Raw genomic sequence first — 144,179 nt, 5'->3', positions numbered from 1 at the left:
GCCTTGGCTAACTTCTTGGCATCTATCTTCTTTGAATCAGCCAAGTGCTGTCTGAGCTTAGGAGAGCAGGCATCATTAATTGACTCCAACATAACAAGATTTCTCATACCTTCATAAGTGTTCACTCTGTAACCCTTAACCCAAACATCTAAGTTGTTCAAACATTCACATACCCAAGTAGCCCAAGGGGTACCATCATGCTTTTTGAGGGTCCTAAACCTCTTAAGGTACTGGGAAGGGGCTTCCCAAATCTAGAAATTAAAGCTAGCTTCACACAATCATAATCCATCCTAACCACCTCCCCCAACTCCATCACAACATCAGATGCAACAATGGGTAGCCTAGAGAAGAGCCAGGGAAGCAACTGATTCCCCGTAAGACCTTGAATCCCATGGTTATATTCAAACATTGCCAACCAATCCAAAATATTGAGCTTAACCTCATACATACCCACAATTTCTTTAGGCATACAGGGTCTCTTAGGACTGGAAGACCTAGAAGACTCTGGAAGAGAAGCATTTTCAAGAAATAATCTTTTAATTTCTAGTTCATGATTCAACTCCATTTCTCTGAGCTTAAATTCCTGGTGCTTTTGTTCAGTTTGAGCATTTAAACGTTTGAATTCCAATTCAAGCCTCATCTTTTCTAGAGCAATGCATTCCGATTGAGTGTAGTACCTGGTGGGGTGCCAGTGGACAAAGGTTCAGGTTGTTAAGCAGGTAAGGGAGCAGTGAGGCCTACATTCTGAGGTACATCTACTTCCTCTATCTGATCATTAATAGACAAATTAACATCCTCATTATTTTCCACATTTGCTGAGGGGTCAGGTATTTCAGACCTGCTCTCCAGACTTTGTTTCTCTAACAAAATTTCAATCAATTCAGACTTTTTGCCTTCGGCAGAGAGATTCCTTTCTCTACACAGATTTTTCAGATAATCCACAGTGTAACTAAGGAGGGTCTCCTGACTGTAGCTTTCCATATCAGACATGATTAATATTGCTTTTTAGTGATGTTTAGCCTTGTGGTTAGTTGATCCAAGGTAATAGCACCACTCTAAGTGTAATTACTATACTTCATCCTCACAGCTGTACACCAGTGTTAGGCAGAATTATATGCAGTACCCTTTGGGAACACCACACACAATTAAGACTACAAGTGACAGTACAAATTCACCTTTAGTACAAGCCGGTACTACACAGTAAAGTGGTAGCAATGGCTGAGCAGCCAGACTTATCTCAAGAGCAAGTGAGCAGTATCAATAGTCACACAAATGACAGCAATTACTATGGTTCAAACAAACACTGACTCAAGGTTTCGGAGTAAACGAATATACATTTATTTACACATCAGTTAAAAAAAATTTCACTAAAGTAAAGCAGTTGAAATATCACACTCTTAATAGACTACACTACACCCAATAGATTCTGGAAAAGTTAGGCTCAAAATGAAGTATGAGCAAAATGACACTCCAGCAATTTAAAAGGGAGGGAAAGACAAAGTTAGGCAAAAATAGAGCAGCACCAACAGGTAAGTAACCAGGTCAATCTAGAAAGAGGAACTACAGTGATGGAATCAAATCAAAAAGGCTTAGGGCCAAAGTCAATAGGACAAAAGTCTTTTGCTCAAGATCACACAGTTCAGGGGAGTTTGCGGTTAGGTCTTTGCCAAGTGTTGCAGACGAAGTTGGTTGGCAGAAAAGTTAGTTTAAAGAGTAGAGAAGAACAAGCCCTCAGATTGGCGAAAGGTTTCACACACCTTCACTGCGGCTGGATGAAACGAACAACAAGATTTGCACAGTACCTTTAAATGGAGAAGAAGCTATAGCTGAGGCGGATGTTCCTGGCAGGTTCGGCAGGTTTCAAGGAACTCATCCAAGAGAGCACCTGGCTAGCAGACCTCTTCCCGAGCTACGACGGACCATCATGCAGCAGCTGATCCATGCCAAAGCTTCCTGGACATCAGACTCTCGAAAGGCTGCCTACCGGAGACAGCCACAGAATCACAGAATCACAAAGAGAAGTCCATCACTGTCGCCAACTGCCATCGCCGACCGGAGCAGCAGTGCTCCTTTGCCCAAGAACATTGAAACAAGGACTCCCTTGCTCATTCTCGTCATCCGCTTTCGTCCTGCCCGAGAAAGTCAAGGTCGCTAATGACTGAGGAGAATCCGCCGAAGTTCTTCATTGACTCCGTACGGCAACGAACACTTGTCGACGAGGAGCACCACACGCTTCACCTTGCAGGATGTTTTCGACCGATCGTCAACAAGCACAGCAAGAACCAAAGCTGCTGCCGCAAAGACAGTGTTCACCGTTTTCTTCACTGACTCTACACGACCCATGGCTCCTGCCTTAAACGAAGTGCACTCTAGAAGGGCCCATCAACGACTCACCAAAGTACTCTACGAAACCAGGTACTTTCGGGTTGTAGATCCTTTTAGAAGGAATCAAGACTATATTGAGCATAATTGGACTGGGCTTGTCAAATACACTTTATTTACAGGTTCCCCAGGTGGGTGGATCCTCGCACATAACCATCTCATGGTAGCGGGATAGACTGTTCTGCCAGTACTTGATTTAACCTGCTTTCTTTCTATGGTCAATCATTGATTCATCTTACTATCTGATTTGTATTCTATTTGGGGCTGTTATCTGTGGGCGCATTTCAAAGGAATCGATAGTTAAGAGTGGTACCACGTAGACCTGTATATATTTGCCATTATAGTATTGCCAGAGTACAAAGTGTGTTATTGTGATTGTGTATATAACGTGAATCTTATTTATATAAAGGCTGTGTTTTCACTAACATAGTGTGTGGACATTCCTTTGCGGGTGCTTGGGGACTACACTGTACTTAAGAACCAGCCTGCATCACCTCCTGAGAGCTAAGCCTTGATTGCTCGACCTTCGCTACTGCATAGAAAATCTTGGCTGGGGTGCTATGTGCCTTTCCTCTGCCATATGGAGAGCAGGAGTACAAACGCCCCCTTCCAGTGCTTTACAAGTTGTCCCAATGAAAATGGTACCTCGCATGTTTGGGTGCCCCTACCTGGAAGCAAATGGAAAAGCCTACACCGACGGTATCCCTAAGTGTTAAGGCAGAGCAGATTTTTAGGGTTTTGCTCTTGTAGACAACCTATAGATTTGGGCCTCGGGTGTGGCAGCCACCAAGGAAAACGGGGAACCCCATGCATTTCTGAAAAAAGGACACCAAGGGGAATCCACAGAGGTCTGGCTTGCGCAAATCGCCCTAGAATGTATTACCCACAAGCCCCGGCAAAGTCCAAAATTTAGGAAAAGAAACACACAATTTTCAGACATTTCCCACCTGGAAACCACTGACACACGGCTCCAACAACACATGTCCTACCTTCCCGCATTTCCACAGGTGTCCAGACAAAAAAACATACCTCACATGAGTGGGTGGACCTATGTGTGAGCAAAGGGAAAACGCTAGACTACTGGTAACCCCAAGTGTTTCGGGAGAGCATATGTTACAGGAATTTGCTCTTGTGCACAGCCCACAGATTTGGGCCTTGGGTGTCATAGCCACCAAGAAAAACAGGGAACCCCATGTATTTCTGAAAAGAAGACACCCATGGGAATCCACAAAGGTCAGACTTGCAGGAATCGCCCTAGAATTTATTACGAAAAAAACCCCGCACAGTCGGAAATTTAGGAAAAAAACTACATTTTCAGACATTTCAGACCCACATGTGTGGGTGCACCTAGCTGGGAGCAAAGGGAGAAGGCCAAACCACTGGTTCATCAAACGCCCTGGGGAAGACTGGATTTGGCATTGTGGATGACCAAAAGATTTGGGCTCAGAGTGTTGCAGCCACCAAGCGAAACTGGGAACCCCATGCATTTCTGAAAAGAAGCCACCCGTGGAAATCCACAGAGGTCTGACTTGCGCTAATCGCCTTAGAATGTATAACCCACAAGGCCTGGCAAAGTCCAAAATTTTGTAGAAAAGCACACATTTTTCAGACATTTCACACCTGGAAACCACCGACACACTGCCAGCAAAACATGTCCTACCTTCCAGCGTTTCCTCAGGTGTCCCGATGAAAAAGGTACCTCGCATGTGTGGGCGCATGAACTTGGTTGCAAAGGGAACAGGCTAAACCACTGGTAACCCCAAGTGTTTCGGGAGAGCAGATTTTGCAGGAATTAGCTCTTGTTAACAACCGAAAGTACAAAGAACAAAGGCAAAGGCAGTTACCCCATTCTCGGAGACGACTGTATAAAGGTTAGTGTACCATACAATAGCTTTCAAAACACTGGATCCAGTTCTGGACAAGACTGGTGATTCAGAATGACTGTACCAATGCATAAACATATAAAAAGATATACACATTTTATCACAAATTATTTTCAACAAATTACTAAAAGAACATCTTGGAATAACTCAATTATACAGATGTTGCATGGTTAAAAAAACAGTGTCAAAAGAAATGGTGGTGTTAGTACGTGAATGGAGAATTCTCCAGATGTAACCGCTATATTCAGCAACAATTTATTGTTGGAAACTATACATATTGATGATGTTTCATTGCTGCAAGGCTAGGGACAAAGGTTAGATGTTAACAATCTTCATCATATAAGCTGTGGTGTTTTCGGCCTATCAGATAGTCGACATTTGTTTCGGCATACTACTTTTGATAAGGAACTATTTCTAGTGTCTTTCTGTGCTGGTGTAGCCATCTTCAGGACAATGATGGTAATTTTTGGTGTTATATCAGATAACACTACCCTTTCTTTCATATATAGTAGTTGTTCAGGCCCACTGTGAAATGAGAGAAGGAAATGAGAAGGTATCCTATTCAAAATATTTATTGGTACACAGCCATTTCAATCCAATGGCTCAAGTAGGCATTAACCTTTTTGTTTTAAAACAAGTTGAGCATCGGAAGAATTATCCTTCTAGGATTCAGGGAGTTTTCATTTCATTAACCAAATTCAAGCTGTTCAATACTGCCTACAACATAATGTTTGAGCCGGTCAGTATTTTCATAACACTATTGAGTGTTACTAAATTTGTTATTCTTATTGATCAGAAAGCAACCACTGACTTGTGTGTCACTTGGAATAGTTTTTCTTTCTCCTAGTTTCAGCTTCTGGAACAAAATGTATTGTCAAAAACTTCAAAACACCTTACTAAATCATCTCCCTGCAAATTGAAGGCACAAAAGCACATCCAGCCGTCAATGTTTTTCTCAATTTTTGTGTTAGATATAAAGATATCAAAATACCTTTTCTTAGTACATTTTATTGATCATCTTTACCTACTTGAATCTTTGATGAGATCAAGGGAGGATTCTTAATATTCTTAATATGGCTGGCTTCTGGACATGCATTGTTATCAAGTTTGTGTAGTGTGCTGTCGCACAGTCTTTTTGTTTTTGTTTTTTGCAGCGTCGCAGGGAATCAGGCTCTATAAAAATACATCGAAATCGTTCGAGAAACATTTAGAGGCCACGTTGCAATTGCGGTTGTTATAATTTTTTAAAATAACTAAAGAAGTACTTACTTGTTCACAAAATGAATTTCAAAACAAGTGCAAGCGGCTTTACTGGCCTCATAGGCTTTCTTCCGTACGCTCGAAATTCTTAGTTTCACTGGTCATCAAGGAAAACAGGTAATCCCATGCTTTTCTGAAAAGAAGGCAACCGTGGGAATCCACAGAGGTGTGACTTGCTCGAATCGCCCTAGAATTTATTAACCACAAGCCCTGGAAAAGTATGAAATTTAGCAAAAAACCCACAATTTTCAGACATTTCCAACCTGGAAACCATCAAAACACGCCGCCAACAACACATGTCCTACCTTCCTGCGTTTCCACAGGTGTCCCAAAGAAAAAGGTACAACACATGTGTGGGCGCACCGACCTGGGCACAAAGGCAAATGGCGAAACCAGTGATAACCCCAAGTGTTTCAGAGGGAAAAGATTTTGAATGAATTTGCTCTTGTGCACGACCTACAGATTTGAGTCTGGGGTGTCGCAGCCACCAAGGAAAACAGGGAACCCGACGCATTTCTGAAAAGCAGACACGTGTGTGGAATCTGAATCCTTGTCCTTTATTGCTTTATCATGTGTGTTCTGACTTGTTTTCCGTGCAGGAGTTCATGTGAGACTCCTGCCGGTGCAGCTCTTCCTCTTTTTGGTTTGGCCCTTGGGATACCCTTATGGCACTGTTGGGTGTTCTGACCCACGTTTGGACTATTATGCTACAACATTTGGTGCTGTGGGCTTAAGAAATCCAAGATGGCCGAAAAAGCCCACATGTGCGCCAGAATCTATGAAAACCGCGCAGTTTGTGCGCACACCAAAATGGTCGCCTGACTTGCCACCCCCCGGTGCGGGTGTGCTGGGTCAGAAGAGCCATGAGTGAAATGGGGTGCCAAAGAGAAAAACAGCAGTGCCTGTTCGCTAGAAAGCACTTTAAAAATCACCCTTTGTTTCTCTGAAGGCAAGCTCAGAATGCCCATTTCAAACATTGCAGAATATCCAACAATCTCACTGAACACCAGCAGACATTTGACAGAGTAAAGTCTTGTGGGCATACAAAATCTGGAAAGAGGATGAGCCTAAAATAATGTTCATAGCAAAACTGGCTGAGCTGTGGATTTCAGCAGTTTAAGTAAATTTGGACTGAAAGACACTAAAAATCTAAATGTTTAAAAGAAATGAGTGACCTACTTTTGAGTGTCAAATAGGTTTCAATTGTTTAAATGTCATACTTTTAAACTTAGAATCAGCATTCTAGCTGCATGTGTAAAAATTGTTAGTTTATTTGAATGCAGAAAACTGGGTAACTAGAAGTGACATTAGCTGGGGCCTGGCTTAAGGAACTGAATTCTGCCTGACATCTACCCCCACAGGAGTTAAAACCTGCTCAGCCACTCTTCCCCTTGCCAAAAGGAGTTGTCACCTCTCTGATTAGGTTAGGGGTGGAGCAGCTACAGGGAGTTGAACAAAGGCCTGTCCTGGGCCCAGGCAGATGGTTTATTAGGGTAGTCGTAAATGGCTTCCTTTTGAACAATGGGCCTTCCAGGGCCCAGGCAGATGGTTTATTAGGGGGACCGTAAAATAGCTTCCTCTTGGCAGAAGCTGGGAGGGGCAGGGTCTCTGAGCTTGGCAGAAACTGGATAAACTGGTTTCTACACCATGTGACCTGGGAAACCAGACCCCTTTGGGGCCAGAACATAAATCTAAAAAGATGGATCATTCATAGAGCGGACTTGTGAAAATTGTATAAGTGATATCATTATTCTTCTGATTTTTCTGTGCACATTTGAAGACGTGTTAGGACCCGGTGGTATGTTCAGGGGGGTTTTTAGCGCAAAAGAGGATATTACTCTAAATGTATGTATGTTAAAAATCTGACACTCAACCACCTAATGCCCACATGCTTTGCGAACATTTGTGTAAATGCGGGGACAAATCCAATATTGGTAACCCGACCAAAAAGTGAAATATGTTGCCATTTTTGAACCCAAGCTCCTAGAAACGACAGAATTGGAACAGGGGCTACCATCAGTAAATGCATGATGTGTGTATGCAATGCCAAACAACTGTCTATCTGGGAAATATGTCTTTAGGTCAAATATAGATTGTGTGTAAAGTTGACAGGGGTGGGTTCTCTGTATCATAAACAGACCTCATCATGATGACACTTCATTTCATTCCCCCAATCAAGGGGAAGAGGAGGAAGTGGCCAATGACAAGTGGAGAGGGGTAGGGCCTAGAAAGCTAGCCTCTCCACCCACTTTCAAAACACATAAAAGCAGACAGTCAGGACAGATAGAGACATTCTATTCCATCTGCTGCAGGACGCTCTGCCGGGAAAATCCATACTTTACCTCCATCAACCTCCAGAGAGCCAACATAGAGACTTCAATCTATCCACCTTCAGAGACCAAGACTTTACTTCAGAATTTGTAGTAGAGAGGTCAACTACAAGCTAAATCCCTCTTTTGCAGGCCTCAAATCATTGTAAACTATTCACAGCCAGGCGAGCTGTTTGAATTCTTTGCAAGAACACTTGCCATTTGCCAGAAAGCAGTGTTGTATCCAGAGAAAGCTGTGCAGAAAGATCCAGAAGCAGTGCTGTACCCAGAGAAAGCAGAGCAGTATCCAGAACCAGAGGCCAGAGATCCAGAGTGACCCAGACCGCTGTTAGCAGAACCAGAGAGCTGACTCAGATCACTGTGAAGTGCCGAGACCAGAATCGGAGTCCAGTCCGAAAACCTGACCAGATCCGTGGCGAGGCCTATTTCTAAATATATTGTGAGTACCTAGCAGAACTGTGCAGAACCAATCTCTTAGTTAAAATAATATAATTCAATCTATTTTAATCTAACCAGAACTGCCTCCTAACTGTCACCTGTCATTTGCAAAGCTGTCACTTGTCATTTTCTAGCTGCAAGCTGTAACCTGTCGCTTTGAACTTTTAAAATTTCAAATCCGAAAAACTACCTTTATGTAATCGTCCGTATCTCTGGAACCGTTTGGGCTAGGAACTTGGTTTAACTTTCCCCTGAAAGCTTAGAATCTTACCTTTCCAACAAGCCTAGAACCGACTTTCTACTCCTCATAATCACGATTCTCGCACTTGCGAATTTTACCGCGATTTGCAATTTGGTTAAAAATCCAACCACGTGTGAAAACAGCAGCTTCATTGCTTTCCTTTGCCAAAAATTCGTTTAACCTGCTAGTTACTCCTAGATCCTTGCTAAAGTGAGCCTGAACTCATCCCAAGTATATTTCACTCACCCTGAACCTCCTAAAGGGAATTAAAACCATTTTCAGCATATTTCTCACTGCATTGTCACCATATTCAAAGCATTTTCCCTGTGTTTCTAAACTCCTATCTGTTGTATAAGCTGCTGGGGGGGAATTGAACTGAATTCTATTTGATTGCATTCCTAAGAACTGTGTCCTCTTCATCTCCTTACAGTGCATAAAAGGGGGGTTGAATTGTCCAAGAAAGTGATTACATTGTCTTTTGCTGAAATCCTATCAAGTTATTTTCTGTACTGCATTTCATTCCACATTGCATCCATTTGAAACCATAAAAGTATTGTTGCTATCGTATCCATCCTATAACCACTCATCATTGATTATAAAGAAGTGTGCTAGTGCCGGACTATCCATTATTGATTACTGCTCAGATTAAGTGTGATATTCAATTATTAATTTATTATAAAGTGTGATATATATATATATTGTTTAAATTATAAAATAAACCGTTTAAACTTGCAAAACAGAACTACTTCGTGGCTCAGTGGGGCCAGGGGGATTCCAAGAGAGGGGTGTTATATAGGGGTAGTCATCCAGAACGCATGAACTGGACGTAAAGATATATCAATAAGGGTTTCCATTCAGTATCCCAGACTAGGCATTGACTTAGCTGTAGTGTTGAATTGAATCCTCTTACAGCACCCATGGGTGGGAGTACGACCTTGTACTCCTAGTGTATGTTTTTGGGCACTTGTGTGTGGCCCACAGAGTAGGGTATGGGCTGGTAGCAGCTCCGTGCTGAATTGACAGGTGCCCTGCGCATCCTCCATTTTGGGATGCCCAGGCCCTGTTATTGGAATCAGTGGATTCCTGATAGGAAACAAGATGGCCCCAGTGGCCTCTTGCTTTCTATCGCCTGTTAACTTACTTTTCCCGAAGTCCCGGGAAGCCCTGACTCTGTCCCTGCCCCCTGACTGGCTGTTGGGTGGAAGTTCCAAATATGGTGTTGTGGGGAAGAGGCCAAACTGGCTGGAGCCTTTCCAATAACTGTATGTTGTGGGTACGACCGTGGATTGAGACCTGGGTGAATGGAGTGTGTGACGAATATGCATTCTGTGTTACGGGTGCCTAGTATGGGTGCCTAGTGGTTGACACAATGACTGAGACACCCCTGCTCGAAACTGGTATGAATGCAGTGTGTAGTGCTGAATGGCTGGGTTCCTGTCTAAGTCCACATCCCGTGTTGTGAGTGTGTGGATTGAGAAGAATGGCCTGAATGCACTGTGAGTCTGATTGGCTGCCTGACTGCATGAATGCCCTTCTGATTGATTGGTTGCCTGAGTGTGACCCAAAAGAGTGACTGAGGGATCAACAGTCTATCTGGGGGCCTCTCGCTGCTAGACAGCTTTCAGAAGTAGAAACTGATGCTTACTTTGAAGCCCACTGGAAGAAGAAGAACTGCTGCTCCGGTCCTTTGCTAATCTGAATGCTGCTGTGCCTTAAAGGAACTGTTCCAAGAGAGGACCTGGCTAGGAGACCTCTCCCTGAGCTACGAGGGACCATCATGCACCAGCTGATCTTTGCCAAAGCTCCCTGGTAGACAGACCTACGAAAGGCTGCCGACCGGAGAAGGGGACCGCTGAGGAGAACGAAGAGAAGCACCGAACAGCCATCCACCATCGCCGAATGCCGTCTCCGACCAGAGCCGCCGTGCTCCCTTTGCCTAAGAACATTTGATCCAAAGTCACCCTTGTACACCCTCGTCGACCACTCTCGTCCTGCTGGAGAAAGTCAAGGCCGCCGACGACCGAAGAAAATCTGCCTGTGTGTTTCCCACCACCGAAGACCTCAGAGACGCTGACAAAGCTACTGAAGCTAGCCGTGGTCCCGTCCCGATCGCCGAAGCCAGACGCTGACGACTCAACACCCTTGCTGGGCTAAAGTTCTTCATTGACTCTTTGTACCACCTAGAACTGTATATGTTTACCATTTTAGAATTGTCGGAGCACAAAGTGTGTCATTGTGATTGTGTATATAACGTGAATCTTATTTATATAAAGAGCTGTGTTTTAACTAACATATTGTGTGGATATTCCTTTGTGGGTGCTTGGGGACTACACTGTACTTAAGAACCAGCCTGCATCACCACCTGAGAAGCTAGGCCTTGATTGCTTGCCCACATTTACCAAATAGAGAATCTTGTCTGGGGTCCTCTGTGCCTCTCCTCTGCCATATAGAGAGCAGGAGTACAGACAACCCCCCTCCAGTCTTTACACTGGTGGCAGCGGTGGGAGGCTTATGGTTTGTAACCTTGCCACTTACCAAATATCTACACTTCGTTAAATTGAGGTTTAGTTGTGTACAAGATAGCTACATTACAAGCAATGGAATCTATTGAAAATGGTAAATTGAGTCGGATGAGCTTAGAGGCTCTCCAGAGTGCTTGTGAAGCCAGGGAGTTAGACTTTTTAGATAAGTCTAGGGCTGAGCTGATAGCTGCCTTGGTGGACTACCAGACTGATTGTGAAGCTCTTGAAGCCGCGGATGTAACCAATGAAGGCCCTATCCCTGGGGGTGTTGTTGAAACTGATTCTGGGAATGCCACCCTGCCTCTGTTATGAAACCCAGCACTGCTCTTCAGGGGGAAGCCTTGAAGATTGAACTTTTAAAATTGGAGCTACAACGGGAACAGTTCGCTTTTCAATACAAAAAGTTGGAAACAGAAGCAGAGTTAAAGAATGAGGAGGTGGCACAACAAGTCATACGCAAACACAGGGACACTGAGCACCAGAAGAAAGCTAGAGTGGAGACTTCAGCAAAACCAGTTGAGAGTGTCAGGTCCCCAGCCACCAAGTTTATGAAAGATTTGGTTTGTGTGTATGCAGAGGGTTCTGATATCCTCCAATGGATTGAAGTGTTTGAAATGGTTTGTTCAATTCATGATGTTGATAAAAGAAATTGGGCTAAGTGTTTGTTAAGCAGAGTTCCTCAGACTGGGTATGACTGTATTCTGAGACTGAGTTTGGAAGAAAGGGGTCCGCATGAGTGTATGAAGTCTGGTTTGATTGCCAAGTTTGGCGAGACAACTACCCAATACCTTGAAAGGTTACAGGAATTTAAGAAGAGAGAGAGCATTTTTCGGAACCCTGTTCACCAGAGCTGTGTCAGTATGTTGCTGACCAGAACATTTTGGATTCCTTTAAGCTGGCCAGGCTGGATAATAAATGGGTCTCCCATCGGGTGTCCCCTCAGGACTCCAGTGGGAAGAACAAGGACAAAGAAAAGGGGGCCTCTCAGAAAGCCCAGGAGTCCCAAAAGCAATCAAAGTCGAGTAAACTAAAACCTTCCTCTCCTAAGACCCAAAAATCTAGTGGGGATAGGTCCTATGTGGGTGGGAGTAAGAGTAGTGGTCCACCTGCTGCAAAGCTGGCACCCAGTGGCTCCAGTACCGTACCCCAAATTCCTGGCACATGTTGGGACTGTGGGGGGTCTGGATAGCAAGAAGGGTGACTCCAAGTGTAAAGGTAAGGCACTTGGAGTCCAGGCTCTCAGCCTGACCTACCCTTATCCCATGCCTGAGGTGGAGGCCACTGTCCTCCCCTCCTCTACAGGGATCACACTGGGTGCTCCTGTAGGGATTTCCCCAGTGTCCCTTGGGGCCTGGGACCAGTACCCAGAGGTAGTGGTGACAATCCCACAGAACACCCATAGGTTTTTGAGAAGTGTCCTCTTGAATGGCCAGCCTTCTACTGGTTTGAGAGACACTGGGGTGAGCATGCCAGTGGCGGACAGGACCCTGCTCAAGCCAGAGGACTGTGTAGGTGCTTCTCTGAGAACTACCAGTTTAGCTGATGGGCCTCCCAATATCGCCTGTAGTCTTAGTCAACAAAATGATTGAAGACAAGATAGCTAAGCTTCATGTCCTGGTTCAGGACAACGTGCCTGCTAACATTTTGTTAGGAAATGATTTAGTGGAAATGGGGATGATCTCGGATAGTCTACCCATGGCTGCTGCGGCGGTCACCTGATCACAGGCCACACTGGGTCCGGCTGCGAGTCCAGTACCCTCGCCGACAGGGAAACCCAAGGCACGAAGAAGGAAGAGCAAGAAGGCCGCCTCTGCGAAAGGGACCCCCTCTCTTCCTGCTGCTTCAGCAGCTCCCACTTGGATTCATGCTCTGGATGGGTTGGACCCAGTGGAAAATCCAAACTCAACTCCTGAGGAAGAAGAGGCAAAAGACCCTCCTGCGGGAGAGGTGCTCAATCCTTCTGCGGGAGAGATGCTCAACCCGGAGGACCACCCCGACCTTCAATGCCTGTTGGCTGAAGGGGTACCCTCCCGGGTGGACTTCTGTAGGGGAGAGAGAGAGTGCCACTCTCTCGAGGGTCTGAGGAAACAGGCCCTGTCCCAGGCACAGGGAGAAGTGCATAGAGCATTTCAAATATATTGGGAGGGTAAGCCCACTAAGCCTGAACCTGGTGCGCTCAAGAGGTTGGTGGTACCCCAGTTTTACAGGCCCTTCCTGCTGCAGTTGGCGCATGAGGTGCCCTTGGCTGGTCATCTTGGTACCAAAAAGACTAAGCAGAGGCTCTCTGCCCATTTCTACTGGCTCTGGGTGGGGGTAGAAGTGGAGTCCCACTGCAGTACCTGCCCCACTTATCAGTTGTCTGACAAGACTGGAGGCAGTGTCATTGCCCCTCTGCAGCCATTGCCAGTGGTGGGCACACCAATTGAGTGGGTGGGCATCGACCTTGTTGGCCCCTTGACCCTTTCACTTCAGGTGGATATCGGTTCATCCTGGTCTTGGTTGATCATGCCACCAGGTACCCTGAGGCTATCCCCCTTCGGACTATTACTGAGAGGTGGTAGCCAGGGCTCTCCTGGGCATTTTCACCCATGTTGGATGAAAGAGGTTGTCTCTAAAGAGGTTGTCTCTGACAGAGGGTTACATGAAAACCATGTGGAAAGAGTGCGGGGTAACCTACAAGTTCTCCACCTCTTACCATTCCCAAACCAATGGTCTGGTTGAGAAATGTATTAAAACTCTCAAGGGCATGATAGGTGCTTTGGAAGAGCCCCTAAGGAGGAAATGGGATCTCCTCCTGCCATGCCTGGTGTTCGCTTACATAGAGGTACCTCAAGAGGGTGTTGGATTCAGCCCCTTTAAGTTACTCTTCGACCATCCGATGCAGGGGCCCCTTGCCTTGATCAGAGAGGTTTGGAAGCAACCCCTCCAGGTCCTGCAAAGCAAGTGGGGCACTATGTGTTAGGCCTCAGATGGAGGATGACACAGATGATGGGATTGGAACAAGTACTGGCATGACGTTAAAGCCTTGCAAGTGGATTGGACTCCAGGACAGGAGATCCTTGTGATGGAGCCTACCAAGCCTTGAGCTTTGGCAGACAAATGGATTGGACCCTTCAGGATAATCTCCCAGATGGGCGAAGTCAACTATCTGCTTGACATGGGAGACCCTGGAGTAATCCCTCAGGTATTCCATGTTAACAGGCTCAAGCCTATCCATAGGTGAGCGGAAGTCTCATGCCTCTTGCTAGCTTCAGAGCAAGAAGACGATGGGAGTGAGCCCCTTCCTGATTTGCTGCATAGCAACCCTCAGGAGGGCTCAGTGGAGGGAGTGCATTTCTCTCCGGATCTTACGATAGAGCAGCAGAGGGCCTGCATGGTATCTCATATGTGTGGGTGCATCTACTTGGGTGCACAGGGAAAAGACTACACCACTGGTGTTTCGTAGAGAAGACTTTTAGGATTTTGCTTTTGTAGACAATCTACAGATTTGGGACTGGGGTGTTACATGCATTTCTGAAAGTAAGACAGCCGTGGGAATCTACAGAGGTCTGACTTGTGCAAATCGTCCTAGAATGTATTACCAACAAACCCCAGCAAAGTCTGAAATTTAGGAAAGAAAACACACTTTTCAGACATTTCTTCCTGGAAACCACCGAAACACGCTGCCAACAACATATGTCCTACCTTCCCGGGTTCCCACAGGTGTCCCGATGAAAACCGTACCTCACATGTGTGGGTACACCTTCCGGGGCACAAAGGTAAAGGCAAAATCACTGGTAACCCCAACCATTTTGGGAGAGCAGATTTTGCACAATTTTGCTCTTTTGCACAACCTATAGATTTGGGTCTGGGGTGTCACAGCCACCAAGGAAAACAGGGAACCCCATGCATTTCTGAAAAGAAGACCCCCCTGGGAATACACAGAGGTCTGACTTGCGCAAATTGCCCTAGAATTTATCACACACAAGCCACGGCACAGTCAGAAATTTAGAATAAAAAACTATTTTCAGACATTTCAAACCCACATGTGTGGGTGCACCTACTTGGGCACAAAGGGAGAAGGCCAAACCACTGGTACATCAAATCCTCTGGGGAAGACAGACTGGATTTGGCTTTGTGGACAACCAACAGATTTTGGATTGGGGTGTTGCAGCCACCAAGGAAAACAGGGAACCCCATGCCTTTCTGAAAAGAAGACACCCATGGAAATCCACAGAGGTCTCAATTGCGCTAATCGCCTTAGAATTTATTACCCACAAGGACTGGCAAAGTCGAAATTTAGGAAACAAAACACAATTTTCAGACATTTCTAACCTGGAAACCACCGAAACACGCTGCCAACAGCACAAGTCCTACCATCCAACGTTCCCATAAGTGTCCCAATGAAAGTGGTACCTCACATGTGTGGATGCACCTACCTGGGCGCAAAGGGAAAAGTCTACACCACTGGTATCCCAAAGTGTTACGGTAGAGCAGATTTTTAGGATTTTTCTCTTGTAGACAACCTACAGATTTGGGTCTGGGGTGTTGCAGCCACCAAGGAAAACAGGGAACCCCATGCCTTTCTGAATAGAAGACACCAGTGGGAAAACAAAGAGGTCTGACTTGCGCAAATCGCCCTAGAATATATTACCCACAAGCCCCACCAAAGTCCGAAATTTAGGAAAGACAACACACTTTTCAGACAATTCCCACCTGGAAACCACCAAATCATGCCACCAACAACACATGTTCTACCTTCCCCCATTCCCACAGGTGTCCCGATGAAAATCGTACCTCACATGTGTGGGTACACCTACCTTGTCCCAAAAGGAAATGGCAAAACCACTACAGACACGCAGAGGAGGCGGACCCAGGCAGGGCGGAGCGGTTACTGGGTGGAGGGAGCTGGGCTTGAGGAGGTGGAGCGGACTCTCGAGGCGGATGCAAGGAGTGAGTGTGCTTGGAGAAGGTGGTAAGAATGGGTAAGGGGAAAGGGAAGGTTGGAAAGAAGGGGGGGTGGAGGAGGAGTCAAAGAGGGGGAGGATGCTGACTGTGAAGTCTACTCCTTTGGAGGGGGGAAAAGAGGAAAGTGAAGAGCGACATCGTAGCAGGTCTTCACAGAGAGATGATGGAGGGGGGCTGGACCGGGTTAACTCTGGATCGGTAACTCAGGAAAAGTGCATTTTGAAAGGGCTGCAGGCCTCAGGGAGCGGTGGGTCTGGGGTGGAGCAGATGCATAGTGACAGTGTGTGGAAGGTGGTGTTGAAGCCTGAGAGTCGAGAGAAGACGTTTCTGGGGGTGAATCCGTTGGAAATTGCTAGATGGGTGGAGGCGACTGTGGGGGATGTTACTCGGGTGCTAGTGGTGGCTGGGGGCCGGTTGTTGGTGGAGGGGACGGATGCTGGTAGCAAGGCTAAGATTCTGGAGGTGTGTTGTCTGGGTAGGCATGCGGTGCGAGTGTTTGATCAAACTGGTGTGTCGTGTAAGGGGGTGCTGTATGGAGTGCCAGTGTCTGTGAATATGTCTGAGGTGGAAGAGAAATTGGCAGATGTGGGGGTGGTAGAAGCATGGAGGTTGGGGAGGAGAGATGCACATGGGGATGTGGTGTCTACGACTGTGGCAGTGAGGTTTGCGAGGACGGAGTGTCCGGAAGTGGTGGAGTTGGGATACCAGAGGTTCCGTGTGAAAGTTTATGTAGCGTTGCCTTTGAGATGTTATAAGTGTCAGCAGTTTGGACATGTGGCGAGAGTATGCAGGAATGAAAGACACTGTGGGAGGTGTGGTGGAGATCACAATATTAAGGAATGCAAGGTGGAGACCCCAGAGAAGTGTGTGAATTGTGGGGGGGCATTCTACCGCGTTTAGGGGGTGTGAGAGCCACAGGGTGGCGAGAGAGGTAGTGCTGGTGAGGGCGGCGGAAGGTTTGTCTTATGCGGAGGCTGTAGCAAAGGTGAAACCGGTACGGGTAGTGAGTGAGGTGAGTGCGAAAGAGCTGGTGGTGGATGAGGCTGTGGGAAGGAAGAAAGTGGTGGGTGAGGTGAAAGGAATAGAAATGGTGGTTGTCCCATAAACTGAGTTTATGTGCTTCATAGTGAGTGTTCTGGAGCTGGTTCAGGGGAATTGGTCTGTATGTGTGTCGGATCTTACGAAAGGAGTGGTGGAAGCGGGGAGGAGGTTTTTGAGTGTTGTGGATGTGGTGGAACAGGATGTGTTTAGGATGGTTGCTAAAGTGCTGAAGTAGAGTGGGGTGTCGGCATGAGGATTTTGCAGTGGAATGCGAGGAGTTTGTTGAGGGATGGACAGGAGTTGAAAGCAGTGTTGTGTGGGGAATTGAATGTTGACGTGGTTTGTATTCAGGAGACGTGGTTAAGGGGTGATCTGAGGTTTTGATTCCAGGTTTTGAGTTGTTTCGTAAGGATAGGTTGGAGGGCAGAGGGGGGGGTGTGGCTCTAGCAGTTCGGAAGGGGTTGGTTGCAAGGGAGATTGTGGTGGATGGAGCAGTGGAGGCGATTGGGGCGGGGATTTGGGTAGGGGGATCGGAAGTATTGGTGTTGAATTATTATAATCCGTGTGAGGTGGTGAAAGTGGGTGTGCTGTCTGGAGTGATAAGGGGACATGTGGGACCTTGGCCCTCATTACGACCTTGGCGGAGAACCATGGTGCTATTAGCACCATGGTCCATGCCGCTAAGGGTGCAATTCCGCCATGGTGGTTGGCGGACTTACCGCCCCATTCCGACCTTGGCGGGGCGGTAAGTCCCCAATCCCCATTTACCCTTCCCCATTCCCATTTTTGCCCCATAGGGCATAATGGGAGTGGGGAAGGCGTTAATTACGCCACCGTAAATTACGGTGGCGTAATTAACTCCATGGTCCCTTAGCGCCATGGATTTTAACACCTGCTAAAAGCAGGTGTTAAATCCGCCATGGCGCTAAGGGAACTCGTACTCAGGCGGTAAGGGTCGGCGATGTTTACGCCGGCGTAAACCCCTTACCGCCTGGGTCGTAATGAGGGCCCTTGTGTTTTGTGCGGCGATTTTAACAGTGCCAACATGTTGTGGGGTAGTGATCGGACAGATGCGAATGGGGAACTGTTGGAGGACATGGCGGATGAATTGAGTCTGGTATTGCTGAACGATGGTTCGGGTACGCGGTTGGATGTGAGGACTGGGAAGTTGTCGTGTTTGGATTTGACCTGGGTGTCTGCTGCGATTGCGCGAGAATGTGATTGGGAGGTGCGTGAGGATGGGGACATGGGGAGCGATCATTCTGCTATTTTGGTGACTGTGAGGGGTGAGGTAGGGATCAGGCCACGTATGTCTGGGAGTCGGTTTTAGGAAGGCTGATTGGGAGGTGTATAAGGGAGTGTGTCAGGAATTGATTGTTCCTCGGGGAAGGGATGGGGGGTGGATGAATGGAATGAGCATCTGGTGCAGGGAATGAGAGCAGCGTCTGTGGCAGCAATTCCAGAGATTGAGAAGGGGAAGGGTGGGAAGGCCGAGGTTCCTTGGTGGTCGGTGGAATGTTCAAGAGCAGTGGCGGCGCGGAAGAAGGCTAGGACGAGGGCGTTGAGATCGGGAATGTTGGTCGATCTGGTGGCATATAAGAAGGCTAAGGCGGTGGTGCAGAGGGTGATTAGGGAAAGAAAGCGTGGACATTGGAGAGGCTATTGTGGGTCCCTAGGGAGTGATTCTGGTGTGGGTGAGGTTTGGAAACAGTTCAAGTGGATGTCCGGATTGATGAGGCTGCAGGGTGGTATGTCTGTGTTGTTGAAAGGGGAAGAGGTGGTCAGTGAGGAAGTGGAGAAGGAGAATTTGTTGGGGGAGTATTTTGCGAAGGTGCACAGTTCAGGGAATTTTCCAGAAGCGGTGAGGCTAGGTATGGGTGTGGTTGAGGAGGAGATGCAGGAGTTGTTGGCGGATGTTGGGCCTTGGGAGGAGCAGTACGAGGTTCCGTTTTCTATGGTGGAGATGGATGGGGCGATTTGGAAGGGGAAGTGGTCTAGCCCAGGGGTGGATGGGGTCATGTATGTATTTTTGGAGAAGTTGCCAGTAGAATGTAAGTTGGAGGTATTGGCGCTGTTCAATGAGATCAGGAAGAGTGGAGTTATGCCAAAGTTGTGCAAGAGAGCGATTGTGGTGGCGATTTTGAAGGGTGGCAAGGTTGCTACGGAGTGTAAGTCGTATACGCCGATTGCGCTAACTGTTGTGATGTGTAGGGTTATGGAACGGAATGGTGGTTGAGCGATTGGGGTTTTATTTGGAGTCCAATGGGCATTTGAGTGATTTTCAGAGTGGTTTTAGGAGGAATTGGTCGGTGGCTGATCCGTTAGTAAGGCTGGTGACTGGTGTGGAGGAGGCGTTGTGTGATGGGGAGTTGGTGGGGGCGTTCTTTTTGGATTTGGAGAAAGCGTATGATATGGTATGGGAGAGTGGGTTGTTGATAAGACTGTTGCAGATGGGTGTGAAGGGGAGGATGTTTCGGTGGATTAGGGCGTTTTTGGCTGATAGGACCTTTCAGGTGAGAGTGAGGGGGGTGATGTCTGGGGTTTGGAAGATGGAGAATGGGACGCCGCAGGGGAGTGTGATTAGTGCAATGCTGTTTAATGTGATGGTGGATGGGTTGATTCGGGCTTTAGCAGGAATCGGGTGTCAGGTGGATTTCTTCTCAGATGATGGTGTGGTATGGGTAAGAGGGCGGAGTTTGTTGTTGGTGCAGAGTCGGCTGCAAGCTGCGATAGTGCGTATGGAGGAGTGGTGTGGGAAATGGGGCTTTTCGGTGTCTGTGGATAAAAGTGTGAGTATGGTTTTCTCGAGGAAAAGGGTGCGGCAGGAGTTGGACTTGGTTTTGAAAGGTGTGAGGGTAAAGAGCGTGGAAGAATTTCAGTACTTGGTGGTGATTTTGGATAGGAAGTTGAACTGGAATTTGCAGGTGGATGGTGTGGTGAATAAGTGTAAACGTAGGTTGAATTTGTTGCGGGCGGTGTCTGGGAAAGAGTGGGGTGCGCAGCAGAAGTGTTTACGAATGTTGTATAAGGGGTTGATTTTGAGTGTGATGGATTTTGGATGTCAGGTGGCAGTGGGTTTCACAGCGAGTCAGAAGTTGCGGTTGGATAGGGTGCAGGCGAGGGCATTGAGGGTGTGTTCGGGTGTGATGAGGTCCTCTCCAGTGAATGCGGTGCAGGTGCTTGTGAGTGAGATGCCATTGGGGTTGAGGAGGGATGCGTTGAATATGAGGTGGTGGGTGAAGTGCAGTGCTAAGAGTGTGGCTCATCCGGTGCGTGAATGTTTGAAGTATAATTGGAGGTTTGACTACTATAGGGACCGGTGGAGGAGGAAGGGGGGCAATTTGGGGTTTCATATGTGGGAGAAAGGGGTGAAGTGGGGTGTAGGCGAGTTGTTGGCTGTGACGGGTATGGATTTGGTGAGATGGCCGTTGTGGATGATGGGGCCTCCAAAGGTGTGTTTAGAGTTGGCGAGTGTGGTGTCGAAGAAGCAGGCTTTGCGGGGTGAGGTCAAGGCTTTGGGTCAGGCATATGTGGCAGGGAAGGAAGGATGCAAGGTGTTCACGGATGGTTCGAAAGATCCTGTGTCTGGGAGAGTGGGTATGGCGTATTATTTGGAAAGCACTGGGGAGTATAAAGTGGGGCGACTGACGAATGATGTGTCTATTTGTACGGCTCAGTTGGTGGCGATTGCATTGGCGATGGATAGGGTGTGCGAGTTGGGGTATGAGAAGGTGGTGGTGTTCTCGGATTCATTGAGTGGGTTGCAGGCGATTGTGGCAGGGGAGGGTGATAGGAAGGATGTGATTTTGGATATCAGGAGGAAGATTGATCGGTGTGTGCGTGGGGGAATGGATTTGGAGTTGGCATGGGTCCCCAGTCACAGTGGCATTTTGGGTAATGAGTTGGTGGATCTGGCGGCGGGTGAGGGTATGAAGAGGGGAGCGGTTGATGTGAGGTTGCCTTTGAGTGTGGATGAGGTGAAGGCTGGGATGGTGAGACGGGTCATGGATGAGTGGCAGGAGAGGTGGGTGAGTGGGGTGAAGGGCAGGTGGATGTTTGGTGTTCGTGGGAAAGTGTCGGTGAAGGTGGATGCGGGGAGTCTGGAATGGAGGAGGGGGAGGAGGTGATGCTGAATCGGTTGAGGATAGGGCATGTGGGGCTGAATGACTGTCTGTTTCGAGTGGGGAAGCGTGAGTCGAGGGACTGTGCGGTTTGTGGGGTGCCTGAGATTGTGGGACACTTTTTGCTTGGGTGTGAGAGACATGTTGAAGAGAGAGAATTAATGAGGGTTCGGTTGACTGCGCTGGGTGTGGCTGAGCTGAGTGGGAGGGCTTTGCTGGGAGGTGACGGAGTGAGAGGCAGGAGGAGGAGCAGTGTGGTGTTGGATTTTGTGGGGCAGACGGGGCGGTGGAGGAGTTGTGACTTTATGTGAGCTAAGTATTGATTGGTGGGTCTGGTGCACATCATCCTTTAGGATGGGGAAGCGCCTGTGTGGGTCCGCCCACGCCTCCGATAATTGAGAAGAAGAAGGCAAAACCACTGGTAACCCCAAGTGTTTTGGGATAGCAGATTTTGCGGGAATTTGCTCACGTGCACAACCTACATATTTGGGCCTGGGGTGTCGCAGCCACCAAAGAAAACAGGGTACCCCATGCATTTCTGAAAAGAAGACCCCCCTGGGAATACACAGAGGACTGACTTGCGCGAATTGCCCTAGAATATATTACCCACAAGCCCTGGCAAAGTCCGAAATTTAGGAAACAAAACACAATTTTCAGACATTTCTAACCTGGAAACCACCGAAACACGCCGCCAACAGCACATGTCCTACCATCCAATGTTCCCATAAGTGTCCCAATGAAAGCGGTACCTCACATGTGTGGGTGCACCTACCTGGGTGCAAAGGGAAAAGTCTACACCACTGGTATCCCAAAGTGTTACGGTAGAGCGGATTTTTAGGATTTATCTCTTGTAGACAACCTACAGATTTGGGTCTGGGGTGTTGCAGCCACCAAGGAAAACAGGGAACCCCATGCCTTTCTGAATAGAAGACACCAGTGGGAAAACAAAGAGGTCTGACTTGCGCAAATCGCCCTAGAATATATTACCCACAAGCCCCACCAAAGTCCGAAATTTAGGAAAGACAACACACTTTTCAGACATTTCTTCCTGGAAACCACCGAAACACGCTGCCAACAACATATGTCCTACCTTCCCGGGTTCCCACAGGTGTCCCGATGAAAACCGTACCTCACATGTGTGGGTACACCTACCTGGGCGCAAAGGTAAAGGCAAAACCACTGGTAACCCCAACCATTTTGGGAGAGCAGATTTTGCACAAATTTGCTCTTTTGCACCACCTATAGATATGGGTCTGGGGTGTCGCAGCCACCAAGGAAAACAGGGAACCCCATGCATTTCTGAAAAGAAGACCCCCCCTGGGAATACACAGAGGTCTGACTTGCGCGAATTGCCCTAGAATTTATCACACACAAGCCACGGCACAGTCAGAAATTTAGAATAAAAAAAAAAATTCAGATATTTCAAACCCACATGTGTGGGTGCACCTACTTGGGCACAAAGGGAGAAGGCCAAACCACTGGTACATCAAATCCTCTGGGGAAGACTGGATTTGACTTTGTGGACAACCAACAGATTTGGGATTGGGGAGTTGCAGCCACCAAGGAAAATAGGGAACCCCATACCTTTCTGAAAGAAGACACCCATGGAAATCCACAGAGGTCTCAATTGCACTAATCGCCTTAGAATTTATTACCCACAAGCCCTGGCATAATCCGAAATTTAGGAAACAAAACACAATTTTCAGACATTTCTAACCTGGAAACCACTGAAACACGCCGCCAACAGAACATGTCCTACCATCCAACGTTCCCATAAGTGTCCCAATGAAAGCGGTACCTCACATGTGTGGGTGCGCCTACCTGGGCGCAAAGGGAAAAGTCTGCATCACTGGTATCCCAAAGTGTTACGGTAGAGCTTATTTTTAGGATTTTTCTCTTGTAGACAACCTACAGATTTGGGCCTGGGGTGTTGCAGCCACCAAGGAAAACAGGGAACCCCATGCCTTTCTGAACAGAAGATACCAGTGGGAAAACAAAGAGGTCTGACTTGCGCAAATCACCATAGAATATATTACCCACAAGCCCCACCAAATTCCGAAATTTAGGAAAGAAAACACACATTTCAGACAATTCCCACCTGGAAACCACCAAATCATGCCACCAACAACGCATGTTCTACCTTCCCCCATTCCCAGAGGTGTCCCGATAAAAACCGTACCTCACATGTGTGGGTACACTTACCTTGGCACAAAAGGAAATGGCGAAACCACTGGTAACCCCAAGTGTTTCGGGATAGCAGATTTTGCAGGAATTTGCTCTTGTGCACAACCTACATATTTGGGCCTGGGGTGTCACAGCCACAAAGGAAAACAGGGTACCCAATGCCTTTCTGAAAAGAAGAGACCCGTTGGAATCCACAGAGGTCTGACTTGCGCGAATTGCCCTAGAATTTATTACACACAAGCCATGGCACAGTCAGAAATTTAGGGAAAAAAACACAATTTTCAAACATTTCAGACCCACATGTGTGGGTGCACCTACCTGAGTGCAAAGAGAGAAGGCCAAACCATTTGCACATCAAATGACCTGGGGATGTCTGGATTTGGCTTTGTCGACAACCAACAGATTTGGGCTTGGGGTGGTGCCGCCACCAAGGAAAACGGGGAGCCCCATGCATTTCTGAAAAGACGTCACGCGAGGAAATCCACAGAGTTCTGACTTGCGCTAATTGCCTTAGAATTTATTACCCACAATCCCCAGGAAAGTCAAAAATGTAGGAAAAATACCCTCAATTTTCAGACATTTCCAACCTTCAAAACAATAAAACACGCTGCCAACAACACGTGTCCTACCATCCAATGTTCCCACAAGTGTCCCGATGAAAAAGGTACCTCACATGTGTGGGTGCACCTACCTGGGCACATAGGGAAAAGGCTACACCACTGGTATCCAAAAGTGTTCCGGGAGAGCAGATTTGTAGGGTTTTGCTCTTGTAGACAACCTACAGATTTGGGCCTGGGGTGCCGCAGCCACCAAGGAAAACAGGGAACACTATACATTTCTAAAAAGAAGACACCCGTGGGTATCCACAGACGTCTGACTTACGCAAATTACGCTTGAATCTTTTACCCACAAGCCCCAGCAAAGACAAAATTTAGGAAAAGAAACACAATTTTCAGACATTTGCCACCTTGAACCCACCGAAACACGCCACCAACAACACATGGCCTACCTTCCCACGTTCCAACAGGGGTCCCGACAAAAAACGTACCACACATGTGTGGGTGCACCTTCCTGGGTGCCAAGGGAAAAGGCTACACCACTGGTAACCCCTAGTGTTTCGGGAGAGCAGATTATGCAGGTATTTGCTCACGTTCACAACCTACAGATTTGGCCCTGGGGTGTCGCAGCTACCAAGGAAAATACGGAACCCCATTTATTTCTCAAAAGAAGACACCCGTGCGAAGCCATAGAGGTCTGACTTACACGAATCGCCCTAGAATTTGTTATCCACAAGCCCTGGCAAAGTCTGAATTTAGTGGTGAAAAAACACAATTGTAAGACATTTCCCACCTAGAGAACACCAAAACCAGCCACCAACAACACATGTCCTACCTTCCCGCATTCCCAGAGGTGTCCTGACGAAATCAGTACCTCACATGTGTGAGTGCACTATTAGACAAGATTGTATGCAGTACCCTTTGGGTGCACTACAATAACCTTGATCTCCTGGAAATAAGGACCCAACCTTTGGTATAAGTCTGAACTACACCGGTTGGTAGCGTGGTCGAGCAGCCAGGCTTATCTCAAGAGGGGTAAATGTGAGCAGTTATGTTGTGACAGAGAGTTTCACAATACAGTTATCCATATACACACTTACACTCAAGGTTTCTTGATAAAACAATTATTAATTTATTTCACAGACAGTTATATAAGCCTTCTTCAGAAAGGGAGCAAAACATGTAACACTTAAATACACTTCAAAACACCCTCTCAATTTCTCTAAATCATATGATACCCACTGGGGATGACACACAGAGACTTCCAAAACCCTCAGGTGACTTAAATAGCTAGGACACTGTGGACATTGATTTATCACTGGTACATTTAGAGCAATACTGAGTTAGGTGAAAAAGATAGAATAGAGGAATAAGATAAGGTTAACAAATAACTCATTAACAGGCAAGTACTTTTAAACAGCTTCCAAAGCACAAAGTCAGGGGTAAAGAGGAGTCTCTTAGTGAGCCAGGACAGCCAAAGTTAATTTCAAAAATTCAAGGGGAGCTGAAGATCTTCTTTGCAGGTGTGCAAAAAGTCTTGCACAATGTTTGTAGACATGTTTGTAGAAAATAGAACACTTGAAGGGCCACAAGCTATGAGGCTTGTGGGCGGCAAAGCTTTTGCAATGCTGCAAGGTAACCAAGACATGTCTCAACTGAGAGCAAGTAAGGCTACACAACAAGAGATAATTTCTCTTAGACTTTACAGTACCTCTGGTAATAAGAAATGGTTCCAGCTGGCATCTGTTCCTGAGCAGCTCTGCACATCCTGTTGTTCTTGAGCCTCAGTCGTGGGGAGAAGAGGGAGGACGTCTGGGGACTCCTGCTCTGCAATGGGATAGTGAGCGGTAGCAAAGGGCAAACTTCATTTTGCCGGTTCTTCAGTGTTTCAGCTCCTCGCGTCTGACAGCAAATAGCAACACTGCGGTTCTCGGATACCACTTCAGATTTTCCTTGCTTCTGGGGTCCAGCACTCGGTTGAAGTGGCTCAGGTTTGGTTAATCCTGCAACAGGGAAGTCCGGGGTATCTTTCTGGCACTTGGGTCCGACTTAAAAGCAACACACACAATCCGGTGTTCCTCTCCCTGGCTCTTCGATTCTGTGATGCTGGAAATGCATTGGAGGGACAGAGGTTCCTTGTCCTTGTCCTGTAGTCCTTTTTCATTTGTGTTCTGTATTGTTTTCTGCCCAGGAGTCCATGTGGGACTCCTGGCAGTGCAGGTCTTCCTATTTTTTGGTTTGGCGTACATACCTATGGGATACCATTATGGCACCCTTGGGTGGGGGTACAACCCTGTGCCCCCAGTGTATGTTTTTGGGCACCTGTGTGTGGCCCACAGAGCAGGGTATGCGCGGTGGCAGCTCCATGTTGTATTTGCATGTGCTCTGGGTATCCTCCAATTTGGGATACCCACGCCTTGCCATTGGAATCAGTTGATTCCTGATAGGAAACAAGATGGCCCCTGTGTCCTCTTGCTTTCTAGTGCCTATTACCTTGTTTTCCCAAAGTCCTGGGAAGCCCTAACTCTGTCCCTTCCCCTTGACTGGCTGTTTGGTGGAAGTTCCATATATGGTGTTGTTGTGGAAGTCCAGGCCAGACTGGCTGGAGCCTTCCCAGTGACTGTATGTTGTGGGTACACCCTGTGGGTGGGACCTTGGTGAATGGAGTGTGTGCCCAATATGCACTTTTTGTTGTCGGTGTCTGGTTTCTGGTATGAGAGACAAAGACTGAGACAGCCCCACCCAATACTGGAATGAATGCAGTGTGTAGTGTTGAATGGCTGGGTACTTGTCTCAATACACATTCCTTGTTGTGAGTGTCTGAGATGGAGGAGTATGGCCTGAATGCACTGTATGCCTGATTGGCTGACTGACTGTATGAATGCCCTTCTGTATGATTGGCTGCTGAGTGTGACCCAGCAGTGTGGATGAGAGGCAGAATAGTATATCTGGGGACCTCTCACCACTGGAAATTGTTCAGAAGCTGTGTCTACAATCAAAGAGTAACTGGAACTGCTTATCCTCAACTCCAAGCTGGAAGAAGAAGAACTGCTGCTGCATTTGCTTCGACCCGATCCGAAAGCTGTCAAGTTCATTGAGGACTGATCTGAGAGAGGACCTGGCTAGGCACCTTCTTCCCGTGCGCCGAGGGACCATCGAGCACTGCCAACCTTCGCCGAAGTTCCCTGGAACGCAGACCTTCGAAAGGCTGCCGACCGGAGACGGGGACCACTGAGGAGAACAAAGTGAAGCACCCAGACATCAACGCCGTCGAAGTCCATTGCCGTCGACCAGGGTTCGGAGTATCACCTTAACCGCTGGAGGCCCGTCGAAGCCGTGTTTCCCAGAACAGGGAACCGCATGATGCCGTCCCGCCGACGACCGGAGCTGGCTGCTCCTTTGTCTAAGACTGTTGAATCGAAGGACTCCCTTGTCTGCACCGTCGACTGCTTTTTCCCGCCGGAGAAAGTCGAGGACGCCGATGTGCCAAGGAGAATCCGCCGGTGGGTTTCCCACCACCCAAAGACCACAAAGGCTTCAACCACTCAACACCCTTGTCGGGCCACAGTTCTTCAGAAACTCTTTGCAGTCCTGAACTATCCAACGCCGAGGTGCCCCGCACACCTCATCCTCGCAGGACGTCGTCGACGAGCAATGCCTGGATCGACACTGTGGTCTCGGCACCCTCAAACTTTTCATCGACGCCGTCAACGCCAAGTTCACCTTCTTCAACGCCTCTAGATGATCCATGGCTCAAGAATGATCCATGGCTCAAGAATGATCCATCGACACCTCTTCGAAGAACTGTTGTCCGCCAGGTACATGGGGGGCGGGGGTAGAAACATTATAAAAGGAAATAATGCTTGTAGAACAATATATGGACTGGGCTTGTTATATCTCTTTATTTTACAGGTTGCCCAGGTGGGGGATCTCCACACAGACCTGTGTTTAACAGTAGAGGCCAGTATTCTGCCAGTTGTTCTAACCCATTGCTTTCCTCCTATGTCTATTGTTGGTTACCGTTATTAATTGATTTTTGTGACATTTAACCAGAGTACAGTTGATGCACTTTAATGAAATCTGATAATAATTGTGGTACCACTTAGAACTGTATATATTTGCCATTGTAGATTTTCTGAGCACAAAGTGAGTTATTGTGATAGTGTACATAACCTTGAATATTAATTATATAAAGACTGTGTTTTCATAATACAGTGTGTGAACATTCCTTTGGGGGGGCTTGGGGACTACACTGTACTTAAGAACCAGCCTACATCAGCTCCTGAAAAGCTAGGTCTTGATAGCTCGTCCATTGCTACCTTATAGAGAATCTTGACTCTCTGTTACCCATATACCCATATCTTACTCTGTGCCTCTCCTCTCCCATATAGAGAGCAGGAGTACAGACACCCCCATCCAGTCTTTACACTGGTGTCAGCTGTGGGATGCTTATGGTTTTAAGAATCAGTGTATAACCATGCCACTTACAAAATATCTGCACTTTATTAAATTAAGGTTGAGTTGTGTACAATATAACTGCATTACAAGCAATGGAGTCTATTGCAAATGGTAAATTGACTAGGATGAGCTTAGAGGCTCTCCAGAGTGCTTGTGAAGCCAGGGAGTTAGACTTTGTGGATAAGTCTAGGGCTGAGCTGATAGCTGCCCTGGTGGACTACCAGACTGAGGGCGAAACTCTTGAAGGGGGGGATGCAACCAATGAGGACTCTGCCCCTGGGGTTGTTGCTGAATCTGTTTCTGGGAATGCCACCCTTCCTGCTGCCTATGTTCCAAACCCCAGCACTTTCGTGGAACTTGAGTTGTTAAGGATGAAATTGGCCTTTGAATACCGCAAGTTGGAAATAGAAGCTGAGCTTAAGAAAGAGGAGCTGGCACAGCAAGTGGAACTCAAGAATAGGGATTTTGAACTCAAAGACAAGGACACTGAATGTCAGAGAATCCAGCTAGAGAAAGTTAGAGTGGAGACTTCAGCTACACCAGTTGGGAGTGTCAGGTCAGGTCCCCAGCAACCAAGTTTATGAAAGATTTGGTTGGTGTGTTTGTGGAGGGTTCAGATATCCTCCAATGGATTGAAGCATTTGAAATGGCTTGTGCAATTCATGATGTAGATAATAGAGAAGTGTTTGTTAAGCATAGTGCCTCAGACTGGATATGACTGGATTCTGAAACTGAGTGCGGAAGAAAGGGGTCAGTATGAGTGCATGAAGTCTGCTTTGATTGCCAAGTTTGGCAAGACACCTACCCAATACCTTAAAAGGTTCAGGGATTTTAAGAGAAGAGAGAATGTGTCTTGGGTTGACTGGGTGAGTGCTGTGCACATGAACATGATGGGGTGGATTGATGGTTACAAGGTGAAAACCTTTGTTGAATTGTCCCACCTGTTGTTTTATGAGCATTTTTCTGAAGCCTGTTCGCCAGAGCTGTGTCAGTATGTTGCTGACCAGAACATTTTGGATCCCTTTAAGCTGGCTAGGTTGGCTGACAAGTGGGTCTCCCACCGGGTGTCCCATAAAGACTCCAGTGGGAAGGACAAGGACAAAGAAAAGGGGACCTCTCAGAAAGCTGAGGAGTCCCAAAAGCAATCACAGTCGGGTAAACCAAAACCTTCCTCCGTTACACTTTGAAATGCAGTGCAGTTCTCTTTGAATAACACTGTATTTTTATTTTACTTGAAATCAACCATGCCGTACCATGTAGCTGGAGTTGACCTAGGATCCACCACACTGCAACCCACGACCATATCGCAAGACATGGTGCCCTAGTCAAACCCACTCGATTCATCAGTTAATAACTAGTTATCAAGGCCCAACCCCATAAAAATTGCCAGAGAGTTGTCATATCCACTATTTCAGGCCCCTTTATTTAGCTAAAGTCATGGAATGGCTTATTTTATGCCTGTACTAAAGTGTAAGAAACGAACCCAGAACATAGTAATATCATAAAAAAAGTGTATAGGTGATTTATTTTATTTGTTTACTTATAATACGCCGAAGCCCACAGGCATTAGGGAGCAATATTTAGACAATCGACGAACATGATGAATCAACAGAACAAAGTGAGAACAATGGAGGAGAGGACTCTTGCTTGTCCACCGGAATTATTTAAACATGGTTGTCTTCAGAGCCTTATGGAAGGCCCCACTGTTGCGTTCTCATCTAATTGCATCCAGAAGGTTGTTGCATGCTTTAGCAGCCTTTACCAGGAATGATCTATCCAGCCCAATCGAGCATTAGAAAGATATGCTGCTAATGTGACTCAGGGTTTCAGAGCACAGAGATCTAGCTGCTATGAACTGGGAGATGAAGGCTTTCAAGTATGATGGGACAGATCCATGTAGACAGCGGTGGATAACAGACATGGATTTAAAGAAAATCCATTCTTTCACTACAAGCCAATGTCGAGATCTTCTGTCGGATGAAATGTATTCACCCCTTGTTTTTTTCTTGATGATTTGTACTGCACCGTTCTGTATTGCTTGGCATCTCCCAGCAAGAGCTATTAGCTCGAATCATCAGGGCGTTACCATAGTCCAGCCGTGAGATGATCGTTGATCTAGCGATGGTTGCACAGTTCTTTTCATTGACAAATGGTCTGATGTGGCTGAGCAGTCGCAAGTGATATTGGCAGCTCTTGTTTATTTGATTCACATGCAATTATACATTTTTACCTTGTCCTGGATCAGCATGGCACAATTTATGATCTGGAAATTCTTGTCTTCTGGTCTGAGTTTAGCACAAGCCTGCCAAGAGCCAAACATAAGTATTTCAGTTTTACTGCCATTTAGGCACATCCAATTCGTGGCCATCCAGGACTCAATGATGCTATAGACTGTCTGAAGGTTGCTAGCATCCTCTTTCATAATTGCCGCTCAGTTCCAGTACCAGCTGACTATCATCATCATAATTTGTAAAGAAGACTCTGGTACCCTCAAATAGGGTACTGAGTGGTTTGAGGTATAAGTTGAACAGCACAGGGGATAGACTGGCCCCCTGTGGCACACCACTGTTGATGGGTGCCAAAAGATAAAAAGGCATAACCTCAGTGAATTATGGACCTTCAATTGGATAAGAATGATTGGAACCATTTTATTGTCCCTGTTGTACAGTGACCCACATGTTCCAAGGACCCTACGTGTTTTTCGTGGTCGAGCAGATTGAAGGCTACAGATAAATGGATTAAGACCAGCATACCCGATTTACCCTTGTCCATGATGCATAGAATGTGGGTCTGTAGGTCAACAGGTGCTGTCTCAGTACTAGGAGCAGGCGTGATGCACCAACAGTGACATTTGTTGTCCAAAAACTGAATTTTGTTTAAATTACATGTGTTGCCAAACTGAATTGAAAGTTAAGGTGTGGTATTTTAAATACAAATGTAATCCTTTGAAAATGTATATCTCTATCATGGAAGGCCCTACCAACTAAAACAGTTTGTAGCTCAAATGGCTTAGACCCATTCTAAAATCCACCTGGTGCATAATGATAAAAATGTAAATAAATATGCAACATGATTATTTCTAGACATATACATCACCCAGGGTCACGCAGTGCTTGAATCCTGCATTCTGACTTAAAGAGTATAGTGATATTTACTTTATTAAACTTGCATGTTCACTTCCACAGTTACTTGATATAAAAGAAAGCCCTCACTATAACATTAGGAGTTCTCCCTCCTTTCTGTGTAATGAGACTGGTGGAAGCCCCGCCTTACACACAAGATGAGGGGAGTAGTTGATGATTATATAATAGCTTTCACACAGGGAGAAAGGGAAAACAAGATTGGTTCAATTTTGAAGAATACAACTTGAAGGAGATGGCCTGGGAGCAGGACTGAAGCCAGTTGGATAACGAAATGAAAGGAGCCATTCTCAGAGATATGGGCAGGTCAGAGTTTGGAAATGGAGACTGATTTACAGGCAGGCGGTTGAGAAGGACCTTGCTGATGCAGCAATTCCAGTTTTAAATATAAGTACGATAACCTCACTATAACCTCATAATGCCGATAGTGCTTATGATGCTGGAAATGCATTGGAGGGACAGGGCCTCCATGTCCTTGTCCTGTACTCCTTCATCATGTGTGTTCTGTATTGTTTTCTGCGCTGGAGTCTATGTGGGACTCCTGGCAGTGCAGCTCTTCCTCTTTTTGGTTGTTATGAACACTTAGGATACCCTTTTGGCACCCCTTGGTGGGGTTACAACCCTGTACCACTAGTGTATGTTTTTGGGCACCTTTGTGTGGCCCAGAGAGCAGAATATGGACTGGTGGCAGCTCCATGCTGAATCTGACAGGTGCTCTGAGTATCCTCCATTTTGGGATACCCAGGTCCTGTCATAGGAATCAGAGAATTCCTGATGGGAGACAAGATGGCCCTTGGTTTCTTGGTGGCTTCTTTGTTTCTATTACCTTTTACCTTGTTTTCCCTAAGTCCTGGAAAGCCCTTACTCTGTCCCTTCCCCTGACTGGTTGTTGGGTGGAAGAACCATATATGATATTGTGAGGGAGTCCAGGCCAGACTGGCTGGAGCCTTTGCAGTGACTGTATGTTGTGGGTACACCCTTGGGGCGGGACCTGGGTGAATGGAGTGTGTGACCAACATGCATGTTATGGGTGTCTGGTATATGTGAGTGTGACACAAAGAATGAGACAGCCTTGCCCAAAACTGACATGAATGCAGAGAGGTGTGCTGAAAGGCTGGGTGCTTGCCCCAATCCACATTCCTTGTTATGGGTGTCTGGGTGGAAGTGAATGGCCTGAATGCACTGTGAGTCTGATTGGCTTCCTGCCTGCATGAATGCCATTCTGACTGATTGGCTGACTGAGCTTGGTTCAGCAGTGTGAATGAGGGACAGATCTGTATATCTGGGGCCTCTCACTTACCAAATTTTTCAGAAGCTGAAGTTGAAACTTCAAGCTGCTTATCTTTGCAGTCCATCTGGAAGAAGAAAAATTGCTGCTGCTTGTCTTCGACCCGATCCGAAAGCTGTTGAGTCTGCAAGGACTGATCTGAGAGAGGACCTCGCTAGGAGACCTCTCACCGAGCTAAGAGGGAACATCATGCAGAAGCTGACCTTCATCGAGGCACCCTGGAAGCCAGTCCCAAAAGGCTGTCGAACTGAGACGGGGTCCGCCGAGAAATCTAAAGAAATGCACCCAGACATCGAAGTGGTTGAAGTCCATTGCCGTCGACTGGGTTTTGGAGGAGTTCCATAACCGCTGGAAGCCAGTCGAGTATGTTGCCCAGAAGCTGGGACAACTTGACGCTGTGCTTCTCAGCGGCCGGAGCTGCAGCGTTCCACCTTTTGTCTAAGAACATTTAAACAAAGGGCTCCCTTGCCATCACTGTTGACCACTTTGTCCTGCTGGAGAAAGTGGATGTCGTTGACGACCGAAGAGAATCCGCTGGTGGGTTTCCCACCACCCAAAGTCCACAAAGAAGCTGACAAGAGAAGATCCAAAGTCCAGCCGTGGTTGAGTCCTGATTGCCTATGACGACATCTGACACTGACCCTCAACGCCCCACTGCCGGGCCTATGTTCTTCATCGAGTCTTCTTTGCGGCACCAAACTCTTTGCATCAAGGTGCACCGGATGCCTCATCTTCCCAGGATGTCCTTGAACGATTGTCAACAAGCACCGTGCAGATCGAAGTTGCCATCTTGACGTCAGTGTTCATATTTCTTTGAGGACTTTCGATGCCCTGTGGCTCCTGCTTTAAAGGGATCCGTCAACGAACCGTCAAAGAAATTCTGCTAACTTAGGTACATTGGGGTAGTGGAATATTCTTTACCAGGAAACAAGACTATTTTAAACATTAATGGACTGGGCTTGTTAATACTCTTTATTACAGGTTACCCAGGTGGGGGGATCCTCACACAGAACTGTGTCTTAGTAGCAAGAGAACCATTCTGCCATTGTTTAACCCAACTTGCATTTCTTCCTATGTCCTACGCTGATACACATTACTGTTTGATTTGTATGCCATTAGAAACTGTCAGCAGTTGGTGCATTTTAAAGGAGTCAATAGTTAAGGGTGGTACCAGATAGACATTGTACATATTTGCCATATTTTTTTTTAATTTATTTTTTTATTTATTTGATTTAGCTGTAAAAAAACAGCCTTTCAAAAAGAAGACACACAATAAAATATACATTATAAACGTTGAGACGTTGCACAAAATGGAACATAGCAAGAAAATCAATCATTACATATGGATTTGTTACATTAGAAGAATAAAAATTGCAACATAAGCCTTAATGAATATTAAAATTTCATTTGATTTTAGACTGCCTGATTTACATGCTCCCTGTAGTAATCACACTAAATTCTGCATTTTAGGAGATCTCAACCATATTTCACCTTACCCATTATCATCTCAAGTTCTCGTCCATTAATATATTCGATGTCTGGAGATATGTTTTAAACCATCTTTTCCTACACAGTTACACATTTTCCAGCAAACATATGTTAGTACCATCTTTCAGCTTTAGTGCCTCCACAAACATTAGTATAGCTAAATTTATTTTGACCAATTGGCTATGATATAATTTATCCCATAACACCTCCTGGTCAGTGATGACCTGGTTAACAAACAAATGTTTAAAGAAAGTACATCTCTTTCCAATAAGTGCAGGACATACAGCAATTAGATGTTTTAAGGATTCAACTTGTCATATATGAATTGCCAAAGTACAAAGTGTGTTATTAATTGTGTATATATATTGAACCTTATTTTTATATAAAAGAACTGTGCTAGCAGAGAACATGGTGTGTGGGCATTTCTTCGTGGGGGGCATGGGGACTACACTGTACTTAAGAACCAGCCTACATTACCTCCTGAGAGCTTAGGCCTTGGTTGCTCATCCATTCTACCATATAGAGAATCTTGGCTGAGGGGCTCTGTGTTTCTACTCTGCCATATAGAGGGCAGGAGTACAGATACACCCATCAGTCGTTACTGTGCTGTACACAGTAAATCCTGGGAATAGAAGTCTGGAAGCAAGGTGTATCCTAATCTGACAGGGACACAAGCGTAGTATTAAGAACAATTCACTGTGTTCTCTGATTCAAACTAAATGCAATTGAGTTTTCATTTCCAAACATCCAATGCATTTTTGTATTAAGAACCACAGTTTATAACTGACAGCATTTTATGCAACTTAAATACACATTACTTTTGTAGATCTAAATACATTTTAAATAGAATCTGAGGTTGATGCTGGCATAGAATCAAGCGGACCATAATGTTGTCATGAAACACTATTGATGGTGAGGTATCATGTAAATTTGCAGCCGATGGAAGTGTAGTCATAAATTAGATGTTTGCACAGAAAGAATTAGCTCTAGACATTTCTTCTATTCACAGGAAATCATACGTGTTAAACCTCTGCAATCACTTATCCTGAACTACACAGGTAGACCTATCGGTAATTTGAAAGGCCAAGGGTACTTTAGCATTGTACCTTTTCCTGGAGAATATTACGTCTCGAGTAAAAAGAACTTGTAGAGCTGAAGGTACATTAATAGCAATAGATTGAAGTTGTATGCACATGTATATTATGTATATTGAAAGTTGCACACACGTGTCCATTGAAAGCCACACACACATATTCATTGACAATTGCACACAAATGTAAGAATCACCTTCACCACATTATAATGTGGAACATGTGTTCTCATTCTATGACTGGTGGATATAGTGGGGGATATGGAGATTGTATTTTGATCCCTTTGTGTCTCATGTTGAAATATTTTGGTGAGATAAAGAATTTTGGGAAACATCTATTGGCAAGAAATAAAAGTGTAATTAGAAGACCTAGTATTCTTTAGAGCTCAATATATGTCTATAATTTATTATGGTAATGAGTGCTTGTATATGAATTAGTAAGATACATGTGGGCAGGTCGACCTTTTTTTGTTGACAAATTGCTTTTGTAAATATAACATTGTGGTGACCTCCATGGCATAAAGCTGGAAACCACATTTGTTTAAATTAAATTTTATTATTTTAATACATTTAGAGTTTTGAGAAATCACTATCTGTTTTCTCACCCAGAATTGTGGGGTGGGAATGTATATTGGGGACATGAGATTAGTCACGTCTCCCTAACGGAAGCCTATAATTTAAATGTAGAATAAAAAGTCTTTACAGCTCTCTCAGCTCAAGAGACAGACACTGGTCTCTGGTCTCTGAATCTCAACTGCTCCTTCCCAGCAAAACTAGTTGAGCCTTCTGGGATTCTCATCTCCTCCTGCTGCTCCTGCCAGGTGTCACCTAGTGGCATGTGTCCAACTCCCTCATTTCAAGAAACTGACACGGATGTGTCAGCTGCCTCCACAAATCACTGGAGATGGCATTTGTGTTGATCAACCACCGCAATTCAGTGAACATGTGTCAGTGATACACAGTGCTGTGTAAGCAAAACCGGCTAAATCTTACTCTCTGACTGGTCCCAGTAACTCACTACCTCTCGCTTTCCTTCGTCCTACAACTACTCTAATTATACCTATAATTTCCTAAATATCCTAAACCTGCATCCATAAGCAGCCTTTAAAGATGCCTGAGATTTAATGGGAGCTTCAGTCACATGGCCTCTCATAGCCCATGTGGATGAACTTCAGATTAGCTTTTTATAAAACTCGGTTCAAGACAGTAGCTGTTGGCAGAATCAAATATTCCTTTCTCCCTAGAACATGGTCCTGAGAACAGATATGCCAGCTTTCTATTGAGTTTTACACGATTAGGATTATACATGGGATTATACATTGGACAGAAAGAAACATTTATTTTGATTCATTTAAGCAATACACTCCCTGACAGAACATCCGCTGATCGTGGGTGGAATTATTAACAGCCCCATATTCCTGCTTGCACAATTCAGGTCTTCCAACCCACGTGACAAGAGTCTCTGCCTGTGGCAGATCGTTCCATCATATGTAAGTAGTCACTGATTTGTAACATCTATTCTATTGTAAGGCATCGTCTTCACCGTCAAGTGTCACTTTTTCACCCCTGTGCATGGCCACACCTTGAACAGCTGTTTATGTCACAGCTGCACAGCCTGATGGCATTACACCATTCATGCCAACCAATCTTCTCTTATCACGCCTAAGACTCATCATATCAGTAAACATGGTGTTGGTTCTGCCTTGTTTGGGTCATGCTATACACTCAGTGCTCATACAAAAACATACAATATTACCAGCACCTACAGGTAGCAGCTTGCATGTTGACAGAGACACATCATTACTAATCCAGGTTTTTGTCCAAGCTTTTGTGCTGCGACATTTTTTTTTATTCCAACCTGTCTGTGTCTAAAGCGGAAGGAAGGAAGGATGGAAGGAAGGAAGGAAGGAAGGAAGGAAGGAAGGAAAAAGGAAGGGAGGGAGGAAGGAAGGAAGGAAGGAAGGAAGGGAGGGAGGGAGGGAGGGAGGGAGGGAAGGAGGAAGGAAGGGAGGGAGGAAGGAAGGAAGGAAGGAAGGAAGGAAGGAAGGAAGGAAGGAAGGAAGGAAGGAAGGAAGGAAGGAAGGAAGGAAGGAAGGAAGGAAGGAAGGAAGGAAGGAAGGAAGGAAGGAAGGAAGGAAGGAAGGAAGGAAGGAAGGAAGGAAGGGATGGAGAGAGGGGGGAGGGAGGGAAGGAGGAAGGAAAGAAGGAAGGAAGGAAGGAAGGAAGGAAGGAAGGAAGGAAGGAAGGAAGGAAAAAGGAAGGGAGGAAGGAAGGAAGGAAGGAAGGAAGGAAGGAAGGAAGGAAGGAAGGAAGGAAGGAAGGAAGGAAGGAAGGAAGGAAGGAAGGAAGGAAGGAAGGAAGGAAGGAAGGAAGGAAGGAAGGGAGGGAGGGAGGGAGGGAGGGAGGGAGGGAGGGAGGGAGGGAAGGAAGGAGGGAGGGAGGGAGGGAGGAAGGAAGGATATTTATTGTCAATGTTTATCACTAATTCGTGTTTTTTGGTATTGCACAAAATAAATAGATGGCGCATTTCAGTAATTGATCAATGTATTGGAATGCATTTTTGGTACTCTTCTTGATGGAAATGGATGTTCAAAAAGATTCAATACACCGAAACATTATATTCAGTGCAATGAAAAAAGCACCTCAAGCAAAAATGTCTTTCAAGAGTTTACTGAATTGTGATGAAAGAATCTTATGATGTGTTCCTGTGACGCAGCAGAATACACTCGACAGAGCACATCCAACATGTTCATGCCTTTGAAATGCGAAACAAGCAACATCAAATGAACTATTTTAAGGTTTCAAAACAATGCTCATTTCATCTCTTTTTTTAACACAATATTTATTATGCTGTACAGTATGAATGGATTGTAGATTTAGCAACGGCAATGACGATCATGTGCGTGTTTTTTTTTAAATGCAAATTCTAAATAAAAGGAAAACAAGCATATTTTGTTTTATTGCATTTGTTTATCAGTTCAACATCATAACATTTACATGTTTGTCACGATGAAATATAACATTAAAATAGCCATCATATAAATAAAATCCACCAGAAATGTCCACCCTCTGAGACAGTGGGGTTCATTACGAGGTTGCCGGTAAAACGCTGGTGATTCCAGCATGCCAGTATTACTGTCTCTGGCGCAAAACAAGTCCTCGGGCCTGGGCACACCCCCCTGCCAGAAATGGTAATACCGGCGTGACGGTACTACCTGCTCCAGCATCAATCTGCTGGTATTACTGGCATAATTGTGCCTTTAATACCGATACCTGCAGCCAAACTGCCAGAATTGCCAGTGCCGAAATTAGCGTCACTGCCAAAACGGGAAGCTCACCAGTGGCCATCTTTAAATCCGAATCCACTTTGAATCCCCCACTTGTAAACAGTGACACAGGAGGTGGCAAACATGTCTAAAGACAAGAAGACATGGCACCAGCATGCACAAACCGAAATTCATGGAGGCAGAGGTGACTGCACTGGCAGACACTGTGGTGCAGCATTCAGAGACACTCATTGTGGCTGGCCACAGAAAAAAGAGCCAACAAAGGAAGGCTACCATACGTCAGGAGGTGTCAGAGAAGGTGATGGCTGTGGGGAGTGTCCTTCACACAAAGAGAGACTGCCAAAGCGCTGGGGTGATTTGCACGTGGGGGTCCAGAATCTTATCTCCCAGCACAGTAGGAGGAAAGGGTGGCACCCCTCCACCTGGAAGGTGACATGCAGCTCCATCCTGCTCATGGAGGGCATTGAGGGGTTTGGTGCGACAGAGGCAGCAGCTGGGACCCAAGGAGAAAGTGGTGAGTACAACAAACCGCATGTAAAAGCAAATATTGTGTCCAAATACATGCACCCTCAAGCACAGAACCACCTAATGTGCAAGTGAACTGGCCCAAGTCACAGAAAATGGGCAGATCACACACACACATGCCAGGGGATGCAGGTAGACATACCCACACTCAAGCACTGTAGCAAAAATGTACAGCCCCAAACACGAGAAGAGCCCATGAGTGGCATGGAAGTCCATAACATGAATTGTTGGCCCACCGTACACACTGAAGAAAGGCACCTTGGCTATACTCTCACCACCTACAGGTAAGAGTATACATTATACCCAAGACCTCAAAGAGACCACATGAATAGAGCAGGACACACAGGCCCTCATTACGACCCTGGCGGAAATCGGAAAACGATGGCGGAAATGCAATACCGCCATCGAATAGCGCTCGGTGCGACTATGACCCGTCACCGCAAAGTACGAAGCCATTAGCGACACCGTAGTGAACGCCAACGCTAACTGCACCAAGTACGCGCGCGCGCGCCATGCCAAACCGTAAATACCACCATGGCGCAAGGGTACGCGAATTCCGACCCTAGCGGACATGTACCTAACGCCATCAAGCATGGCGGAAAGTACCATTCCGCCATGGTGAGAAGTACGGCATCGCGAATAAACCGTAAACGGCCCCACTGAGTGCCTGTACACCGCTCCCTGCCCACAAAGTACAACTCCCCGTAGGTGCAATGAAGTCACAATGCAACCAGTGAAATGTACAAGTCACCCATGCATGCCAACGAACAAAAGAATCACAAGAGGGGCCAATGGGAGCTGCAGGGCACAGATGGCACGAATACAGAAGCCATTCCAATGGACATGACCACAGTCCCCCCCCCCAGAAACGCACGCAAACACAGGCACCTGTGACCAGCAATATTCCGAAAATCACAACATTCCACCAGTCCACCTGGCTGACCGGCATCTGTTACACAAAACCCAATCCCCCGCCCCTGAGCATGACAACATTCAAACAGTCATATTGGCAGCCCCCATCCCTGACCTCACTGGACTCCGTAGGCAAACGCGCCCAGCACAGTACCACGCAACTAAACTCCGAAGCTGGAACCCAATGCAGATCTCCTCACAATACATCGCTCCCCAAATAGGAATATGCCACATCACTCGCAAAGAAGAACGCTACACGGCCCATATCAGAATAGAAATTTAATGCACAACAAAATCACCAAGCCCATACAGCCATTAGTCCATGAACTCCAAAACACATATCACCATTGTGGGCTGCATCCGCAAGGAATGACCAGCTACTACTTGTGTGACGCCCTGTTCCATCATGGTACACAGAGCCACATTCACGTACGAAAAGGCAACATGGAAGCGCACAGAACCGCAGGGCCGTCCCAATGGGGAGGCACTAGTCCAGCTGAAAGGCCGAAATGTTGCTCCGAGCCACTAGTACTGCGTAAGGGCATGTGGCCCATTGGCGATCGTCCCATAAGATCGTAATGCTGCTCCACTGATTAACACGAAGCAGCAGGTGTCGGGAGTAAAAGCCATCTGAAGGAGTGGCATACAGATGGCAGTGGCAAAAGGGGAGGAGATACCTGTCAACCAAAAGAAAAGAAAAAGAACAGAATGGCCATCAGAACTACATTCGAACAACTCACTTCAATGATCACACTAAATCCACAGCCATATGCATGCTAGCCCACTCCAAAGGATCATCACCACCCCAAAACCACTTGCGACTCATAACCATCTATATCGAGGTGTAAACACCATCACAAACGAGTGTACCTGTGCATGCGTCTGTCAAAACAGATTCCATCAGATGGGAATGTTAACGTGCATGGACACAAGTGTCTGAAGGCGCGTCGAGACAGGGAGGGCTCAACAAGGCCAGATAGACGATGGTCCCACTATGGCAGCCCTGCATGACATAGCGCAGGGGAGGCGGATAGATTCCAAGAAGCCCTGTACATGGCAAACCCTGTATCAAATCACCTGCCCATGCATCCATTCATCATTCCCTCATCCCGGTATAAAAACGCCTGAATATTTACTCACATAACATTAGAAATTTCCATTGAGTCTGTGCGTTATGCAGCCTGCAAAATCCACAGTGCCCCAGCCCGTAATTCCAGTGTTGTGAAGTTACATGTATTTGGGAACGTCCGGCCTCATCGCCCACGTCGCTATTGCGCATCCCAAACTATTCATATCAATCATTGCATCCTCGCCATGGCCCCTGTCTCAAGGACTTGAACAATAGAACGTTATATTTGCAGTCAGACCTGTGGGCATCTCCTCGCCGCTAGCTGAAAACCGAAAGCGCCGCCCTTCGAATTCCTCATTTGCAACATCACGTCGAAAAGGCATCTGTGGCCGTTTGAAATCACAAATTAATCCATCTAGTGCGGCTGTGTGTGAAAATGGCAACTGCCATCACCCACTAATGGGACGCCCCGCCCGTCGTTGCAACTCGGTACAGTGATGCATGAGGGCCCACCGTTACTCGAGTACTACGTTCCACTGACCCATCACAAGTCTGTTCGCGACTGCAAAGATTGTATGTGAAACAATGGGACCATAGCCGAATGTACATATCAACAAATGTTACACGGCCATCGGGTACAAATACATGATTGCAATAGCAAGATGCCATTCCTCGAATTGCAGCGTTGTGTGCGGGACGTGCTCGCCCAAAGGGGAGAGCAGCTTGCACAGGTGGAATGAATCACCACAGGTGGAGGCCATACAGCCTGAAAACACATAAATTGCACACCCAGTCTCCTCCCACAACCACACCCACTCCGAAATGCTACCGGCAGGACTCGCGATGTTGGCCCTGGGGGACCTGATAGCACTGCAAGTACTCCAACTCCAAGAAGAAGACGAACACCAACTACAACCGGCCGCACGGAGGAGACGCAGGAGGAGGAGGAGGCCAAGGCAGGGCCAGCAAGGGCCGCCAGCACAGCCACTACTACCACGCAGGCAGCCCGCAATCCCACGCCTCCGAGCACATCCGTTCAACCTCACTGATGAGCAGATCCACACCCTCTACCGGTTGGACCGGGACACCATAGCCGCCATTGTGGACATGACACACGCTGACCTTGTCAGCATGATAGATAGCCCAACCGCCATCCCACCCCTACTGAAGGTGGTGTCTGTACTCCACTTCCTGGCCACAGGCACCTACCAGCACACAGTGGGACAGTTGCATGGCATTTCTCAGCCACTGTTCTCACGGACACTATTGCAAGTGCTCGATGCCCTCCTGCAGCACGCAGACGACTACAGCTCTCTACCACGCTCGGAGCAGGAAATTACCAACACAAAAGTGGGATTCCATGCACTTGCCGGCATACCGGGTTGCATTGGTGCCATTGACTGCACCCATGTGGAATTGGTCGTCCCACATGCCATGGAGGCCCAGTACCGCAACCGAAAACAATTTCATTCCCTGAATGTACAAATGGTGTGTGACTCCAACAGGATCATTACACATTGTTGTGCCAGATTCCCTGGATCAACCCATGATTCTATGGTCTTGAGGAACTCTACTATACCACGCTACATGGAGCGACACGCAGGGAACAGATCCTGGCTACTCGGTGAGTCTCATTTCATGCATGATGATGTGGGGTATGTGATGCGGCAATGACCTGGCAGGAAGGGGGGGGGGTGTGCGTACGTAGCAATGGCATTCCACATCATACGTTTATCGTCCACATACAGGTGATGCTGGGTATCCACTGAAGAGATGGCTCCTCACACCAGTCCGGAACCCACGGGACCAGCATGAGGAGGACTACAACCATGCCCACTCACGTACCCGTGTAGTCATTGAACAGGCATTCGGCCTACTGAAGACTCGTTTCCGCTGCCTCAGCAGGTCTGGCGGGGCACTCCTGTACCGCCATGAGAAGGTTGCAAAGATGGTCATGGCATGTGTCATGCTCCACAACATGTGCGTACGTAGAAATGTGCCCATGCCCCCTGACGCAGAACTGCAAGCACCTGATGATGGTCATGATGAGGGTGGGGATGTGGCAGCACCTCAAGGAGTCTGCGAGGCACCGGAGGGCCGTGACATTCGTCAGCATCTCATTGATGCATGCTTCTAGCACTCACGCCTGGTGGCTGATACATGGACACGGGACTCGTGGCACTGTGTGTGTCTGGTACATGCACAATATGGACTGTACGCCTATGATGGCCTAGTACACAAAGATCATTGTCCACACATCTCATTGGTTGATCGTGCACTGTTTATGGCATATGTGATATCATGTTGAACACCCTATCGACCCGCCACCCAAGTGAGCCCAACACACCCCCTCCACCCTCCTACCTCCCCCCCGAACACCAGTGTCCAAAGATGCTCATTGTCAGTGGGCTGTCGCTATTGCAAGCCCCCTCTGCGGGTATCAGGGGCACCCCTGCCTGTGGAGCGCAGGTTCCTCCCAGATCTACGTTGGGGGCTGCCCTGGACGGAACTTGCAACGGATGATGTGTCTGCCTGCTCACGTCCATGCATGTCCCTAAGGGTTTGTGAGAGCTCAGTGAGCACACGGCGCACTGCGGCAAGTTCGGCACATACGTCTTTGGACGTCGCATGCAGTTCCCCCCTCAGGCTCTCGGTGCTTCTCTCCATTTGGACTCTCAGGCTCTCGGTGCTACTCTCCATTTGTGCCCTTAGTGTCTCAGTTGATGTTTCTATGTCTGCCTTAGTGCGCCCACATTCATCGGCATGGTCCTTGAGGAGCGTGGCCAGTTGCTGCTGTTGCACGATTAACTGGTCGAGGGACTGTTGCCTCTGCTGGGCCATGGCCATTTGCGGGGGTGTCACAGAGGGGCTGTTGACCTCATGTTGCCTTGCCACAGGGCTTGTGGGGGATGGCCAGTCGTCGTCTTGTGGGTGCCCCTGCGTGGTATCCTCATGTTGTACGGGATGGGACAGACAGGGGGAATGGGACAGGTCATGGATGGATCTGACTTCGACATCCCCGTCTTCTGTGTCGGAGCATGCTGCCATCAATGGGGTGTCACCTATGGTGCTGCTGCCACCAGAGGCCGTGCCTTCTGTGGCATCCGTTGGGGGGACCTGTGGTGGTGGTGTTGTGGGCATGCTGGCTGCTGGGGTGCCTGTTGATGTTCCCTCCTCTGTGCTGCCACCTGATGTGTGCTGCTGCCGTGTCTTGATGCGTGCAGCTGAGGTGGAGGGTCTTTGGCCGTTGGTCTTGGCCCTCTTTGCAGGTGTGCTGGTAGGGGTGTCCTGATGCTCGTCGTTTGGATCGGACCCTGTGGTGGAGTAAAGGAGGGCGAGGGTTATTAATGGGTCTGTGGGTATTGGAATGGCATTGTATCACATGCATCGGGGTGGTACCTGAGGGTGATTTGGGTCGGGGCCTTGGAGGTGCTTTCATTTGTGTGTGGAGTGAGGGTGCAGTTGTTTGGCAGCCTGCAGTTAGGGTGTGCCTGCTGCACGTGTAGTGGGTGTTTTAGGGGTTTTTAATTATTTATGTATTTATTGTGAGTTTTAAAGTGCGCTATCAGGGCGATGTGTGTGGACGTTCTCCTGGACATGTGTTTCTGTTGCACTATGTGGACACATGGTACTTCACATGATTGGACATTGTGGATTTAGCATTGTTTTATCTGGCCCACCTACCTGAATCTTCAGATGTCTGCACTCCTTTCTCCATCCTTCCGACTCCCTCTATGCTCTCCATTCCGATGGTGGAGGCACAGATTTCTTCCCAGGGGGTCAACTTGATGGGTGATTCAGGACCTCCCCCGGTGGCTGTGGCAATGTTGCGGTTGGCAGAGAGTATGCTGCGGACGCGTATCCGCAGGTCGTCCCATCGCTTTCTGCATTGCTGTGGGTTGCGGGGTGCGGTCCCCACCGCACTTACCCGCTGTGCCACCAGAGCCCATATGGCCTTCTTGTTCGCAAGTGCCGTCCTGGTCATTTGCGTGGAGAAGACGACGGCAGCATTCTCCTGGAGGGTCTCTGTTAGCACGGTGAGTTCCTCACGGGAGAAGTGGACCTGCCGCTTGCGGTTGCACGCTTTCTTTGCTACTTTTCCCATTTTTCTTGGTTTCGCTAGGGTGGATGACGGGTTGGGGTGTGTCTCGGGGTAGTGTTTATAGTGGTTGTGTGGTTTTTGTGGTTTTATAGGTGTACGGCGGGATGTTTCCCGTTCCGGGCCCATGTTTTTACTTCCGTTTCGGTATATTTACGGTCACCGTACTTTCCGGTAGGCGCACACTGCGGTGTCCGCTGTGATGGGTGGCGGTATTGCACCTAGGGCGCCGTACGGCGGCGGTGTGGGCCGTTTTGGGGTCATTTCCGCCATCGCGGACTTTGCACTTCCGCCATGCTGTGGTGCTCGTGCCCGATGGGTCGGAATGGGCCGCACTTTGCTCCTTCGTGCAATGGCGGAAACGCTACTTACGCTGTGGCGGTCCGGTCAGTCACTTTCCGCCAGGGTCGTAATGAGGCCCGGTGTCTGCTGAATGAGTGCAATGCAAGCCCACAGACATAGCTCCCAGATGACTAACAGCATGTCCATCTCTTCCCAACAGGTACACAGTCCACAGACAGTGATGGAGCTGGACCATCGACATCAGCCAGACCTGCAAAGTGTACACACCCCGCCAGCAGGCCCAGGCAGCAGGCCAGGACCACCGGCACAATAACACCTTCGTTAGCGGCAGCACCATCAGCTGTGTCAGCCCAACCACCATCAGCTGCATCACCACCTGCTGCTGCAAGTGGGACATCAGTGGTACCTGTGTCAGCTGCCCTCACCACACCAGTGGTCAGTGGACCCACCACCGGTCAGCAGGTAGACACACCAGTCCCAAGAGTCACCTCTGGCAGGCCTAACCAGGCAAGAGTCTGGCCACCCCATGCTGCTGTTCCTCCTGGCCCTCAACACCACCACCGGCAGGGTCACCACCACTGATGAGGAGGAGAACAACGACATGTCCTACCTCTCTGCCTGTTACAGTTCTGGCCCCCAAAGCTCTCTACCACTGCCCAGCAACAGATCACTGGATGCACACCGGCATGCTACTGAGGACAGGCAATCAGAACTCACCACCATAGAATGCCAGCTCCTCAACGAGATGCGCCTGATGTGGGAATGCATGCAGGCATCAAGACGCAGGACTACCAGGTTCCTTGGACATGCCACTTCTGTCCTCGTCTCCCTCTGTCACAGTTGAAGCAGCCATCAACCGGAGCACACAATTGACCCTGCAGCACATGCAGGGCCAGGGATCTTACCCACGAAGCTCTGTTACCACTACCACTTAGGGCTCCCAGCCTGGAACCCCACAGCACCGTTCCCAGCAACTCCAGACAACAAAGGAGCAGGCAAAGGGCCCCATCAAGAGGTGCCACATGTCACTATAGGACACTGGCAGGGCGTATCACTGAGTGTTTGGGGAGGGTGGTTGTTTGGGTAGGGGGTGCTTGCGGTTGCCACTGTTCATGTTTCAATACAAGACATTTCACTTGAAGAGATTACTGGACAATTTTTTCAAAGTGTCTACTGTGATGGTGCATGATATTTACAAAGATGCAAGGGGTGTGCAGAGTGAAGGGTAACCTTCCAAAAAGGTCTCAAGAAGTTCTTGCCGGGCTATCCGCCCATCCCTGGCCTCCATGCACTCTATGCACACATGCCTGGTACCGGCTGCACTGGATCATCATCCTCTGGGGGATGCATTTCCAGATCTGGGAAGATAGCAAGCAAAAAAGGATGGTCAAGCCAAGAATAGATTTATTGAGACAGGGGGCTGAGGATTCTCTATCAGACACACAAAAAATAGTCTGCCCAGTCTGTAATTTAAAGGGTTTATTTTGGAAACCTGAAGCCAAGAGAGTGGACGCAGGAGAAAAACATTTCAGAAAATCAATTTAATGTCATGAATGTATTAGTTTTTTTTAAAAACAAAAATTAAGAATGGCAAAGAAAACCATCACAAAACATCAATACTTGGCAAAGGTGTTCATGTCACCACCTGTGCCTAAAAGAACCTTAAACTTAATGTTTTCACAGTGAGGACACAAAAATGACTTCACATAAAAACCAGTTTGAAGGGAAGGAAAAGAAAACACACCACACAACCTAACTCATGTTATATCAATCTCATCACATTCCCTCCAAAAGTAACCAACAAACTAAGTAGAACATAAAAAAATACAAATAAAGAAACTAACCCAAAAAAATAAAACAGATATGGGATGCATACAGTTTTAACCAAGTGTGGGTACAGAAATTGCAAAGATAATCTACTTAGAACACCAAGCTGAACCTATACACAATTGCCAAGGTAAATGAAAAGGTCTTGCTTGTAGGTTATAGAAATTACAATGAGCCTAATTATGACATTGACTGTAGCTGTGCCGGTAAATACTGCACGGCTGCCGCTGGAGTCATGAATTTTACCCCGGATGGGGTAGGATAGGCCCGGCCAGTGAGTGATGCATCTCTAGTCACATGCTACTCCTGTGTTTTGTAACCTGTCATTTAAGGGGTGCGCTGGTGGGTCCTGCATCTACAGGGACCATTACTGACATGCATTTGTAACATTGTTGTCCTCCTGCCCCTTTTGCCTGTCACTCATGCTGCAATCTACATGTACTCACCCAACATCCATGTCCTTTGTCCTCTGTGATACTCCATGTAGGCCATCAGTGTGTTGTTAGTATCTGCCTGTCAGTGAGGGCTCAGGGTGTGGCCCTTGTATGAGGAATCACTACACGCCTCTGCCTCACCATCTGCATACCCATCAGCCTCATCCTCCACCCCCAGCTATAATGTTTTGACAATGACTGGTAGCATGGCTGTGTTGGGAGGTGTTTTTGGTGGACAGTATGACCCTTTTGTACTCATCCTTTGCATATGGAGCAACTGTGGCCTTATTTCCTTCACTTGTGTCCAGTTACCAGCTGCTCTGAGGAGCTGTTATGTCGGTCTTGGTTTTGCTGGTATTATCGGCAAATATCATCCGGTATTAACAGAAAATCCAATCTCGCAATATGTTGGTGATACGATTGTGCTGGTATTCCCGGCGCAGGTTTCCAGCCCATACAGTATTTTCAATGCCATTGTTACCGGCGCTGGTAATTCCAAATGAGGTGATACCAGCTCTGGTAATTCTAGCAACTGTGTTCCGGCAAACCCTTACTTGGCCAAAACGGTAAAAGAGCCAGTAAACATTATTACCACCACTTCTATGGTATACTGGCAAACATGTAATGAGCCTCAGTGGTTTTCCCTACCCCTCACATCCTCCAACATCAACAATACAGAAATCATCCCAGTTTAGTGTTCATATCTGATGTTGCAACCCGCAGATTTTTTTTCTCCATTTCATTGAATTGTAACTGTGTGATTTGTGACTTCTCCATTTGGCGGGTCCATAAGCATTAAACAGACATTTTGTAATATTCCAAGTCTGGAAACAACACTCATGGTGGCATAAAATCGGGGGACATTCTATCTATCTATCTATCTATCTATCTATCTATCTATCTATCTATCTATCTATCTATCTATCTATCTATCTATCTATCTATCTATCTATCTGGAATGTATATAGCTCAAACATACACCTGTGGCAACATTGCGTTTTAAGAAAATACTGACTGAAGGACCCCGGTTTTACATAAACAAAAAGGTTTTCAAAGGGCCTTGAATTGATTAAAATCTGTAGTGGGCAGAAGATACATCAGAAGTGAATTCCAGAGGTTCGGAACAGCCACTGAAAAAGCACGGCCACTACCGTGTTCAAGATGGTAAGAAGGGCTAGAGAGAAGAGCTGATGAAGCAGATCATAACAATCGCCTGGGTCAATAGGGCATGATTTTCTTTTGTAAGGAAAGGCAGCCTTTTCCATGGAAGGCATGATGAATAATACACAGCAATTTGAACTGGATGCTTGCTGCGATGGGAAGCCAATGAAGGACCCTTCGATTTGAGGATGCTGGCCGGCAATAAGGAATACTTTTGTTCAGACGAACCACAGCATTCTGCAACACCTGCAGATGATTAAGGAGATATCAAGCAGTGTGGCATTGCAGTAGTCAAGGCTGCCATTAATAGAAGCAGCTATGACAGGGGCATGGAAACCGGTCAGGATATATAGAATTACTTTCTTCAGCTTATTTAAGCTTGTAGAATTCAGTACTACAAAAAATAGAACGAATCTGGGCATCAGGTGATAGAGACCGAAATCTTGACTCCTCAATTTTTTTACTATTTGGACAGGAGTCGAAAGAGGACCTAGAGTAGATGGGCAGAAATCCACCGTTCATGAGGAAGGTGGGCCCACCACCAGGACTTCTGTTTTATCATCATTGAGTTTCAACCAGTTCAAGCTGGCATTACCGTGGCATTAGCGTGGTATCTATGACTTCACCTCACACACAATAAATTACATCATCCTCGTTATATTCTTGTCTCCATACCCGAAGGCCCCTTTCACAGCCTCCCACTTCATACTATTCCCAGCCCATGTTGTCAACGATAATAATGAAGTCGCACTGCTTTGCATCACCATTTGTCTCTTAGCTAAAGTAATCCCCCACAAGACAAATTTGGTTTTGAGCATACTCTTTCTCTTTGCAGGCACCAACCCCAGAATGCACAGCTTACTGGTTGGGACCATCCTGCAAGCAGCAAACAACCCTAATTCTGTATTCACTGCCTCCCAGAACCCCTACACTAGTGGGAACTCCTACCACATGTGTTGAAAGGTAGATCCCACAGTTCCACCTTTAGGACATTTCTCTTCCGGGTAACCTTATATCTTACCCATCAGGCTTGTTCAATATGCCTCTGAAGGCATTTATAATGTATCAGTTTAAAACACATGCTACGAGAAACGTTTTTTTTTGTTTTTTCACGTTTGGCGCAACTCTGCATCTTCCAATGGGCTTCCTACTTCTCTCTTACTTTCAACACTGCATTGCGATGTTTGAGGAGCTACACTTTATGTAGTTCCAATTTCATTATCGCCCTATCACCGGAATCCAAAGCCAGTATCCTGCAGTTCACTTAAAGTTCGGGTGGTTCCTCCAGGAACATGGCCCATATTTTTCTGCATTTGGTTGCTAGTTCAGTATAGATCAGAAAACATGTATTGCCCATGTTGTGCATCGTACCTAGATCCTGCATGCTTATAAACCGACCCATTTCACAAAGGGAGAATTCTGGATTGGCTGGTAGATTACAACTGCAACACCAACATTAAATCCATCACCACACAACATTGGACAGACCATTTCCTCTTGTCCTTTGAACGCTCCACCTCTAGACCACTCTCTTTTGCTCCCACCATGGCCCCGCCATGTCCAACCAGCAATAAAAAGAGTATCACTAAGGATAAAGTGATTCCCGCTATCCTACCCACTCTTAACCAATTAGCGGGTCACCTAGACCCGGAAACGCTCATTGACGAGTACAACAAACTTATGTTAACTACACTCGACAACATTGCCCCTCTAAAACTTAGACTGAGTAAACCCAAATCCCATCTAAATAAATGGTTCACTCCCGAACTAAAGGATTTACGACAACTTAAGAGGAGTTGCTAAACCTAATGGAAATCTCTTCCCACTACAAAAAGGAAATCCACCTGGCCAAGCGAAACTCATATAATAAGGGTGTATCTAATGCTAATTCAAGTATGAGGGAACTGTTCATCATCCTCAAGGAATTCGAGTCACCTATCCCCATTCCGGATACGCGTTCCAAAGACAAAACATAGTGCTCAGATATACAACAAGCACTATCAAATAAAGTAACTATGCTCCAAAAGAAAATGGCGAAGAAAAAAGCCTCATTCAATCAACCATCCCAGACTAACAATCTGAATATCGACCCCGTTCAAAGGGACAGGACTTCGCAGTACGATTCATGTTCTCAAAAACCTCTATCCTTGAGATAGTGAAAGTAATCCTCTCTCTCAAGCAATCCAACTGCCAAGGCGACCTCTGCCCTGCCCAATTTATAAAAGACGCTGCCAGAGATCTCTCCCCATTTGTATCTAAACGTATCAATGCTTCATTTGCATCAGGCACTGTGCCTACCAACTTGAAATAATCTTGGGTACTACCTTTGCTTAAAAATCAAACCCTAGACCCACTTATACCTATAAACTACCGTCCCATCACGACAGTCCCATTTTTGCTAAAAATCCTGGATAGGATTGCATACAACCAAATTCAAAAATTCCTGGAACAAGATAAGCTCTTAGGAACACATCAATCAGGATTCCGACCCCAAAATTGCACTGAGACTGCCCTCATCGATTTCAAGGCACAAATAGATGAACTACGAGACAAAGGTAAAACAGCTCTTCTCCTGTATCTTGACCTCTCGGCTGCATTCGACCTTGTCGACCACAAGGTCCTTTGCAGCCACCTAGACTCACCTGCACGTTTTTCCAAAGAGGCTATAACCTAGATTGAGTCATTCCTTAGCGACAGGACTATGAGCGTGTTCTCCCCTTCGGCAGTGGCAGACTCGATCCCCATTCTGTTCGGAGTTCCCCAGGCCTCTTGCGTCTCCCCCGTCCTGTGCAACATATTTACTAAGCCCCATTTTATATCCTAAATGGATCACCTACACTAATTATGCAGACAATATCCAGATTCTCCTCCCACTTTCCGGTGATTACAACAAGGATTTGGCCTTGGTAAATAGGGTGTATCTCATCATCCAGGCATGGATGGCAACCCACGGTCTATGCCTGAATGATGATAAAACAGAGCTAATTATCCTGGGTACTCACTCTAATCTTAAAAAAGTAGGCCAAGACTACACCTCTTTTGAGATTGATGGCAATATCATCAAGGTGTCCAAGGAGGTGAAGACACTTGGCTTTTATCTGGATTCCACCCTCTCCTTCGATAAACAGGTGAAATCCCTGGCATCAGCCACAGCTTACACATGTAAGCTCATTAGAGCAGGTAAACACTTTGGGCCTCATTACGACTTTGCCGGTAGCCATGCCCTTAATAAGGGCATGGCTGCCACCAAAACTGGGTCCAGGTTCCCTGAATGGGGAATTACCGGGCCATTCTGAGTTTGGAGGGCCCGGTAATTCCTCCTTCAAGGAACACGGGCCCGGACCTTCCCCATTCCCATTTGAGCCCCCATAGGGCTCAATGGGAATGGGTGTAGGGAGCTAACAACGGGTCGATTACGACCGGCCTGTTGTTAGCTCCCTGGTTCCCTCCGGGGACCCGGTAAGGACGCCTGGTTTTACCAGGCGTCCTTATCGGGTCCCACGAGGGAACTTCGTAATCTTGCAGAATGGGTTTAACGGGTCCGCCTCCATTAGCGGCACCCGTTAACCCATTCTGCAAAGGTTGTAATGAGGCCCTTTCTCTCAAATGACAACTGCATGATCTTAGCTAGAGCCCTGATTCTGTCTAGGCTCGACTATTGCAATGCCCTATATATCGATGCTAACAAATCTATCATCCACAGAATTCAAATCCTACAAAACAATGCCTTGAGAGCAGCTCTCGGCATGTCCAAAAGATCGCACATATCTAAGATAAGGCACCAAAACAACTGGCTGTCTACCCAAAACAAAACCCATTTAGAAGTTGCATCCCTTATTCACAAAGCTCTGAATAATGCAGCACCTAGCTATCTTACGGATAGGTTCCTAAAGAGAAGCTCCAGCCGACCGGCAAGAACCACTAATGTCAATAGCCTTATAATACCGAGATTCAGGCTGGCTAAAGCCGGGGGCGGCAGCTTCCATGTCCGAGCGGCCCAATTATGGAATTCATTGCCACATCCTCTATGTGATGAGCAGCCCTACCTCAAATTCAGATCCAACTATATCAATCTGCTGAAGTCTGCCGACAACTAGTTGCTCACTAGTTCATACAAGGCTCCTGATACCACCTTGATTATATATATATATATATATATATATATATATATATATATATATATATATATACTCACCATCCTGTTCTGTTGTGCTTGTAATCTGAAACCATGTAACTTCAAGTCTTGCATATTCTGTACTGTTGCGCCCGGTTACCTCCAGGTTTGGTGCGCATTATAAGTTAATAAAACAAACAAACAAACAAACAAACTTCAAACAATTTCCCCATCGCCTAATGTTTACTTCCCTTCTATTTTCTCTACCCACATAATATGGGTATTTTTGACATATCAAATTACCCCTTAATGGGAGTTCACGTCAATGCATACATTTTTATTATACCCTTTGATTATGGTGCCTCTAGTCCAGACCTGATATATCACCCTTAAGTGCATATGCAATTCTGATATCTTATTTGTAGTTATCAGAGGCAGACTCAATAGTTCAGTAGGTGCAATTAGTGCGCTCAACAACTTTGTCACTACATACTGTAGCATTGTTGCCATATAACAATCTTCGAAGTATGAGGCACCAACCCCACCCCCCCTTTATACAGTAATTTTAATGACTTAAGTCCAATCCTAGGATTTTTATGAAATAATAAAGCCATAACAACATCTTTCGCAGCCTCTGAAATACTTCAGTCGGGAAAAGTCTGGGCATTCCCTGCCACACATATAAAATCCTGGGTAAGATTACCATCTTGGAAAGTGATACCCTTCCCAACAATGACAATACTTCAGCCAACAATCTATAGACATTTCTAATCTCATCATGGCCTGGTTTATATTATACTCAAACACTACCTACCATTCTGCATGGATCATAATACCTAAGTATTTAAAGGAGTTTCTTGTGATTTCCAGTGTTACAATGTTTTCTTCAAATAACAGATAAAGGGTGGATTCACCCCAGTTATTTTGGATACCAGACAGCATTCCAAATCTTTTTATTTGTTCTAGTAAAGAAGAGAAAGTAGCCACAGGGTTCTGCAAATATAGCAGTATATTATCTGCCTATAGTGGGATGACATGTAGTTGGTCAGATGCATGATAACCAAGTTCTCCAAATTTCTTTCTGATCAGCCAGGCCAAGGGTTCCATTACCAATGCGGACAGAAGCAGTGACAGTGGGCAACCCTGTCCAGTACTACTTCCCATCTGCCATATATTTGATATGTGTAAATTGGTCCTTACTCTTGCCATCATGGCCGCATAACTCTGTTGCAGCAATCGAAGAAAGTCTCCTTCTATATCAAATCTTTTGACAGTCTAACAGATAAAGGACCAGTCCACACTATCAAAAGCTGTGCATCTAAGCAGGCATTTGCCCAATTTCGTGTGTGTCCAACCCTATCCATTCCATAAGTATAAACAGTATTTGAAGTTGATTGGGCACCAATATACCTACATATTCTTGATAGAATTCTACTGGGAGACCATCTATACCAGGCGGTTTGCCCTTGTGGAGTTCTTTTATAGCCCATTAAATCTCAGAGACCTGCATGGGTCCATTGAAACCCCTGTCCCCCCTCAACACCAAGCAAAGGCAATTCATCTTCATCCAGAAACTCCCACACTTGTTCATCATCCATTCAGGGTTGCCAAGAGTATAAGTCAGGGTTATATTTTTTGAGTAGTCTATTTCAGGTTGATCATTTGTTATAGTACCAACCTTGTCTTTGATTGCTTCTATTATTATCTGGTCCTTCTCCCTTTTAACTAACACCACCAGTGTTTTCCCTGCCTTATTGGCTTTATCATGTGTTGTATCAATTTACACAATCTGCACCTCATTATTTGCTGACTGTTGTTCCAGGTCCTTTATTGTTCCCTCCAATTCAGGTGTTTGTTTAAAGAGAGTTTGCTTAATACCACCACCTGTTTAATTGTTTCCCTGGTCCGCTATGGCTCCCACCCATAGCCTCCATGTGGGAATTGGCAGTTTTTCAGGTGTCCATGTGAAAGTAACTGTTAACTGGGCATGATCTGATAATGCTCGGCATAGATGTCAGGGGCATAAGACTCTATTGTGATGTTATTTTGGATGTTCTGGGTGTTAGTTTTAGTGGGTCATGTCGATGGCACAAGTTCTGGTTGCCATGCTTACCATAACTGTTGAATTTCTTTGGTTTTTCGATTTTGCAATGCAACCATAACATCCCTTTAACAATGTTTTTTTCAATGAATAAATATATACGTTTATAATATAGTGTGGCGGTTGCCTTACAATAGTTAAGTTGCGTAGCTAGTGCCATAGGAAACCTGAAAATGTAATTGCTAATAACTTTTGACTTGCATGTTGGATTTGGGTGATACTTTGCAAGCAGCAACCTTGTCCCAGTAATGCCCATCACCCCAGACTGGATATTGTGGGAAAGTTTCGTTAAAAAATGCAAAAGGTTTTAAGAAAGCAAAAAAACACTTTTTGGCCTACGCTCATTAATTTTCCCATACAGAAAAAGTCAACATTTCTGCTCAGCTTAGAGCAAAAACCGCTGGACAGAAATGGACCAGATGGTGAACAATTTGGGCAAGATGCATTTACTCGATTTCCGGGAGTGCTCTGGGGTTATTCCATCCAGTAGTTGTTAAAATATTTGAAGGGAAGCCTATGCATTCCCTTCAATACTTGAAGGGAATGTATAACTACGTGTGTGTCCCACAATGCATCATACAGGCTTTTCAGAAATTAAAAAGCTGCATTTTTTTTACTATGCGAACAATAACACAGGTACTCCGGGGTTAGCCGAAAACTAAAGCTTCTTTAAGGCCTTGTGCAAAATAAGTCATTTGGAGGAGTAAAAAGGATGAAATGGCATCAGTCTAGAGGTAGGAAGGAGACAAAGAGGGTACCATGTGAAATTGGGGAGTTGGGGGTGGACTGGGGACCAAGTTAAGAGTTTGAACATTTTCGGATAACCCCAGAATAAACTTGTTCAGAAGGATTTTGGTCAAAGTAGGCTAGATTTCCTGGGCGACTCCTCAATATGATTAGAAGGTTGTAGTTTCCAGCACGATTGGACACCTATATTGTGACCATTGCAATGTTCTGAAGCAATAATTGTTATCTATTGGTGTCCTTGTCTGTGCACCAACTATATGTTGTTTTATAGCGTGATTGATAGTTTGACAATAATCACAATGATCCACTCTTTGTTTCATTGCTCTTAATTGTTTTATTTTTTTAGTTCCACTTCACACACTTTGTTTGCTCTTGTTTTCTCTCTGCACATGTTTCACCATAGTTGTTGTCCATGGTTCATCAGGAGAGAATCTAACAAAAAGGAAATTTCAGTCATTTACAAAGCATTTTCCGAACATTTTCAGTTCCAAAGCATATTTGTCCATAAGCACTCTTTGAATCTATTCACTTGATTCCTTAGTGCAACTTTTGTGCATAACTAGTTACTCACTTTATTCATTGTATAAAGTTCCTCTCTTCCATTTGAGAGTGTTTGTCGGCTTGTGGTCATTTTTCTGTTTGATATTCCATTACCTTAAAGAAAATGTTTCATTTGTTTAGGAGAAGCTATATATTGCAATTATCATTACAAGATTCTCCTATGTTTGGCTATGATTTTAAGTGATATCTGAATCGAGAGATCTTCTTATTGCTCTTAGGGCCTCATTAAACGGTATGCGGTAAGGGTTTACCGGTATCGGTAAGGGCATTGGTACCGGTAAACCCTTACCGCCTTACTACGAGGTCCCTTTGCCGGACCCGACCTCAACAGCTGGTTTTACCAGCTCTTATGGAACGGGCCCGCAAAGGGACCTTGTTGCTAATTACGGTACCGCAATTTGCGGTACCGTAATTACCTCCTTCCCATTCCCATTGAGCCCTATGGGGGCAAAAATGGGAATGGGGAAGTGCCTTGGTGAATAGGGAATTACCGGCCCCGCTCACCTGGGAGTATGCCGGTAATTCAGCCATCCACCAAGGCAGACAGAGTAAAATACTGGCGGCAACCATGGCGCTAATAGCGCCATGGTTACCGCATACCGTGTGATGAGGCCCTTAGTCTTGTGATGTAAGCTAACGCCCCTCTGCTACTAAGGAATCACGTGAATAGATTCCAAGAGTGCTTATGGACAAATATGCTTTGGAACTGAAAATGTTCGGAAAATGCTTTGTAAATGATTGAAATGTCCTTTTTGTTAGATTCTCTCCTGATGAACCATGGAAAACAAGTATGGTAAAACGTGTAGAGAGAAAAGAAAGTGTGTGAAAGAGAAAAGAATGTGTGTGAAATGGAACAAAAAATAAATAAAACGAGCAATGGAATGAAGAGTGGATCATTGTGATTATTGCTAAACTATCAATCACCCTATAAAACATCATATAGTTGGAGCACAGACAAGGAAACCAATAGACAACAATTAACCCCAGAGTAACTGTGTTTTCTATTGTCGCTAATTAAAAGCTGATGGCCGTTACACCGGTTTGTTTTCAATAGAGCTATTGCTCAATAAAATATCTTTGCTGGTGATGCCATGAGTCCTATAGTTAGGGTCATAGGTTTAAGACGCTCACTGGAGAGATAAATCTGAAGCACTAATCCAAGATGGCACCCACATTAGATTCGGGTACTAACTCCAAGGGAAAAGTCATGTGATTGAGCACGCCATTACGTGGGGACACTGGGACGGATAGGTAGTAAATGGCTATTGCTCTAATGAGACAGGATACCGTTACGTGGCACTCTACGAATGCAGTAGACTGATACACAAATCAATGTTAAAGAAAGTTAAGCAGGTTACAAGCATTCTATTATGGGAGTAACAAGCCCACTAGCGCTAAATGGCAAACCCTGATAAGACCTTCAAGAAGCTCACGTAATAGTGTCAGCTTGATACAAGTACTTGGTAGGCACTACCTATCTTTTTTTTTAATTGTATGAAGCAAAGACCTAGTTCGATAGCAGTGGAGCGCTGCATAGAGTGTCTTGGTCTATCGATCCCAGGGTCTATTCAGTATGCTGTGTACTTGAGGTTTTTGTGATACTAATATGCACAGAATGACCTGATGTATAGTTAGATAATTGCATGGTTGTCTATCTGCTATTTACCCACAGCCCATCCACCAGTGAATTAGTAGCAAGTAGCAGTTCAATGAGGGGTAAGTTTTCCTCCCCTTTGTTGACAAGTGTCATGAAAGTTTGTGACTGAATTTTGAGTAAATTACACATTGGCGATCAAATAACAGTAGGTTCTCTATGTGTGTTTTTACTCCCATCAGATTTGCAAATTCAGAAGACCAGAAATTTCCTTGGTGGACAATAAAATAAAAAACCCACATACATATTGTTTTGGGTTTGTAAACTGAATACTGTCAGTGTGCCTAAATAAGAACAGCCGATAATCATTGATATATCTCCGATTTTTAGAGCCCCCCCTATGAGGGCAGCCTTGGTCCTGAAGAATGGGACTTAAATTTGATATATCTCTGTATACCATTTATTTTGTGACATCTCAAGAGAAACAGACATGCTTGGATTTGTAATCCACATTGCATAGTAACACAGGTTCAATCACCAGGTTCAATCACCAGGTTCAATCACCAGAGCATGATAGTCTTTATCTAGGCCCAGTGGAGTAACTTTGCTGAAAATGTTGGGGGGGACATGACATTTGAAGAAAACGTGCCCCAGCGAAATGAATGGGGACAGAATGGTGTGCCATGAAAGTTTGGGGGGACAAACACCCCTGCCCACCCCTAAAATTACGCCCATGTCTAGGCCCACAGTACTGGTTGTATAGTGGGGAATACTGAAGGTGGGTCCGTTACTATCCCAATGCATAGGGCTTTTTTAACAGTACATTGTTTGTTTGGCACTTAATAGGTTCTTTTAGCGTCACTATTTCCTTTGATGATTAGGACAAGGAATAGTTTTTCTTTCTGTCCACTTTTAGATAGGGGACGCATCACCACTAACTGGGGACACACAATTGCCTTTAGGGATAAGCTTAGTTTTTCTAGATGGACAGGTATTGGAAGGGAGACAACTTTGTATGTGATTCTTTCTTGTTATGTTTTGATTACATTTAGGGGAGTTGGAAGAATCATAATTACCCCAGAGGCCTTTTATGTGGTATTCATACTTGCTAACCCATTATCAGAGGCATTATCAGAGGGGCTAAAGTGTGCACATGATTTCTTGGCCTCTGATAGACTGTCTTAGTGGAGGGTAATGGCGTATAAAGTAGATCACCACACGATAGAGGACATAAGAAAGCAGGATGTGTTAATGTTTACCCCATTTCCTAGGGCAGCTGCCAGATGATACCCAATGTCTACTGCCAGAAACCCTACTTCTCAATCACGGGGAGTGAGCCTGTTTGCTTGTTTATTTCCAAGGAATGTGTTATTGAAGTTTGTGGTGTAAGGTGACCCTGTGCATGGTGAAGACCATGAAAACCATGCCTTCAAGACTTAACCTCATTTCCATTGTCAGGAGGACTTTCTTGCCATTAGAGTTGTCCAGTCTCTTACCCGCTGCTTCAAGAACATGCTTTTATAGGCATGGGACTTCAGTACACAATACGGTATGCATACACAGAAATTAATGTTGGGTAAGATCCAGGTCAAGAAAGCAGTCTGAATCCTGTTTTCCATAAAGGAGTAGGACAGAAAATGTATTGCCAACATTACAGCAAAGTTGTCATTCAAGAGACAAAGCTTTTCATGTTTTTTCTGTTATTTCCTAACATGCTCAAAAACCTTCAGAATCGTGAGGTAGTGTATTTAGGGGAATATACATTGCCTGAATGCCAAATGTCCAGCTGGAAAAGATAATTTCCTTAAAAGCTGTTTATTTATAAGATTATCTGATGTAATGTTGCATTATTGCGGTTCTAAAATATTCATTGCTTGCAGAATAGGGATGGGAAGCTTACCTGTCACCTTTTCCTTTTGCCAAACATCTGGATGATGCTGTCACACGTGGGCCACAGGAAAGAAGTACTTGCTTTCCAACCTCCCTTGCACAATGCTTTTATTAGATCTATGGCAGGTGGCAATGTGTGCTTCTTGATTTTCATCTGTAAAATAACTCCTCACTTCAGACTTCTTTTGAGAGCTGAGACAGGCCCTAACCTCGTGATCTACTTACCGAACGCTGCTGAATGTGCTGTATGTGTTCAGGGGGCTGGTGGAGTTGATGTGACTCTCTGCAAACATGAGCAACCACTATCATATGTGTTTTCTGACTGTCTTGGCAAAATACAGTACAATAAAGGATACCGAGTGCACAGTGCACGCAACCTCCTGCTCTGTGAGTCATCAAATACTATGTGCCTGAGTCCCAGTCTAGAAACAGAGGAGAGCGATTCGTTCACATGATTTTCCATGTTGTTATCTGATTCCAGGTAAAAGGGCTTTGTTATGGAATTGCCTCTTTGAAGCTATTCTCCTGGCTATCTAGAGCTGGGAGCTCCGAGTCCTGGCAAGGGAGAAGTTATGCATCCTTCTAGAGAGTCAGCAGAGGCAGGCATAATGCCTTTTGACTCATCTATTGGAAGGCAGACAGGCAGGTGCATGGAATCCACACAGTACCCCCCACCCCACATAGCTAGTTTGAGCTCACCAGGATTAAGAGTGGGGCTTAAATAATTATGTGAACTACCAGTCATCATAGCAGAGCCTAGGTATGGTTTATACTTCCAGATTATCCATCCACTAGTTTGACAGTCTAATTTTTTTTGAAACGGCGGAGCATATTTAATTGCAGATTCAACACTGAAGTGAATTTTCTGTCACACCAGTTGTCAAAAAGGGCACTTGTGACTTCTGAACATGCTCGGTGCCACTGTAGAGCAGGCGCTGAAGATCAGGTGACTGATGCAGCAGGGCACTGTTTATTTGGCATGTAGTTTAATGAAAGGGGGGGTCTAGTTAGTAGACCATCCTTTCTGAGATGTAACCCACATCATGTTATCATTAATATAAATCAAATAGCTAAGGCTTTTATACCTTCGCAAGATGACAGTCGTTCACAGATGGGGGCTGAACTGTCTTATTCTGAACTTTCTCCTACATCACTAAATGCAAGTGAGACAATGGTGCATGCACATTTGTATTTCTTACCAAAACTCCTGATTAACTTGAAGAAGACGCACAGTTCATTGAAAGGCGGGGCTATGCAATGCTGGACTGATCGGTGTGGCCAGTCCACACACTCAAATGCTATCTGGACTTCTCTAATGCATATCGCCATGCTGTAGCGTTGAAAAACTCCCAAAACATACATTCCTCCCTCTGCCCCTCTCCCACCCTTTACCAGATTCAGTTCCAGATTATCCATTAGGCAAAGTAGGCACCTGCTTAAAGGCCCCACTACTTTTACAGGCCCGCGACAACGGATCAAAATAAAGCATTGCAGAAAATGAAAACGTATTGGGAGATAATTTGCAAGGGGGGTGGGGGGGGCTTACATTTCGACTGACTAGGGGCCTCCACAGGGTTTCATCCAGAGCTAACCATATTTGGGTACTGCAGCAGATTCATACATGATATATATGTAACTTGACTGTTGTACAAAAAGAAGGCTGCCCAACAGATTGGTGTGCTCGCCTGCTCCAGCTATAGTATGATGTGTGACTAAGGATGCTTTGGTGTGCCCTTTTCCATCTACACCAATGACATTCCCCTTAGAACACTTTGGCATACTTTCTCCTCTGCCTTTTAAATTAGTGTGTGGCTAACAATCTTTTATCTTTTGGCATGTTTTCCTCTGTCTATAAAATGTTGTGCACCTAAGAATGTTTTGGCGTGCTCTCTCCTCCAGCTCTAAAATGAACGTGAGACTAAAAACATTTCAGCTTTAAGAAACATTACTGTGTTCCCTTCCCATCTAAATAAAATAGGCGTGTATACATGTACTATGCCTTCAAAACAAAGCATGCCTAAGAATGCTTTTGGAATGCACTCCACACCTACAAAATGAGAAAGGGCCTAAGCACGCTTTGGTGGGCTCTACTCCTCCTATAAAATGAATGTGTGCCTAAGAATGTTTTGGCATGCTCTCCCCCTGTGTCTATAAAATGAATCAATTACTTTATTCCGGGTCTCACCGTAAAAGTATATATCAAACAAATGTATTCAAAATATAATAATATAAGTATAATAATATTCCAGAACTCTAAACTTACATTTACTTTTGAAACACATGTAATGCACATTTACATCAATCATAAAATAAACCAATATTAAACCATACATATAATCCACACATTTAAATCTTGAGTGCAAAGTGAACTAGAACATGCGAGGGAGGCAGCATAGTGGAGAAACTTCATGTGGATATCGTATACTCTCTCCTAAAAGCTCAATAGTGCCTTTAGACCAGTCTCATCCGCAATCATTTGGCACAGCCGCAGAGCTTCTTTGATAGTTTTTGTATTGTAAAAGTTAAATAGCGGTTTCGGGTATGACCTTCTAGGCTTCCTATGCAGAGGGCAAATGAATAAGAAACAGGAGATATTTCACATTACAAATATTTGAAAGAAGTGTTTCCTTTCTTTCTATCGTGCTTTAAATGTAACAATGGTAAAACACCTTAAACACTATGGGCCTCATTCCGAGTCCGGCGCTAACCAATGGCGGTAGTAGCGCCTTGGTCGGCACCGGACCCGTACCGGCACCGCCCTGGTGGAATGGGAAATTACCGCCCTATTCCGAGTTGACCAGGGCGGTAATTTCCCATTCCCCAGGGCTCTTCCCCATTCCCAAATGAGCCCCCAGAGGACTCAATGGGAATGGGGAAATTGCAAATAACGGTGACCGTACTTTACGGTCACCGTTATTAGCTAAAAAGCCCCTTTGTGCCCTCGTCCCTAACGCCTGCTAAAAGCAGGCGTTAGGGACGAGGGCGCAAAGGGAACTCGGAATGTGGCGGTAAGGGATTACCGGCACCGGTCTCGTTAACGGTGACCGGTATCCCTTACCGCCATACTCGGAATGAGGCCCAATGGGCCTCATTCCGAGGTTGGCGGTAAGTATTGGTTTTTACCGGCATGGCGGAAAGACAGAGTCCGATCTGGTACCACGCCGCTATTTACAGGCTATTCCGACTTCGCGGGCACAAACTTTCCGCCATGCCGGTAAATCCCCTAGCGGCATACCGCTAAAGGGCCCGTTAAACCCCTTAGCGGCATGAAGCGAGACGCCACCATCGAAGCTTTGCCGTCTGTAATTAGCGGTGACCGTAATTTACGGATACCGTAAATTACGGTCACCGTTAATTAACGGATACAGAAATTAAGTCATCGCACAGGAATGGGAAGGAGCGCGGCGGCCATCTTTAAAAACACAATCCATTGCCATCCTCTTCATATAGGACCCGGAGGCATATTTGGATCTGGAAAATAGCCATTAGAGACCAGCATCATGCCGAAAGCACTGAAAAAAGGTGCCGCCCGCATAAGGAAGGAGCGCTTTATGCAGGACGAGCTCCAGGTCCTGGTGGACACTCTGCACGAACATGCTGAGATAGTATTCAGCAGTGACATGCGTAGGCCCACCGTTGTCAGTAAGAAGGAGATCTGGGACTTGATTGCACAGAGGGTGAGCGCCGTAGGAAACCTATCAGCCAACCGAACCCAGGCCCTGGAGACAGGAGGAGGCCCAGCTTCTCCCATCAAGATGATGCCCTGGGAGCAAACGTGTGCGGACATGATGGGCACAGAAGCCATAGAAGGGGTTGGCGAAATGGAGTGCGGTGCTCCGTCATCCGCTGATGGAGGTGAGTGTCATGAGTCAAGACAGTAAATGCATTCCCAATGTAAGGCACCTTCAAGGGCTGGGCAAGCTGTCACATCACGTATGGGAAACCGCCCCCCCCAATGAAATCATGCCGTAACAAGTGGGACCCAGGCTGATGTCAGGTGCAAGGCTCCAACCCATATTGGCCATAGCACACAAAGAGGCAGTCAATGTGAGTCAGCACAGTACTCCGCCAACATGAGTGACCCAGACATCTACATGCATTTTCCATCCAAGCCCAGATCACTGTCCCACTCACCACCCAAATGTCAACAAAACGCTGCAATCCCATTGTTATACCATAGGCTTGAAGAAATGCTGACCCCCAAATCATTGCTCATGCCATCTCTCTCTTCCCCCCCACAGGCAGCGGGCATGAAAGTGAGGACCAGGAAGCCACCCAGCCCTGTACCTCCAGGGGCACAGCCAGGGGACACCGTATACCTGCAAGAAAGAAGAAAACACAGGCAACACCACCTGCTCCATCAACCCCCATGGAGGGTGCTCAACCCCCACCCGCACCCCTACCCATGCCTGCAGTGCCGCCGGAGACATGCCCCACGGTGCACTCAGAGGAGTCCAGTGTGGCAGGGGAGAATGCTGCCATGTGCCTCCTCGATGTGCCAGATAGCCCACCATTAATTTCCGTTTCCAACGTGGAGGACCCCAATGACATTGGACATAGCCCAGACACTCCATCCTACAGCTTGGTGGCACACAGCGACTCCGGGGAGAGTGACACCCCAGGGCTCACAGGCCAAGGAGTACCACCTGCCTGTCCTAGATCCACCTCCCCTGCAGAAAGTCCCGAAAGGGCTGCAGGCTCTACACCAAGCCTGCCAAGCACATCGGCCACACCGGCCATGGATGCAGTGCGCTCCCAGCACCTCACGGGCCTGATTGAGGATTTTATCTGGGACAACCGCGAATCTAGGTCGGAGTGGCGCAATGACCTTCAGGCTCTGGGCGAGGTGATCACTGCCAGCACAAACTGGCTCTATGAGGTGCTGGGCTGGATCGCAGATGCCCTTGAGGCAGCACCCCCCAGACCACAGCCCCAGTGGGAGTACCCACCCTCCCAAAGCTCCTCCACGCAGACCAGCCCTGTCCGTCGGTCACTGCGTACATTGCGCCGCCACAACATGGATCCCCTGGCTCTGGAAGTGCACATTGACCATACTGCCACACACATGTGGCCTATGTTGCACTGATGGGACTATTGTGGGGTTGTTGTGGGGGGAGGTGAAGGGGGGTGAGGGTGGGAGTTGGGGGGGAGGGGGGTGAGGGTGTGTGTGGGAGTTGGGGGAGAGGGGGGTGAGGGTGTGTGTGAGAGTTGGGGGGGAGGGGGTGAGGGTGTGTGTGGGAGTTGGGGGGGGAGGGGGGAGAGGGTGTGTGTGGGAGTTGGGGGGAGGGGGAGGGGGGTGAGGGTGGAGGTTTTGTTGTACACGTTTCTACATTATTGTTAAATACACTGGTTGATCATCCCTAAAAAACAGAGTGGACATTGATCATTGTGCATGTGTCTTTTAATGTCGCACAGTGCATGGTGTACATGTATCCCCACACCCAGTGCCCAATGTCCTGTCATCCTCACACCCTCGGCTGACTTGTGAGTCAGAAATATTGTCCAATCAATGATTGCCGCACTGAACGTCCCTCCTGTGCATCAGCACCCTGATGCTGTCCTGCCATTCCTTCCTCCTCCCCCTCATCATCATCTGGTGGTAGCAGTTCCACGTCAGGGGGCAGTGGCACGTTCCGACGGATGCACATGTTGTGCAGCATTACACATGCCATGGTGATCTTGGACACCTTCTCGTGGCTGTAAATGAGTGCCCCGACCGACCGGCTGAGGCAACAAAATCGTGCCTTCAACAGGCCAAAGGTCTGCTCTATCACCACCCGTGTACGGGTATGGGATCTATTGTAGTCCTCCTCGTGCCTGTTCTGTGGGTTGCGGACCGGGGTCATGAGCCACGGCTTCAAAGGGTAGCCAGCATCACCTGCATGAGAGTGGAATGAAGGTAAGTGTTTGTGCATTCATGGTGGAGAATTGTTCTAGTCTTACATGGCCGCAGGTGATTACTGGCCATACACACATGTCCCAGGATACAGTCACCCCATTACTGGACCGGCTATGTGTCATGTGCAATGGAATGATGGAGGGGGTAGCTTCTCACTGATGGGTCATGGTGTGCACTCACGTCGTGTTGCATGTGCATCGTATATGCATGCAGCAGTGTTGGACTGCATTCATTGATGTCTTGCGCGAGACTTGGTGAAAGGGGGTGTTGGCTGTATTTGGTAGCATACTCGTCACTCTGCACAGATCTCTAACATGGTGACTTGCAGCAATCCTATGGGGGTGCAGGACCAGTGACACGCTGTAGGATCCCTGTTAGACTCACTTCTATGCACTCCCAGAGATGACTGTCCTGTGTCTTGAGATGCAGGAGTCAGCGACATTGCACTGCATGGTGCAGGATGCCACTACGGTGTGTAAGGTCCGCCGATGAGTGGTGCATGTGTTGTGGTATCTGGCCAGGTTTCCTGTTACTCATGTAGTGTTAGGTGTCGGCTCAAATTCATCACTGTGTGATTATGTGGTCATGTGCCGTGTCACTTGCCTTGGGGCACAGTGTGCTGTGAGGTGAACATCGTGCATTGGCGTGGACATTCCCACCCAGGTGGAGTATGCATCCCCCCCTCCTTTCCCACCCAGGTGGAGTATGCATCCCCCCGCCCCTTTCCCACCCAGGTGGAGTATGCACCCCCCCCCTTTCCCACCCAGGTGGAGTATGCAGGCAACCTACTCACAGCCCCAATGCACCACCATGGCCCATTCAGGTTACTCACCAAGCAGCCAGGCACGTCGTCCAGCATGTCGCTCCATGTAGCGTGGTAGTGTTGAGTTCCGCAGGACCAAGGAGTCATGAGTTGATCCGGGGTATCGGGCATTGCAATGTGTGATGGCTTTACTGGCATTACCTACCATCTGGACGTTGATGGAGTGGTATTGCTTGCGGTTGCGATACGGCACCTCCATGGCATGTGGGACCACCAATTCAACGTGGGTGCAGTCGAGGGCCCTATGCAATTTGGCATGCCTGCCAGTGCATGGAAGGCAACTTTGGTGTCATATATCTCCTGGGGAGTCTGGGGTAGGGATATGTAGTCCCTTGTGTGGGTGAGGAGGGCATCCAGCACTTGGTTGAGTATCCGGGAAAATATGGGCTGTGAAATGCCATGCATGTGCCCCACTGTATGCTGGTAGGTGCCTGTGGCAAGGAAGTGGAGCACAGACACTACCTTCCGTAGAGGGGGGTTGGCAGTGCTGATTTCTATGCGGCTCACTATATTGTCATGTATCAGGTCCACTATGGTGGTAATGGTGTCCCAGTCAAGCCGGTACAGGGTGTGGATCTGCTCTGTTGTGAGGTTGAAGGGGGTGGCTCTGATGCGAGGAATTGGGGGCTGCCGGCGTGGTAATGGTGGCTGCAGCGGTAGGGCATGCTGGGCCTGTCTCACCCTCCTTCTCCTCCTGTGTATCCTCTGTGGTGGGGGCTGTGGTTGTTGTTGTTGCTGTTGTTGTAGTTGCTGCCTTGCAAGCAGGGCCTCCAGCTCCAGCAATGCTGCTACAATTGGTATCATCTTGGTGTGGGAGGGGGTGTGGTGTGTGGGTGTGCTCCTTTTGTGCTGTGCCAGACTCCATTGCCTCCACCTGTGCTGATTGAGTGCACCTGTTCCTCTTGGAAACACTGCTCAGGGTTCTTTACACCTTCTCGGCGATGCCGGTATTTACTCCATGGCGGTAAGGTACTTTGCGGTCTTGTGGAGGCCGTTTTTTCCATGTCCGCTTTACTTGGGATCAGCTCCGGTTTACGCCATGCCGCTAATTCCGGCATGGCGTGTCGGGCGCACGCCACTAAACTGCTATATACGGCCTCGTACTTTACAACGCCGTAAATAACGGTCTGGTGGGTCAGAATGGGCCGTAACGGGAAACGATGCCGGTAGTCCTTTACCGGCATCGTTTTTCCCTTACCACCCAACTCGGAATGACCCCCAATGTAATCATTTACCTTTTTTAACACTTTTTTAAAACCAAACATACTTTCTATTTCTAAGTAATCAGTTGATAACTCTTGTTAACACTGGACTCCCAAATGTCTCTGAACAAAACATTTCTATTAACATGAATGTGTGACTAAAATTGTATTGATGTGTTCTCGTTCCCACTTACAAAAATTAATGTTCACCTAAGAATGTTGTGCTCTACTCTCTGCTGCCTATAAAATGTTGTGCACCAAATAATGCTTCAATGTGTTCTCTTCCCCTCTTACAAAAATGAATATTTTGCCTTAGAATGTTTTGGCATGTTCTCCTTCACCTATAAAATTAACAGGTGCCTAAGAATGTGTTGTGATGATCTCTCTGCCTCCAATAAAATGAACAAGTGACTAACAATGCTTTGGCATGATCTCTTCCGAAGTACACAAATCACATACACCTAAGAATGTTTTGACGTCTCTTCTACCTATAGAACGAATATGTGACAAAGAAAGCTCTGGTATGTACTTTTCCCAAATACACAAATAAAGTATGCATGCCTAAAATTGCTTTGGTGTACTTTATTCCACCTATAATAATAAAATGTGTCCAAGAATGTGTTTGTCTTTTTTCCACTACCTTCAAAATGTACATGTGCCCAAGAATGATTTGGCTTTTCCACCTACACAAATAAGGTGCACCTGAGAATGTGGTTGGGTCACTCTCACACACCTTCACATCTAACCCTAATTCCATAACTCTAGATGAGCTGTGTTTTGATTTTAAACTACTCTAAACTGATTTAAACTACAATCATGCACTAGCCCTTTAATAGGAACATTCCCTTCCATATCTAGAGCTCGTGGATTGGATCCTGCCTCTCACCGAAGATTGTCCAGAGTTCTACATACGTTCCTTTGAAATATGAATGTTCGAAAATCATATTCGACCATCAACCTTACCACTCTCGACGTTTGATTGCCTGGCTGGGTAGCACAGCAGCTTGGTATATGTATTCCAGTGACAACATGAAAACACTATTTTATATTTAGAGTACAGAGTTGCTTGTGTTTCCATAATTGTATTGTATGTGTTATTGGTTAAATGAAAAATAAAAGTTAAAAAAAAAACAAACAAACAAGTACAAAATCACTAAATCATGTAAATATAAGTAGAACATAGACATACCAGAAATTAAATAAACTAGAGATACCTGGCTAAGCACTGAGGAAAGCCTTTGAGTGGGGGCTTCATTTCCCTCACCTGTCCCGAGGACTGTGAATTGTGAATCCTCCAGGGCAGCTGCAGCCCTTTGAGCTACCCCATTACGTGTTGATCATAAGTCACTGTAGCACGGAAGCAGTGCTTCCTTTACCTCACCTGTCCTGAGGAGTGTGAATTGTGAATCCTCTGGCTTCCAAAGGGGGGGCCTGTTCGGGTAGCTGCAGCCCTTTCAGCTGTACATTACATTTTGCACATAAATTGCTGTAGCACTGAAGCAACTCTTCATTTCTCTTAGCTGTGCCAATGAGTGTGAATTGTGAATCCTCCTGCTTCCAGAGGTGGTGCCTGTTCAGGCAACTGTAGCGCTTTGAGCCATTTCGTTACACGTAAGTCGCTGAGCACTGACGTGGCACTTCAGTGGTGCTTCAGTAGCGCAACAGCGATGCGCACGGGAAGCAGGAAGCAATCAAAACACGTCTCTGTAAGGCCTTAAAACGAGCAGACAGAAGGCAACCTGGTGACTACTGACCAGAACCGCTCCAGAATTTTCGACCTAAATGATACCTCAGTCGATCAGTCATATGGGAAGCCTAGGTCTGAGGTAAGCACTCCGAATGCTACCAAACTAATAAAACATGCGCAGCCCGGAAGACAACTTAGATCTGCTAGATACTTAACTAAGACTACATTTTGACCAGTCTGTGATGCTGGAAATGCATCGGAGGGATAGGGCCTCCGTATCCTTGTCCTTTATTGCTTGATCATGTACGTTCTGTCTTGTTATCCAAGCAGGAGTTCATGTGGGACTCCTGGCGGTACGGCTCTTCCTCTTTTTGGTTTGTTGAACAGACCCTTGGGATATCCTTATGGCACCCATGGGTGGGAGTACGACCCTGTACTCCTAGTGTATGTTTTTGGGCACATGTGTGTGGCCCACAGAGCAGGGTATGGGCTGGTGGCAGGTCTGTGCTGAATTGTCAGGTGCACTGAGCGTCATCCATTTTGGGATGCCCAGGCCATGTCATTGGAATCAGAGGATTCCTGATAGGAAACAAGATGTCCCCTGTGGCCTCTTGCTTTCTATCACCTGTTACCTTACTTTTCCTGAAGTCCAGGAAGCCCTGATTCTCTCCCTTCCCCCTGATTGGCTGTTGGGTGGAAGCTCCATACATGGTGTTGTGGGGAAGTCCAGGCCAGACTGGCTGGACCCTTCCCAATGACTGTATGTTGTGGGTACGCCCGTGGGGTGGGACCTGGGTGAATGGAGTGTGTGAGTAATACGCATTCTGTGTTGAGGGTGTCTAGTATCTGGTGTTTGACACAATGACTGAGACAGCCCTGCCCGGAACTGGTATGACTGCAGTGTGTAGTGCTGAATGGCAAAGTGCTTGTCCGAATCCACATTCGGTGTTGTGAGTGTCTGGATGGAGAAGAATGGCCTGAATGCACTGTGCGCCTGTTGGCTGCCTGACTGCCTGAATGCCCTTCTGAGTGATTGGTTGCCTGAGTGTGACCCAGCAGAGTGAATGGGAGATCAAAAGTATATCAGGGGGCCTCTCTCTTCTAGAAATCGTTCAGAAGCTGAAGTTGAAACTGATGCTTAACTTTGAAGCCCACTGGAAGAAGGAGACCTGCTGCTTCTGTCCTTCGCTATTCTGAAAGCTGCTGTGCCTTCAAGGAACTGATCCAAGAGAGGACCTGGCTAGGAGACTTCTTTCTGAGCTGCGAGGGACCATCGTGCACCGGCTGATCTTTGCCAAAGCTCCCTGGTAGACAGACCTATGAAAGGCTGCTGACCACCGAGGAGAACGAAGAGAAGCACCGGACAGCAGTCCACCATCATCGATCGCCGTCGCCGACCGGAGCCACAGTTCTCCCCTTGCCTAAGAACATTTGATCCAAGGACTCCCTTGTTCACCCTCAACGACCGCTTTTGTCCTGTCGGAGATAGTCAAGGCCGCCGATGACTGAGGAGAATCCGCTGGTGGGTTTCCCACCACCAGAAGACCTCAGAGACACCGACAAAGCTACTGAAGCCAGTCATGGCCACGTCCGGTATGCCGACGCCAAATGCCGACAACTCAACACCCTTGCTGGGCCAAAGTTCTTCATTGACTCTTTGCAGCAACGAACACTCGTCGTCGAGGTGCACCGCATGCCTCTTCTTCACAGGACGTTCACAAGCAAAGATTGGAGCTGCTACCTCTGAGCCAACGTTCACCTCTTTCTTCACCAAATCTCGACGACCCGCGATAAAGGGAGTGCACTCAAGAAGAGCCTGTCGATGACTCACCAAAGAACTCTACGAAACCAGGTAATTTGGGGCAGTAGAATTTTTATAGAAGGAGATAAGACTCTAATAGAGAATCTATGGACTGGGCTTGTAGTACATCTTCATTTACAGGTTGCCCAGGTGGGGAGCCCCTCTAACAGAACTGTGTCAAGGTATCCGGGCCAGTATTCTGCCAATTGTCTATCCAACTTGTCTTCCTCCTAAGTCTATTGTTGATATTGTTTTGCTGTGTTGATTCGTATGCAATTTGAACTGAGTACAGTTGATGCATTTTAATGGAATCTGAGTAATAGTGGTACAACCTAGAACTGTATATATTTACCATTTTAGAATTGTCGGAGCACAAAGTGTGTTATTGTGATTGTGTATAAAATCTGAACCTTATTTATATAAAGACTGTGTATTAACTAATAGAGTGTGTGGACATTCCTTTGTGGGTGCTTGGGGACTACTCTGTACTTAAGAAATAGCCTGCATCACCTCCTGAGAAGCTAGGCCTTGATTGCTACACCATAGCTACCGTAATAGAGAATCTTGGCTGGGGTCCTCTGTGCCTCTCCTCTACCATATAGAGAACAGGAGTACAGACACCCCCCTCCGGTGCTTTACACAGTCTGACTTCATTTTAGCAGAAATAGATCACACGATTTCTAGCTCCTGTGACTGAAATTGCTTTAAACACATCTAATTATTCAACTTGAAGAGTGATTGGCCACTTCTCTCACATGTTTTGAGTAATATGATGATTAACACTCTTATGCCCTCCATAGAAAATAATGTAAAACAACTCTTCTGCTTGGCTGATAGGCTGCGTGGTGTGTTCCTCCGTGCAATGTGCTGCCCTCTGTCTCCCCTGGGCATCCTTGTCTTCCCCCCACCTGCGCATCCCTGTCACCCACCCTCCATATTGTGCTCTCCATCTCCCCTATCTATTCTAATATTGTCCCTATTATCCTGTCTGTCTCTCTCACCCCCCCCCCCCAGAATGCCATGGTACTCTACATTTCACCCATCTATTTTAACTGCTTCTCATTCACCTATCCTATCCCTCTTATGAAGCCTGGAAGAAATAAAGTTTAAAAAGGCTCTCCTGGCCTCTAATCCAGGCCTTCCTATTGCTTACACCTACCTCAATGCTTCCTCCAGGCAGACTATTTCCAAAAACCTTTTTGACTGTCCCCTCTCCAGAGCGTTGGCCTCCCCATTTGGTTGCAACCCTCTCTACTTTCTCCTCTTCACCCATTAATGGTATCACTAAATGTGGAAGTACTCTTGGCATACTTCTCATCCTCTAGACGCATCTTTAATGTCTATCACAATGGCACTGTCATGGTTAAGAGTTCTCAACCTAATCTTCTCCTTCTTGACCAGTGCCTGACATCTCACATTAAGTTCCTTCCTTTTCCTGCTTCCACTCCTTCCTACTTCCCTCTAACATCTTCACCAACACTGATGGGAGTTCCATGCCTCTGTACCCCCCTTACTAAACGTTATATGGTGGAAATGAGTTTCCCTTAGCTGCCCTAAATGCTAATTCTGCTGTCAAACACTCCTCTGACATCTGTTTCCTTCTTGAAGACTTTGACGTTGACATCCTCACCCTTACAAAGAGGTCATTCAGTGTCAGCTCTGTCACTGCTCTTGACACTCTCGTTCCCGAGGGCTACAAGTTCCTCTCCAAACCCAGGCACAACTGGCCTGGAGGTGCAGTAGCCCTGATTTTCCCTGAGTGGTTCCCTGCTTATATCATACCTACTCAATCCTACTCCTCCTTTGAATGCCTCGCCTGTAGGCTTGTTGTCTCCCCTACTGTCTCACTTACCTACACTACCATCTACAGGTCACCTGGCCTATCCCTCTTTTCCTATCTGAATGGGCTGACCTGTCCTCTTCTCTCTTGAGCTCTACCTCTAAACTCCTCCTCCTTGGAAACTTTAATATCCATCTTGACTCTCCTTAATGCCCCACTTCACTGGTTTGAGACCTCCGTGATTCCCTCTCCCTTACCATTTTACCTTCCGGTCTGACCCACTCAGCCAGACACACTCTGGATGCCTTCATCTCTGCAGACATCCCAATCTTTAACCCGCTAACTACCCCCCTCTCCTGGTCTAATTATTCTCTCCTCTTGCCTGGGACCCCTCTGCCCTCTGTACGAGCCGCCACTTGCACTGCCATCCTTGTTCACCATCATTTGATCAATTTAGAGAGAGTCAGTTGCTGCCTTTGCTTCCACTTTCATCCCCACTCCCACACCTACTTATGACTCTCTCACTGACTCTGTCCTTGATAACCTTCTCTTTTCCATCTCTAATACCCTTGACATGCTTGCCCCTGTGATGAGAATCTGCCTGAAGCTTGCCTAATACCCTTGTCATCCTTGCCCCTGTCATGAGGATCTGCCTGAAGCTTGCCTCCAAGCATAATGGCTGGTATGACTCCCATCTAGCTTTGCCGCTACATGCAGAGTTGATGAATTGAAGTGGCAGACCTCGGGCACATCAGCTGACAAACTGGCCTGTTGCCTGTTCCAAAGGCGATATTGTTTCTCAATCTGCTCCAAGAAGAGGGCCCACATTCAAGACTGCATCTCTGGAGCCACTAACAACACAGCGGAACTTTTCAGAATCTGCTAGGACCTTGCCAACCTACCTGCAGTCTCTACTTCTTTCCTTTCTTCCCATGCTCTCTGCACCACACTGTCCTACCATTTCACTAAAACACAGGACATCTTTCCTCACTCTCCATCACCTCCACTCCCACTCCCCCTCCTGCTCTCTTGCCTACTTTGCCTCCCCCTTCCTCCCACACTCTCCTCCTTCCTGCCCATAGAACCTAAAGAGTTCTCTAAAGGTGTCCGCTCTATGAAGGTCTTATCCAAACAGGTGCTCCCCTGCTCTTCCAGAACTATTAACAACAATATCTCCTCTCTCACACCGGCCGTAGCCGATCTCTGTAACCACTCCTTTACCATTGGCTCTTTTCCTCTATTTTTTTTTTATTTTGTTTGTATATAATTGTATTACAATTTTTACAAATTCTGTCCAAATTTTTATATCCTTGTTTCCTGTTTTCCTTTGGGACTGTCCTGGAATTTTCTGTTCAATGGGATGTTTGAAAGCTCTCTGTTGTTATTTCTTTTTCGTCCAGCTTCAATTTTTCCAAGAAGGTCGCTGTGGCCACCGTCAAAGATGCGGAATTGCCGCACATTAGCATATTCCACCAGGTTTCTTCGTTTACCGTTTGATACCGATCTTTGAGTGGTTTAAGATGGATAGTTCGCATGGTTGCCGTTCCTGCGCAGTGAAGAAGAAGATGGCGTAGTGTTTCGGTTTCCCTCTGCTCACAATATCTACAGTTTTTGGTTGTCGACTGTTTTCTTCGAAAGAGAATCTCATTGGTTTTCAATATGTTTAGCCTTGCTCTCAAGAAAGTTGTTCTCAGTCGTTTGTCTGGGAACTTTTTTAGGTAATTTCTGACTTCATCTACTTTTTGGGTGTTCATAGTGTAATGTGTTGTGATTGTGAGTTCTTCTGTCTTATCTAAAGTCTCAATCCAGTCTTGTATTTTCAGTTTTTTCTTTACTTTTCCCGGGATCCGTTCTATTTCCCATTCAGAACATCCAATTTTTTCCGCTTGTTCCAATAGTCTGCTGTACCAACTTGATAGCATTGGGTTTGTTTCACTCTTCATCTCTTGATATATTATCTCCAGTATTTTAGGACGCGGCTGCCTTATGATTTTACCCAGGAATAGGAGACTGTTTCTTGTTACCAAAGATTCCAATGATTGGAGACTCAATTCGCATCGAATGATTGTCGCAGAAGTGGAATTTGGAAGATGTAGTACTCTCCGCCAAAATATACCTTCTAATTTAGCCCACAATGACTTTGGCAGGTATAGCATGGCCTCGGCTCCATAGGTCAAAGTTGGACCTACCTTTGCTCTATAGAAGTTTATTAATGGGAGGATTGAAAATTTCCCAAATTTTCTGTCCAAGGATATTGCCTGAGCTGCTAGCATTTTTGTTTTGGAGATAAGATGCTCTTGCATAGATATTAGATTTTCCTCTATTGCTCAAGTGCTCTCTTGTTCAGCACCTCCGAAAAAAGCTTTCTGCTAACCCTTCCTGCCATATTCAAGTATGCCCTGCCCTGGGTGGCAGAACAGTTTTCAAAAGGTGAGAATAGCTATGGCGCGCAGGGTAAACCAACAAAGAGCGAATACCTTTTAAGAGGTTCTTGTGCGCAAAAGTGATTGTTTGTGCAGGGGGGCCACCGGTAAATGATGCAAGTACTCACCGACACGCAGCACAGTCTAGACCAAACCTTGCCAGTTTAGTCGAGGTCGCTAGTAGGTTCGAGTCCTGCAGTTTCTCTGCACTCTGGATCTCAGCGGCTATGGGATAGAACTTTCATCTGTGATGGGACAGTTGCCTTTTCTCAGCTTCTGAAAGGAGATATGTAGAAAAATCTTCTAAAGGGGCCTGTTTGGTAGGTAAGCAGGGGTGTGGAGAGTAGTGGGTCCCACTTCTCCAAAGGGGGGAAGCGCCTTGGTAGTCCTTCTTGTTTGATGAAGAAAACAGTGGTCCAACAGAACAGCAAAGAGCAAAGGGTGCCAAATCCTTCTAGAGCATCTCCAGCAGTTTCACAAGTCTGCTTCTTCATGCAGGATACTTGGCTCCTTCTGTAGTTCGAGGAGAACTCAGGTGATCAACCTGGAATGGACGCAGAGCCTAGCTTCACTTCCACTCAAAGATATGCACTTATGCAGGCATACCATTCGTGGACCAATCATGGTCTATGGTGGTCTCAGTCATTCAGGCTCTCCAGACATCCTGGCTCCAGTAGTGTGGATTGGGACCAGGCAGTCCCAACCCGCTTCCTGGGCACAGACACGTGACAGGCAGAAGGCTGCGAAAGAGATTGGTTTTCGCGTGAGTCTGCATGCCCAAATAAGTAAAACACCGGTTACTCAACCTGGGTGAAGAAGGCAAGGGACAAAATGGGCATGGGACATAGCAAAAGGCTTTGTGGCTCAGCCATTTTCAGACCTAGCCAGAGTCTTGAACCAAATGCAGTAAACACAATATGATTCAGTTAAAAGAAGTAAAAACACTTATAAAAAGTAACTGCTGCCACCAGTTCGCCACAGGCACACTTGTACAATCACCACAAAACTTTTGAGGGTGTTTAGCGCCATGAAACAAAAAGGACCCCAGTGCAGAGTACTGGAAGGTCCATTGTGCACTGTTAAAAAGTTACCAAGAAATGGCAAAATAGTCAAAGACTAAGGGAAACAATGTTTCCCAGTACTGGCAGTCTGAAGGATGTGTCTGTTTCTCCATAACAGGTGAGCAAAAGCCCAGGGGAGCTCAGCTGAAGGCTGGGCTTCACTGGAAAAAGTCAGGATAGGAAAGTCAAACAAAAGCAAAAAGTAAGGCGGGTCCACAAATGGAGGGAACATTGCACTTACATTAAATCTTCCCAGACCAAGGACAGGGAAAACTAATCCACCCTGGATGGGCATCATGTTCATGTTGGTTAATCATTCTGGACAGCCCATCAGCATTGTTATGTTGGACACCGGGCTTGTGCTCAATGTTGAAGTCAAATCCTTGCAGGTTTATGGACCACCTGAGCAACTTTGGATTCTCTCCTTTCATGTTCATTAGCCACTTTAAGGGCTTTCGGGGTCAATTTGCACAAGAGGTTGGTCCATAGGTTTAAGCCTCAGCTTCCTTAGGTCCCCCATAATAGAGAAACATTATTTCTCTACTGTGGACCACTTGAACTCTCTGTCCATAAGCTGGCAACTAATGAATCCAATCGGGTGCTCCTTCTCTTTCTCATCTATCTGTGATAGTACAGCACCTATCCCAATATCAGAGGCATCTGTATGCACAATAAAAGCACATTTGTAGTCAGGGGCCCTGAGGACAGGGGCCTGGCACAGGGAGTCTTTTAAGGCCTCCTCAGAATCCTCAGACCAAGAGACCTTTGCTTCTTTGAAGCTTCTTGGAAGTTTTGAAAGCAGTCAGATTGACAGCTATGGTGCCATAGTCTCCAATAAGATTTTGATAGTACTCAGTGAGTCCAAGAAGGCTGTCACTTGGGTTTGTGTAGTGGACATAGGCCAGTCTTGTACTGCTTGTACTTTAATGGGTAGAGGTTGAATCCTCCCTCCACCTACTTCATGTCCAAGGTAGACCACAGATCCTTGACTAATCTGGCACTTGCTGGCTTTTTGGTTAAGTGGGCCTTCTGAAGAGCCTGTAGCACAATTAAGTTGCTCCGCATATTCCTCCCAAGTGGCACTGAAGACTGCTATATCATGCAAATATGCTAAGCAGAATTCTCCCATCCCATTTAGAACATGATTCACAAGCCTCTGAAAAGTGGCAGATGCATTTTTCAAGCCATAGGGCATTACCCTAAACTCGTAAAGGCCTTTGGAGTTGAAAATTACGTCTTCTCCTTGGCATGCTCTGCTAGAGCTATTTGCCAATACCCTGCAGTGAGGTCAAATGTGCTGACGCACTTGGAGGCACCCAGCTCATCAGTTCTAGGTAGGGGGTGAGACTCTGTCCTGACAACGTTCAGAGCTCTGTATTCCACACAGAACCTGAATTCAGAGGTACCAGCTTTTGGCACTAGATCCATAGGACTGGACCTTGAACTACTGGAAGGCTCAACCACTCCCAGAATTCAACATCGTGTTGACCTCAGCCTTGATGTTGATGAAGAATCTCACCTTATCTGACATTCTGTAACCCCTACTTTTGGAAGGTACACTTTCATCAGTGTCTATCTTATGTTTGCACCAAGGTGTCAAACCTGGAGTCAGTGAGAACAAGGAGGAGAACTGCCTCAGCAAAGTTCTTACTTCCCCTTGTTGGTCAGAAGTCAGGTGATGGGTCACTTGGACACCCTCAATGGAGCAATCTGAAGGACCATTCCAGAATAAGTCAGGGAGAGGTTCTGATTCCTCCTTTTCCATATCTGATACCAGCAGCAGTGCAGCTATTTCAACTCTAGGGATGAAAGCCTCAGTTTATTTATGTGAAACACTTTTGGGGCCTATACAGGACTTCTAAGGTCCACCAAATAGTTGATCTCCCCCAGCTGCTCCACAACTGTGTAAGGGCCTGACCATTTATCCTGTAGGGTTTGAGGCCTTATTGGGTACATTATTAGGACTTCTTGACCTGGGGTAAAGTGAACAAGAGAAGCTTTCTGGTCATATAAATGTTTGACCAACACCTGACCAGCCTTCAATTTTTCACTGGCATGAGCTATCAGGAAGACCATCCTCTTCCTTTAACCCCAGCACATAGTCTACTAGATTGGTAGTTATGGGAGGAGTGGGGAGCTCACACTCTTCCTTGACTATGGCCAGTGGTTCCCTTACAGGGTGACCAAAAAGAAGCTCAAAGCAGCTGAGGTCAACCCCCCCTTGAGGTACCTCTCTGTAAGCAGAGTATTAATGGTAGTAGGAGATACCATTTTCTCTGTTGGGGTTCTTCCAGAGCCCCAATCATACTCTTGAGAGTTCTATTAAACCGTTCAACCAAGCCATTTGTTTGTGGATAATAAACACATAAAAACATATAAGTGACCCCACACTCCTTCCACATGGCTTTCATATACTTGGACACAAAGTTACTTCCTCTGGCAGACACAATGTATTTAGGGAAGCCAACCCTAGTAAATTTGCCAAGTAAAGCTTTAGCAACTGACTTGGCAGTTACTGTCTTGAATGGGGTGGCTTCAGGATATCTGGTGGCATGGTCGACCAGCACCAAGATAAACCTATTGCCAGAGGATATCTGAGGATCAAGGGGACCAACAATGTCGATCCCTACCCTTTCACAGGGCACCCTCCACCACAGGGAGTGACATCAATGGAGCCAGGATTGTTGACCCACTCTTCCCAGAGATCTGGCAAGTGGCACAACTCCTGCAATGCCCTTCTACTTGCACCCCCATCTTGGGTCAGTAGAAATGCATGGGCAACCTCTGCTTGGTTCTTTTGATCGCAAGGTGGCCAGCAAGGGGGACTTCATGCGCCCATTGCAGGAGGAAGGGTCTGACTTGGAGGGGGACCACCAAACTCCTATGGTCTCTTTCATTAGACTCTGTGGGCTCACTGTACACCTTCCCAATACATCCTATGCTTCCCAGGAGGTTCACCCTCAAGCTGGGAGCAGCACTGTCTCCTTATTTTGTTTTTTTTATTATTTGTAATGCGCACCAGACCCGGGTATCAGGGCGCAATAGGCATCAAGAGTGTTGTTCAGCTTAGGTTACAGTGCTGTGCAATAACATATGTTTGAATACAGTCTGAAGCGATAAATATGATTTGAACAGGATAGACATGAAACTACATGATTACACAGTAATAACACAGAGACAATAGGGAGTATGTACAATAGGAGCGAGAATTCCAGTGTATATGTAATGGGAGGTTAGATGTCATTCTCCTTGATCCAGTGGATGATGTGAGATCTAAAGCGTGGGTAGGGGAGGTCAGCCCTCAAGGTTGGGGGGTGGATTTCAAGATTGGTCTGCTTTGACCGGTAAGCTGCTCCTGCCAGTCTTTGTGCATTTAAATATGGGTACTGTAAGAAGGTTGCCGTTGGTAGTTGGTAGTTCTTGTGGGTCGGTTGGCGGGTTGTCTCGTGAATCTGAATATGAGATATTTTGGGGGTGGCTTGGTGAAGGCATTTGTGTGTGAGGGACACTTTTATCCTTCAGAGAAAAGCCAATTATCAGATCTTCTGTGGTTAGAGATATGGGCTTTCTTAGGGATGCATAGAGCTGCTCTTAATGCGTTGTTTTGCAAGATATGGATTTTATCGGTAATGTGATTATTGCTCCCTAGGTATAGGGCATTACAATAGTCCAATTTAGACAGAACAAGGGCTCTTGCCAGGGTAATGCAGTTGTTGGGGGAAAGGAAGGGCTTAGCTGCTCTAATTAGTTTGCAGGTGTAAGCTGTTGATGAGGCCATGGAATTGATTTGCTTTTTAAAACGTAGCGTATAGTCTAAATAGAAGCCAAGGGTTTTGACTTCCTTGGCTACTGTGATGTTGTTTTCATCAATTATGAAGTTGGAGTAGTTATGGCCTAATTTGTAAAGGTTCTCAGGGGTACCCAGGATGAGGAGTTCCGTCTTGTCATCATTCAGGCATAGACCATGACAGGCCATCCGTGCCTGGTTGATGAGGTATACCATATTCACAAAGGCCAAATCCTTGTTGTAGTCGCCCGTCAACGGGATGAGGATCTGAGTATCATCAGCCTAGTTGGTGTAGGTGATACCCAGGCCGTCTAGACCATCATAAAGGGGCTTTGTGAAAATGTTGTATAGAGTGGGGGACACGCAAGATCCCTGTGGCACCCCGCAGGTTATCGGTATAGGATCAGCTGCTGCAATGGGGGAGAAGATGCTCTTGTTCTATTGTCCAAGAAGGATTGGATCCAACCTATCGCTTCTTGTGAGAAATGGGCGGCAGAATCAAGGTGGTTGCACAGGATCCTATGGTCTACTAGGTCGAACGCCGCTGAGAGATCAAGTAGCAACAATAGTGCTGCTTTGCCAGTGTCTCTCAGTACATCGATTTGTGCCTTAAGGTCTATTAGTGCAGTCTCAGTACCATGTTGAGATCTAAATTCTGACTGTCGTACCTCTAATAGATTGTTGCATTCCAGAAACTGTTGAATTTGGAGGTAAGCCACCTTGTTCAAGATTTTAAGCAGGAACGGGACTGTGGTGATGGGGCGATAGTTAGTGGGTATGGACGGGTTGAGGGTTTGTTTTTTGAGTAGGGGAAGAACCCAAGACTGTTTTAGATTGTTCGGTATGGTGCCAGTGGAGAAGAAGGCATTTATGAGTTTGGAAATTAATGGTGAAAGGTCACATGCAGCGTCTTTTATGATTTGGGCTGGGCACGGGTCACCGTGGCAGTTAGAAGGTTTGAGTCCAAGGATGATTTCTTTTGACTTCTAGGATGGATGCTTTATTAAAGTTGAAGCAGGGTGTATGTTGATTGGGAGGAGGTGGTGGTGGATGGGATGGAGGCTTAGAGGTTTTTTTAGGCTTAGGGGCCAGAGTAGTGTTTCTTTTTCACTATTAATCTTAGCTTGGAGAGTCGCTTCCTTGTTCAATGGGGCACTCTGAATGCTGGTACACCATAGTTTGTCCTTATGACAGGAATCTGGTACTATGATAGGTGATTCTATTTCTTTAAGGATTGTGAACAATTCTTTAGTCCTAGAGTTGGCTTGCGTAATGCGCAGATTGAAGGAGGATTGTCTGACGAGTATGATTTCTTTTTTGTATTGGGAGGCTATTTTACTAAGGTTGTTTTTGTTAGTCTCTGAGGGGTTTTGTCTCCAGATTTGTTTGCTTTTGCGTTTTTCTAGTCTTATAGCTTTCAGATAAGTAGTGAACCAGGTGTTTACATGTTTTTTGGGTTTGCTCTTTCTATTTTTCAGAGGTACTATGGTGTCTAATGATGATAACATTATTTTGTTATACTCCTCTACCATGGAGAAAGGGTCAATGTTGGCGGGGAGCGAGTTTAAGGTGGGAAGGATCAATGGGGTGAGTTTTTCAGCTGTAATGTTTCTTTCGTTTCTGGTGGGGATGGCTGGGGCTATGTTAGTAGCGGGTACAGGAGGCGTAGCCCCTATAGAGAAAGAAATTAGGTAGTGGTCAGACCAAGGTTGAGGATTGATGGATGTAATAGAGGTCTGGCAGTTGTGCTCTGCAACCCAGTTAAGGGTTCTTTCTTTGGTATGGGTGGCACCCAGTACTTTTTGGGTGAAGCCCAGTTCCTCAAGGGAGTCTTTGATGTGCATGGCGTTGATGTCAGAAGGGTCATTAAAAACTAGATTAAGATCTCCTAGGAGGAGACAGTGAGAAGTGTTTTTGAGATTATCAGATACAATGTTAGTTAGGTCTTCTTTGAAGGAGCCAAGGGGGCCAGGATGTCTGTATATGAGGTGGATAGACAGGGTTTGGGAGACTGAGCTAGGTAACTTGGCCGTGAGAGATTCGCAAGAGTCTACATTTAGGGGTGTGGAGAGTCTCATGGACAGACTAATTCTGGAGATTATGACAAGGCCTCCGCCTCGGGACTTAGTGCGAGATATTCTAAGGAGAGTGTAGTCCTCAGGGATGGCTAGCATGATTGCTGGGCCTGCTGCTGGATGAAGCTAGGATTCAGTGATAGCGAGGAAGTCCATTTTGTCAGTCTGGAGCAGGTCAGCAATTTCCATTGCATGGGCTATCGTGGAACGGGCATTTATAAGAGCTCCTCTAATGCTGGTCTGGGTAGGTTCCTTAGAGTGTTTAGGGTGGTTGATGAGGTCTCGAGTGAGCCGGCTATTGAGCTGGAGTGGGTGTTTGGTCTTGATGATTTTGTGGCGGGAGATGTTTGTGTTAATGTGTAGGCTGCTGGAAGTATTATTGGTAGGTGGGCGGTAGGTGTTAGCTAGAGGTTCATAGATTTTAGGGAGTCTAGCGCTGAGTTTAAGTTTTCTCTGAAGGAGACTGCATGGTCTGGTGTCCAAGTTGTTCTGGCTAGGAGGTTTGCTATTGTGGGTCACCGGATAGGGTGTAGTAACTGCTAGAGGCGAGTTAGGAGTCATGATGGGATGTAAGGTATTGATAAGGTATAGAATAGTCCTCAGCAGGACAGTGTAGGTCATAGGCAGGTGCATAATTTATTCATATGATGACTGGGTGGGATCGGAGGTAGCTGTAAGGCTGGGCTGAGGTGCAGGGTGCAAGGGGCTCAAGGAAGCACAGTTGTGGGTAGGCTAGATTGGCCGTTTGTCCAGGAGCTAAATGGAAGATATATCAAGGATTGCCTAGAGGTGCAGGTAGAATGGTACCAGTCTGGTAGAATGCAGTTGCGGACTAAGTGACATTTGGCAGAAATGATGCACAATCAGCTAGGTGGCAAGATCAAGGCAGGAGGCACTAGACAAATAAAATGCAAAAACAGCTAGGAGGTGGGTGGCAGATTAAAAGCTAGTTCAAGGCAGATACAATGCACAATCGACTAGGTGGCAAGATCAATGCAGGTGGAACTAGACAGACAGAATGCACTAGACAGATTAGATGCAAAAACAGCTAGGAGGCAGTAGACGGATTAAATGCTAGTTCAAGGCATATACAATGCACAATCAACTAGGTGGCTAGATCAATGCAGGTGGCACTAGACAGATAGAATGCACTAGACAGATAAAATGCAAAGACAGCTAAAGGCAATAGGCATATTAAATGTAAGTTCAAGGCAGGAGGCATTGGGCGGCAAAATTAACTGAGAGGCAGTAGGCAAAGCGAGTGGATGAAGTGCAGGTAACATTTGGGGGACTCACAGGCTTAATTGGGAGCCTGCCGAGTGTGAGGCAATGTGCTATATAGCATGCATGTCTGGGTTGAATAACAGGCCTCGTAAGAATTCTGACTACACACAGAGTGAGATGCAATGTTAAGGAGCGGTAGGAGTGACATAGTTATAGGTAGAGATACAAATGATGGTAGTGGTGGCCGTTGTAAAATGTTAGAGTCACTGGCAAAGTTGCAATCGGCGCTTACCGGTCAGTTTAAAGTTCAGGAGTCGGCGGGATGCCAGTCAATTGCTCGCGGCACGTAATGGGCAAAGTTACAGGCCCTGGGCTCTGTTGACTCTGGACAGGCTCAGGACAGGCACCAGCCTTGGTGGGTGGCCGGCTTGTTGCCTGCCAGCAAGGGATTGGCTTGAAGAAGGTCCTGGCAGCCAGTCTCGCACACTGACAGGACCGGGAATGAGATTTGAGTCAGGTCAAGACGATGAACTACGGCGGCCATCTTGAAGCAGTTGTATCTCGTGGGCTGCAATGGAGGCTGATCTAAATATCAGCAGATTGTGGTGATTTGGAAAATTATGCAGGCTATTCCAGCTTGCCGGTTGGACACAGGGTAGTTATGTACATTACCAGCTGATCCGCCGCAAAACACTTGGTTGGTGAGGCGAAGTGCAAATATAATGCAGCCTGAGCTCTGGTACCAGTGGATCAGACTATGCATCAATAGGCAATTTACATAATATATGGGGCTAATAAGGTGTAGTTCTAGAAATAGCAGGCCATGTCTAAGCTGGTTATATTGGCTGCAGGCATTTCAACTTGGATACATGGGACGAATATCGTTAATTGCGAATGTTAATGGAGACAGGGCTTGGCCAGTTGCAGGCCAACGTTGGGGTGGCTAGTGTTTGTATCCGACATCATACATTGCAGGCAATGGAGGAGTACTTACATAGCGTGGGTGGTGTAAGTTCTGTGGAGATGGTTGGCAATGGAGTCGAGCAAGGAGTGTTGCCCTAGGCACCTTAGGCATGGACAGGCTTGTGCTTTAAGTAGGGTGCCTTAGGGACAGGTGCCGGCTAGCGCCTTCTGGCGGTGCTAGGCCCCGGATGTAGCTGCAAGTCTCCAATCAGCTGCGAGGATCCGTGAGCTGTTTCTAGGCAATGCATATACAATGAGTGGAAGCGGCCAGTTTGTGCAGCTCCTCGTGGAGGAGCACGATAATCAAGGTAAGGAATGGCAAAAATGGGCTGATTGTCAACTCAGGGGAGCAAGGCATCCTAAAGATGGGCACTCACATTGGCCCTTACGGAACTCTTCCCTATCAGAACCACCTTCAACCAATAAACTTTGGCATTCAAAATGCTCATGTGGGTTGAGTATTTCAGCCAGCATCTCTTCCTCGTCAGGTTCAGGTGCTTGGCCATCAACCTCCACCTCAGTCTCAGTGGGGTATTCCTACATATTATCCCCACCAAAAATATTGCCGTACATATGGTCGTTTGTCTCGCCATAGGCGATATTATTTGGGGGGATAATTTGTGGGAGCGGGGGTTGCGGGGGTGTCCTCCGCACATTTTAAAATAATGCGGGGGTTGCAGGGGTGTCCCCCGCAGGGTCCATGGCTCAATATCACCACAAAAATATGGCAATATTTTTGTATTGCAATATTTTTGCGGGGATATTAACACATGGAACCATCAGTGATGTGTGAGTTTGGGGGAATATTCTCTTTTCCTCTGTTTGATTTTCTGACTCCCTCAACCTTAGGTTTTCCCTTTGGCTTTGGATCAGCCTTGGACTTGGCCAGGGCAGCTCTTGTTTGTGACCTTGTGCAGGGTCTATCTGCTCTATACCCCACAAGACCTAAGTCTCTGTGGTCATTACCCAGCAGGAACTTTCCAGGGATTTTCATCTCCATGCTCACAGGAATCATCACTACTGTACCATTGACAGTAAGATTTACTGGCATTACTAGGAACTTGAGAGGGGGTCCATTAGCTAACTTGGTGGGCATCAGGGGAGCTCTGGCATGCTCCTCCTGGTTCAACAGTCTGGCATCCACCACAGTTCTGCTGGCTCCACTATCCCTTAGGGCAGGAGTGTCTACTCAATTGATCAGCACACTGTCTTTAAAGTAGTGCTTGGTGTTGTCAGGTATTTCTAGCATAGGCTTCTGAAATGCTTGGCTCCCAGAAACCCAGGGAAACTAAGACTACTTCAGACTTGATACCAACGGGGAAGGAGTCTGAAGAGAAGGATGCCCCTGTCATAATTTCTTCCTCTTCATAGGAGGGGAAGGCCAGACTCACAGAGTGGATCCTCAAGGTTTTCACCTTTCATGTGAGGTCCCCTTCACCTGGTCACTTGCTACACAAGCCACACAAGATCCACCGGGTCTGTGTACATAGGGAGGTGTACTGTGCCTGAGCCATGCTTGGGAGGGTTACTCCAACTACACTGACTAGTCTCAGGTGACTTACCCTTTTAAAAATATTTTGGTCACTTCAGCAACTAAAATGATCGACATACCACATCCAGATATCCTGTACAACAGTACAGGTGATTTGGGAAAAACAAAGCAACTTGCACAAGAAAAGATCGCAAAAGAACCACCTGTTGATTTAAATAAAGAGCAATTGGAATCATCCCCTCTGTTTGTGCGCATGTAAATTCGGAGTGTTCAAAGACGTTTTTCATGAAGAATTATGTTGTAGTTCATCAATCAGATGCTGATTTGGTGAATAAAAGCTTTTTGACTTCCCCTCAATCTCCAAAATCTTAAATCCACAATCTCGGCGGATGATGTCTCTGATGCCTCGGATGAAAATAACAATAGTAACATTGCTAGTTTAATGGACGACAACAATAGTGTCACTCGGCCACAGCTACAAGCCCTTGACTATTTCCTTACTTCCCTGGTGGAGTTATGTGAGGAATTATTCAAGACTTCAGCAAATCACAGCTGATCCCCTCAGGGCCCTTCACTAATGTGGCATGTATTCCAACAAACTCCATCACTTCCAATGCAGAACAAATCACCAACCTCAGAAAGCAAATAAATATACGAGCCCGGTATCTCTTCCCAGAGATAACGATGTAGTAAATCAGAACAGTAATTTTGACAACAACTGGCCTGCAAACGTTCCTATGGGTGATCTTATATGTGTAGGGGTCAATGCGGGTTTGAAGACTGTGGAAGCTACCTATAACACCATGGACGTCACAACTCCATGTGGGAGATATGCCGCTGTAATAAAAACGAAAAGGCGCTAAAAGGCATGATCCACCCCCACTTAAGGAAAAACGTGTAGCTAAGACTAGACCTGCGAATCATCTTTCCTTTGCCAACCAACCCAATACCTCATCCTTGGAGCTGGTGACTGATAAGCTTGGCCACTTTGATGTAATATTCATTGACGATACAGACGACACAGCTACAAAATCTGTAGCCAACTCTAATAAAAACTCAAAATCGACCAAACAGAAAAAGATACTCAATAAAATGACTGGAACAAATGATATACGCCAATATATATCTGTCACTAATACAGCTAATGTGGACACACCTTCATTGATGTCTCAGCATCAGACACAGACTATAGAGACCAAAGATTTGGACAATGACACCTCCGTGCTTGGACCCTTAGAAACTCTACTTACAAGCAAGCATGACATTTTTATTAAGGTCATGCACACCAAAGGCAAGAATTACTCTACTATAGCGAATACATCTGAGGCACATACATATGACCTGGGTTCTCATCTGGCTTTGGCAAAAAATGACGATGCACAGAATACGATTAACTTCGTTTTAAGAATCCAAAGCTTATTCTGTGCAAATGTAGATTTGTATTTAAATCGTTCAGCTATCTTACAATTACTGCATCAAATGATACCAGTACGCACTATCACTACTACAGACAGTGAGGTGGTAGAGCTACTATTAGATACTATTACAAAGCTCGCCACTTAAGGATTTATGCCATTTCTGCTGTACTTCATACACACACATGAAGCTGAGTTTGCCCATTATGGTTATGACTGCATAATTGAATATGTTGGACAGTCTTTGGATGATAACTCACGGAATTGTTGTGACTTCACACATGATTGATCATATACTAGCACAATTTATACACAGAAAACATCAGGCTAAAAGACAACCCGTGCACGGATTCAACTCTTGGATGGGCACGATTATCATAACTGGCACTGCCTATCTTCTTTCCTTCCTACCAACCGCCTGATTAAAACTTAGCTGCACAACCTAAGGTGCTTTCATGGAATACATGTGGTTTTACTTACATTTTCTGGATCTGCTGGCCTTATTTCTTCCCTTGATTACTGTAGCATTTTAGCCCTACAAGAAACATGGCTTACTGAAGATATTGAATAAAGGCAGACAGGCAATACAACGGCCAGTCTGCCAATAGGGGGTGTCCTAAGGGGGTTCTATTCATTAGTGTTAAGAATACCTTCAAATTATGTTTATGATGTAAAGACACAGGGGGCACCTTGTTTCATATAATTTGGGAATGCTCTCGGATTCGCCGATTCTGGGAACAGACTTTTGATGAACTGACAACAGTGATGTGGGCTGTACCAGAGGATCCGAAGCTCCAGCCGCTGGGAGTCTGGGGAGAAACCTCTATTAACCGATTTGAAAAAATATTCCTGTCCACTGCAATAATACCCATAACGTGTAAAATTGCTATGATGTGGGGACCATTCAAGACTCCCTCATACAACAAATGGTCTTTAGATGTGGACATCTGAATTGCAATTGAAGAATGCATTTATAAATCGCAAGGTTTCCACAAGAAAACCCAGAAAATATCGACAAATGGAAGGAGCCCCGCTAGAGACTTACCTTTGTACTTACTATCCAGGGTAATTATGGGTAATTAGGTGTATGCCTTGCATTACTTGTTTATCCGCCTGTTGATAAAGTATACTGAATAGCAATATATGTGTAAAACCAATAAAATGTGTTATAAAAAAAAGCATACCTTCAAATTGACTGACTTAGGAATTCCTGGGGAATACTTTCTTGTAGGTCTTCCCATTCTTTTTATGGTCGCTACCACTCTATTTTGATCATTAACATATATGCGCCCCACGTCGTAAACCAAACAGATAGAAAACCTATTTGAGACACATTTAGCTAGTTATGATTTCATAGTGTTGGGGAACATCAATTCAAAGATACCTGCAGAACTGACTTCTTATAAGGATTTCTATCCCCCTTACTCAAACAAAACCTTCACGACAGACATGGAACCGAATGGGACAAATTGTTTAGCACATACAGTCTTTGCATGATGAATGCACAATGTAAAGGAGATAGTCCGGTTAACTATATCCGGGTTTCTGCCAATTGTGCCACCACTATTGATTATATTTTTATTTCATATACAATCTTTTCACACGAGATTGATCTTATCATCGCTTTACGTGAGGAGAGCAATCATTTTTCTTTCATAGTTCACTTTGGGATACTAGAACTTAGCCACACCTTTGATAAGACAGGTGTAGTAGATATTAATACGCGTTTAAAGAGAATCAGCTTGAATAGTACCAACATGAACAAAGAGAACATGATCCTATCCCTCATAGCTACTAAATACTTCCAATATTGTGCCTGCTTGAGATTTTTGTGCAGCCAAGAAACCATTGGTCAGCTAGTAACACTAGTGATAATGTGATCACTCTAATTGCACATGAAAACCAGCAAATCTTACCCGAACAACCAAACATCCTACATGAGAGTTACTTGGAAGGCATCAACAGCATCTCTGAGATGTCTTAGTAATGCTCTAATTTAGTGCAACCCGGCATGGTGGGCTAAATTGCTGCATGCTTTCTTTTGGGTTATTAGCCTTAGCAGTAATATTTCCTTTACATGGTTGGATAGCATTATCATTGCAGTATACAAAAAAGGGAAACGTAATGATCCCCAAAATGATCATATGCTAGCCACGCTCCCTCTAGGATCTTTGCATATTTCCAACTAAAGTTTCCACAGTGGAATACTCACGGCAGGTATTACAGCAGACGACATATGGAGCATTCATCAATGTCAGCTCTGCCTATGACACAGTACAGCGTGACATCTTGTGGCAAAAGCTGATTAAATGGGGAATACCTAGGGGTCAATTGAAAATGCTCATCTCATTCCATATCAAAACCAAGGTTACATTTAGGATAACCCTGAATGGTGAGATCACTAGCGCCATGGCCACTTATCTAGGCCTCATGGAGGGGTACATACTCGCCCTCACTCTGTTTAATCTTCATCTTGCAGACCCAACTGATGATCTAAAATCAAATGACGCTCTGTTAGGGGAGTTTTCCTAAAGTCCTACTGCAGTAAGACTTTAGGAAGCTATCCCAGTGGTTTTTCAGATCCCCAACTCTTAGTATCAGTCTGTACTAGCTCAGGACCTTGGTAGTGTGGCAGAGCAGCCAGGCTTATCTTAAGGGGAAGATGTGAGCTGTAGGTAAGTACTCAGAATCTTAGCTAGCCAGGCACAGCAAAGAAGCACTTACACGTACATTTATATACAAGGTATATATTTATTAGATTTACACCAGAATCACATTAAATACTTCAGTTGGTAATAGTAGAATACTTAGGAATACTTAAGCAATATGACCCGAGCGGCGGGGGCATTACCGACTCAGGTAATGCCCTGGGGCCCATAGGTATAGTCCCCGAGCGAAGCCACCGGGGACCCAGGAACAAGAAGGTAAGTGGGGGTGGGGTGGGTGGGAGGGAGGTAAGGGAATAACATTTTTTAAAAAAAGACTTACCCAAGTCCCCGGCGGGGGGGCGAAGGCAGCCTCTCAGCCGCGGGGAGGCTCGGAGCGGGGATGGCCCCCGCCGGGGACAAAGGCCGGGAATCCCGACGGAGGGATTGCCGGCCTGGTAATGACTCGGCGAGGGCCAATCAGAATGGATCTTGCATTCTGATTGCGCCCTCGCAGGGTACTAATAGATAATACATTTCAAAGGGAACTTTCACTTTTGTGTTTGTTCGCGGTTACATTTGTAGCAACGTTAGAAAGGGAAAAGACAAGGTTATTGTGTCATTGGTAATTGCGCACTCATGCAGTTTTCAACAGGTTATACAGTAATGCATTTACTCTGCAAACACACTAAAAGGGAGGAAAATAAGTGGTTTGTGCAGCATGAGCTTAGTTCAAGATCCTAGAGATTTCTTCGTCCAGCCAGTTTTTTAAGTCCAAAATCACAACCCTAGCTAACAGCAGTTCGTAGAGGGCTTGAAGTCTTGGCAAAAAGCAAATAATGAAAAACTCGTGTTGATTTCTTCCAGTGTCTAAAGCTATTGAAGCAGCAAGTTAACAACTAACAAAGGAGACTGAAAAACAAACTCATAAAGGGGACACCAGCAGTAGCTTGGGTCAGAGGTAAGAGGGGGTTGCCCTGGACACCTCTAGGTGCACTCCAATGCTCTGGAGCGATTTGTCAGAATCAGGTAACAAATACCCTTTTCCCAAAAGTACCTTGAGTTTGAAGAACGTGTTTGTGTTGGCTCCTCCACAATGTAGCAGCTCTGGACCTGACCAATAGATTCCTTGGTCTGGTGACGAAAGGCAGGACAATGGACAGTGTATACCAGCAGCAGTGTGGAGGTGGGACCTGTGGCACAACTTTCAGCAACTTCTTGCTTCACTCTGCGGTTTTGGCGCCTTTTCAGTAGCACCAACAAAGGACATGGATCGCCCTGTCAATCTTCTTCGCTTCCTGCAATCGCATGCTCTGTTGAGGGGGCCTGTGTGAATTGGATCAGATCTCTGGAGTGTCTTTACGTGCTCAGGACAGATTTGGATGGATTCGACCTTTACTTGATGATGCACTCGAAGTGGGCAGAACGTTTCCTGGTATTGGGGTTCTACAGCTCTGGAAACTCCTGGGATCTCGAGAGATGGCTTGTTTCAAAGCTAGTCTTGGGACTGGTTGTTCCCACCAGCGAAAGGGAAGGAGTCGTCCTCTTCAGAACTCCTCTGACACATAGAAAATGGAATCAGGGCAGCAGTGGTTGCTTCACGGTATTGCAAAGGGTCTGCATGCGTCTCTGATCGTCTTATTCTTCTTTTGTTACTTCTGTTTCCAGTGGTTGACTTTCTTTACACTCCAGAAGCCTCACCTTTTACACAATTCCATCACATACTCGTCTGCAATCTCTCTCAGCATTTTACAGAAAGGAGCATTTGGCTGTCCAATCTGGACAGCCAGACCTCAAGTTGGAGCTAGTCCATTTCAGACACTCTGGCAGACAAATGACAGAGTGTGGAAGACTGCTCCCCCACTTCCTGCCTGCCCAGACACTGTGGAGTCTAGGCCAGCATACCGACTGGTTCCCGCCAATGGCAAAACACACACACAGACGTCCCCATCCCAGATTGGTAGAAGAAAGGTGAACAAAGAACAACCATACTAATAATGGCAAAAAAGAAGGAAGGCCCCAAGTTGCAACTTGGGTGTCCCTATTGTGCACTACCGGGGCTATGGACATAGTCTGGGGTATAAAAGATATACTATAGTGGGTAGAACATTTTCACTGCCATCAGCCATGACTAGGTGATTGTCTATGTGACTAAAAAGTCACAAGAGCAGAGAGCAGGGGATACTAAGTAGCCCTTTGGCACTCCACTGAAGGTGGTGTGTGCTAATCTCTCAGACTATACAGTTTGGGAGAGGTACTATGTACCTCTATATCCTTAAGAACTGTAGTTACTTAAGGACATTTGAAAAAGAGTCTTAAAGGATGACCCAACAGGTCCCCATCAACACTGCCCATAAGGAGCTGTGTGCTACAGTTGCAAAATACAGATGCCCTCAAGGGCCATGGAGCAGACATACTCCATAGTACTGGGGAAATACAAATAATAGAATTCCAAAAGACAGAGCCCATAAGAATGAACGAGTGGAAAAAGTCTCCACTCATTCAGGATTAAAAGAAAAAGGTCCAGAAGTCAAGCAAAAAGTGCTGGGGGTCTCACTAGGAGAGGGAATGAAGCACAATAATGATAAATCTCCTACCACTCGTCCCCCCAGACTAGGGACAGGAGGTTCTAACCCACTCCTGGATGGCGCTCTTGATACTTTCTGGTCATACTTTCTGGTGAGGCCATCAGCATTTTTAAGTTGGGTACCAGACCTGTGCTCAATAGTGAAGTCAAATATTTGGAGGCTTATGGACCACCTGAGCAAAATGGCATTTTCGCCTTTCATCTGCATCAACCACCTTAAGGGTTGGTGGTCACTTTGAATCTTGAAAGTAGTTTCATAGAGATATGGTGTGAATTTCTTCAGGGACCACACAATAGAAAAACATTCACGTTCAATGGTTGCCCACCTGATTTCCCTATCTTTTAATTTTCTACTAATAAAGCAGATGGGGTGCTCCCTGCCTTTGCTGTCAAATTGGCTTAGGACTGCTGCTATCCCTGTTTTGGAAGCATCAGTTTGGACTAGGAAGGCCTGGGTGTAATCTGGAGCTCTCAGCACTGGAGCTTTACAGAGGGCATCTTTCAGCCCTTGGAAGGCTTTGTCACAGTCCTCCTTCCACTTGACCATTTTAGGCATCCTTTTTACCAATTATGCGGACGACACTCAGCTCCTTTTGGAGCTGAGTGGCAACTATGAAAAAGAAGCAGAAAGATTCTCTACAGTTTATGGTGCAATCCAGAGTTGGATGACACTTAATGGGATGTGCTTGTATGGAGATAAAACGGAGCTCTTGATCTTTGGCTCCTTGCAGTGCCATGCCAAGCTTCAGGCCCAATATGTTGGCTTTGACATTGAGAATCATCATATCAACGTTGCTAGGAAAGTAAAAACCTTGGGAATAACTCCTGAACCATTCCTGAGTATGTCGACCCACATTAACATGGTTATTGGCAAGAACCGATACTATCTTAGATTGCTGAGATTGGTGAAGCCATATGTTTCTGAAACTAACTGTTCCACGCTTGTCCGCACTATGATAATGCCCAGAATCAATTATTGTAGCACCTTATTGGTCGGGCAAATAACTGCTGCTTAAGAAATCTTCAAGTTCTGCAAAATGACGCAGTCAAGAGAGTGAAGAACATTCCCCGGCACAAACCAATATCGACACACAGGAGGAAGCTTCATTGGCTTCCCGTGAAAGCCAGAATCCATTTTAATGCCCTTAAAATTGTCCACAAATGTCTCTATGTCCAAGCCCCTCAGTATATTAAAGGATGTGTTACTGTACAAAGGTCAACCAGAGTAACTTGGTCCGCTGATACCATGAGGCTGATCTGCCCCAAGAGCAAGCAAGTCAAAGGGAATTGTTGTTCATTCCCGGTGCAGCTGCCCAGGAATGGTACAAATGTCTGGCTGCTTTATGCACCATAAATGAACCCCTGAAATTTAGGAAACAATTGAAAACTGCTTTGTTTTAATGACCATTCCCAGTTCTGGCTATGACCTCTTCTCTTGATGCGCCCTGATGCCTGTGGACTTCAGCGCTATATAAATATAAAAATATAAATATTATATAGGGATCTTGGGAGAGGATATGGTATTCAGAGGAGAAGCTATGGTCCCATAGTTCTCAATGAAGTTCCTGTAATAACCAGTAAATCCTAGGAGTTTGAGTAGTTGGAGTGGCCCTGTCTTTTACAGGCTGTACTTTGCTGGTTAAGGGCTTGATCTCCCCTCCTCCTACCTCATGACCAAAGTAGACCACTTTACTCTGACCAACTTGGCATATACTTGCTTTTATGGTCAAATTGGCCTGTTGAAGGGCCTTTAATACATGTCCCAGGTCATCAAGATGTTCTTCCCAGGTAGGGCTGAAAACTGCTATGTCATCCAAGTATGCCATGCAGAAGTTCTCTAACCCATTCAGAACATGGTTAACCATTCTCTGGAATGTGGCAGGTGCATTCTTTAAACTGAAGGGCTTGACCTTAAACTGGCACAATCCTTCTGGAGTTGAGAATGTTGTCTTCTCTTTGGACTAGTCAGTCATGGCAATCTGCCAATAACCACTTGTCAGGACAAAAGTACTGAATTCTGCTGAGCCCACCTTATCCACTAGTTCATCTGACCTTGGCAAGGGATGGGAATCAGCCTTGGTGACTGCATTTAATGCCCTATATTCCACACAGAATCTAGGTTCCTTAGTTCCTGCCTTTGGTGCTTACGCAACTGGGCTAGCCAATGGACCTGTGGAATGTTTAATCACTCCTAGGTCAAGCATCTTATTGACCTCTTCTTTTATGTGATTCTTCACATTATCTGGCATCCTTGAGCCCCTGCTTTCAACAGGTACACTATCACCAGTGTCAATGTCATGTCGGCCCAAAGGCTCAAGCTTGGTGTAAGTGAGAACAGAGGGGAAAAGTGAGTCGACAAAGCTCTGCACTCCTCCTGTTGCTGCCCTGTCAGATTAGTAGAGAGTTTCACGCCTTCTACTGACCCATCTGAATGGTGTCCCCTTAGAAGGTATGGGAGAGGCTCACTCTCCTCTTCTTCTTGAACAGACACTAAGAGCAGATATCCTATCTCTGGTCTGGAAACAGAAGCTTGCAAACGGTTTGCATGAAAGACCCTAGGGGCCGCCTTGGGGTTACCCAAGTCTACCAAATAATTGACATCTCCAAGTTTTCCCACAACTTTGAAGGGTCCAGTCCATTTGTCCTGTAATACCCTCTATCCTACTGGGACCATAATGATAACTTGCTGGTCTGGAGTAAACTCCACCATGTTTGCCTTCTGGTCATGCCATTGCTTAACCAGAGCTTGACCAGGTTTCAAATTCTTCACTAGCCTCTGTCATCATAAGTGCCATCCTCTGTCTGGGGCTAAACACATAGTCATTCGTACTGGCTTGAGGGAAGGAACACTCTCCTGACCCTCCTTAATCAGGGCCAAAGGGCCTCTGACTGGATGACCATTAAGTAACTGAAAGAGCCTAAAGCCCACTCCAGCTTAAGGAACTTCTCTGTAGGCAAATAAAAGGCATGGCAGAAAGAGGTCCCATTTTCTTCTAAGTGGTTCTTCCAAAGCTCTAGTCATGCTCTTCATGGTTCTATTCAACCTCTCTACCAAACCATTTTTCTGAGGGTGGTAGACAGTTGAGAACTTGTAGGTGACCCCACAGCTTTTCCACATGGTCTGCATGTAGTGGGACATACAATTTGACCTCCTGTTGGATACTACCTGCTTTGGAAATCCTACTCTGGTAAAAATACCAAGTAAGGCCTTAGCCACTACCTGAGCAGTAACAGTTATCATTTGAATTGCTTCAGGGTACCTAGTGACATGGCCCACCACAACCAATATAAATCGGTTCCCTGAAGAGGTTGGAGGGTCTAGGGGACCAACAATGTCAATCCCCACCCTCTGAAAAATAACTCCTACAACTGAGAGAGGAACTGAGGGTGCCCCATTCTTGGCTCCACTCTTACCAGATAACTGGCAGATGTGACAACTCCTACAGCATTGTTCTATGTTTGTACCCATCTTGGACCAATAGAAGTACAGTGAAATCCTCTCCTTGGTCCGCTTAGAGCTTAAGTGACTAGTCAGGGGGACTGCATGTGCTAACTGTAGGAATGTGGGTCTTAGTTCCTGGGGGACCACCATTCTCCCGAGGTCTCCTGGAATAGACTCCATAGGCTCACTGTATAGACATCCATCTTCCCAGTACAGCCTATGCTTCCCAGGGTCTTGCCCTTCACTACGGGAGGCTGCCTGCTGACACAGTCCTTCTAGAGAGGGATCCTCTGTTTGTGCCCTACTGAAGTCTGCCCTGGATGGTCCACCTTCTGCAAGCCAAGTCTGCAGTTCAGGGTGGTATCTGGGATCGACATCTTCTAGACAGGGTTGAATCTCCTCCTCCTGTGACTAATCAGTAGAAGGCTCTTCAGAGGCTTCTTCTGGCATCAACTCAGCCTCAGCTGGTGGAGGGGTTACTGGGGTGACCTCTAGATTTTCTACAGGAACCTTTTTCTTTGTGGAAGCTTTGGGCTTGGGGCCCTTCTTTCCTTGAGACACACTGGGTTTCTCCTTGGTCTCAGTTATCAGATCCTTTAAGGTTACCTCTCTGGCTTTCCTTGTCAACCTCCTTCTCTTTTTAGAGGGTTTTTCTGTGCTGGAGACTACACCTAAGGCCTTCAAATCATTGCCCAATGGTACTCTTTGTGGTACTTCTGAATGAACACTTACAGGAATGTTTACAGACATCTCATTACATTTAATGATGTCTGGCAATACTGGTCAAATTTGAACTGCACCTCCCACTAACTTAATAAGCTTTTTGGGAGCCTTAGAAACTTCCTCAGGTTGAAAGAAACTTTCATCTACCACAGTAATACTGGCCCCAGTGTCTCTAATGGCAGGGGTGTCCTGACCATTGTAAGGAAGGCATTGTATCAACAGTAAGGCAGACACAAGTTACCACAGTTCAAGGGTGTTTATTGAACTTTCGCAAGAGTGTGATAAACGCCTATCTAAACCCAAATCTACACATGGGAGCAGGCTAGGACCATCAAATAATAATAATGCTGTCCTAGTGGAGTCTTGTCAAGATAAAAGGCCCTATTCTGAAAAAGCTATTGCCAATCCTTACCGCTAAATTACAAATAGTGTGGGGTAATGTTCATGAAAAATAAAAAAGTTTTCACAAAATGATATGTCAGGATGATCGGGCCGTTGGCCTCCCTTCCCCAGGGAAAGGCGGTTCACTTGAGCAAAGCACACACGCGGGCTTCTTCAACATGAGGATACAGTTCCGTTGATAGCCAAAGGGCCTTCTGTTCCCAAGTCGCTTTTCTCATCAAACTTTCTTGAATCAGAGCGCCTGATGTACATAAATTAAGATACACATTTCTTTTCTTCTTAAAAGTATTCAACACAAGGCTTTACCCTGGATCCCCCTCAGCCAGGCTCAGATTCCTGTTATTTTATGATCATTACTGCAGATCCCACTCTTCCAGGTTCAGATCCTACTTTTTACAAAGTTCGGAGAATATTTGTTTTCTCAGATGACTCAAGGTTTATTTTATTTTTTATTTTATTTGACATTTATATAGCGCAACAAACCCTGAGGCATCTGGGCGCTTTAAGCTTACGAATATGCTTACAACAATATCAAGTGAATTCATGGCAGGTAGATCACAAATTGGAAAGACTTGACATCATTTTACAAGTCAGTTACAACATTGAATTCAGCAACATGTTGCAAAGATCCGGTACATGAGATAGGAACGTCTAACCTTCTGTTGCAAGGCGATTACATCTAGCTATGCAGTTACAAATGAAAGGTCAGGGTACATGAAGTGGCAAATCCTACCTTATGTTGCTAGGCAGCTACATCAGACCATGCAGATACATTTATTAAGTCCAAGTAAATGAAGTGGGAAAGCCTGCCTCATGTTGCAAGGCAACTACATCAGATCATGCAGGTACATATAGTAAGTTCAAGTACATGAAGTGGGAAAGCCTGCCTCATCTTGCAAGGCGACTTCATCAGATCATGCAGTTACATGTAGTAAGTCCAGGTACATGAAGTGGGAAAGCCTGCATCATGTTGTAAGGCAGCTACATTTAGTCATACATGTATGATGTTGAAAGAGCAATAGTAATACTAGATCGATATTTCATGCAATGGAGGATTGAGATATAGTAGGTCACTGTGCACAGCTAGGAAGCAGAGTTACAGGCAAATTAAATCATTAATTAATTAACATTGCAAATGGGAAGCACAAAAAGTCACTAGGCACAGCTAGGAAGCGAAGTTCACAAAACAAGTGAAAAAACACCATATCGCACTTGGCACATTTAGGTTCAAATCAAGTGAATCACGTTCCGAACACAATGCAACATGGACGTAATAAATACAGGTGAGCAGTAGGTAAATCTATTTTTAGAGCAAGACAAGGTACAGCCCATAGAGGCGGCGGCGTTCGGTGCAAGTTAAATAGAGACAGTGGGTACAGGACGTGAGATAGCAAATAGTCATCAGTTAAGAACTCAGGGAAATATTCACGCTAAGGAGGTATGATTGAATCAGTTGAACTGGCCACAAAGTCTAGTGGAACTGACCAGGCTATTCAGCGGTCCTGCCATGTCCGGACAGGGCCAGACAGGAAGCCTTATTTGGGGCCTTTCTCGGAGGCCGATTTACACTGGCCGGTCGCCTGATTTTCCACTTCAGAGGGAAGTAGACCAATCAGAGCACAGCAAGGATTGTAGGCAGTGGCTGCAGGGTAATAATATTGTCGCCCATATTGAAACACAGTAACCTTGCCCAAAATACTTCAGAATTTGCAAATTTAACAAGGAAAGTTGCGTAAAGCAGCGCGTCATGTGCGTAAGGCTGCAGTGAACACCAAAATTTGTAGAATGCAGCACAAAGACGCAACAATGCACATCGCTGGTGAATAAAATCTTTGAAAAAGCAGATCCGATTAAATACTTTCTGTTATGTTGCTGGGGGGGGGGAGTCCCAGCTCTCGTTGTTCTCACTGCTGTGATGAGGTAGCTAGGTTTGATCGAGGGAAGAGGGGAGGAAAGAGAAAGGCACCAGACAGGGAGCCTTATTCAGGGCCTTTGTCGGAGGCAGGCCTACACCTGTCGGTTGCCTGATTGGCTACTTCAGAGGCTACGATTCACTCCTCAGCCGGGCTCAGATCCTTCCCCTTTTCAATTAGTCTACCTCAGCTGGGCCCATACAAATTGCAGTTCAACCTGGTTTATCAAACACTTTTGAATGTGTACAGGATTTAGCTTGACCCATTGCAGGGCAACTTGGATACAAACTTCCATTTTACAATACAGTTCCTATTCAGTTGGATACCTAACAGAGACCTTCGAATGAGAACCCACTCTGTATACGGTATCCTACTGGGCCTCCCAAAGTTTATTCAACCATTTGGTTTCAAATTATATTTGCGTGCATCACTCATCACACGCGTCTCATACACTGTCCTCTTTGGATTTCTTCATAAAATGTTGCTGCTCACAACCTTGGTTCGAACACAAGCTGGTTTGGTATCAGTCTCTCTGACTCACCGGCTGTGCTGTTTTTACTGGTGCTGCTTTGTTGTAGGAGCCAAGGATAGTACTACTGCGGCAATTGCTCCACCCCACCTTGGTTATCGATGTGGGAGAGCCCCGGCACCTTTGATGCACAGTGTAGGTTTGTTCAGCTTTAGTTCCCGGTCTTAGGCTTCTTACTTTCCAATGCTCATGAAAGTAACAGTCTTTAAAGGTCAAGGGCACTTGCCTCCTTGAAACCATCTCTGGTCTCGCCATCTTTTCCCGTGTATTAAACTGCCATCTTGGAACTGCTGTTTCCTTGTGTGCTTTTCCTTGCTCAGAGTGTGCTTTTGTGCTCCGCCTTTTATCTGTGTGGGTAAGTGTGATGGATGTCAGGTGTGTGCAATGATCAGTAATTGCCTGACCTTGCCTGACCATTATATTGGCACATGTCAGGTATACAGCTCTGGTGATAGTTCTTCGTCGTTCATGGTGAACTGTCTGTGAGAAAGTGTTTGTGTCAGGAAAGGGGGCGAGTGTTGCATTCCTAGGTATCCTACCTGGTAGGATTGGGAAAAGGTGTTACAGGGAAGGGGATATCGTGTCTCACCATCCGGTGCCCCACTTCCACTCCCCGAAGACACCTCATCCAGGTGATCCTCTCTCACTGGAGCATCCCCAGGTTCTGGATCCAAAAGCGATGGCTGTGTCCTGGCCACCTGGATGACAGATCCCCAGGGACAAGCAGGTGAGACATCTTCTGGTTTCCTACACCATTCACAAGTACACAGTTTTTATAATAATCTTTAGTATTGTCAGGAATGGAATCATAAACGTCAATGTTCTGTTGTTCCCACAGTCGCTGAGATACTAAAGAAACTCTAGTCTGAACACCAATGGGTTCTTCAACTTGAGAGTGAAAACTAGCCCTTGTCATTGGGATATCCACATCATGTGTGAATGCTAAGCTAACAGAGGGGATCCCTGAAGGTTTAGCCATACATGTGGGATCTCCTTTCACATGGTCAACAGACCCACAAACCACACATTTCGCAAATGTCTTTTGGAAAGGGGGTTTCTGATAACCTCCCTCTGGTTTTGGTCCAGAGGTTTCACTAGCCGTGTAAGGATGTTTAGGGGGATATTTACCCTGGTTATGTTTGGGGCACTCTTTTTTTGTTTGTTTTTGAATGATATGATAGGTAATTTGATCCAAGCATCTCATCCTTTTTGTGCGGATCCCCAAAATCCTTATGCGTAGCTCTATTGGCCAACCCATAAGTCAGCAGCCTCTGCTAGCTTCTTGGGATCCACTTCTTTAGAGTCAGCAAGATGCTATCTTAGCTCTGGGGAACAGGCATCAAAAATACTTTCTAGCATGAAGAGATACCTCATGCCTTCATAAGAGCTCACATTGTAGCCATTAATCCACCATCTACTTTGGTTTAGGCTTTCACACAACCAAGTGGCCCACAAGATACCATCTCTCTATTTGTGGTCCCCAAACCTTTTTAGATATTGGGAAGGAGTCTTCCCAAACCCGGCTATGAGAGCAGTTTTTACCAACTGGTAATCTTGTCTATCAACATTATTTAAATCCATCATAGCATCACAGCCATTCTGGGGGAGCCTAGAGATTACCCATGGAAAAAAAACACTTTCATAAATACCTTGTACTTTGCATGTAAACTCAAATGTACTCAGCCAATCAAACATATCAGTTGTCACATCATAAAAACTTACCAAATCTTCAGGGAGACACGGCTTCCTGCTTCTGGAGTGGTCTGGCAAAGAGGACTCTGAAACAGAAATAGAATCAAGGGACAACTTTTTCATCTCTAGTTCGTGCTGCATCTTTTTTCCAAGAGTTCCTTCCTCATTTGTTTGTCTCGCATTTCAGACTGTATTTCCAGTTTCCTGAATTCAAGTTGCATTTTAATTTTTCTAATTCTAGAACCAGCTCAGCTGACATGTTAGATACAGGTATGGTTAAGATCAGAACATTGGCAGATGGATTAATATTCAAATTTTCATCCACATCATCTTCTACCTCATGATCTGGAAGTTGATGGCTAAGGGTTAAACTTTGACCATCATTATCTTCTAGATCTATACTGGAAGCAGGAGGTCCATGTCTACTTACAGTTTGGTAATCCAACAAGGTTGGATTAACTCAGCTTGTCTTTCCTTTTGTATTAAGCCATTTATCTTTACACATTTCTTTCAGTTTTTCAACAGTAAAAGCCATAAGAGCTTCTGCCTTATAGTTTTCCATAGGGGACATAGGTTTTGTACCTTATAGTATAATGACCTGGAGGATGGATTCTTTGTGTGTAATACACCCATAAATCAGAGTAGTCCAACCTACACAAATCTCACCACTGCCACCAGTGTTAGGAGAGTTTTCCTAAAGTCCTACTGCCAGTAAGACTTTAGTAAGCTATCCCAGTGGTTTGTGGATCCCCAACTCTTAGTATTAGTCTGTACTAGCTCAGGACCTTGGTAGTGTTGCAGAGCAGTCAGGCTTAGGAAGATGTGAGCTGTCGGTAAGTACTCAGAATCTTAGATAGACAGGCAGAGCAAAGAAGCACTTACACGTATATTTATTTAAAAGTTGTATATTTATTATATTTACACCAGAATCACTTTACATACTTTAGATGGTAATGGTACAACACTTAGGAATACTAGATAATGCACTTCAAAGGGCACTTTCACTTTTGTGTTTGTTCACGGTTACATTTGTGGCAACACTAGAAAGGGAAAACAAAAGCTTATCGTATCATCGATAATTGCGCACTCATGTGGTTTTCAACAGATAATACGGTAATGCATTTACTCTGCAAACACATATAGAAAAGTCACTTAAATGGAGGAAAATAAGTGGTCAATGCTACATGAGTTTAGTTCAAGGTCCTAGAGATGGCTTCTTCATCGGGTTAGTCTTTTCAGTCCAAAAACGCAACCCTAGCTAAAGGCAGTTCAGAGAGGGTTTGAAGTCTTGGCAAACAGCGAATAATGAAGAGCTCTTGTGGATTTCTTCCAGTGTCTAAAGCTATTGAAGCAGCAAGTTAACAACTAACAAAGGAGAGCAAAAAACAAACTCATGAAGGGGACACCAGCAGCACCTTGGGTCAGGGGAAAGAGGCGGTTGCCTTGGACACCTCAAGGTGCACTCCAATGCTCTGGAGCGACTTTTCAGAATCAGATAAGCAATACCTTTTTTCCTACAGTACCTTGAGTTTGAAGAAAGTGTTTTGTGTTGGCTCCTCCACGATGTGGCTGCTATGGAACTGACCTTCAGATTCCTTGGTCTGGTGACAAAGGGCAGGACAATGGACGGTGTATTTCAGCAGCAGTCTCGAGGGAGGGCCTGTGGCACAACTTTCAGTGAGTTCTTTGTTCATTCTGCGATTTTGGCACCCTTTCAGCAGCATCAACAAAGAACACAAATCATCCTGTCAATCTTCTTTTGCTTCCTGCAGTCCCACACTCTGGTGAGGGGGTCTGGGCAAGTTGGATAGGATCTCTGGAGTGTCCTTAGGGATCAGCACAGATTTAGATGGATTCAGCCTTTCTACGACGATGCACTCGAAATGGGCAGCAGGTCTCCTGCATTGGGGTTGCGCAGCTCCTATGATCTCAGGAGATTGATTGTTGCAAAGTTCATCTTGGAACTGGTTTTTCTCACCAGCCAAACAAGGGGTTCTTCTCTCCGGAGCTCCTCTGTCACATAGGAAATGGGGTCAGGACGGCAGGGGTAACTTCACCATATTGCAAAGGGTCTGCAGGCATCTCTGGTCGTCGTCTTCTTCTTCGGTTACTTCTGTTTCCAGTGGTCGACTTGCTTTACACTCCAGAAGCCTCACCTTTTATACAGTTACAGCACATACTCCTCTGCAATCTCTCTCAGCATTTTACAGAAAGGGGTGTTTTGCTGTCCAATCAGGACAGCCATACCCCCTGTGGGATCTGGTCCTATTCAGGCATGCTGGCAAGCAAAGCACAGGGGGATTAGAAGACTCCTCCCACACTACCTGCCTGTGCAGACACAGTGGAGCCTAGGCGGGGAGACCTACTGGTTCCTGCCAAAGGCAAAACACAAAGAAAGACCTCCCCCTTCCAGAATGGTTGAAGGACAACCATGCTAGTAATGGCAAAAAAAGAAGGTAGGCCCAAAGTTGGTACTTGGGTGCCCCTATTGTGCACTATGGAGGCTATGGACATAGCCTGTGGTAAAAAAGATACACAATAGTTGGTAGAAAGAACATGCCCACTGCCATCAGACATGACTAGGTGATTATCTATATGACTAAAAGGTCACAGGAGCTGAGAGAAGGGGACACTGAGTATCACTTTGGCATCCTCTGAAGGTGGTGTGCGCCAATCTCTCAGACTATACAGTTTGGGAACTGTAGTTACTTAAGGCCATTGGTAAAAGAGTCTTAAAGGAGGACCCAAAGGGTCCCCAGGAACACTGCCCATAAAGAACTGCATGCTTCAGTTGCAAAATACAGATGGCTTTAAGAGCTATGGAGCATACTGACTCCACAGTAAAGGGAGAATACAAAGAATAGAATTCCAAAAGACAGAGACCTTAAGAATGAATGAGTGGAAAAAGGCTCCACTTATTCAGGATTAAAAGGTCCCGAAGTCCAGCAGTAATTGCTGGGGGTCTCACTAGGCAATGTTTTTCTCACACTGACATTTCTGGCAACCTGCACCCCCCACTCCTGTATTTACCTGTTGGCGGCACACCTCGTTGTGTGCCACGGACTCCTTCATCCCTCTGCTATGCCGGTTCCCTCCACTTATGTGTATGGGAACTTGTGCGGCAGGGTCCTTTTTTTTCCTTAATCTTTTTCCTTTTTCGGGGGCAGGGGACACCCCCGCCACCCCTTTTGCCATTATAGCGAACAAGGATGCGGGGGGCACCCCCTGAAATCCCTGCTTCCCTTGTTCACTATAATAGTAATGGTATGGTAGAATTGTTCAAAATTTTTCCTGTACATAATTTTGTTATAGCCGAAATTTGAAGAATTCTACCATTTTTTTTATTTTTTGTTTTTGATCTTTCATACGGATCCTATGGGTAATACATAACTTTGGCGGGAACATTTTTTGAGACATACTTTTTGGTCATTTTAAAGGAAACTACTGGATAGATTGTCACCAAATTTACAAAAGCACGCTTTCGGGACCAAGCCCCTGCCGCAAATTTGGTGAAAATCCGTCCATCGGTTTGGCCTGTAGGCGCGCGCAAAGTTTTTCCCCCATTCAGTCTATGGGAAAAAAGATGTTTTGGGGCCCCCACTATAACTTTCCTCCCTTGACCAAACATCACCAAACTTTGCAAAAACATTCAGAGTGGGCCATATACTTTTTTTTGCAAAGTTTGGTGAGGATTCGTCCAGGGGGAGCGGAGTTATAAGCCGCCCAAAAAGTGCTCTTTCTATGGAAACAGCAACTTAACCATAACTACACAACCACTACCGTGGCTGTGTAATGATCATAGTTAACTAGATATATGCAGAAAGTAAGGGAAAGGAGAGACATTGAGCCTAAACCTGGAAATACTCGCCATACCACCTTTCATCTTAACCTAGTCTCCAGATCACGTGTTGCTATTTGTGTAAGAATGTATCATATTCACTGACCAATGAATACACTGCCAAATATTTTCAGTGATATTACAAAAATAATAAGTTTTTAAAATTGTCTAGTGGACAAGGCATCCTCTGCATTGACATGTGTTTGGCTGGGACATCACAGTTTCAAATGTGAGGGGGGAGGGCCGGTCAATTCAGACGTGTATCTGTCCATTGTCAATGAAATGAGGATCATTGTGTTGAGTATAGAAACATCTCTTATTACTTCACTTTTCGTCTTTGGTGATAAATCTCCATACATGCAACTTGTTATTTTTGCAGTGATTTTTATTTCCTCCCATCCTCCCTTCCTTCAATCAATCCTTCCGTCTTTCATTCTTATCTACCTCAAACTCTCTCTCCCTCTCACCTTCCCTTCCTTCTTCTTTCCGTCGTCCCCCTTCTTTCATCTTGCCGTTTTCCCTCCGCACCTCTCTCCCTCCACTGTTAGAACACATTGTGGATGAGCCTAATATCAGTTAAAGCAATTTTCGTCAACCGATGTTATTGTAACTTTTCTGAGATGCATGGATACAAGCGTTGCTGATATTTTTAATCAATTTCTATTCATACTACTAACTGATATAATTGATCTATACAACTTCACTGCAGAGCCAACAGAGTCATGCGCCAGAAGTTTTGGAACAAATGTCAGGTGTTTGATGTCCTACCCAATGAATTTATGTACCACAGAGTTTCAGATTGATATTTTAAGGGGAGTTTGTATATTGCGCCTAATAAAAGTGGAATTAAGTTATTTTTATGCTTAGTTTTACTTTTTGTGGCCTACTTTTTTGTGGATGTTCACAAGTATAGTTCTTTTCATGTATCTTGTGCGCAGGATGTGCCTTTACAACAACTGCTGCTGATTTCGTAATATATTCAGAAATAGGGGGACATTACGAGGTTGGAGGTAAGAAACAGTCCTTAGCGGCATGGAGCAAATACTGTGTCCATGTAGGAAGGAGCCCGCTAATAGTGGGCTATTACGAGTTCGTGTGCAGGAGCTTAGCGGCATGCCGGTAACGACACTGGCATGCCGCTAAAGTCCCAAAAATGCCCCTTATGGGCATCATGGAAAGCGCAGACAGCACTACCGGCATCAATGGATACAGCATTAGCGGGCACCGCTATTAAGGGCCACTGCTATCAGCGGTGACTGCTAATAAGCGGAACCGGAAGTAGCGTCATTGCACAGGAACGGGAAAGAGCCCAGCGGCCATCTTGAAAAACACAATCCATTGCCACCCTCACCACACAGGACCTGGAGCCTATTTCCAACTACATAAATCTACCTACAGCACCAGCATCATGCCCAAGGCTGTAAAAAAAAGGTGCATCCCGGCAGGGCAAAGAGCACTTTAATGAGGACAAGCTGACTATGCTGGCAGAGCACTGGTAGACAATGCAGAGGTAGTTTTTGCCAACAGCCTCAAGAGAGAGGCACAGATTAAGAAGAAAGAGATCTGGCGTCTGAGAGTCAGGAACATCATGGCTGCAAACCGGAGCCAGACCATGGCTACTGGCGATGGTCCCAGCTCACCCATCAAGCTAAGCTGGTTTGAGGAAATCTGTGCCAGCACTATTGGCATTGAGGCAATAGAAGGTGTAGGTGAGATGGAACGTGGAGCCAACTTATCGGCGGGTGGAGGTGAGTGTCCTAAGAAAACACTGCAATGCAAAGTATGATGATAGTCCACCAATTTGTCCGTCCAAATAGGAAATGCATGGCCTATTACATACACATATGACACATCCCTGCCTAAATGATGTCCGCAGCACAGACACATGCACATGCATGCAGCATGGAAAAATGCCATACCTGACACACACCACACATATATGAAAACGCATAAGTCACACTGCACGCAGTTCAAAACAGAAATGCATGTCACACAGCATACACCAGCTCCAACATGAGTGACCATGATGGATGTCTGCATGCTCCACCCATATAGGCAGCAATGTGATTGTTACTCCAATACCTAATACCCTGTAATGTGTTGAACAACAATAATACTAATGTATGCATGATGCTTGTTGAACCATCACTGATGCCGTCCCTCTCGTGGTCCCCCACAAGCTCTGATCCTGAAAGCGAGGCCCGGGACTCTGCCCCACAGGCAACAACAGAGGGCCAGGGATGAAGGCAACAGGCCTTCGATATCCAAAGTGCCAGCCAGGCCACGACAGGCATAGAAGGGACAAACATCCCTGGATGCCACGGCACTGGTGCCACTAATGGCCACTGCTACAGTCCCCACAACACCTGTGTCCCCTGCACAGGAGACAATGGCCGATGGGGCCCTTTCAGCAGCAACCATCTCTGTTTGGGAGGCGGCAGCTATGGCACCCCTGACAGACAAGGATGCACAGAGCCAGGGCCAGGTGTGTGTCCCCGTGGAGGACGACTCCTCGGAATCACCTGCCACACGCATTCCACACCGTCACCAAGCTCACACCTATGTACTCCTACCATGACACCACACCAGAGCAGTCTGGAGGGGAGACAGTTGAAGGGAGCTTGAGCCCCACAGAGGAGTCACGGATCTTGGGATGTGACACATGGACCATCCACCTCCACCGGTGTTCGGGCAGGGGTGCAGCAGATCAAACACACAGTGCAGCGCCAGGAGGAGCTGACTGCCCTAGTCAGGCAGTTTGTGTCAGACAGTGCCCAGGTAAAGCAGGAGGACGCGACAACACGGCATTGCTGAGGCAGGCCAACGAGGCCAGCACTACGCACATATGCAAGGAGGTGTCTGCTCTGAGGCAGGTCCTCTCCCGCATAGCGGATTCCTTGGAGGCTGAGCGTCCGGCCCCCAGACTGGAGCAAGAGGCCCCCCATCCTCATCTCGCTCCACCCAAACCAACCCCCTTCGCAAGTCAGTGCGCACCTTGCAGAGATCTGACATGCCACCTCCAGGTGCGGGAAGTGGATGTCTGTAGATGTGGCAGCCAAATTAGGACAATAGGCGCAGACACTCTTTGCATTTCCTTGGACACCATGTGTGTGGGAGTTGTGGGGAGGGGGAGGGTGGAAAGGGTGTTTTTTGTGGGAGTTGTGGGGGAAGGGGAGGGAGAGAGGGTGTGTGTGGGAGTTGTGGGGGGAGGGTGAAGGGGGGAGGGTGTGTGGGAGTTGTGGGGGGAGGGGGAGAGGGTGTGTGGGGGAGTTGTGGGAGGAGAGGGAGGGGAGGGTGTGTGTGGGAGTTGTGGGGGGAGATGGAAGGGGGCGAGCGTGTGTGTGGGAGTTGTGGGGGGAATGGGAGGGGGGAGAGGGTGTGTGTGGGAGTTGTGGGGGGAGGGGGAGAGGATGTGTGTGGGAGTTGTGGGGGAAGGGACAGGGGAAGAGGGTGTGTGAGGTGAAGGGTTTGAGCACTTTGTACTACTGAACAGTTAAATACACCCGTTGTGTAGCAGACAAAATACTTGAGTGGACTTTCCTTTTTGCATATGTTTCATTTATTGATATACAGTGCATAGTGTACATGTACTCCCACACCCCGTGCCCTCTGTCTCACTTTCATGTCACCCTCTGTACCCATGTGTGTTAGAAATATTGTGCAATCACTGACTGATGCACAGCATGTCCTTCCTGTGCATCTGCACCGCGATGATGTGTGCCTACATCTTCATCCCCTTCATCATCACCAGGTGGTTGCAGTTCAATGACAGGGGGCAGGGGCACGTTCCGTCAGATACACATGTTGTGCAGCATGACACATGCCATGATGATCTTGGCCACCTTCTCATGCCTGTAGAGGAGTGCCCACCCGACCGGCTAAGGCAGCAAAACCGTGCCTTCAACAGGCCAAAGGTCTACTTGATGACCACACGGGTACGGGTATGGGAACGATTGTAGTCCTCCTCGTGCCTATTCTGCGGGTTTTGGACAGGGGTGAGGAGCCAGAGCTTCAAGGGATAGCCACTATCACCTGCATGAGAGGAAAAAAAGGTATATGTTGGTCGATTCATAATGGATACTGTACTTGTCACACATGCCTGCAGATATTTGTTGGTCACATGCACATGTCCCTGGTTGTATGCACATATTTTACATGCCCTCAATGTGTTCTGTGCCATGGACTTATGGTGGGGATTGCATCTTCAAGATGATACACGGTGCACACTGCCTTGATGTTGCTCATGCATTGTTGTTGCATACCACTGTATTTGTGTTAAATATGTGATGTGTAGTGTTCTATATGATTTTCTAACTGGCAGCGTTGGCAGTAGGCTCTGCATTATTTGCCATTCAGTGCTGATTATTCCCATGGTGACATGCTGCACTTCTGGGGTGGTGGCCCAGTGACAAGCAGTGGATTCCCTTGGTGGTTTTGTTCAGTGCACTCTCATGGATGCTTGTCCTGTGTGGTGATTTGTTGCAGACATTTACATAGTGAATACTCACAGCATGTTGCTGGATTGTGTTACGGAGGGTGAGGTCCAATGATGGGTGGTGCACGTGTTGTGGGATGTGGGGTGGTTTTAAGTTTGGCATGTTGCGATAGGTGTGCAGCTTACTTCATTGCTATGGGAATTGGTTGTCATGTTCAGTTTGGGATGCTTTGGGGCACAGTGGTTTGGGATGTGCACATCGTGCTGTCACCACAACAATGACACCATGGTGGTGTGTGCATCTATCCCTCCATTTCACTGCCATGTGCCTGTCATGCAACTTACCAAGCAGCCAGGTACATCGTACTGCATGTCGCTCCATATAGCGTGGTAGCGTGGAGTTCCGCAGGACCATTGAGTCATGAGTTGATCCGGGAAATCGGGCACAACAATGTGTGATGATCTTGCTGGTGTCACATACCATCTGCACATTGATGGAGTGGTATTGCTTGCGATTGCGGTACACCACCTCCATGGCATGCGGGACCACCAACTCCACGTGGGTGCAGTCGAGGGCACCAATACAATGTGGCATGCCTGCCAGTGCTTGGAAGCCAACTTTTGTATCAAAGATCTCCTGGGGAGTCTGTGGTAGGGATCCGTAGTCCCTTGTGTGCTTCAGGAGGGCATCCAGCACTTGGGTCAACATGCGAGAAAATAAGGGTTGTGATATGCCATCTATGTGCCCCACTGTGGACTGGTAGTTGCCTGTGGCCAGGAAGTGGAGCCCGACACTACCTTCAGTAGAGGGGGGATGGCGGTGCGTATTTCAATGAGGCTGACAATGTCGTTGTGTATCATGTCCACAATGGTGGTGATGGTGTCCCGGTCCAGGATCTGCTCAGGGATTAGGTTTAATGGACTAGCTCGGATGCGAGGGATTGGGGGCTGCCTGCGTGGTACCACTGGCTGCACTGGTGGGGCATGCTGGGCCTGTCTCACCCTCCTTCTCCTGCGTCACCTCTGTGGTGGCTGCTGTTGTTGTTGCTGGTTAGCAATGCAAGCATGTCCTCCAGCCCCAGTATTGCTACTACTAGTGGGATCATTTTAGTGTGGGAAGGGCTGAGGTGTGTGTGTGTGCTCCTTTTGTGCTGGCCCAGACTCCATTGCCTCCACCTGTGCTGATTGTGTGCACCTGTGGCAGGTGGTTCACGATGCCGGTATTGTCGGCATGCCGGTATCCTGTATTAGCGCCTTCATGATGCCGGTATTTGCATGTCCGCTTGACTTGTGATGTCATCTTGTTAGCGGCATCCCGTTATTGCCAGCCTGAAGGCCTGCGTGCCCGTACCCATGCCGCTATTAGCGGCAACATTATTAGCAGTGCCTCTAATACCAGGTTCTTGGGTCGGAGTAGCCCAGAGCGGTGTGCGGTGCCAGTATTCCTTTACCGGCATAGTTTTTCCATTACCTCCAACCTCGTACTGACCCCCATAGATACATAATCATGTTGTAAATGTACTAAAACATTATTGTGACAATATTTATCTCTCCAGGTGTAAAACAGTTACAATTATAATAGACATTGTGCATAACGGGAGACCGTTTACTTCTTTAGAGAAGTTGCCATTTGATGTAGGTAGTCTTGTTTGTTTCCTGTCAAGACCTTTATTTGTGACTTTGGCTCGCTGTATATTTCTTTATTTTAGAGTACTGTTTCTTAAACTTTGAGTGTTGAATGTTCTCTCTGGTTATCATCTACAAACTAAATGCCAGAGAAAGGGTGCAAAATAGATATTGGAACACTATGTTTGCTATTTTGTTAATGCTGCCCATACTATTTGGAATGTTATTCCACCCTTATGGATGCGCTTGATTTTTGTGGAATCTGTGATTCCTTTATCCCCATTAATCTCCTTGTGATAATCATGTTCCCGTTGTTGCGGGCGCTGGTACGCGACTTTGGAAATGATCAGGAAAGATCAGTAATGTGGTTTCTAAACATGTGTTTGTAGGCAAGTATTCTGCAGGTGACAATGTTTGGATGATTCCTTTCAACTGGCTTTTTTCCTCCCAATAAATTTGCCCCTTCAGCATTTCAAGCTTTTCCTCATTGATTGTGTTGTGAATCAGGCCACGTGTCAATGGTGGTAGCCAGTTAACTGAGAGTACATCTCATATTTCATGTGTCTGAATGGAAACCTATCGATACAATCTTTTACATTGTTCTGCTTTTCAAACTCCTTCTGTGTCGATGGAGATTAAAGAGAAACTAATTTCCTGGCGTGCATTACACCGAATAAGCTCTCTGTCTCTGTCTCTGTCTCTGTCTCTCTCTCTCTCTCTCTCTCTCTCTCTCACATACACACACACACACACACACACACACACTCTCTCTCTCTCTATGTGCTCTTTTTCTCTCACCCTATCTCTCTCACTCTTTGTCTCCCTGTCTCACTGAATGACTCTTCTTATGTGGGTGAGAGTCAAACAGTATGGTAGTCAGGTGCACATTTTCTAGAGCCACCTGTACCACTGTTAACAGCTGTGTGACTTAAAAAAACCAATATAAATTAATAGATATATGTATTTTAAAAACACACCTTAGAGGTGAAAGGTATGATTTTTGCAGCAAACATAAGACTGTTACACTTGTCTTACTTATCAAAGAACATGAACAAATCCTAGAATAACCATATATGTTATTTCCTGGTAAGAGGTTATCATTGCAAGATGGAAAGTCTGGTACACTCCTTTCCCAATCTTCTGACATACACTTACAAGAAAAGGGGAGTGGACAAATACAACCAGTAAGTGATTGACCCTGCTTTGCATGAAATCAAAGGATCACATAATGCATACTGGGCTGATTCTAGTTTCATTTTAAATAACACCCACCTCCAACATTAAAATAAGTGGAAGATTGAACCATAATTACTGAGTCAGACAGCCTCAGGATTTGGATTTGAAGATAGAATGGATCTGACATCTGTTACTCTGTTGAGATTAAATGACCATCTAGAAGTAATGTTTCCTTTCTTGGCACAAAAGCTCCATCTCAGGATAAGGATGGCTGTGCACATCCCCTCATATAGTTAAGATGAAACCTATCATCCATATGAAAAATGAAGATTCTATGGTAAATAACGTTTGAGATGCATTCATGATTGAGACGTGGTTACATTGTGTTTTGTTTTGGTTGGGTGAGGTTTTCATGTGATCTGAAGGAACGCTTTTCGAATCAGCATTCTATTCAGAGCGACCGTGGTCACATCATGTTTTGGTTTGATTGGCTGAGGGTTTCACATGATCTGTCAGGCTTTGTATAGAGGATAGAAAATAAGTATTGTGGGTGGAGAGAAGTCTGCATTATTTCAGATGAATTCTCATTTGTAAGGAGTGACTAACGTCTATAATATAAAATTTAGAAAATACACAATGCACACTATGTGAGATTACTTTTTTTGGTTGTAGATTGAGATCGAGAAGTGTTTTATGAACAATGTTCTGAAAATCAAGTGTGTCGCTGAGATTTGTTCACGGCCGAGCCGTCTTTACATTGTCGTTTTTTTTAATTAGATGAAGCTTTCACATGGTGCTAAGAGAAGCTTCTCGATTCAGTGATGTCTTTTGCACGGTTCGCAAAGTTGGCGTTTGTACATATTTTGTAAAAGTTGATTTTGAGGCTGTTTTCTGTTTATTCTATTGGAAGGCATAATGCAAGCGGTCTAACGATGGTAGATGAGTGGTATTAGTTTTGTGTAAGGTGTAGTGTGTTTAGAGATAAAGTTGTGTCTTGTTGATTCGTAATATACTGGAGCAGGTAAGTAATTAAGAGAGAGGGACATGATTAAAATTGAATCACTCTATAACTTTGCACAGTTCACTGGGATGAGTAAGAGGGAAAGCAAGTACAATTTTTGACTCTCTAATTAGTTTATACCTTCACAAGGTTCGAAAAGTCAGACTTTGTACTGATAGTGTAAAAGTTGATTTTAGGATTCTTTAACGTTTGAAGGGAGATGTAAGTGCCTTTACCTCCCTACCAATGCTTTACCTATGACCAAGCATGGAAATAGATATCTTACGAAGTGTAAGACCCTGGGTGAAGAGGTATGGAATACAGCAAGGGAGCAGAGAAAAATGGTTACCACTCAGGCTCTTGAAACAGAGGAATTGTTGCTGAGAGAGATGGCAAGCTCCACTTAAAGTAAAGAGCGATTGGGTGTACCAATGCCCACGCCAAAACAGCTCTGAAAAATCACCACTTTCCTTCCACAAAATATGGAGGATGATCTTTCGGCATCAACAATACTTACTCAGATGGTGGAGCTGCGGGAGGGGGAGCAAAGGATGCAAGCTAGGTAATCAAAATTGCCCCCTCACATTGATAATAATTAGCTTCTAAACCACTGATACAGCCTGCAGAGGGAGGCTGGCGAGAGTTCTAATAATGTAACAATGTGTACACAGTCGTCCACCCCAATGTCATTGGATTCAATCTAACATCGGCTCATAATTTGGAGAAACTAGTAGAGACTAGTGAGATACACTCCATATCAGAGAGCTCCATGAGCGAAAGCAACGGCTCAGTAACTAATGGGTGTAAATCACTACCCATGGATGGAGAGGAATTGCAGACACTCCTTAAAGCTATATTAGCCTTGTGCACAGAAATGTATCAAGGACAAATCAAAGTACTGCAAGGTTAACCGCAAATAAGAGTGCAAAGCAGTGACCGGCGGTACAGTCTTCCTTAGTCTAGGGAAGAGTAGAGGAGGCTTCTGTTATAAAGGCAATGCAACAACCCCAGGGGCACTCAGGGGATGTGGTTCTGCTGCTAGTGGCTAAAGAATGGGCACAATTAGGAAAAGCCTCCATAATGCAGGCTGAGGGGGGCAACCCTGTGATACAGGTGCCCCTAGATAGGAAGGAGAGGGGAAGAAGAACCAAACAATGGACACAGAGGAAGTTTTATTGGCCCAGATGAAAATGGTGATGACAAAAGAAGGCTGTCTGAGGAAACCAGCAGATTAAAAGAAAACATGGAAAGCAGCCTTCTGTTAGGAAAAATGCCTGTGCTTTAGCGGTGTCAGTTTGAATGATATCGTTGAACTTGTAACAGACGATCAACCAACGAAGAAGAGAACAAAGAAACAGGAAAATTGCAGTAAGACCAAAAACTTAGTCACCCTTGATAACTGGGTACGCATGATATCACATACCCTTATGATCCCACAGACTCCCAATGTATGGAAGCCTTAACTGAAGAAGAAGCTAGTGTATGGGAGAGATCTGTGGCCTCCCTGGATGGGGATGAGGGGAGGGAGAGGGGCATCTAAGTGAGGATGGGTCTTTTGACTCAGAAAGGGTGAAGAGAGCCCCTAGGGGAAGTTCTTAGGCGGCTACCTGGAATCAAGGAAGATGGGAGAAGCAATTTTGTAAAAACGAGGACTTGAAGAGACCAATTACAGATATCTTTGCTACCTTGGACACCCCCTTTCTTGAAGAGGCAGGAAGCTATTAAGCTACTGCAAACGTTTCTGCATCTAAAGGTTTTGTCCTCCAAAGATCTTTTGCATGTGGAATTACCTGAAAGTGGTTGTGAGCTGAATTGGGCTTTTCTCCAATAAAATGACTGTAGAGATTATCATGGCACTTTCACCACCACTTGCACCAATTCTTTGGAAAATGGGATATATGTGTGAGATCTTTGATGTTTATTTAACTGGTGCCAAAGGAAAGATGGACATTTGCCAGATTTACCCTAAGGTGGGTGCCTTAAGTGGAAGGAGGACAGAAGGCGTATGTACTGAATTAGGAGTATATCCCTGGGATTAGTGGGTCTGGAGGCCTTGTATGCCTGATGTATTAAAGAAAAATTCAACATTGAAAGCACGTGATGGGGCTCCATTTTCACTCATTAGTTGGAATACCAGGGGACATGCTCTTTAGATCTACCAAGAGGAAGGTCTGAAGTATTTAGTAGATAGTGATTTTATTTTTACTACAGGAGACATGGCTAGTGAAAAGGTTTAATTTGGATGGTTATGTATGTTTTTCTAGACCGGCGTGGAAAGGTGATAAGGGCAGGCCCAGAGGAGGCTTGATAATTGGAATTCGGAATAAAATACATGTACAAGAGAATACAATTGGGAAGATGAAGGAAAACATTTTGGCAGTGCAAGTCCAGCGAAGTGGAATCAGAGGAGAGAAAAGTGTTATTTTAATTAATATGTATGATCCACCAGGGGGTAAGAGAACAAAGGCTATAATGTCTGACCCATCTGAGACTCTGGCAGTGTGTAGTTGGAGCTGTCCTTTGGGAGAAATGATAGTTTGCAGAGATTTGAATGCACTTTGTGATTTAGTGAAATACGGTCGAAAAGATAATATGGCCAGCTTTGAGGGAAAGGTACAAAAGGTGCAATTTAAACAGAGGGAGAAATAGCTCCATTTCATGCAGGCATATGGTCTAGAATATTTGAGTCCGAACGGCCCTTTGAATTTGAACAACTACTACACTTGGACAAAAGGTTCTGTGTCCAGTCGAATAGACTATGTTTTTATGGGTGTTTGTTTGAGATATGCTGTAAGGAACTTAAGCATGCGCAACACGGCTCCGAGTGATCACAGAATCTTAAGGTTAGGAATGGATATGGTACATAAGGAATCTCCTATTAGGATGGAATGACATTTTGAAGTAAACACTCAAGTAAATATGATACTCTGGATGGAGAATAATATGAAAGTGCTGAATAATAGAATGTTATGCATAGAGAAGTATCTCCAGTTGGAAAACGAACGCTTTACTTTGTGCCTTGGAAATTAGCGCTGGGAGTTCCCTTGAACTCGCGCACGGCAAACACTCGCTCCCAGTAGGGGGCAGAGCTCAGTGCAAGTCACGTGACTGCTCACGTGACATTCCCTGCCCACAAAATCGGGCCAGTCCAGCAGCACGGCGCAGACTTCTCCAGCATAGAGAAGTATCTCCAGTTGGAAAACAAACGCGTTTCTTTGTGCCTTGGAAATTAGCGCTGGGAGTTCCCTTGAACTCGCGCACGGCAAACACTCGCTCCCAGGAGGGGGCAGAGCTCAGTGCAAGTCACGTGACTGCTCACGTGACATTCCCTGCCCACAAAATCGGGCCAGTCCAGCAGCACGGCGCAGACTTCTCCAGCATAGAGAAGTATCTCCAGTTGGAAAACGAACGCTTTACTTTGTGCCTTGGAAATTAGCGCTGGGAGTTCCCTTGAACTCGCGCACGGCAAACACTCGCTCCCAGGAGGGGGCGGAGCTCAGTGCAAGTCACGTGACTGCTCACGTGACATTCCCTGCCCACAAAATCGGGCCAGTCCAGCAGCACGGCGCAGACTTCTCCAGCATAGAGAAGTATCTCCAGTTGGAAAACGAACGCTTTACTTTGTGCCTTGGAAATTAGCGCTGGGAGTTCCCTTGAACTCGCGCACGGCAAACACTCGCTCCCAGGAGGGGGCGGAGCTCAGTGCAAGTCACGTGACTGCTCACGTGACATTCCCTGCCCACAAAATCGGGCCAGTCTACCCTTGCGGCGTTAAGCCCGGTGGAGTAAAGTCTACTGGCTGTTGTGCGGCTGTTTGGCGCGCCGAGGCCGTCTCACGAAAGTCAACGGAATCCGGTTGAATCCCTCTTCGTTCTCCCTGTGGCCTCCCCTGCGCCCCGCACATACCATCTTGCAGCCGAGGATACAATGCGCACCAACGCTATAATGCCCTCGGCGATAGGTACATCTACGAGTGCTGCCATAAAGACTCGAGCTCAAAGGAAGCGTGCGCGTGAGTCTGCCTGTAACGACTCCGAACGCTCATGGCTCTCGGCGGAATCCTCGGAACCGTCTCGCATACCTGTCCCACCTCCTGATGCTGCTGAAGGCATACAGTTGACGAATGAAGCGGAGCGACATTACAACAAGGAAACCACAGTAAGTGCATGTGTGTCTTCTATCTTGCAATTAAATTCAGACTCTCCGGTTTATGCTGGCCACTCGAGAGGGCCCAGTGAGGGTGTGTGTCCTGAGTCAGTAGTCGAGCCTTCGACAAGACAGCATATTACTGACACTGCTATTGTGCAGCCTAGTCCATTTCAAATGGACACCCTCCATGACGCCCCATCCCACTCCCCGTGTCAATGTAAATATGATGAGCCATCTGATAAATGTGATAAACAATATGAAGTTCAGACTTCTCCGATAGTGATGATCACCTCGGCCCCAACATGTGGCTCTGCTGTACTTCCATCCTTTGCTGCACCACATAACAGTAGTACAACGCAACAGGTCTGTGGCACTGTGCTAATGCCTCCTCGCAGGTCTAATGACGTAACGTCGGACAACCAGGCTCTTCCAAAGAGCCCAGGTACATGCGATGCAGTTTGCGCTCTAATGCAAAAAGAAATAAGCAGCAGTTCTCCTCGTACAAGATTTTACAGTGCACATGAAAAGCTGCTACCGTTACCTATGACGCCACAGAACACAATGCCTGATGTTTATCTCCCTGACACAGCTTTTACATTCAATGAAGGGGACAAACCAGAGCAAAATCTGGAGTCGGAATCATTCTCCCGTGGCTCTTTTACAACCGCTGAGCGGGAGAGGTTGCCGGCCCAGCATGGAAAAGACTCTACCAATCGAAGAAATTCCTTGGAAGTTGTGAATAAGCTGTTAATGGACCTCACACACTTGAATAAAAACAGATTGAACAACTCGGCATTAAAAAACTTTACGCCGGGTGCTACAGCCCATGTCAGGGCATCCACGATCTCTGTAGTCGAGGCGCCCCCTCCTGTACTGTGGGATAAAAGTCCTCCGCAGAGCGTATCTATGACCAAGGTGAATCAAAGAAAACACAGACGCTCGAGCCTCTCTCCGAACATCAAGTGCTCACAGAAGAAACTTGTTTCAGCAAAAAGAGCTGACTCCCCTATTTCGCAAAATGATATAGCGCCGAATCTTCACCAACTCATTGATAGCTCTTCAATCATGGGTTCCCATTCCGACGCTACGTCAGATTCATCTTTATCGGACTCATCATTAATGGAGCGTCCTTTTCCAAAAATCAGACGCCTTCCGTTGAATAAAAGGCGATCCACAGGCCTCCCAACGGTCAGCTCTGGAAATGATCGCCCTTTACCAACCATACAAGAAATTCAGACGATTATTATGTCATCTACTACTCTTGCTTTGGCTCCATATTTGAAAATGTACGAACACATTAATGACAACTTGAAAGACCTAACAGCCTTAATCTCTGGCATGAATACAAAGATCGCTGAACTGGAGATCTCTCAGACGACCTTAAAAAATACTTCTCTGCACACTGACAAACAGGCTGAATTGGCGTTAGGTGCACTAATAGACAGTAACAAAAACGCTTTTTTGGATAGAACATTATCGGCTGAAGTGGCAAAACAGGCTTTACATCTTTTTCAACAAAAAATCGATAAGCCTGGCTATACTGGAATTCCTGAAGATAAACGATTACCGTGCTCCCAGACTCCAGACAAACCTGTAGCCTGTTCATCTGCTCGGATCCCACTAGCCACATGTGTCCAAATAGCAGAGGCCACTGCTATTGAATCAAAGCGAAGTTTAAATAAGCTGGCCTGTTATGAAAAAGCGCCGCAAGAAGCCGGTCAGGATCAATATTTGTCGCTGCCGGCTCCATGCTTTGTAGATTCGCAAACAGACGAGTTTGCTCCCTCTGCCATTGATCCAATTCCACCTCAATTGACCAATGCTCAGGCCATTATTGTAGAAATTCAAGCCGTAGCGAACTCGCCTCCTCTGGACTTTCAATTGGCTGCCTCCTCCAATCAAAATCTTGCTCCTGATTCTACTAAAGAGGGGTCCAATATCGCACAAAATCACGGAAATGACGCCGCTGTTGAAGTCTATGACATCTTTAAGCACCCCACGAACGGCCCCATTACAGGTCCAAAAACTGGAAACTGTGGAGGCAACGAAGCCAAAAAATCAAAAAACATACTAACAAAAAAAAGGAACCGAGGAAATCATTCCAGGTAATTTTTGCGTAACATAAAAACGGTGAATGTAATTGTTAATAAAACAATCTCAAAAGGAACAAAGGTTGCATCAGACCCTCCGTTAAATGCTGCATCTAACAATCTGGACATGATCGCAGATCCAATAATCAATTTATGTGGCACATCTGAGGACCTGCTAAACATGTCTGTATACGAAGAGGATTTAGCTGAGGACGTGGAGAAGGCTGCTGAGTTTGACACTCTACCGGCGAGCCCTCTCAATCTACACAAGCAGCCTGGCCATTCAACCGGTCTTTTGAGTGCTGCTTGTCCTCACATGCCTAACCAGCCTGACACTGGAGTAAATCCATCTGGATACAATCTTACTCATCCACAAGCGCCAGCCTCGAAGTCCTCCAGAATTGTATCCCTAGGTGAAAAAATTGGTCAATCCACAACTCCCATAGACGACACGGACACCTGGTCGCAACCCTTCATGACTTTAGAGGAGAAACGCCGTAAAACGTGTGACCCACGCAACACTGGCCAATCCAAGATGGAAGATCCTGAGTCACTAGTCCCCTCTGCTCCTTGTGTCAACCTGTCATCCTCGGTAGCTGCTAAAAATGACTCATCTGGCTCTAACTCTAGGGGTATCCTGCCTAAGTTGCTGCAACCCAAGGCTACTGGGGGGTCGCAAAGAAACTTATCATTGAGTAAGCAAACAACAAACGAATCCCTGAAGAACAAATATTGGAAGAATGAGCCTACTTACCACCAAGTACTTCTAGAACGTATCGACTCTGCTGATGACTTGATAATGAATCGCCACAATGTGTTATGGCTTTGTCATCTAGTACCGAGCCTGCGAGCAATAGAATCCGGTGATCTAAAAATTGTAGAATTTCTTGAAGAAGGCAAAAATGTTGCAGTTATTCTACATGTCCAGTCCAAATTGATAGCTGATACACTGCTCCAAGCCGGACCAGTTTTAATGTCGCTGGGCTTTGACATTTCCCTAGCCCCTACACGGATTCCAGAAGAAGCTCTGAATAAAGCTGCGATCTTGCTGGAGGTCGGAAGAGACTACAATAACCCATCTGATCGCTCTTGTGAGAGGGTCACTGAAGTTTCGCACTTAACATCCTTCCCTCCGGCACAGAATACCAGCAAGTCCGTGAACGAGACATCTAGCTTAAAAAACATCAAGATTACAATCTCAGGTGCCAGTCAAACACATCATACTGAAGTTTTGCAAGGGTCTGATATGCTGCCGAGGGGTCAAGAGAAGGAATGGGCGTGGATTGCTGAATCTTTAAATAATATCACGCCTCGCTAACGCCAGGTCCTCAAACACCCTTCCAGCAACAAAACCCTTACTCTGGGATCATGGAACACAAGGGGCTTCACTCATCTGTTTAATAGCACCTGGGCCGATGACTTGGACCTTATTTGCCTACAGGAGACATGGCTACGTGAAAAACCCATTCTGGAAGGATTTGAAACTGCCTATATTCCAGCCTTCAAACAGACTAGAGGAAGACCAATGTCAGGCCTTCTGGTAGCCGTTAGGATTAATTCAGGTCTTCGGATCCTAAACTCAATTGATATTTCTCCATTTATTCAAGTGACCACGGTCGGGGTGGGCAGCATGGCTGCTGATGCGACAACTAACATCTGCATCTTTAATCTGTACTGGAACCACGCGGCCAGTGGAACTACAAACTTCATAGATGAAGTCACCAAGGCGTTGGACGAGCAGATTGAAGCCTGCCCCCTAATAGTCTGTGGAGACCTTAATATCGATTGTCTTGACCATCAGGACACACCAGGTCACAAGAAGACTGTCAACAATTTAGAATCTCAATTGGCAACTCAATGGTCTCTGGAAATGGAACTACGCGACTTGATGATGTTGAATGGTCAAACGGTAGGCGATATTCCTGCTGCCCCCACGTGGAGAAGAGGCGACCTAAATTCAACCTTGGATTATATCATTGTCTCCAGTGGGATTCATACGAAAACATCCAGACTGTCCGTCCGATCAATGCGACACAGCGATCACGAGATGGTGGTACTGACATTTGCGACAACTGACATAAGACCTCAAGATCGCTGGGCCTTTCCAACTCGAACAGGAGTCGGTAGGATTCGCCTAAACCTAGACCACACTGAGACAGGTAATATCTTGAAAGGTCTCCAGATTTCCGAACTCACGGAATATAGCCACCTCCTAACACAATATCAAGAACGCAAAAATCACATGGCCAATAGTCTTTTTTTTCCAAAACATAAATTTGATCTTGAAGTGCAACAACGGAAACGTCTCCTACGTTGGCAGATAAGATCGACCCACAAACAAACATCTAGTGCTGCAAATGGGCTTATAAAAAATTTCAAACAAAGCTATAAGAACTGGCTTAAGTCCCATAAATCTATTATGCTACAGAATGATGCGGAGTTGATGCTATCAAAAATGAAGAGCTCTAACGCTGCTGATTATTGGAGACTGATAAAGGACAACTTTGCTCCTCAACACGCTCTCCAGGCAAACCTGGTCTCTGAGTCTGAGTGGGTATCTTTTTATACCAACCTCTTTTGTAACAATAATGAGGTCGCTGATTGGAGCCCACCAGCGCTGCCACTTTGGGACTTGACCTTTGATTATGAGGAAATACTGAGAGTCATTAGGAATTTACACAACTCTAGAGCCCCCGGTCCTGATGGCTTAACAAACTTTACGCTCAAGCTCCAACCTGAACTATGGACTACCTTTTGTGAGCTATTGTTCAAAAGAATCGTCAACAACCGCAAGACCCCTTTGTCTTGGAAATCAGCAGTGATCATACCTATCTTTAAAAAAGGCGATCGTTGGAATCCTAAGAACTACAGACCCATTGCACTTCTTGACGTACTGGGCAAGGTTTATGCCACTCTCCTTCAACAAAAACTGACTGAGTGGTCAACAAAATGCAATCAGATGGACCCTAGACAAACGGGATTCGTCAAAGGCTTGGGCTGCGGCATTAACCTATTAATACTAAACCTACTGAAAATGGAAGCCTTGCGTTCCAATGCCAAGATCTATCTCGCCTTGGTAGACTTGTCTCAGGCGTTCGACAGTATTAACAGAGATCTACTCTGGACTAAACTGACCAAATGGAATTGCCCTGCAAGTCTGCTGGCCGCTATTCATGAACTCCATACGAACACGACCATCAGAGTCCGCCTAGATCAAAAAGGCAATCTATCTGTACCCATCAACACCTCGCGAGGTGTCAAACAAGGCTGCCCGCTTGCAGCAACCATATTTAATTTGTTCATATCCGACATCAAGGACGTATTTAGTGGCCTACGCACGTTCCCGCCAAAACTCCATGGCTCCCATGTGGACTATTTAGTCTATGCAGATGATATTATTCTGAAAGACTCAACCCCCATAGGTTTACAGCGCAAACTAAATGCCGTGGAAAAATACCTAACAGATAACGGGTTAGTTATCAATAGAGGGAAATGCGAAATAATGGTCCTTGAAAGACTGCAAGGTTCCAATTTAAACCGGCAAAAATTCAACTGGTACGTGAACAAAGAACCCATCGGACGCGTTCTTAACACCAGATACTTAGGAATGCAACTAAGTGCCAGCAGAAATGACGCTCCCTGGGTGGACTCTGTGAAGAACAAATGCCGTCAATTGGCGTGCCAAGCAGCCATAATCAACAAAAAATTTGGGAAATTTACCTTAAGACCGACGTTAACCTTCTTTCAGCAGAAGGTGGTACCTTCTCTAATTTATGCTGGCGAAAATGCCTTTGGATGTGGGTTTGAAATGTGGAATTCCCTAGAAAACATCTTCTGGACCAGGGTTCTCCATCTACCCAAAGGCACCTCCACTGTTTGCATTAGATATGAACTTGGCTATATATCGATGCAAGCGAGGGTCGCTTGGAATCTTCTAAGCATCTTCAGGAAAGTAAACCTTAACACCGTTTTGCCTCAGATGAAGATTCTTCACAGCCTACAGTTCGCCAAAGCACCCACAATTGCATTCCAATGGAATAAGACATGTTACGATGTACTCAGTTTCTATGACATTTCAATGCAATTGCTGCTCGAAAATCCAGATGCCGCAAAACTGAAACTTTGGCGAAATGACTGGATCCAGACTTGCGACAAAAGAGCTAAATCTAAATCGATGCGTGAAGTACCGGCCGAAGCAAGAGCTTACGGAAACGTAGCTCCATATCTAGCTTGCTTCCCGGACCAGTGGGCCCGGGCCGCCTACCTTCAGTTTAGGCTGAATGCTATGCCAACTAAAGAACGTCTTTGCCACTGGTCCCAATCTTCGGACTCGGACCTTGTGTGTCGATTCTGTTCTAACACAAAGGAATCACTTAAACACCTTATCATAACGTGCTCCGAGTTTGAGTCTGAGAGAATTAACATTTTCAACCCATTAACAATGAACTCTCAGTGCCTCACTCGTGATGACTGGTGGAAAGCTATGTTTGATGGAGCAAACAGAGCATTGTTATATGCTTTGATTTCCTTCCTTCGTGCTATAAAGGAACGTTTACACGATAGCCCGGTGGTCCCGCTCGTTGTGAGATCCTGAGATCCGCATCTAGTACAAGTTATGGGAACCAGATGATGGGAGGAGGACTGGTATCGATTTGAGATGAATGTAGAATGCATAGCTTGGTTTTGTCTTCTTTCCTTTCTTCTTGCTTCTTTCTTTTTAAAGGTTTGTAATATAACCAATAAAAATAAAAATAAAAAAAAAATTAAAAAAAAAAAAAAAGTTAATGGATAGGGTTGTGTTGGATATTGTCCCTGTAAGGGTGTGGAGGAAATTCAGGAATATCTGACGGAATATGGTGTCTAATATGGGTCTATCCCTGTGAGGGGTGGGCAAAATAGGGAAGTGCCAAGATGAACTATTTACGACGCTGCCTTTGCATGTAAAAAAAGGGAAGCAACAGAATATTAGAGCATTGAATTTTACGATGAAGACAGGATGTCTGTCTCTACAACATTGTAAGGCCCTGATAGGAAATACACAAACCAGGCATAAAACGAATTGCAGGGCTATAGAAACTCCAATGCAGGTAATACAGTAGCATGTTTTGGTATGTTGTAAAAGCCTATCCTAATCCATTGACAAGAGATGAGGTAAATCCTATTGGGAAGGTAGTATGGGAGAGATACATGAAAGAGTTGTATGGTACAAAAGAAGGTTCCTGCAGCTCAAGTCAGACCCTTTTAGTGGCTACCTATTTGGGAGATATTGCATCATCCAAGGAAGAGATTGGAGAGGCTATTAGGAAGTTAAAATCTTCCAGAGCTCCTGGTCCTGATGGGTTTTCAAATTTAGTGATACAAAGGGACTCAGGGCTCTGGACTTTGATTTTATACAATCCTTTCTTTAGGATTGGGAGGGAAGGAATAATTCCCACTTCCTGGAGGAACTCTCACCTCATCCCAGTTAATAGAAAAGGAGACTGGGGGATCCAGCCAATTGTAGGCTATTAGCCATGCTGGATGCCCCTGGTAAATTGGACTGTAATCTTCTGTTAGATAGACTCCGGATCTGGGTGGAACAAAGTCAAATATTATTGTTGCAGCAAATGGGGTTTAGAAAGAAAATGAGGACTTATCACAATATATGGGCAATACAATTTCTTATACGCAGTACCTTGCAACATCAGAATCAGAATGTACATATTGCTTTTGTTGAATTCTCCAAAACTGTTACGCTCACCCGGCTCCCACAGAGACGTCGATCTGGACTGGACTGCTGCGGTCTCCACCAATGTGACGCGTAGGGCCGAGATGACGGACTGGACTGGCCCACCTAGCTTCGTTTGCTTGGCCCGTAGGAATATTCTTCTGCAAATGGAGAAAGAGAATTAACCACCCGTGGAGTTGAGCGTAAATCCCCCCACCCCGCTGTTCTCCCCACTGATCACCTTGGATGTTCCCTCTTATAGTCTCACCTGATGATTTGAAAAGATGAACTCTCCATCCTGCATTGAGCGCAGGGGAGCGTAGATAACCAGTTGCTTCACTGGCTCGAAGGAATTGGTGAGTTCCAGGACAATATTGACTCCGATATTCCCGGCAAGACGCCGTAAGTATGTAGTTCATAAGAGTTCAAATGCCTGACTTGCACTCTTGTCCGATTCCTTGCAGATTGCAGCTTGACCCTACTGAAGAGTTCCTCGTGGCAACCGGTAATGTTCTGGTAAGGATTAGTATTATCCAACACAGTTCGATAAAATAATGTCCATATGTAACCTGTTGCTTTCTCCCTTATTCAGGCGCTGAGAGAAAGTATGAAGTCTCGGGGAATAATACCTCCGGCGGTAAAATCAGGTAAGTCTTTTGTGGTGAGGAGGGTTCCCCTTGTTAGTCCCTTGTTTCACCTTGCTGTCCTTTTTGTTTCCCCTTAGGGGCAGGGTTCGGCTAGGATGCAGTGGAAGCTGGCCCGACCCGTGAAGAAGAATAGTACCCCCGGTGGTAAAATCAGGTAAGTCTATGGGGGGTATTCCTCTGTGTATTCCCTTGGCTCACCTTGCTGTTCTTGTCTTCTCCTTAGGTGCCGGAGTGCGGCGGGAACATGCAGGAGGATGCGGTGAAATGTGAAGATGCTGCGAAGGCCGGTGAGTTCAGAGCGGCGCTGCAGCAGGCGAGGCGACGCGCATAAAATAACTTCTTTCTTCCAGCTCGAAGGCGCGATGGATCGGGAATTCAGGTAAGGATCAAAGGTATTGCTCTTGTTCTAACCTTTTCTCCTTCTTTCTGCCTTTTTCTAGGAGCTCCAAACTCGAAGCGGGCGTGGCAGAAGACTGGATGCAGACTTGCAGGCACGGTGAGCGTTACGCTGCTGGATGCAGAATAACGCGAAGCGTGTGTTGCTCTTCAGGCGTGGTTTAAATAGCCTCCAAAGTAGTCCCAGGTAAGTATTCCTCCCCAGCCCCACCCGTGTAAAAAAATAGTCCCTAGGTAAAATAGCCACTTCCAAGCCTTGTTGCAGCATGGTCTCCATCAGGTAAGTTTGCAGCATGGTCTGCATCAGGTGAGTTTTAATCTATGAGCCTGGCGCCTATGGCACCAGGACTGACTCTCCATATGAACCTGGCGCCATAGGCGCCAGGACTGCACCCAAATAGTCCCTAGCGGGGGTTCTTGGGCTTGCTTGGGGTAACTTGATGCCTGCTTCCGGGGTTGCTGGACTTGGTCTGGGTCCCCGGGGGTAGGCATCAGGACAGCACTCCCCCCCAAGGCCCCTCCTAAAGTCGTTCTTCCCTGTGGTTTCGCTTTGTCTGGGAAATTTTGGTGGAATTTTTTCACCAATCGGGGTGAATGAACATGGTCACTAGGTTCCCATGACCTTTCCTGTGGTCCGTAACCTTTCCAGTCGATTAAATAAAAAAGTTTTGACTTTATCAGCTTGGAGGATGTTCTTAACTTCAAACTCGGGTTCTCCGTCTACAAGGATTGGGTCTGGTGGCTTGGTTAGTCTTGTCCCTGGTTGTACTGGCTTCAAAAGTGACACATGAAAGACGGGATGAATTCGCAAATTAGCAGGTAAGTCCAACTTGACAGCCACCGGGTTGATAATGGCCGAGTAAGGTCCCAAATATCTGGGGTTAAAGGTCCGTGTTCCCTTTAGAGGTATATGTTTTGTGGCTAACCATACTTGGTGCCCTATTTGGTATTGTGGAGAATCACTTCTATGCCGATCAGCATCTTTCTTGTATTTTTCTTTCGCCTGTTTTAAATGTGTAGTTGCTTCCTTAAAGGCTTGTGTAATTGTAGCGTGCAGATGGTCCACTGCGGGCATTTCTAAGTGTTGGGGTGAGTCAAGGTCTGAGGTTCAAGGATGGTGCCCATATAAGGTATAAAAGGGGCTTTGTCCAGTTCCAGATTGTACTGAATTATTGTATGCATATTCAGTGATCCAAAGAATGTCTTTCCAATTAATCTCCGTCTGATGTAACATACAACGCAGGTATTGTTCGAGAGTCTGGTTGGTCATCTCCGTTTGACCATCGGTCTGGGGGTGGTGACTGGTCGATAACCTCACATCGATTTGCGCCAATTGACAGCATTTTTTCAAAAATGTGAAATGAATTGACTGCCCCGGTCAGAGACCAATATGGACGGAAATCCGTGTATGCAAACAATGTTTTCGAGGAACTCCTTGGCCAGGATTGAAGCAGAAGGTAATCCCTTTAAAGGAATAAAGTGGGCCATCTTGGAAAAAAGACACAATAACTAGAATGGTGTTAAATCCATTGCATGGGGGTAGATCAGTAATAAAGTCTAACGATAAGGTGTGCCATGGTGTAGGCGGAATGTCTAAAGGTTGTAAGAGTCCAGCTGTTTTTTTCTTTTGACTTTTGTTTTGGGCGCAAATGCCACAAGACATCACATCTGATTTAGTATCCTTTCACCAGGTGGGCCACGAGAATTGTCTTTTAATTTTAGCTTCAGTTTTTGCAATACCTGGGTGCCCTTCCATTAGGGTATCATGATAACGGGAAATGACTAGCTCTTGTAGTTCCTTGTGTGGTAGAAATAGCCGTCCTTGGTAATAAGGCAGATCATTGGTGACAGAGTAGTCCGGGCCTTTCTTTACCCAGTCCTGCGAGGCTGTAGAATCAAAGAGTTGCTGGATCTTTACCAGAATATCCTCTAGAGTCTGTAGAGTAGTCATGCCAAGAATCCTTTGTTCGGGAATTATAGGTACTGGTTCAGGGTTCACTTCTGCCTCTCCCATCCCTATTCGGGATAAAGCGTCTGCTTTACCATTCTTACAACCTGTCGATAGGTTATCACGAAATCGAACTCGGCAAAGAACAATGCCCATCAGAGTTGACGTGACGATTGGGCCTTGGCTGTCTTTAAATACTGTAAATTCCGGTGATCGGTGATCACAGTAATGGTATGCCTGGCACCGAGAAGATAGTGCCGCCAAGCCTTGAAGGCGGATTTAATGGCTAATAACTCCTTATCGGTAACCGCATAGTTTAACTCAGGTGCCGAGAACCTTCTGGACCAAAACGCTACTGGGTGAAGCTGGCCAGTTTCAGGGTCCTTTTGAGACAGGACAGCTCCCATGGCTAGACTGGATGCATCAGTTTCCACTATGTATGGAAGTTCAGGGCGCGGGTGCTTTAATACAGGTGCAGACGTGAATTTCACTTTCAGCTCTTGGAAGGCTTCTTCAGCTTCTTCAGTCCACATAAAGCGTTTATTTTTTCGCAAGAGTGCTGTGATGGGATGTACAACATGCGAAAAATCCGGGATGAATCTGCAGTAGAAATTGGCAAAGCCGAGCATACTTTGTACTCCTTTAACTGAACTTGGTGATGGCCACTTAAGGATTGCATCCACCTTTCGTGAGTCCATTCGGACTCCCTTTGGGGTCAGGATAAACCCAAGGAATTCAACTTCTGTGGCATGAAAAACACATTTTTCCAGTTTTGCATATAGTTTGTGCTGGCGCAATTTCTCAAGGACTGCTCGGATGTGCTTCACATGGTCAGATTCTGAAGATGAGTATACTAGAATATCATCGATATATACGACAACACAAACGTCAATGAGTTCACAAAGGACATCGTTCATGAAGCATTGGAAGGCTGCAGGTGCATTGCACAACCCGAAAGGCATCACCTGGTATTCGAATAACCCATACTTAGTGCGGAAAGCAGTCTTCCATTCGTCACCCTCTTTTACACGTACCAGATGAAAGGCCACATGACTGATTATATCAGCACCAACAGCAGGTTAAAGCAAGGCTATGTTCTTGCACCTATGCTTTTTAACCTATTTTTTATTTTTTTATTTTATTTATTTTATTGTAATTAATCAAAAGACTTTTGACAATTATTAATAACACTAAAATGTCATTGGTTATGATAATACCAGATACACCATAGTGTGGTACAGATAGACAGCTAACATACACTTTTAAACAATGTTTAACAAAACAAATTGCTTGTTGCACAAGCATACTCACGAAATATGCGTAAACATTGATGCCATATGATGAGGAAATAAAATAAAATTCATATGTATACTGATGAAATATACATATACATTGATTCCCTATGATGAGGAAATAATATAAAATAAAATGCATGTGCACACAACTTAGGTTAAATCACTTATAGCAATTGACAATAGCAGGTGCCATTCAATTTCAGTCTCAACAACAGAAGGTCCTAGCATCAGAATGATTTAACCAAAATAGCAAGATGCCTAGCAACCACATTCCAGTACCTGAATGGTGCCAAATGGACTGAGTGTGAGGGGGAATTTAGGCAATATGTCAAAAAATAGAGTCATAATCGTGAACCAAATTCAGCTCAGACTGAAGCACTCAGTAAATAGATGTTTAGCTGTAAATAGATTTTTAGATGTTTCGATGGCTCCAGTACACCTGCATATGCGACACCTTCGTTTATACACTGCTAGATTCATTTGAGCACCCAAAACTGATAATATGGGAAACTGGTTAATACGTAAAAACATAGAATCAGTCTGCTCCCTTCTGGTCTAGGGCTCATTTTATATACATTTGATTTTTTGGGATCTGTGAGAAACACCAGCTGTTCATTTTATACTTTTTAATGTAGAGATATGTTCGTAGTTTCTATGCCAGTCCGCAAGTTCAAGTTTGGTTTTGACTGAAGCGTTCAGGGTCAAATCTCCCACCTATTTTCCCAATTTCGATACCAGTTGGTAGCTAGGAAGGTGTTCAGTACCAGATCGTTGTATGAGTTGCCCTCAACCTGCTTTCTTCGTCCGTAATTGGCACCCAAGATTTGCAGGATCGGACAAAGGGGCAGAATTTTGGCCTTGAGATATAACTCAACCCTTTTCCTTTCCACCTGGGCAGCTAATGATTTTAGACCCAGCTCTAAATGCAGGGTTGTCACAGGAACTGAAGGTCTAAGTTTCAGAAGCTTCCTCCAAATCGCGCCCTCTATGTGATTCAACCATCTTAGATATTTCATTGTTAGTGCCTCAAGACTGTATAAAATTGCTGGGCTGAAACACTGTCTATAGAGTATTAATACCCCGTCCAGGGAATAATCTGCAATCTGGTGTGCAAAACGGCTAAACAAGTAAGTCAACAATGCAGCCTACTTCTTTTTGATGGAGGCAATTTAGGGTAACTGCTGTCTGCACTCATCTCCAGCCAAAGATAACGATAATGTTCAACATACTCAATATCCCCCAGGCTGGTAACAACATTCACACTATTAGTTTTCTTAACCTATATGTAGCTGACCTAAAAAGTAGTCTGGATAAAAGTAGTAACCGTCTTCCGCATATAGGGTTGCAGCCCATCGGATGGCTCACATATGCAGACGATACAGTGCTTATGGATAGAACACTAATTGGGCTACAACGGTCATTAACTGCTTTCTATGCTTTATACTGTAAAGAGAACAGACTTGAAATGAACCATGAAAAAACAAAAATTATGGTGCTAGGGAATAAACGGTTATCCGGAAATTTTAAATGGAAAATAGAGGCATTGCTGTAGAAGGAGTAAACACATATGTCTATCTAGGTGCGTTGCTGAGTGTCACGTGTTCAGTTACCAGTTTGAAAAAACATATTACGACTAACGCTATGTTCAAATTTGGGGCAATTACATTTTTTACTAGAACTGCTAGGGGTTGTTCGATAGAAGTGGTGGTATATTGACTATATTTTATTCAAGGGATTATATATGGATTGGAGATGCATCTGTTCAAGTAAACTAATTGATTCTAAATATTGGAAGGCAAGCTTTGGAGACCGTAAGTGCTGCCACTGGAAGCTGTATGGTTGGAACTTGGATTGGTATCACTTGCTACCCTGATTAGAATTAAGCAGAGTTTTCATGTGTATAAGATAATGACAGACTCAATATAGCTGGTATAGTCAAACTTGGAACAAGTCACGTTGCAACTTCCCGGTAATGAAGGCATTGGCTGCAGTATGTAATGATTTTCATGCCAGTACAGATTGGAATATGGATCTGTGGGAGAGTATAAGGCTAGTAAAAACAATCTCTATTTAAGAAAGCTTTGGAGTGGGATCGCATTTGTAATATCGAATACATAGCAGGACAAAAAAAAATGTAACCTTCTATGCTGAGCCGTGTTTTGCTGATTTTCTGTGATTTCCTTATTTAATTCAATTTGATGATCCTGGGTTGAAATGTTTTGGCATGAAATTGCATTCAACCTTTTGCATCCTTTGATGGTATTAGGTGCTATGATACAGATCCCGTGAGAGGAATGCAAATGTAGACTCTGTGGGTTGGAACTGGAATCCAGCAAGAATATCCTTACACAGTGCGCTATGTTAGGTCAACTTATGTTAAAATTAATGGTAATAAGATGCAATGAGGGTTAAGTCCTATTCAACCACCTTTCAGGAAATGAGTGATTGAGTTGCACTGCTTTAATTTAGGCTAGTTAGAACCAACCCTAAATATCAAAACTGGTTTACCCCAGAAATGTGTAATCTTAAGAAAGCCATATGCACCATTTAAGCCATGTGGTTGAATATCCCAACTAGTGAGAATAAAGAACTTTGGAAGGTGCAGGATAAACATTATAAACTTCAAGTAATAGAAACAAAAATATACAAATTGTAGAAGCATCAAACAAACTGGGTAAACTTTTGCATATTTTCAAATCATTGGAACATCCCATAGCACTATCTACTTTGCACTCTCCTTCTGCATCACATTTTGTGTCAAAGTTCAGGCAGCATTCAAAGCTAAAAATACCAAGGCTAGGGATAAGGTATTTATTGCTCAAAGATCCCTGATACCTAGGGAAAATCCTATGACATCCCTACAAGGTCACTTTTCCCGTCCACAATTTTCTCTATCACCGATCTCTATTTCAGACATGGAGAAGTTACTTCCTTCTATGAAACCAACGTTATGTGCAGAAAACATTCTTCCTCCCAAAGTAATCCTCAAATATGGAACCGCTCTTGCACAGATTCTTACTCGAATAGTCAACTAGTCCTTTTCTGACAAGCATATTCCCTTCTCCAGTCACTGAGGCCCACCCTCCCAAAAAAAGAGGGGCAGCCCAAGAGACCCGACAAACTTCAGACCAATCACAAATAGCAACTTCCTATTAAAAATCTTAGATAAAGTTGCAAATCTACTATTTCAATCTTTTATAGAGGTTAACAGCATACTTCACTGTAGGCAATCTGGCTTTAGACCTTGACACAGTACTGAGGCTGCTCTGGTGGATTTGCAATCTCACATGTTTGGGATCAGGGAAAAAGGCAAGACAGGCCTTTTAGTCCTTCTTGACCTTTCCACAGCTTTTGATTTGCTAGATAATTAACGTCTCTTGAGCACACTTGACTACATAGGAAACTGCTCCAAAGAAGCAATTAAATGGTTTGATTCCTTCCTCACACACTTAGTGTCAAGAGTACTCTCGGGTGATGCTTTTGCTCCACCTTCTTCCATCCTATGTGGCGTGCCACAAGGAGCTTGTTTATCACCATTGCTGTTTAACATCTACGTTAGCCCCCTGTGTACTCTTCTTGAGGACTCAGGGCTAATTTTTGCCAACTATGCGGACGACATGCAGCTGGTTTTAGAATTAAGTGGTGATTTTCCCAGGACTCATCAAAGCTTCTTTTTGCATATAACCTGATTGAGTCCTGGATGTCCCAAAATTCGATGTGCCTTAATGAAGGAAAGACAGAACTTTTGATCTTTGGTTCTCCCATGCTCGGTCCAATCTGGATGTAGAATATGAAAATGTCCTCATAAATTACAAAATCATCACAGTCCAGTGCAAAGTAAAAATGCTGGGTGTTATCTTGAAATCCTCTCTCAACGCCGAAGAACATACCAACCAGATCAACAGAAAATGTAATCATTACCTTCACCTTTCTAAGGAACATTCAGCCTTTTCTAACAGAGGAAAATTGCACCACCATTGCCCGAGCCACTATCCTGTCACTACTGGATTATTGTAACTCCTTGTTGGTTGGGTCAAATATCTGTTGTGTAAAGAAATGTCAACATGCTCAGAATTACGCTACACAGACAATTAAGAACATTCCATGGAAAGAACACATCTCAAAATATAGGCAATGCCTTCGCTGGCTATCAGTACAAGATTGCATTAATTTCAAAGTATGTACCCTTGCCCACCACTGTCTGTATGGAAATGCTCAGTCCTACATAAAATCTGCCATCACTCGCCATACACCAAAATGATTTTTGCACTCGTCCAAACTTGCACATGTTGTATGCCCTACTTTAAAAAAAATCAAGAGGTCTGGGAAGGTCCTTTCCCATCAGGGCTGCGCAGTTATAGAACTCTCTCCTCTGCATTTAAGATTGTTAGAGAACTTGGTTTCCTTTTATAAGGAACTACACATTTTACTATTCAGGTATTCAGTCTTTCCCAGTCTTACTGAATCTTTCGAATTATGACCTTGTTTTGTCTTGCTTTATGTTGTCTCGTCTGTATATGTGCGCCCCAATGCCTGCGGGCTGCCGGCATGTTCGAAATAAATAAACCTAAAAGAACTTTGGAGGGTGCAGGATAAACATTATAAACTTCAAGTTATAGAAACAAAAATATACAAATTGAAGAAGCATCAAACAAACTGGGTAAACTTTTGCAGATTCTCAAATCATTGGAATGTCCCATAGCGCTATCTACTTTGCACTCTCCTTCTGCATCACATTGTGTTAACGTTCAGGCAGCATTACAAGCTAAAATTACCAAGTCTAGAGATAAGGTATTTATTGCTCAAAGATCCCTGATACCTAGGGACTGGCAATGCTCAGTCGTACGTAAAATCTGCCATCACTCGCTATACACCAAAATGATTTTTGCACTCATCCAACCTTGCACATGTTGTATGCCCTACTTAAAAAAAATCAAGAGGTCTGGAAAGGTCCTTTCCCATCAGGGCTGCCCAGTTATGGAACACTCTCCTCCGCATTTAAGATTGTTAGGGAACTTGGTTTCTTTTTTATAAGGAACTATACATTTTACTATTCAGGCAATCAGTCTTTCCCAGTCTTACTGAATCTTTCAAATTATGACCTTGTTTTGTCTTGCTTTATGTTGTCTCGTGTGTATATGTGCACCTCAATGCCTGTGGGCTGCCGGCACGTTCGAAATAAATCAACCAATAAATAAATTAAGTGACTCAGGGGTTCATTATGGAATAGTATATTTAATCTTGCTTCCAGGGCGCTTACTCAGATTGTATATAATTTGTGGTGCCAAGGGATAAATTAAATTACAATGAAAAGTAACCGCCATGAGTTAAAATAGATAGTTCTGATGATTTAGGCCCCATGGTATTAATAATGAATATGAATCGATAAGAGAGGAACTAGCTTTCTTATGTAATTTAAGAATTTGTAGATTTTATAGGATTGATTAATGTATGTGTGTTTTATCTTGTTATAATGTGATACAATGTCTATTTTAATAGAACTGATAAGGAATGTATTTGTTAAATGTAATGGTTGCATATAATTTAAGTGCACTGAGAGGAAGTGTTGTTTTTGATTCTATAGAATTTATAGTACATATAGTGAAAAGGTTTGTGTTAACCATATCACATAAATATAAATAAAATGTCACTGTGTTTTAGGTTATAGGTAAGAGTTAGCACGAGTGTCATGGGGTGGGACAAACATGTCACCATGCTAATAGCAAGGAATACTTCGGGGCAGAGGAGTTATTTGGCCGGGGTAGTGTTAAAGCAGTTGATCCATTTTGATATGTAAATCAGTGACACGTTTTCTATGACCTAAGTAATAAAGGTGAGCAATAGGGAGTATTGTGGTCTTTGTTTGTTTTAGTATGGTAATGGTATGGTAAAGAAGAAAGTACTGAAAGTAACACGTGAGTTAGGTATTTATCTTAAGTGATGTTAGTTAAGGACATGAGTGAGTGTTAGCATAAGTTCTATGGAGATGGAGGAACCTGATAGCAGGATAATAGTAGTGATTACTTCTGGGCAGTGCATTTGTTTAAGTGCAGATTTATGCCTAATATGTGCTGTAATTCAAAATAAAAGTGTTATTTGGTCTACTACTTAAGTTAGTAATGTGTGTGCTATTGGTAAAAGTGCTTTGATGTCAAATATGTCTTTTAATAATGAGGAACAGGAATGTTCGGGCGTGTCATGACAACATAGATAAGGATGGAATTAAGGAGTGTTTCGGAGATATTAAAGGCAATTTGCAGAATATTCAGGTGGACAGGCAGATTATGTAGAACAAAATCGTGGCATTCTGAAAATACAGAAATTCCTCTATAATCGGGCAAAGTAGTAACATCTTTTAATCTAGTACCTCAACAATCTTTGGATCTCAGCATGAGTCAATTAGTCCATGTCATGCTTTTCCATCTGTGTGCTCTGCTCTTCAGACTTAAAACAAAAAAGCACCTATCACTGACTTATGAAAGAGATATACTCTGACCCCTACACAATAAAAATATTTTACTATCCTCTAAGATTGATGAACTTTTGATAGATGTAAAAGGACATGTCATGAAAAATCAAATGCATCAACCACACCTAACCATGTAACTATTTGGGGAGTTGTGGGATGTCTTAACCCACTTCTGCTCTGCCATGAGGCATCACTGTGTTATGATGGTGCCAGAAACATCAAAATGGCCGCAAAACCCTTGTGCGCGCCAAAACCTCTGAAAATTGCGCTTTGCAAAGCACAAAAAGATGGCTGCCCAATCTGCCATGCATGTTGTCAGTGGTGGAACAGAGATCTCACTCCTGAAACATGTCACTGGGCTCCACAACATGTGAAAATGGAGCACAGAAGGAAAAGCAGTGCTTTTCTAAAGGAAACCCCAAAATCTTGCTTTAAATCCTTTTTCCGTTGTTGCTGAAACTGCAGAATGTCGGTACAAAACACCCTCAAACATCAAAAATTCTTACTGGGTGCTACAATTCACTTAGTGCAAGAAACCATTGTGAATTTACAATGTCCTGAAAAGCTGAAAGTATCAAGGGATTTCCACAGCAAAAGTGGCTTGTCTGTGGATCTGTCAAAATCTGGGCACAGTACCCTCGGCCGCCTGAATGGCAGCTGTCAGGGGCCTGCAGGATTAAACTTTAAACATGCATAAACTAAAATCAAATGTTTGCAATCTAAGAGGCCTGTTATTGAGAGTAACCCATCTTGTAATTGTTTTGATTCCATGGCTTAAAATCTTGAATAAGTATTTAGCAGAATTAACATGTAAATGTAAGCCTGGCTAAAGCCAACCAAACTGGAATAATAGGTTTCCTCGCAGAGGCCTTCTTCCTCTCCAGCAGGAAATCACACCTAATCCCACCTACACTTTCGTCCGCCCCATAATCTAATTACCGCCAGGTACCACGTTGGTGTGGAATTATCGAGACATTGACAATCATCCCCACTACCTGAGAGGTTGTCATTAACAGATGCACTGGCCACTAGAGTCTAAATGGAGCACAAGGGAGCCATGTTAGAGCATGTTAGAGGTGGGGGCCAGAGGAGTAAGGAACCTGTAGGCCAGTCAGACCCAGATCAGGACAGAGCCGCAAGAGGGGAGACTACGCAAGCCGAGCGCTTCAATTCAGGATAGAGATGCAAACTAACCAACCCTACTAACAATTTTCCTTTCTGCATACACCTCTCAAACTCCAAACCAAACTCAACCAAAACCTATAGCACAATAAACCGCACAAACCTCACTACATTGCAACAACAAAACAAAAACACACATAGCCTTGCACAACAGTACACAACGACTACCGGCCGCAAACACCCCAGGCCCAGCCAACGGACCCACCGGGCTGAGGCCGCCAACAGCACATCACTGCTCTCTTGCACTTTTCCTGCCTCCTCCCACTAACTCTACCCCCATTTCCCCTTTTTCAGAGCCGCCAGAGCGCCAAGGGACCACTACGGTGGTGATAGTGCACGGTACAAATGTCCTTTATCATTAACATTAACATTAACCTAAGTGATAATTATGGGGTGGAAGAACTTGGGCTACAGAAGCAAAAGGAAACAAGGAACAGCTGCAAAGCAGGAAACATGAGGTGTGAGGACCATCGTAAAATGGACTCTGCCAAGAGCCAACAGGGAGGAGATGCTTCTGGACTGAAGGGAGAGAAAAAGAGGCGGACCAAAACAGCGATCTGTGGCTGAACATTCACAAAGAACATTTTGTTTAAATACATATAACTTGCCACTTAAAATTGTCAAAAACACAAAAATAGCAGAATTGTAAATCAAAATTTTGGCTGCACATTTCAAGAGGCAGCAAAATCGTGTCACATATTTTGGAAGGAAACAGCAGAACATGTGATTTTACACCAAATGTATTTCTGCTAGAAGTATGAAACTTTATACACTTATGTCCATGTTATACACGCACACTTGTAGAAATCTGCTGATAAATTGGACATTGTGTTTCAGATGAAAAGGACAAAATTCTGGGAAAAGCAGACACAAGATCCCACAGCTACGGGGTTTGGAGGAGTAGCTGCTCTACAAAATATGTAATCTGTATATGTGGTTGTTATAGAGGTTGCACACGTGTAAATATGTATTGTGTCAAAGGTAGATTTTGTGTTCAAGAGGCTAGGGGTGGACTCTAAGCCTGATAAACCATCACCATAAAGGTGACACCCTGGTGTTCTCCTCCTATCAAGGCAGAGAGGAGATTCTGACCACTCCCTGTCAAAGGGGTGAGCTTAGGCTGAACCAGCACACACACCCATTTTATCATAGCATAAATAGAGACAGCAGAGGGCAAAAAAAGACAGACAGATTCACCCACTATCTGAATGCAGAGTGAGCACCCTGCTGCAGAACTTTCCATCTTCCTTGCTCCAGACTCCAGAAACTTGGCAAAGCAGAAAGGCCCATTGCATAGCTGAACCATTTCAGCTAGGCCTTAAATTCCAGATCCAGAATTCCACAAACCTAAGGGGAATCAAATACAGCCAGGCTGCGCTGTACTGCTTGCCTGCTAAAAATAATTATCATCAGAACCAAAAAGGGCAGATCCAATCCAGTCCTGTGCCATGCTGTGACCAGAGTGCCTTGCAGAACCCATCCAGTCCTGTGCCGTGCTGTGACCAGAGCACCTCGCTGATTGCAGATCCAATCCGGTGTGCCCAGCTGTATGTCCGAGAACCAGAGCCATTCCCTGACCAGAATCCTGACGGACCAGAATCCTGACGGTTCCATTTAAAAACCTATCTAGTGAGTATCTATAGATAGAACTGTGTCACTAGCATATGTATTATCCATAGTCAATCCCTACCTTAAACCCATCCTATCTTGTATTCAGAACCTGTATTGTTAGGAGTATTTTTGAATTGTCTAAACTCTCTATCCTATCCCTCCTATCTTCCTCCTGTAATAGTATTGCTAAAACTACCTTTGCGCTGATCTCTTCTCATCTGAAGAAGGCGAGTCCCGGGCAGACAGTCATTCCGATCATGTGGCTGTGTTCTTGTGGGGATTCATTTTGTTCATAGTCATCCTCTAGTGTTAGAAATCCCATTTGTCATTTTAAAAGCGCATTCCTGTTTTCCATCATCGAAAAAACAACTTCCACTAAAACGTCCATAACTTCCTCAATTTTTGTGCAAGAAACTAAATTTCAACTGCTTGTAGCTAACATCCACAGCTTTAAATCGTATCTACAACCACATCCCAAATCCATACAGTTCTCCCGTTATCGCGATTATCGTGCAGTGAAAAGTTTGCCGCAAATTGTCGTTTAGGGAAATTCTAACACATGTAAAACAGTTTTTGAGTGCTTCCAACTTCAATTTTAAGATTTCAAATTGTTTCTTGGTATTAAATCATTGCTAGTGTTTGTGTGTAACTATCCAAAGCAGCTCCCATAAGAATTATAACAATTTCAGCAATTTAGACCATATTTAGTGTTTGGCCCATTCCATTCTAAGATAACTTTAAAACCATTCTGACAGCTTGCCAATCAATTCCGTTTTTTCTCTTGTGTTTGCTGGGGGAAAGTGGGATTGATATTCTGTTTAAATTCTGCCATTCCTGAATACCTGCTCTCGCCTCCTATCTCTTTACATTGCCTATTGGGGGGTTGAGGAGTGTGCAGGGGGAACTAGTAACCACAGTGCCATCTGATCTGAACAAACACACAAAAGTATTATTTCTGTGCTGAACTGTTTTGCTCACTATTAATCCTTATGTATTAAAGAGATTATTCATTGTTACATCACCCCATTGGTGATTATTGTGTATCCATTAAAACATAGTGTGAATAAATTGTGAATACATATATAAATATTTTAACTTTGCAAACCAGCCTGATTCCTGGTTCAGTGTGACCGGGGAGGGGGGTTCCAGAAGAGGGGCGTGATATGAGTGGTATATCGTTCAGAATAAAAGAACTTTTAGACGAAAATAAATAAGGATTTCAGTTGTGCATTACATGCTAGGCGTTGACTTAGGTGTGTGCAGGATTGAAATCACTTACAGCTTGGGGGCTCGTCGCGGGATCCTGAATTAGACATACCACTTGTGACAGTCTAACACAGCGTGCTTACTGATGGGGTACATACACCTTGTTGGGCTACCATACTGTGCTACACTGCAAAAACACCCTTCAATAGAAATACTCAAAGGAGTTTGGCCTGTTTTGCAAAGGTAAAAGTAACCCTGAGATAAGTCAGAAGGAAATTAATATTTTCGGAATGGCGGCCCCAGTGGAAATGAATATGGCAAAAGAACACTGACTGCACAAATTGTTTGTCAGGGGTGAATGGGTTGAGCGGGATGAGAATGTTTGGCTGCAGGAAATCAAACAACAAGCCACTGCCACATAATTAGATGCATGGCAGGACCAGGGTCCATTACACCAGACACTTAGTGAATTGTATATGGCCCCAAGGGTAAAAGAGCAATGTAAAATTGCCAAAATAGCGGCGTACCTGTACCTCCACATTGGAGTAATACTGTAAAAATATGCCGAAAACCTAGACCTGGCAAAAAGGCAAGAACAATCCCTAGAGAAGACCCAAACTGATCTGGACTCTGCAGAGCAAAGTGTAGAAAATAGCCAAGAATCTGAGAGTGAAACCAGACAGTATGTGACAAAAGTAAAAGAAGATCTGGATCTCCTGCAGCAAGAGAGGGTAGAGCAAGACACCAAATTACTGACACTGCAAAAAGAGTTCCAAGAAAGGTTGGATTCTCTACTACAGAGCCAGCAAAAGCTGGAACAGCAATTAAATTATATTAGTACCCGGTAAGAGTCAAGCAGAATGCAACACGCATTCTGATTGGCTCTGGCTGGGTCCTTACCCGGCCGAGAATCCTTCGATTCTCGGCAAGGATTCCAGCCGCCTTGTCCTCGGCGGGGGGGCGTAGCAGCCCCTCAGCCAATGAGGAGGCTGGAAGCGGGGCCATCCCCCTCTGATCCTCCCCGCTACTGCGAGGCTGCCTTCGCCCCCTGCCAGGGACTAGGGTAAGGCTTTTTTATTTTTTTAATTCCCTTTCCTCCCTCCTCCCTCCTCCCACCTCCCCCCACTTACCTTCTTGTTCCTGCTTCCCCGGCGAGGGACGAGGGAAGCCTCCAGCCATGTGGAGACTCGCCGGGGATGCAGGTACGCCTTGTTTTTTTAACTTTTTTTTTTCTTTAATCCCCTCCCACCCTCACAATCCACTCTTCTTTTTGATCCTTTGTCGGGAGCGGACGCGCTGGGAACACTTGTGTTCCCAGCGCGTCCACTCCCGATGGCCGCCATGGAAAGGGAAAACTGACTCCGTTTTCCCTTTCCATGGCGGCTATTTTCTTGGTTGTTCCTTTTTTTTTCTGTCCCGAAACGCTGCAGCATTTCGGGACAGAAAAAAAATGCTTTTAGTGCCCCGGTCATGCACATAATACAGGCCGGGGTACTAATAGCAATATGACCCTCGTGGTGGGGGCATTACCAACTCAGGTAATGCCCCGGGTCCTCCGCTCGGGTCATATTGCTTAAATAGTGCCTGCGCAGGGCAGATAATCGCCCTGGAAAATCAGATTGATGAGATAAAGGAGGAAAATAATAAATTCATTGTGATGGAGCTCCACACTCAAACAGATTTTGATGCGGAGCGCCAGAAATTATGTGCCATTAGAAAACAAAGGGATGACCTGGCTGCACAGAGGGGTACTCTAATTCAGGAAAGGGACACCTTAGGCCAGGAATTCAGCCATTTAAAAACCAAGATGGAAGAAAATCACCTGGCCCTTCACGGACTGGGTGAACTCAAAATGGACTACGAAAAGCTGTTAGAGCACTCCAGGAGGGTGGAAGATGCTCTGGCAAAGAATGATCAGGCCAGTAAGGAGGACTCAGGAGGTGAGTCTCCTGCAGAAACATTGGCCCAATACTCCCAAAGCAGGCAGGAAGCACAGAGAGACAATGGGGCTCTTGTGAGAAAAATGACAGGCTCCATAGACAAATAGCCATGCAGGAACAACTAATAGAGTTCAGTAAGGCCTTAATAGAAGAACAAAAGGGTCAGATTCTTGCATGCCATCAGGGAGTAGGGGCTGAGAGAGATGAGATCAGATGGGAGAGGGAAACCCCTGAGCATAACCTCAAGAACCCTGGCACGAGAGACTTCAATCTATTCAATTTCATGGATTCTGGCACCCCATGTCCACTGGCTCACATGAACCAAGGGCCACAGGGATGGTAGACTTCAACCCAATGGGGAATATGGGGCTAATAGGTCAGCGCCTCCCAGAAAAGGATGGGCTGGCCTATATGTATAGGTTCCCAAGTGCTAGGGCCATCTTCTCTGATCAGGGAGACTCCAGTGAGGGGAGAATCAGAGAAATGGATCCTCAGAAATATAACTCATCAAGAGATCAGGCAGTGAAATTTGGTGGGCAATTCCATGAGATTAGGCCCACTAAGAGCATACTAAAAACCTCTTACCAACTAGGACAGTGAGGGGGTGGGGGGTACTCAACCAATCCTGGGAGCAAGGAAGAGTCAGAAGACTCTTCTGAGCGCCACAGGTCCCAAGAGACTAGGCCCCTACATTCTGCCAGACAGTCCTAAGCTCGCAGAATCCGGGAGAGTCTAGAAACCCAGACAGCCACCTCTGGTAGCAGTGCCTCTGAGTCAGAGGATGAGTGGACCAGGATGACAAGAACTAAAAAGGCTAACAAAGTTAAGAGGGCTTTACTCAAGGATCCCCTAAAACAAATAAAAGCTATTAGGAGCGTCATCACGCCCTACCACAAAAATGCAAAATATTCGGTTTGTGAGCACCTTGAACTATTTGAGCAGATGATGGAAACTTTCCATCTGAAGCACAGCCAAAGCTGTATTCATTATGTAAAGTGGACATTTTCTCCTGAGTACTCCAGCTTCTTTGCAGGGCTGGGGGATCAGAACGATTCCAGATGTTCCACCTATAGGGCGGCCATCCTGAAACATTTTTCCATTTATAAGAGGCTCGCAAGGCAGCCTACAACTTACAATGTGGGGAAGACCAGGCCTCACAAGAATTTGTTCAGGAATTGAAACGCGCCTTTGCGCAGACCACTAGAAGGGTGCGCACTGACAGTAAGGAATTTGTGAACACCTTCTTTCATGCTCTCCCGAAATACATTATGACACAGCAAGTGAGGGACTTTCATGTGAAAAGATCACTAGACTGGGTCATTGAACAAGCAACGTGCATCTATGAAGTACAGAAGCCGTTGGAAAGTAAACATTTTAGCAAGAGCCCCCAACAAACCAACACCCCTGCTGCTGCCAAGGTGGTGGAGGTGAAGGTTGCCCCCATTTTAGATCTAGAGATGGGGGGGGCCTAAAAACCTTCCCACGCAGAATCCGACCAACCCCAAACCCAGAAGGGCCTCGGGCCAATCCCAAACAGGGAGCCAGTGAGGTAACCCCACAAATGGGACCCATAACGCTCTCCTCATCCTGGGCTATGTGTGGACTCCTCCAGCCCAAGGGGGTGGGATCCAACCAGACAGCAGGAAACCCAGGAAACATTCCTCCTCACTTTCCCCAGTAGGGCAGTAATCCCCCAAATGCTGCACCAAATTTCTTTCCCCAGTACCCGCCATACTTCAACCCCCAAAACAACCCTTCTGTCTTTCCCCACTTTCCTGAGCTCAGACAGCCCAATACGGGAGAGGGGAGGCCAAGGGTGGAGGGGTACCCAAACTTTCCTAACCAGGGGTATTATGCGAGAAGGGATAGTTACCTTTCCTGGGATCAACACAGGGTAGAACTGAG

The sequence above is a fragment of the Ambystoma mexicanum genome, chromosome 1q, assembly GCF_040938575.1.
Source record: "Ambystoma mexicanum isolate Mex_15411 chromosome 1q, UKY_AmexF1_1, whole genome shotgun sequence".
NCBI classification, from domain to species: domain Eukaryota; kingdom Metazoa; phylum Chordata; class Amphibia; order Caudata; family Ambystomatidae; genus Ambystoma; species Ambystoma mexicanum.
The sequence above is the reverse complement of the archived record's forward strand: the minus strand, read 5'-3'. Positions refer to the sequence as shown.